This window comes from Microchirus variegatus, assembly GCF_963457635.1.
Source record: "Microchirus variegatus genome assembly, chromosome: 1".
NCBI lineage: Eukaryota > Metazoa > Chordata > Actinopteri > Pleuronectiformes > Soleidae > Microchirus > Microchirus variegatus.
This window is the reverse complement of record NC_139802.1, coordinates 40,349,012-40,471,989: the sequence shown is the minus strand read 5'-3', so window position 1 is coordinate 40,471,989 and position 122,978 is coordinate 40,349,012. Positions and strand designations below refer to the sequence as shown.

At 42.2% G+C, this 122,978-nt stretch overlaps 4 protein-coding genes across 7 annotated transcripts; 2 read left to right on the top strand and 2 right to left on the bottom strand.

Moving 5' to 3' along the window:
* Window positions 1-1,635: 1,635 nt before the first annotated feature.
* On the bottom strand, window positions 1,636-33,188 carry cwc27 (CWC27 spliceosome associated cyclophilin). Of its 2 annotated transcripts, none has more exons than XM_083900349.1 (14): window positions 33,016-33,188; window positions 32,798-32,894; window positions 32,393-32,505; window positions 32,097-32,240; window positions 31,909-32,007; window positions 31,708-31,811; window positions 30,738-30,807; window positions 30,491-30,570; window positions 30,373-30,409; window positions 30,119-30,297; window positions 17,224-17,330; window positions 6,281-6,390; window positions 6,038-6,141; window positions 1,636-1,937 (listed from the first exon to the last, which is right to left on the bottom strand). In XM_083900349.1, the coding sequence occupies exons 1-14, from the start codon at window positions 33,055-33,057 to the stop codon at window positions 1,775-1,777; spliced, it is 1,449 nt and encodes a 482-aa protein (XP_083756475.1). In that variant the 5' UTR covers window positions 33,058-33,188; the 3' UTR covers window positions 1,636-1,774. The 2 variants fall into 2 exon arrangements, with proteins under 2 accessions (XP_083756475.1, XP_083756476.1); XM_083900350.1 differs by lacking the exon at window positions 1,636-1,937 and adding an exon at window positions 4,649-4,767.
* A 500-nt stretch (window positions 33,189-33,688) lies between these two features.
* On the top strand, window positions 33,689-37,334 carry ppwd1 (peptidylprolyl isomerase domain and WD repeat containing 1). The gene is made up of 11 exons (XM_083902001.1): window positions 33,689-33,830; window positions 33,946-34,048; window positions 34,498-34,601; window positions 34,703-34,823; window positions 34,922-35,369; window positions 35,476-35,666; window positions 35,769-35,958; window positions 36,057-36,238; window positions 36,328-36,409; window positions 36,663-36,845; window positions 37,057-37,334. The coding sequence occupies exons 1-11, from the start codon at window positions 33,698-33,700 to the stop codon at window positions 37,198-37,200; spliced, it is 1,881 nt and encodes a 626-aa protein (XP_083758127.1). The 5' UTR covers window positions 33,689-33,697; the 3' UTR covers window positions 37,201-37,334.
* A 192-nt stretch (window positions 37,335-37,526) lies between these two features.
* Window positions 37,527-45,971, bottom strand: trim23 (tripartite motif containing 23). 2 transcript variants are annotated; one of them, XM_083893348.1, is made up of 11 exons: window positions 45,864-45,971; window positions 44,717-44,879; window positions 43,645-43,766; window positions 43,290-43,568; window positions 42,421-42,603; window positions 42,105-42,320; window positions 41,027-41,161; window positions 40,814-40,943; window positions 40,600-40,710; window positions 40,138-40,262; window positions 37,527-39,394 (listed from the first exon to the last, which is right to left on the bottom strand). In XM_083893348.1, exons 1-11 carry the CDS (start codon window positions 45,960-45,962, stop codon window positions 39,215-39,217), a joined length of 1,743 nt encoding a protein of 580 aa, XP_083749474.1. In that variant the 5' UTR covers window positions 45,963-45,971; the 3' UTR covers window positions 37,527-39,214. The 2 variants fall into 2 exon arrangements, with proteins under 2 accessions (XP_083749474.1, XP_083749473.1); XM_083893347.1 differs by having other exon boundaries at window positions 45,870-45,959.
* Window positions 45,972-46,678: 707 nt separating this feature from the next.
* mzt2b (mitotic spindle organizing protein 2B) lies at window positions 46,679-51,894 on the top strand. 2 transcript variants are annotated; one of them, XM_083898598.1, is made up of 5 exons: window positions 46,679-46,761; window positions 47,021-47,213; window positions 47,942-48,093; window positions 49,187-49,324; window positions 51,266-51,894. In XM_083898598.1, exons 2-5 carry the CDS (start codon window positions 47,044-47,046, stop codon window positions 51,409-51,411), a joined length of 606 nt encoding a protein of 201 aa, XP_083754724.1. In that variant the 5' UTR covers window positions 46,679-46,761; window positions 47,021-47,043; the 3' UTR covers window positions 51,412-51,894. The 2 variants fall into 2 exon arrangements, with proteins under 2 accessions (XP_083754724.1, XP_083754725.1); XM_083898599.1 differs by lacking the exon at window positions 49,187-49,324.
* Window positions 51,895-122,978: the final 71,084 nt, after the last annotated feature.

Below are 122,978 nucleotides of genomic sequence, written 5' to 3'. Positions count from 1 at the left end.
AAAAAGCAGCAGGTCAGGACGGCCATCTCTGGTTTTCATCTCAGCGTTAAAGGGGTAGTTTGACACTTTTGGATGGGGGTGAAAAAAAAAAAAATGCTTATTTGCTTTCTTAGTTCAAGACAAAATCCAGAGCAGCTTGATCACTGGAACTATTTCTGTTTTTTTTCATGCGCGACGATTATTGAATCCGACGTCAGTTATCCATCATATTTTAGTGTTTTAACACACACTGATGTGCCTATTTGTCCTCTCAAGACAGGAAGATTGATACGTTACACACACATACGTATCTGATAAATAACAGCAAAGTGTGTTTAGGAAATGGCTAGATGCCCAAAATGCACCTTACAATAACTATAAATCATGCATTCATTGGTTACCGCTTTATCCTCCTGGGTCACAGGGACACTGAAGACAATCCCAGCTGTCATACAGTAGGTTGTAGGCGTTTATACACCACTCACTCTCATATTCACACCTTAGAGTGTCCAGTTAGTGAACTGAAATGCAAACTGGCAATGGCCCTATAAGATATCATCATATTTGCTTAAAGGTCCCATATTATACCCTATTTCTCCAAGTTAACCTAGTTAACCCTGGTGTCCTAATGAACATGTCTGTGACATGCTTTGGTCAAAAATACCATAAGGATGAAGCACCACAGCAGTTCAATCACTCTGCCAAAACAGCCCTGTTCAGAACGCTCTGTTTAGTAGTATCTCTTTAGGTCCACCTTAAAAGTCCACCTTTAAAAGAAAAAAGTAAAACGAAACTTAAGTGACAGGAAATGACATCAGACACAGAGGCTACTGGGAGCTAACAGCAGTTAGCATTTGGAAAAGTGATCATTTGCAGACTCTAGCAGGCACATTGCCGTCATATATAACATGTATCCACTGGACAGATAAATCCTCTGAGGCTGGAAGTTTGTGTAGAACTCTGTGCTGTTTAACTCAAAATCCCAATTTAATTATTCCATTTTGGATCGTTCCAGTTCCAATCTTTGCAAAAGATTATTTAGCATTTATATTGATGGTGTTTTTTGGTAATTTTTAAAATAATGAAATGAACCTTGAAAATGATATCACAAATCCAATTTACAACTCACAACTTCGATGTGGTTCTGCGTCATTTCTTGCATCCGTTTGACTTGGAGAATACAAAAAAAAAAACTGTTTGGCTGATTTATGACAAACATCTGTATGGACCAATGCAATCCAATACAAGTGGCACAGCTTTAATGATGCATGCATGTTCAGGGGTGGGTTGTTAGAGATGCATAATTTATGTTCAGTGTTTTAGCACTGGGGGGTCAACGTCACCTTTCACTGCGACCTCGGTAATAAACACATTTCAGACAGTGTCATAAAAACTGAAACACAAACTTTTGTAACGGCAGATAAGGCAGCACTGTTGTATTAGACTGCATTCAAGTCTACAGGTGTTCCTAATAAAGTGGTCGGCGAAAGGCTCATTCGTTTTAAATAAAGATTGAGACATCATTACATCTTGTTAACAAATGCATTTATTTTCTGGCAAAGTCTAATGTTTACACTGAAGCTGAAGATGACGTAAGAGCAGAAAGAGAACAACACGACAGAGTCAGATCACACAGCGACAGCCATCTTCTATGTGCTCAGGTCCTCGATCCAGATGTTAAAGCTAAGAGACTTTTCAACAAAAGCTAAGTTGCGAAGCGACGGAGCTGTTGCACGACTCGTTCTTCAATCGCACACGGTTCAGGGCAGGACTCTGACCTCTGACCCCGCGAACCTCACCTCTTGGCCTTCTTCTCCTTCATGATCTTCTTGCTCTCCTCTCTTCTCCGTTTATTGACGGGGTTTCGCGGGTCGTAGATCTCGAAAGTGTCCTCGTCCTGCATGTTGGCATCCTTGACTTTTCTGCTTTGCTCATCAAACTGCAGAACATGGCCCATCCTAAATCAGATGGAGAGAGGGGGGGGGGGGGGTGGAGAGAGTTCAAAGAACTGCAGCAGAGGATCCACTAAATCACTCATCTATAGAACTTTTACTCAAGGCTAGTCTTTTGCTTTCGTTTTGAGATGTTTGATTTCAATATTACCATTCACCAAGTATTAGGCCCCGTCCCAATACCTCCCCCTTAAAATTCCCACTTAGTTTGGACTGCCCTCAACCGTAAATTCCAATGTTGAAGTGGCTTCCCTATGGAATTGGGACACTACTATATGCAAATTAGCGTAGTGAACATAACGAACGTGCTAACCTACGTCACATGTTGACATTTCTACCGGTGGAGCGTGCTACTAGTTTAATTCAGGAAAAATGCCGGCGGATCCAGCTGTTTTTTATTCTCCGTCAATGCAGGTTTTTCTCCGTCCTCGTAAACGCTAAATCACAAATGTGATTGAAAGTCCGGGGTGTTCGTGTTCAAGTGAACGCCGGTACGCGCATTCCAAAACACCGTCAAAACTACCCAGATGTAGCAGAGCTAGCTAGCGGCTATTTTCCCAGTGCTTGGAGAGCGTTTGCCCGTCGTGTAGCTCTTCATGACGGGCAAACGCTCTCGAAGCACTCGGCAAATAGCCACTAGCTAGCTAGTTAGCTAGCTAGTTAGCTAGCTGCTTTCATAAATCGTCAGTTATTTTCTGACATTAGTGTTCAAAGCTCAACGGTCCTCTGGATGTATATCAAACCAACATATTCCAACACATTTCGACATTGTAAAATGCTTATTTGCGAAATGATATTGCAGCGAAATAGTTCCTCGCCGGATGTAGCCGCCATCTTTGCTGAATTCGCAAAGCATCATGGGTAATATCATCTTCTTCGTTTTAAGCTCGCATCAGGGTTGATTATAAAGGGCAAAATCACACTAACCCTTGCTCCCCCTACACGAGAACGCGCAAAATTTAGAGGTCAAGCAAAAATGTTGTGTTAGGGGAGGTATTGGGACGGGGTCTAAGTCTTACTTCTACTTTTTCCAACCAGCACATAATGAATATCATTCTTACTACTGACAAATAGTATAAAAAAAAACTGAAGTAGCTCTTGATTAAACTGTAATGAAATACAGTGAATAAAGCAAATCACTAAAATCAACTCAAGTACGTTCATAGAGTGGTGTGTCTGGATTTAATACACTCTTAGAAATAAGGGATCCAAACAGGTTCTTCAACAAGGGCTGAAGTTTTACCTGGAGCCATTTGCTTTTCCCAAAGAAAGGGTTTTTCAAGGGTTCTTGGTAACACTAATGGTTCCAGTAAGAACCATTTTGATCCAGAGAACCCTTTAAAACCCCCTTACCTGACCCGGGTCTGATATATAGTATAAGATGCTCATTCTTGGGTAATGGAAAACAACAATTCATACAATTAGGTAATTGTACAAAAACCTTCCATTTCTGCAAAATTTTAAATTTATTCAATTATTCACACTTCACATTTTACTCTGGACCTTTAAGTTGTCTTTTACCAAGTCTGTAAATTATTGAACTACGGACATCAAAGCAACATTCAAGTTATTAACTTCCATTTGGGGCAGTGGATCAACCCGTCAGAAAACATGACATCTCCTGACAGGGTCCCGACGAGCTTGGGTCGGGTATATTTGCATCGTGTGCATGCTCTCTGAAAATCTCTTGTATGTTAAGATGAGCAACAAAAAAACGGTAGATAACCTACGTTATGGCTGCTACCATATACCCAAACATTATGTGACTGATCGCCTCCGGCTCGGTGTGTGTGTGTGTGTGTGTGTGCTCTCGGCGCTCTCCTGCGTTCATTTGAAAACGGCAGGAGTTGTGACAGCTCATCTAGAATGTCATGGCTACAGTCTGGCAGACCCAGTGGGAGTTCTGCTGTGTGAGCGATGCCGCTTCTGATGATTCGTATAGCAGTCTCGGCGACGACGGCACACCGGCCGCACACAGGCCTCGGACTCATGTGGCTCCAGGACGCGAGTTCAACCTTATCAGAACCACAGTGCGCTGCCATGTTGTTGATGTGCCATAACGCTACAGAAGCCCTTTTTCTTGCCTTTTTTTTGCCCCCTTCCCCCCAATCCTCTCAAGTAAGTGGTGCAGATAAGGGAGTACAGAGGGGATAGTGAAACTCTTTTGCATTGAAAGTGTGAACCCTGTGAGGTTGTGTGTCTTAGCAGAGACCAAGGAGGAGGAGGAGGAGGAGGAGGAGGAGGAGGGGGTGAAGAGGGAGAGTCAAAATTTGTAGACACAGACACAGATGGAATAGTTTACCTCTTCTGGCCCAGACTTGACTTCCAATGTCTGAGCTGTAGTAACCCACATTCTGCTTGCAGTGCTCCTTAAGTGGCACAGACTTCCCACTGGTGTTTTTCTAGGACAGCTATGCTACTGCCCCAGTCCCTCCCTCCCTCCCTCCCATCTCACTCTACCTGTCGGTGGTGGTGGTGGTGGTGGTGGTGGTGGGGGGGCGCAGTGAGGCGACTGCGAGCGGCAGAGGCTCCGAGCGCCAGCCAAGGCTTCTCTCAAATTCATTAGGGCCCCCACACGCAGACAGACGTATACTTCAAGGGGGCTTCTCGAGACTAATAGCAACTACAGATTTTGTTATTCTACATCTCTCACACTCACACACACACACACACAGACACTTTGCTGGGATTCAAACACATGGTATTCATTTCAAACCCCTCACCCTGTGTAGTTAGACTTTGAGATCTTTGGTGAAAAACAGAATATGAGAAGAAAACACGGCGTCAGGGCCGATTTCCTGATGGCCAATCTGGTGGCTGCGGGGTGAAATCCCACCTTGACACACACACACACACACACACACACACACACACACACACACACACACACACACACACACACACACACTTAGTTGAACTTTCACACACATTTATCAGAACCTGAGGTGAGCTCTAGATCTGTCAAACGGTCAGGTTCATCATTCCCAAAGCCAAAGAGGTTTTCAGTTTGCAGTAGTCTCACTATTGTAATAAAGCTGTTTCTGTGTATCAGTGGTTTAACAGTGTAAAACCAGTAGAGGCTAATGAAAAGGGCTTTTTTTAATGCTCGACATTCACTGTCCATAAAACAATGTGTTTGTCAAAAACTGCTTCTTGAACTCTCCGGGAGCCCTCAGGACTCTGCTGCTAATATTTGCTACGGGGAACAGTGTCAGTGATTTAAAGTGTTAGCAGGGCAGCTCACACACGCCAGCTATTTGACTGCTGTATGTTTATCATATTCCTATAACTCAGATAGGCTATTGATTAGTGCCGGGCGCGTTAACGGTGGAAACGTTACTGACCGGAAAAATTGTTAGTAGTAACGCTAAAAACAGAGGCACACATACGCAGTACACAGGTATGCTAGTTATTTGTAGCGCTGCTCTTTTCCTTTAATAAACAGACCGCTCCGGTTCGACTGTAGGCACGCTAACTGACGCTAAAAGGAGCTAATGCAGCTAACGGGGCTAACTGGTAAGCGGTACCTGGAGTCCGGTGTCGCAGCACGTAAACATGACGTCACGCGTTTTTGACGTTAGCGCGCGTTAACCTGCACTACTACTGATATGGTTGCACATATGGGTAACATAAGGCTCTGGGGCAGGATCTGGCCCACAGGCCAGTTTTATCTGGCCCACAACCTCCACACAGTTGATCTAAAGCTGACTCTTGAATGCTGTGATGTTAGCAATTGTGACGTCAGAATAAAATTTCAGATGACAAACAGCCTCAGATGCAGAAATGTTGTGTCGGTTATGACATGGAACTCATTACTCTTCGATGACATATTTCTAATAAACTGATATAGCCGGTGTGAATAATGGTACCGATGACAATCTTCTCAATGAAGACAAATGACTTCCTGTGTTGACAGCCATCTCCACTAAACACCACGCGCACTTTTTTCAGCCTCACACTGACGTCATGGTTGGATGCGTCATGTCTGGCTTGTATACGATAAACACGCTCAGCAGAGAGATCTTGATTTCACGTTGACCAATGAAAAAGATAAATAAAATTGGGAGATAAACGACGACACGCTAAATCTTATGAGGCTTACTGACCATCCCGTGTCCTCATCTTCAGCGAGCTCCTCCACATCGTCCTCTGGAGTGTCAGTGATGGCCGAAGATAACTTGGACTTGAAGCTACTCAGAAGGGCCAGTGTCTGCGAGGCAAAGAAAGAAGAGAATTTAACGCCATTAGATCGCACAGTGAATGACTAACTGAGTCCCATCCACCCACATCTCCATTTTCTCCTGCTTTATCCTCCACACGATGGTTCACTAAATAACAACTTGTTTTACCTGTTGCTCTCTGGTTGAGCCCTTCTTTAGTTTCTGTTTCCTCAGCTCTTCATACTTCTTTCTTCCCTCCAGGTATTCGGCCACTGCCTCATTGGATGGCTTCTTTTCCTCTGGAGAGACGAAAGAGACATTTACAATAAAACATATTATCAAAAGTATATGATGCCACATTTTTATGTACACCCCATGTTGACACAGCATCATTCTTGCTAATCAAAATCAGCCAATAACAACTCCAATTGATTTAGCGACATAACTCGAAAAGTCGCGGACGGATTTGGATGAAATTTTCAGGAAATGTTCCAATTGGACCAGGAAGTGATTCAATTTTAGACGTGATCCGTAGATGCTATCACTATTTTTAGCTCTATTTTGTAGGGGGCTGAGCTGCCTTGGCGGAGGTCTGCACTCTCCGAGTGCTTTTCTAGTTGTTTTTGTTGACCAATTCGTCAATAAACATATAATTATTTGCCCGAGTAGCACAAAATTCCATCACACCCCAGGATCGAGGATTGTAATAATGAAAAAATATGGGTCAAAAGTGTCATAAAAAATGAAATGGTATTTTTAAATGACGCATCTTTTACACCAACCGCTGGATCTCTCCATGAAGCAAAAGTGACTGTATTTATCCTAACAAAACATAAGCAGTTATAAATATACTGTATATTTTCCCTTACAGGTGAACAATTTGTGCAAAATATCAAAATGTGATGGCAACACAATATGAGAACATTTTTTAAGAAATAACATAAAACAATCAAACATTTAATGACTAAATTGCAGCCTTTGAGATTTCAAAATGATTTATACTTAAATCCTATTCTAACGGATATATTTTAGTACATTCAGTACTTCAGGTACTGACATTAACTGAAAGTGAACATTGGATATTTGAAAGGAAAACAGGATGTTGACAGGGTGTTTACAACATCATTTCATTTGTTTCAGAAGAGCAGGAAATACAGCCATGGGTGCAATTTCCCCAGTTTTCTAAATGTACGTGTCATCTATCAAATTGGAAACAGAATACCTCGGATTAACAGAAATCCAGCAACTTAGATGACCTGGAATCTACGATATATCTACTGTGCAAAAGTTAAAAATAAATTCTCTGATGTAAGGCATCGACTTCTGGGGAGAGGAAAAATACCACTGCTTGACATGTTTTGGCAGTTGACGGATGAGCAGCTAAAACGGCCAGAACACGATCAGAGAGAAAAGACAGAAGGAAGTAATGCACGTCAAGCTGCGACGGTGACGGAACATGATAATAAGAAAAAGGGGGAAAGATGAGGCAACTTCGGGGCCTTCCTCTCATCTCTGACTGACGCTCTCTGCAGGAATCCAAACGTCTGCCAACCTTCGCACAGATGAAGCGGACGATGACCCCAACCTACTAACCCTTAACTTCATCATACTCAGAGATGACCTACATTATTATGTAACTGGAGAAAAAAACACATTGGCACTTTGTTCACGTGGTTTGATTCAAGAAATACCAAAGACACTGTCAGTAACTTTAGCTTTAAGTCTCTAATTTCTCTTGTGTTTCAGTTTAGCGTCATCTCAGTTTGATCTTTGCACTGTTGGTAGCCTACGACATAATTTAGCTGGAGGGGTAAAGTTACATTTTCACTCTCACCCACATGAATTGTTTGTTTTTGTAGTGCATATCACCTTGATAGAAGGTAGAACCTTTTTGTCCGCCTTAAAAAAAAGTAAAACGAAACTTAATGGACAGGAAATGACATCAGCCACAGAGGCTACTGGGAGCTAACAGCAGTTAGCATTTGGAAAAGTGATCATTTACAGGCTCTAGCAGGCACATTGCCGTCATATATAACATGTATCCACTGGACAGATAAATCCTCTGAGGCTGGAAGTTTGCGTAGAACTCTGTGCTGCACTGTGGAGCCAAGAATAGAACTTTTCGCGCACTTCCGGTTTTCGGATACCGTTGCCCTCGCCAGCACTCTCGCGCGTTTTAGGGACAAAACGGAGCTCCGCGAGACAACGATTCCAGGAATTTAGCTCATTGTGACGTCCAAGTGAGCGCGGAAGTCAACATCACGTGTTTTATCTCCTGTACTTAGACTGAGGAGGACCACAAAAACATGAGCGAGTCATCTTTTTTCACACTTTGCCGACCGATAGGACCTCCAGAGTCCCACATATAAGGACTTAAGTGATAAAAAGTGAAGAATCTAACAGTTCCAAATGAATTCTATGTGTTATCAAATTCCTACAGAGAGACTGTCGTCATGGGAGCCGTGTGGACACGAAGCCGGGAAATTATTTTCCACCAAACTGTCGCCCTGTGCAGCGGGTGCAACGGTGTCTCATCATGGCCGAACACGGGGACAATCAGGGTGCTGACATTAGTGTCTCATGCAGTTTATGTGCTTCTGTAAATCTCCCAGCTTAGACACAGAGTGGAGTCACAGAGGGGCAGACGGTGAGCAAAGTCTGCTGGAGCCCACTCTTTCCACAACAAAATGTGATGTCACACACCCACACACACACAGACACACACACAAGCACACACACACACACAGCCATGGCCAGAGCATGACCGCGTCACCACTCTGGCCCAAGCTGTGCCACTCCTGACTTGGATGCTCCGACACATTCAGCTTCACAAAACAAATGATGCAATGGAGAAAACATTTTGAACTTGTGAGAGCTGCAAAGTTATGACTTTCTGCCAATGTTTGTTTATTGTTTTTTTTTTTATCATGACGCTTCACTGTGGAAAAAAAATGTTGAGCAAAATCTACTAATGAGGACAAAAATACAGAAGAAATATAAAAAAAAAAAAAAAAAAAATATTGAGTGAGTTAATTTCAGGAAAAAAATACAGTGTATGCTGTATGGGATTCATTCAGCGAAATGTGCTTTAGAAGAGATGACAGCTATCAGTCACATATTTGACAAGTCGTATAACTACACTCTTAAATAAAAGTGCCAAGTAGAACCATATAAGGTTCTTCAGCTTGTCCTGATAGGAGAACCCTTTTTGGCCCCAGGTGGAGGGCTCCACCAAGAACCCTTTATTCAGGAAAGGGGTTTTAAAGAGTTCTCTGGATCAAAATGGTTCTTACTGGAACCATTAGTGTTACCAAGAACCCTTGAAAAACCCTTTCGTCGGGAAAGGGTTTTTCAGAAGCAAATGGGCCCAGGTAGAACCTCAGCCCTTGTAGAAGAACCCTTTTGGAACCCTTATTTCTAAGAGTGTAGGAGATGGTTTAGTTTAACTCCACATTGTAGACTAGTGACCAGCACTGTTACCTTACAGTAAAAAGACCCAGTTCGATGTAGGGCCTTCCTCCATGTATGAGTTTTCTCCGGGTAATGCGGTTTCCTTCCACGTTCCAAGAACATGTAGAGTTACTTCCATCCATCCATTATCTACCACTTTATCCTCCACCAGAGGGTCGTGGGGGGGTGTTGTGCCTATCTCAGCTGACATAGGGCAATAGGCGGGGTACAACCTGGACAGTTCGCCAGTCCATCGCAGGGCCACATATAGAGACAAACAAACCATTCACTCACACTCTCACACCTACGGTCAAATCAGAGTGACCGATTCACCCAATCCCCATATTGCATGTTTTTGGACTGTGGGAGGAAGCCGGAAAAACCTGGAGAAAACCCACGCACACACGAGGAGAACATGCAAACTCGAACCCAAGGAACCTGGGTCTTCTTGCTGCAAAGGCGAGAGCGCTGGAAAAATGGAATGCAACTTCAGGGAAAAGACTATGGATCAGTCACTTATGGCACGTGCTGTGCTATAACAGGGACTTGTAAAGCAGTTCCTTTTTGGAACCCGGAGAGAACATGCAGAGTTACTTGAACACTCTAAATTAACTAGTTGTGAATGCAACTGTCCAGATTGTACCATGCCTTTTGTCCTGTGTCAGCTGATATTGCCTCCAGCGCCCCCCCATGATTGAGTGGTAGGCATGGTACATTTGGAGTTATTGATCAATTATTTCACATTAGCCGTGTAATACTTGCAAAACTCCTCCGATTGACCGAGAAGAAAAGGTTGTATTAGCGGGGGGGAAGAAAAGGAGTTCACCTCAGAAGAAACCCAAATAAAAGAGTTCCACGAGGTGTTTGACATTTTTTCTCAAAAACTCATAAAGCACTCGTGTTTCTCTGGGCTTTCGGGGCTGTGGAAACTTCAAATACTGAGCAAATGCAGCTCTGCAAATCTAAGTGTCACACACTTCCCCCCCCTCCCTCAAAGAAGTCTGCTCCGCTGCTGGTGGGGCAAATCTTTTTTTTTTTTTTTTCCCCTCATGATTTATGAGACACAGCAAGTGAGCTCTCCCTCTATTCTCTTCCCCCACAATCTCCTCGTATGCGCTTCATCCCTGCTGCAGCCTGTGACATGCTGGATGCTGACTGATGATGCCCTCAGGTCCTACTCGGTGAACACACACCATCACCTCTTCTCCAGCTGTTGTCACTAACTACCATCTTTGAGTTTGATGGCCTTTCTAACTACATTCCTCCCCTCTTCTGTCACCTGGGTTCAAGGGAGCAACAAATCAAACCGCCCGATGTTGTAGCAACGCGGGGCTGTTGTGGACGTACTTGCGTAAGACCAAAACGGTTCTTCTTCTCCGCGCAGCGACGATTAACAGCTTTTACAGAAGAGGCAAAGCAGCGTGGCACTGTGCTCATTAATCAAAGACACATCAAAAAAAAAAGAAACTTTAAGGTCAACGCCACCTATCATCGTCAATTATGCAACTAAAAAGAGCGTTTATATGATCGTATTTCAGAGGTGTCCAGTTAAAAACCTGCTCTAACCTGACTAACCTGCTCAAAAACAGTCGTGGTGTATCGAGAGAAAGTTAAACTTAAATAATAATATTCTTTAAAGTCAACAACATGAACGACACCAGTCTTATGAGACATTCCGAGCACACTGGCAGAACCTGTATAATAATCTAAATGGGATAAAGACATGATGTGACATCATTTAGGGTGGGTGTTAAATGGACAGTGGTTTCAGCTCAGCACTCTTATTTTTGGCTGCGACGCCCGGCGTTCATGCCAAAAACGGGGGAAAACCAGACGATGGGAACGTGCTGCAGTTTAAAATTCATTTTATTGTGTATACATGATATTGGACTTTTTGCCGATATTCAATTTTCTTAAACTTAAAAACACGATTATTTCAAACGATGACTCATTGATATAAAGCTAAAAACAAATGGAATTTATTGCACGTAAAAAAGTGCCTTTGAACAAGAAATGTTGAATGAACCTTTTGAATATTAAAATAACTATAAATGATTGTATGTATATTGTACTTATGCTGCTTGTTTAACCCAGGGATTCTACTGAATGTGTGTGTGTGTGTATATTTGCCAGATGACGAGCAGGACAGGAAGTCAGACAGAATAAAAGCCCCCCAACAACCAGGAACCTTCACCGATTTTGTTTTTTTGTTATGGTTTGGGGTCATAATCAGAATTGAAAGTTCCGATTAAATGCATAGCCCTAGCATATCGTTATGCTCAAATCATTCGTATAGACTCTTATAAGGGTTCCAAAATGGTCCTACTACAAGGGCTGAGGTTCTACCTGGCTGGAACCATTTGCTTCAAGGGTTCTTGGTAACACTAATGGTTCCAGTAGGAACCATTTTGATCCAGAGGACCCTTTATAACTCCTTTCCTGAATAAAGGGTTTTAAAGGAGTTCTTGGTGGAAGCTGAAGAACCTTATATGGTTCTACTTAGCACTTTTATTTCTAAGAGCGTAGGGATACTTACTTATCATTACTGACTAATGTGGTGATTGGTCCGTCCTTATAACATCTTAAAAGAAGCAGCTATGAAGCCCAACGTGTTCATTAAAAATATAGTATTCATTTTGCAGAGATATTAAAATAAAGATTAACAAATATTCTTTAAATGAATATTCTGTTAATTGATCCAGGTCAAATATGAAGCCCGCCACTACATTACTTGTTATTAAATTAGATTAAATATAAATGTGTATGATCTGGACAGTGTTGTTGTTGTTGCTGTTGATGTTAGCGAAGTTTGCCTGATTTGATTGAAGTGACACAGTATTTTGGGACGAATACACAGTTTTCGCCCACTTTACATGATTCAAATTCTACGAAGGCCATAGAACGGTCTTTTTTCCACATGTTTGGCGTCATCTCATTATTATGTCGAATGGTTAAAGAAGACAAACTTTGATCACGTAGAACAGGGCCGCACGTCAGCGCCGTGGTTAGAGATGTCGGAACCGCAGCGAAATTGGACGTCATTTTAAATCCTGGTTCCGGTTGACTGGGACTGTTGTGTGGGAAATTTGCATGACTCCCCAACCCCCTCCTCCCCCCTTTGTGAGTGGGTTTTCTCCACAATCCAAAAACACACAGACTGATTTTACTTTAATGGGAATGGGGGTATTGGTCAGTAAAGTAAAGAGGGTTTCCAAGTTCCGTCTGAGGGGAGGCTCGCATAGTTGACCTCCGCCAAGGAGGTGTATGTTTTCGCCAGAGTTTGCTTGTTTGTCTGTCTGTCCGTTAGCAACATAACACGAAAAGTCACGGACAGATTTGGATGAAATGTTCAGAAAATGTCCGCAATGGGACCAGGAACAAGTGATTCAATTTTGGGCGTGATCCGTAGACGCTATCACTGGTTACAACACGCAGGCGCGCCAGCAGGGTGTATTTAGTAGGCACTAAGCTGCCTTGGTGGAGGTCTGCACTCTCCGAGTCCTTTTCCAGTTAATCCATATAATTAAAATATGATGCTGCTTCACATTTTCTCCAGGAGCCTGTGACATCAGTGTCGGGTGTGGTTACAGGTGCAACCAAGCACTTGTCTGTATACAAAGTTAGTCTTTAATCAAGAAGGCTGCAGGCAGCCATGAAAACAGCCGCACATTAGCTTTGCAATCGTGCCTTAGCCTGAGTAATGGCAAACCTGTGCGAATCAAAAAATGGGCCGGTGAATTAAAATGGCAGCCAACAGAATTAGAAGTAAGATGTTATGTGGAATAAATCACACACTTTCCCATACGCTAAAGAGCCTTTCACTACATATATATGTGTTTTATATACTGTGTACATATCGTATAAACTTTAATTCACCTTTTTAAAATGCACCATGCCATGTGTGGAAAGCCTTGGCCTTGGTGGTGCTACTTTCAGTGTGTTTTGGTCTGTGTCAGTCTCAAGTCTTCACACAACCTTGACAAATTATACATTGTTTGAAAGCTCAAACTCTCCCCGTTCTATTTCCAAAAAAGTGTTTGGAAACGCATGTCCATAAAAGGTACAACAACAGTGGCATACTAATTTATTTATGCCAAAAAAACAGACTATTCTGCCCCGTTTGTGCTTATGTGACTTTGAAAGTAGTTTTGTGTTAATACCATTGGAAGCAGACCAACAACTGGAGCCAAAATGACTGGACTAGACTTTTAAATTAAGGGCTTGTGTTTGATAAAGGTTTAAAATGAGGCCTTCGTTCTGGTTTGAAGAAAAATTATTTTGAAACACTTAATGTGCGTCTACATCTACACAGTTGTCTAATAGAGTAGGACTTTATATAATTTATGATTCATATTTAATGCATCTTTAAATCGTTTAGACCTGAAACAATTACTTGATGAATCATTAAGCTGACTGAAGAACAATGAGTAACTGATTTATGGAGCATATTACCTGGTACCAGGGAACCTTTTTAAGGGTGTTTTCACACCTGCAGCATTTGGTGCTCACCAAACGTGTTTGGTCCCTTGGTTCGGTTCGTTTGCGTAGGTGTGAATGTAATCTCTGTACTTTGGTACGCACCAAATCAACAGGTCCGAAACCTCAGCACCGTGGTTTTGCATCGTCCTCTTCCCAGCTTCAATCCCCACCGGGCGCGTTAAGGCTGCCATGAGCGATGCCTTGCGAGTTAGCCGTATTCACACAAGAAGCTGCGGCGCGCCCGGTGGAACTGCTCAAATTGATTAGAGTGGCAGCGATCAGCTCCACTGATCCGGGGTTAGTCCGGTTCCAGTGCCGATGGTCTATTTTGGTTCGTTTAGAACTATGCATATGTGAAAGCAAACCGTACCCACGCCTGTTTGCTACATTGCAACATTGTTCTGACTGGTACAGACCAAAGCAATCGAACTATAGGTATGAAAGCGCACTTAGTATCTGCTCGAGCCGAACATTGCTGAACTGTATATCAGTTCAAAAGACTTAAAAATCCTAAAAACGTGGGCTAATCTCAAACAACTACCAAGGAAATGTCTAAAATTTCAATATTCAACAGAAGACTCTGGTGTATTTAGCGACAGCACTGCTGATCCCGAGCGGCTACACAAAAAAACGCCGCTGTATTTAGCAGTGGCAGTTTTACATGCATAGATTTCATTTTATATGCATCACGTATGAACAAAAAACAAACCTACACTCACCAAAGGGAGAGAGGCACGTGAGTGAAAACAAGGCCAGCAGTTGACCTTCACAAAGAAGGCAGCGCAGAACCAGGAGGTTGATTTAAGCTTTAAAGGATGACAGTGCCGTTCCTTAATGTGTCTGAGGCTTGAACTGCTGCGCGGCTTCTCCAGCGGGATGATATAAAACAAGCCCTCGCCACAGTGCTCTTCTGTGGCCGCACTGAGCTTTAAGATTTATAGCGACTTGCACAGACATCTGTCTCCCCTGCAGTGGCCACTGGCCCGTGACATCTAAGAATTTCATCTAATGGAATTAACTTTTACTTCCAAGATAGAAATGTAATGAAGAACTCTTAAAGAGAAACTTCTGCCTGTGGCTAAGCTGCCAAAGAAGCTCAAAACAATGAGCAGAGACTAAATACTGTGAAAGAGATCGGAGGGACCTTGGGGCTAGACAGAGAAATTGCTGGTCTACTGCTGCCTCCCTTAGTAAGTTTGTGTTGCTCAGGTAAATTCAAATAATAACACATTTTAACTTCAATGCCAGTGTTCTGTGAGGTAAAACCCATGGTTTTTGTTCATGGACTTTGGTGCAGTAGAATGAGCAGTTTACAAAGTGACAAACTTCAGTTTGCTGTTGAAAAAATGGTGTGAAACAACAAGGTAAAAGAGTGAATATATTCTTGAGAAAGTGTACACATAAACACCTCTTACTACTGAGAGATGAAGAAGAACAAAATTAGGTTTTTAATGAGTCTGATGATACAGATATCTGAACACAAAAGAGGAATTTAACCGTTAGAAAAAGTAAATCATGTGTTCATCATTGGGTCTGTTGGGGGACCCGAGCTGAGGAGGCGGTCTCTAATCCCACCTGAGGAGGGACTGTGTCCATGCAGCTCAGGAATGTGGACACATGAGTCCTCAAATCACCCCTTCATGTGTTTTTTTGTAATCAGATCTGTGTTCAGACTGGAAATTAGTGCTGTCAACTTGTGATCAGATCACTCAGGATGGATGTTAATACCAGGTCTGAACGGGGCCTTGAGCTGAAGTAGATTTAACCAGGTATGCCTTTTGTTAGATGGCTTAAATCGTTGTATTTTTCCCGTTATCGCTGGTCGCCGCCATGTTTTTTGTTGAGCTCCCTCCTAACCACGCCTCTCGACACAGGAAGTGTGCAGAGTGCATTCACTTGTATGTGAGACACAGATTATGTGCTCAAGTACCTCATACAACCCCACTTAAAGGAGTAAGTAAAAGGAAACTTAAGGGACAGGAAATGACATCAGCCACAGAGGCTACTGGGAGCTAACAGCAGTTAGCATTTGTAAAAGTGATCATTTGTAGGCTCTAACAGGCACATTGCCGTCATATATAACATGTATCGACTGGACAGATAAATCCTCTGAGGCTGGAAGTTTGTGTAGAACTCTGTGCTGCACTGTGGAGCCAAGAATAGAACTTTTTGTGGACTTCCGGTTTTCGGATACCGTTGCCCTCGCCAGCGAGACAACAATTTCAGGAATTTAGCACATTGTGACGTCCCTATGAGCGCGGAAGTCAACATCGCGTGTTTCATCTCCTTTACTTAGACTGAGGAGGACCACAAAAACATCAGTGAGTCACCTTTTTCCACACTTTGCCAACTGAGTCCCAAATATAAGGATTTAAATGATTAAAAAGTTGATTTTGCATAATACGGGACCTTTAAGAAATCCTGAACTCTCCCTTTAAGATTGAAGAACAATATAGAGGAACAGAAATCTTGAACCAATCTGCAGCACGTCATGAGTGTACTCACTGTCTGAATAAAAAAAACAACAACATAAAACCATCCGAGTTTGTGGAGACAAGAACAATGTTTGAGCAACGAAATCCTGTCATGGTCTCCAGTAAATGTTGGCTAATGGCAATCCCATAGTTAGGCTGATTGCTGCAGAACACACACCCCCCCCCCCCCCTTCTCCATCCTCATGAAAAACATTAAGTTGCACCACAACACAACCTCAAGCTAAGCTCTGCGCCTAAGTGGTTTCTGTCATTTTCAAAAATGCGTTCCCGCATTAGCAAAAAATCCCAAAAATTGACTGCATCGTGACATGTCTGAGACTTGAGGAGCATTTTTTTTTTTTTTTTAACAGAATGACAAAATGACCAAAGCTGCAAACTCACAAACAGACACAGTTTGACGTGCAACTGTGGTGGCCACTCCACAGTTTTTATTCCCGCAATTTTCACAAAAATGCAGACCCTTTCGTCTGCAGCTAATTGACAAAATCAGAGGGATGCCTGTCTCAGTGTCCATTAGCAGGGAATGTAGCAGAGACCACTGTCTTAGAGACATTTTCCATTTTTTTTTTTTTCAAACATCAATAAAAACAACAAATTATGGTCAGAGACGTGTGCAGTACATTATCCCCAAAAAAATATCTTAGTATAATGGGCAACAGTGACACACATCAGTTGGTAAATATGGGAGGATGAAAGACGCTTACTCACCCTCCTCCTTGACTTCATCGACAGCAGGTTTTAAACTTTCTTCTTTCCTTTGCTTTATGGCCTGCAGATCCTTTTTCAGCTGTCGTGCTTCTTTGCGTAATTCCTCGCTGTGGGCAAAGAGGATATAGCATTTTAGCTTAATACGTTCAGTTTAAAGGTGCCATATTATACCCTATTTCTCTAAGTTAACCTAGTTCCCGGTGTCCTAATGAACGCTTTGGTCAAAATACCATAAGGAGCATGGTAAAAGAAAGTATGGTAAAGTAAAACAAAACTTATGGGTCAGGATATGAGGAGGCTAACAGCAGTTAGCATTTGGAAAAGTTCAATCACCCTGGCAAAACAGCCCTGTTCAGAACGCTCTGTTTAGTAGCATCTTTTTAGGTCCACCTTAAAAAACAGTCAAACGAAACTTAAGGGACAGGAAATGACATCAGCCACAGAGGCTACTGGGAGCTAACAGCAGTTAGCATTTGGAAAAGTGATCAATTGCAGACTCTAGCAGGCACATTGCCGTCATATATAACTTGTATCCACTGGACAGATAAATCCTCTGAGGCTGGAAGTTTGTGTAGAACTCTGTGCTGCACTGTGGAGCCAAGAATAGAACTTTTCACAGACTTGTATTTTACGGACAAAGCGGAGCTCCACGAGACAACAATTCCAGGAATTTAGCGCATTGTGACGTCCCAGTGAGCGCGGAAGTCAACATTGCGTGTTTTATCTCTTGTGCTTAGACTGAGGAGGACCACAAAAACATGAGTGGGTCATCTTTATTCACACTGCCGACTGATTGGACCTCCAGAGTCCCAAATATAAGGATTTAAATGATTAAAGGGTTGATTTTGAATAATATAGGACCTTTAACAGCTAAAAAGACGGTAAAAAAAACATATACATGAATGCATGATATTATCTACACAATATGTGTATTGTCAGATTATAGATAATATGACTAATGACTACAAATAAGCTAAATAGGCTGCTACCTCCTTGACTTCAGTAACAGACAAGAATGACAGACCACATACCACACATGTATAATGAAGAGTTAATAGACCTTTGTCTGTATTGGCTACTGCTGTAAACAACATATACAGATCATTTACAAAATAATACATTATTGCTCTGATATGAGCTGGTCTTTAACATAGTGATTCTCATAAATCCCATGCTCTTTGACAGCATCAGGAGGGGAGCTAGAGGTTGAGCAGAGTCACGTCAGGAAAACTGTCAATGTGTTTCTTGTTTACAGATGAGTAATTGTCCAACTAGCAGAACAAAGGTTGTTTTTTTTAAATAACCTATTAAAATTACGTCATTCAGTGGTCGTCGTGAATGTAATCACCCTGGTGCACTTATTGCATTCCTTTTCACTCTTTATATCATTATATAGACTGTAGTTAAGTGCTTTTAAAACATCTATTTGGTCACATAACATTTTTACTGCGTTAAATCCCACATCAAGATCACATCAGTCAAAAGAGACATGTCTAATGTCAAGCGAAGACCAAAGAGTCGCAAAATTACTTCCAGCCAGTCCTATGGGGAAAAGATGCAAGTTCCACGTCAAGACTGAGACCAAAATGAAGTCCAGTCAAGTCCCAAATAAAACTAATCATGGCTTCATACACTCTTAGAAACAAAAGTGCTAAGTAGAACCATATAAGGCTCTTTGGCTTGTCCTAATAGGAGAACCCTTTTTGGCTCCAGGTAGAACCTTTACCAAGAACCCTTTTAAAACCCTTAATCAGGAAAGGGGTTTGAAATTGTTCTCTGGATCAAAATGGTTCTTACTGGAACCATTAGTGTTACCAAGAACCCTTGAAAACCCCTTTGTTCGGGAAAGGGCAAATGGTTCCAGGTAGAACCTCAGCCCTTGTAGAAGAACCCTTGTGGAACCCTTATTTCTAACCTCGATTATCTGTCAATACCGAGTTGTTTTACATCTTTTAAACCATTAAGCTGTTCAAAACACATGTCCGTGGCCATTTCCGAAACATAACGCTCCAAATGTCGAACAAATATTCTGCTCCTATTAAAAAAGAAATACACAGCCTACAACACAACTTAAAAATGATACTGCTGTTTTGATGTGCATTTTTACAGTCCGTACTTAGTGAAACATTTATGTGATGTTTAAATGTTTTAGATCATATCATATATTACATTTTCTTGCTTTATGATGTACGATCTAGTCATTTTGATCAACATCAGACCAAAATTGATACGTCTCATCCTTAAGGCCAATAAACTCCCAATCCTGTCCTTAGTCAAAACCTTCAAGTGCCAAGTAGTAAACCAATCGATCCATATTTGAGTCCCAAGTTGATTTAGGTAACTCTCATCACGTCAAGTTTCCAGTCAAACGCAACAGATCCCATTAAAGTCTTTGGTCGAGGCAGTCGCAAGACAGAGACTCTGATGCAAAATCCCAAGTTCAGACCAACATGTTCTGAAGATAATTGCCAAAATGAGTCAAGAAAAGCACATAAAATGTCTCCAGATCAATACCTCCTAAGTCAAGTCCAAAACTCCATACCCAGTCTCCATACCAGGCCGAGTTGTCAGGTCAGGTAGTCCCATTCTTTAGACCCAGTCATGCATAAACATATGCACACAATGGACAAAATAAATGTCCCATGATAACTTGAAATATACAACCGTCTAATATTGTTAGTGGCAGCAGTAATAAAAAAAAACTGTATTCCTTTCCCAGAGTTGCACTACATAAAGTGTTACGGGCACCATAACCCTTATTAACCTCTATAAAACCTTTAACTAGATGACAGAGGAAGGCCAAGGCACATTTTTGAATCCTTGATTGAAAGTAGCATCCGTTGGCGCAAAGCCCGGTACATTCAAGGCTAAATGTGAGTCTGAAGTGAGGCCAGCGATGTTGATTATTGTTCCCCTTTCACTTGATTGAGACTACCGTCAGTTACATAGCAGAAATATCATTTTTTGCACTGCCCGACAACTCGTTTTTTGTCCCATCTGCTCGCGGAGCTACAGAGCTCAGGTAAGCTGCACAAGTCTGGGCCCCAGGCCTAGAAACATGCGAGGCATCTCCAGACAAAACAATGGCTGCCTTTGTTTCTTACATCTGCTTCTCCCGAACTGACATTCATTTATATCCATCTCTCTCCTTTTATCTGGAACGTTCATTCTTGCGTTTTGCGGCCTTCCAACAGTCTTATTAGTATCTCGATTTAACTCTCCGACATCGTCTGCAGCGAGACGTCGAGGCATCAAACTGAGTGACATTTTTTTTTTTTTTTTTTTTACTCCAAGTGCCTCTACAAATATTAACAGCTGTGGCTGACTTGATGTCATGTCTCCTCCTCGTTAGCTTCCCTGCTGCTCCTGAGGATACACATGAGGAATCAGTCAGACATGCAGTTGTTAGTGCTCTGCTTTGCTTAAGGAAAAAAAAAAAAAAAAAAAAAAAAATGTTGCAGCTGAATCCAGACTCCAGTTGCCAAGAGCAAAGCAAAGTGGTTGGCAGGGTCAGTCTTGGCCTGTGTGAGGAAGCCTCCTGCTCAGCTCTGTCTAGAAGCAATGACAACAAACTCTCTTTTTCTGGGACACATTTTACATATACTGTAGTAACGGTAATGCAAGTCATATGCGACAAACCAGAGGTGGGCTGAAAAACATTCGAAGGGATTCAAGACAGACTGTTGGCATCCATATAAATTTAAAATATGGCCGCTTTCTCTTCTGATTTAAAATGTGTAATTACTGCAGTAGGTGGGCAAAATAATATGAATATAAATGTTGCAAGTCAGTGATGGTCTGCACACAAGACTGTTTATTATATTGAGGTAATTGAACTCTTTAGAGAACGTCATCGTGCATTCTTTGTAAGGGACTTAAAACTGTAGAGTGTAAGTTTTAGAAATGAACGAATGTCTGTTGTATTCAAATCATCGTCAAAGAGTCCACACAATTAAAGTCGTATTCACACCTAATACTGCACTTTAGTGAAATTAACCAAACCTTTGAATAACCTATTCCCCTCCTTGCCTGAGGCGGCGCTGTGACAAGAATCATCATCAAATCATATGGTTTTATGTGAACATACGACACATATACGCCGCAACAATGGGCTCACGCATTTTCTCCTGGCTATCGTTCTACACGCGTGTATGTTGTGTGGTTGTGTTTACCCACAATGCACTGCTTTGTACCCACAATGCCATGCGTTGTAGTCCACTTCCTACGTTTGGTTAGCTCGAAGAGAAAAACCTATGCTATAGGCGGACCAGACCTTCCCAAAACGAACTAGGATTCAAATTAGAAGGGCTGGACTCAAGTCTATCAGCTCCAAATAACTGTCCGTGTGTCACGGTACAGCAGTGACATTTCTGTGCTGCACACAGGAAGTGAATAGTTTGCAAACCTGGGAATTTTTTTGCTGGAAAGCAACAGTGCTAACCCTAACCCTACACTCTTAGAAATAAAAGTGCTAAGTAGAACCATTTAAGGTTCTTCGGGCTTGTCCTCATCTTAGAACCCTTTTTGACACCCTTTCCCTTCGGGAAAGGGTTTTTCATAAGCAAATGGTTCCAGGTAGAACCTCAGCCCTTGTAGAAGGACCCTTTTGGAACCCTTATTTCTAAGAGTGTAACCCAGCTTAAAACATTAGAAGCTCCAATCATTTATGAATTCCACACTTGCCATAATGACCATAATACCAGCTAAATTGTACACACTGTACAGTATCTTTCATTCATTATTAATGATGAAATACATAACAGAACACTGAGTATAGGGTCGAGGCATGTCTGCAGAAGGAGCTCTGAGGACTGATTGTGGTTTTTAGTGATTGAGATTTGAATGAGTGATAATTAAATGTTGTTAAATTGCAGCTTTTTGTGGCTATATAATTGCACAGGCTAACGTTCTCTATTTGGATGCTTCTTGACATGACTGTGCGACGTGTACGTTTTAATTAAGTGCAATCTGTGTCGAGCACGACTTGAGACCGGGCCTTTTCTCCAGGACTGAGAAGGTCAGCTTTCATACACGCGTTATGAGTATTTTTTGCAGAGCTTTGGAGTGAGTGATCATTTTCTGCCTGCCTTGACACGCTGCCATTCAGAAAACAAGAGAAGCATCCAAGGCAACGGCCAAACAATCAGCTCCACAACCCCGCTGCCAACGAAGAGAAAGAGGCCAGAGAGCACAGGGAAAAAGCCCCAACAACACCTGTTACGACACACCTTGGGGCTGAGCAAAAAAAATTCCTCCTCCTGGGACCCTCACCTCACATCACTGAATAGTACAAATAGTTTTGCTTCAACACACTTTGACTTGTCTGGATGACTCAAAATGTGTTCATCAAAATACTGCAGAGTCACAAGGCAGGGACAGTTTAATATCTGATTTTGGAGGGCAATTATCTTGAGAATTCAGGCTGTAATGCAAATACTGTTAAATATGCTCTTCATACTATCCTCATATATTTGATAAAATAAACAACTTTTTCCTAAAACTCATCGTTATGACGTTAACACCTGCTAACAACTGCGTGGTATAATGGTGATCACCGGTGTTTTAACTGATTCTCTTGGTCAGAATAGCAGCAAGTAAGTGATTTCACAAACATGCTAGTCTGAAAAAAGGAAGGAAAAGCAGTTATAGACAGTATTTTCTGGCATCACTATTGTTTTAAATGTGTAAGATGTATTCATTTATAGCACTACTATCATGTCTAATGATGTCATGACAACCAGAAGGTAACTAAGATAGTAGTTATTCAAACATAGGAAGGTGTAACACAAACAAATCCCATATCTATGCAGCTGCACTCTTAGAAATAAAAGTGCTAAGTAGAACCATATAAGGTTCTTCGGCTTGTCCTCATAGAAGAACCCTTTTTGGCTCCAGGTAGAACCTTTTTATAAATCTTCCACCTTTTAAAACGCTTTATTCAGGAAAGGGGTTTTAAAGGGTACTCTGAATCAAAATGGTTCTTACTGGAACCATTAGTGTTACCAAGAACCCTTGAAAAACCCCCAAAAACCCTTTCTTTGGGAAAGCAAATGGTTCCAGGTAGAACCTCAGCCCTTGTAGGAGGATCCTTTTGAAACCCTTATTTCTAAGAGTGTACGGTGGTGGCAGAAGTAATCTGAGGGTCTGAGCTTGCTTGGCAAGATACATTGAGTATAAAATGCAAATCAATGAACGTTAAACAACGTCCCCTTTTGTGTTAAAACAATACGTTTAGTACAGTTCACTCACATTGACATATTATAAGGCAGCAGGTGAACCTTTGTTCAACTACCGTTGTTATTGTGATGATAATAGATTTAAGAAGTTCACTGCATCCCAGTCCATGTGAGGTATGCATTCATAAGCAGTCGACTAAAAAAAAAAATCATTACAATCAGTACAGGTGAACAGCAACATCATAAGAATGAAATTAATGAGGATTTAGAGCAGTTTATAGAGTAAACCTTGTGCCTGTGACTCACCGTCTGCCCCAGAGAAGATTCAACCACCCGCCTTTACCTCACATCCATATATGTAAGAGAGGAGACTGCTAATCATTAAAAAAACACACGAAAACACTCGGCTGTTATCATTAGTTACCAGATAAACAGAGTGAAATGAATCAGTTTTGTGACTCGCTGCCAGTCCTTGCAGCCCCGGCTCTACCTGTGGTGCTGCCAGCTACTGTCACTGATTCAGAAAACTAAAAAAAAAAAAAAAAAAAAAAAAGGAGTGCGAGAGAAACCCAGAGAGCTGTGGATGATTAACTTTTCATAAAGAAAGCATATGAAGTGATTGGCAGTAAACCAAGAAGTCTCTCATGATTCAGAGCCTTGCATTTAATACTCTGTCTGGCAGGAGTCTGAGGCTGACACAGGAATTCGACAACCTTAAAAATAGTACAGTGATGACTGTATGGTTCATCAAAAATTCAGTAGTTTTCCAAAATGCACAAAACAGGCGTCCTTGCCTTTTTTGGATTTCTCTGCATTCTCATTTTCCAGCCCTTCAAGAAAGTGACTTGTAAGAAATGCAGTCGCTGATGAAATCAAAGAGTTTTTTACTTAAGTTTAAAATATAGCGACGGCGCAAAACGTGACAAGTCAAGTATATGTTTAGGAGTCAAATTTACCACGTCTTACTTAGTGTAAGTACGCTTCAAGGATGGCAGCAGCAGCAGCAGCAGCAGCAGCCGTGGCTACGGCGGCGGCTTCTTCTGCCTGCTACGGTGGATTCAAAGCGGTCTAATGACTGAGCAAGTGATGTACATGAATGTGCTAGAATAACAAGGCGGCTGGGTGAGCTCCCCTTGGGGGGCAGTCCACGGTTTGGTCAAAAGCCAAGGAGAACTGTGAGCTGCAGCGGAGGAATCCAACCTCAACACAGGAATTTGCATGACTTTGCAGAGTGATCTAGAGCAACACATTAGCCACGCAGTGGACCAAGGTTCCTCTTTGACAGAGTGGTTCATCTGCCTCACAGTTATCGACCATAGACTTAGCACTATCCTAATCTTTATCTTAAAGCGGCCATAGAACGGAAGTTCCAATTAAAGCCCAATTTATACTCCTGCGTAAAGTACTCTACGTAGGTTACGCAGAGCCCTCTGCGTCGTCTCCGGCTCCATCAAGTGTCCGTCAAGGGACAACGGAGACGGCAAGGGCTGTGATTGGTCCCTAGGACAGGCCGAGCTAACGCTGCTCTGTGCCGGCTCACGGTGCGCACCGAGCGTCCACAGAGGCGGAGCTGATCACCGCCGACAACGTCGCTGCCAAACTATAAATATCTTAATACACACAGCACATGTTAAGACTCTATATGGCCAATTTCTCGCCTCAAATTATCTTTAAACTGCGTTCCGTGACACAGAAAGGTGAGAAACCTAGTTGTTATTCCGCTGCAACAACAACAACAACAGTCTTTCTCTCTCGGACGCCGTTGCTCACTGTAGCACAAAAGCACAACGACCCTGCGTAGCGACCTCTACTGATCGGACGGGAAATTGCAATGCGTATCCAGCACCACGAGGGAGAACTATGAAGGCTCGAGAGGTCTCCGTGGTTACGCAGTCGGGGAAGTATAATGTGGCCTTAACGCTGTTTTTTTTTTACTGTGTATCTGCGTCATTACCTTGTTTATGAAGCCCTGAAGTTTTGAAACAAACAGTTCAGCCATTGCTGAGAACGCTGGGTTTTATTGAAATCTCGGGCTCAGCGAGATCTCTGAAAAAACCCGTTCTCTTTACGTAACCAGCAGTTCTCCTAAACATCGGATCCTCCTGCTCCTGCCTGGGCACTAGTCCGGGCACTAGTCCGGGCACATTCGGTTGCGTACATTGTACCGCAGAAGAAAAAGAACGTCCGTTGTGGATGTGTTTCACTTGCGACAGTGTCTTCTGTGTTCGATTCCGTAAAAAGGGACTACGGCGGGGAGTTGTGACAAAGCTTTTTTTAAACATTGTTAAAACAATGTTTTGATAATGAGTAGCAGTGCATCCACCGTTCCAGAGGGGGGAGCTGCGCTTCTGAGAGCTGGTGAACCAATTACATCATTTCCAGGTACCTGGCCAATCACAGGACAGTTGGGAAAGGTCTCGTTGGCTGGCCAATCACAACACATTTCTGTCCTCTGGGGGTGAGATTTCAGTCTGAAACAGCGTGACTGACGAGGGCTTCAGTGAGGAGAGATTTCTATCAGCTCGTTTGCAGCAAATCGGAGGTTTTTGACCATTAAAACAAGTTAATGTATGTAAGTAGACCTCCATAACTCACATATATGTGCGAAAGGACCACTCTATGGGAGCTTTAATATCAGGTTTATCTCACAGAGTTTACATTCAGCTGTAAATGTCCTATATTTTCGCTTGTTTGAGAACAAAAGCCAAAGTAAGCATTTTCAGTGTCAAACGCTGACTTTGATCGCACTCCAAGCGTTCTGCTGCGTTTTTATTCATTTTCAAGAACAAAAAAAAAAAAAAGGAGGTCTAACCCCAACATCCTGGACATGCATTACTGTCTGAAACTCAGTCCAGCGAGCAAGTGCCCCATATGGTGGCAGACGTACTACAGCGGGCCAGAGATGTGTAAACCTGGAGGTTCCAAAACATACACTACCCCACTGCCAAGAACTGAGATTATTCCAAGCAGTTTTCCCCGCACAAAAGCGGCAGCGAAAGCTTTCTTGATCTTCGCAAACCTTTGCCTGAGAAAGCACCAGGTTGTGACCTGATGACGAGAGACAGGTGCAGCTAATAAACGCACAGCAATGTAGTCCAGAGCACCAACAACAACAACAACGCCAATTACTAAATCTGTACTAATTTTATTCCTAAAAGAGAGATCGTTTGGATGATGCGATGGCAGCTAATACAAATAATCCCACCTGCATTATTAAAGGTCTGCTGCCGTAATTCTGCACACGCCATCTATGAGTGTGTGATAACGAGCAGGAAGTGCAGTGAAGTGCAGTTCTGTCATTATCCTCAGGCCACAGTAAGTGAAAAGCGATTACCGGAGACGGCAGAGGGAGCCAGGTCCTGCTGGCAGAAGCAGCTCACACTGTGTCCCGCAGCCATATGGAAGCGCTTTGCTTCCCCAGTCATGCCCCGTCGGGTTTAACAAAAGTGGCGACTACCACATACGTCGCTATTGGGACTTTCATTCAGTGCTGTCTCTTATGAAAGAACTCCCCTAAAAAGAGGCCTACTTCAAACAGAGGAGTGTCAAACTGTGAGAGCATAAGAGCTTAACCAGAATTAACATCCAACATCACAGTGGGCCGAGGCGCACTCGCTGAAAACAAGGACCTCCGTCTAATTGAGTTGTGACTTTGGTGATCTTTAAAGTCTTAAATTTGTCTTGGTCCATTATTTGGCAACGTGCGCACGAACGTGAAACAAGTCCAAGCATTTTGCAATCACGGAATATTGCAGTGGAATATCATCTGGCTGCTGCTGGATAGCAACACAAGATTGTTTTGACCTGATGTAAAAGCTATTTTGGTTTCAAGGAGACTCCTAATTTCAAGGTTGTCTCAACAGCACTGACTTAAAGAGAGACACGGCCAGCATCGTAACTTTCCCCCCCCCCACTGACTGAGGCCTGACTGACACTCCGTTCCCACTGGTCACAAAAAACAGTTTAATCCAGGGTTAATCTGCTTTTTTTTTTTATCAGGAGGAATGTGTTTAAGCAGCATTCACTCCTGCTTCACGTGTTTTTATCGGTGTGAACATAAAACCTGGGTTAAGACATTCTTTTTTAATTTTTCCAAAAAAGTCACATCACTGTCATCTTCTGTCCATTAGAATAGCTGCGAGCAGTCATTCGATTTCATTTATTCCCATCAAATGGAATTTTAGCTTTAACATGGACATCATGGAACTGTGTATGTTCTAAATGTGCCTGCCTTAGTGCAGGTAACTCAGTTTATCTATTTTCTATAGATAAGTCTTATACAAATACTACACAGGCCAAATTTTGTGCAACCCTGACCTAAACGATAGTCGTAAATAGTACAGTTATTAAAGATGGTAACCACAGTATCATTATCAGTCTTTAGTGGCTACACCCGGGTTTAAAAGTTCCATATTATACCCTATTTCTCCAAGTTAACCTAGTTCCCTGGTGTCCTAATGACACAGCGGTTCAATCACTCTGCCAAAACAGCCCTGTTCAGAACGCTCTGTTTAGTAGTATCTCTTTAGGTCCATCTTAAATAAAAAGTAAAACGAAACTCAAGGGACAGGAAATGACATCAACCACAGAGGCTACTGGGAGCTAACAGCAGTTAGCATTGGGAAAAGTGATCATTTGCAAGCTCTAGCAGGCACATTGCCGTCATATATAACATGTATTCAATGGACAGATAAATCCTCTGAGGCTGGAAGTTTGTGTGGAACTCTGTGCTGCACTGTGGAGCCAACTTCAACTATAACATTTCGCGGACTTCCGGTTTTCGGACACCGTTGCCCTCGCCAGCACTCTCGCGTGTGTTACGGACAAAGCGGAGCTCCGCGAGACAACAATTGCAGTAATTTGGCGCATTTTGACGTCCCAATGAGTGCGGAAGTCAACATCGCGTGTTTTATCTCCTGTACTTAGACTGAGGAGGACCACAAAAACATGAGTGAGTCATTTTTTTTCCACACTTTGCCGACTGATAGGACCTCCAGAATCCCAGATATAAGGATTTAAATGATTAAAAAGTTGATTTTGCATAATATGGGACCTTGATGTATACCTGCTAATTGTAGTGTGAAAGAGGCAGCTGCAGCACTCACACGTTACATGCCGCACATCTCAGTGATGGAGCAATTTGATGAAAAGGCAACACAAGAGAAGTCCTGCATTAGCAAAGTTAATCAGCCTGAACTGAAAATCTGGACAAACCGCTGTGTTTGGTTTCAGTTATCTCACTAGGAATACGATCAAAGCTTGAATTTAATGGACTACATTCTGACTGATTGTGCTGGCTGTCACTCAGGATAAACACATTAGCATTAATGAGAGAAGGGTAAGTCTATGATGTGTGCTGAGGGCTACCTTTTAAAAAGGATATGATATAAATGCTCAACACACACACAGTATCAAAGATTGATGATGCTTCTTCACCTCTTTCACAGACACACACACAGATCACCTTCGACTCTCACTGCTACCTCTGACAGAGGCGCTGTTTGCCTCTACTTTAGTCCGCTAAGTAATTTGTGTCGAGTGCCAACATTCCTGTTTCAAATAGCAGGTCCACTGACGTTGGTCCACTGAGCTGCAACTTAGATACTTGTGTGCGTTTGTGTGTATGTGTGAAAGTGAGGTGACGCGGATGGAGACGTGGGTTTCCATTTGGGATGGCCATGAATATACAGTGTGATCATTTGATATAAAAATCGATAAGCAATCGATTGCCTACTTGTGAGAAGTTGTTTACGCGGACATGTTTTCCATCTTAATCATATACACGCATGTCAGAAATGTCAATATAAATATTTGGGCTGATTTGGGCAGCGTGGGGATGAGGCGGTCAGCGCTGGTGCCTCGCAGCAAGACAGGTCTTAGCTGTAGTCTCAGTTTGATCAAGGCCTGCCTGTGTGGAGTTTCTGCAGTTTCTTTTTTTTCTTTCTGTGGGCACTCCTGCTTCCTCCTACGCTCCAAATTGGGCGTAAGTTAATTGAAGATTCTAAATTTAACCGTAGGTGTGAGTGTAACTGTGCATGTGTGCATAATCGTTCGTCCAGAGATTGTGTCCAGCTAACCCCAGTGACCTAACCCATGATTTGCACAATTTTTAAACAGCAAAATGCGGCAGAATTCAATTTAAATCAACCCAGTGATTAAAAGACACCAGCAGACAGAACGTGACTGCAGAGGAAGGATTTCCTGCTGCACAGAGACAGTAATTAATAGATGCTAATGATTGTTTTCAGTGTGTCTGTGTCTACTAGTGTCTGAACATAAAGAGGAATGATCAGTCATCTCTTCTAGATCTGTGAAAGGTGCAACGTGAACTCATAAAGAAGCAGACGAGGAAATAGATGGAAGAAAACTGACCATTTAGTGGAAACGTTTCCTTTGTTCAAGTTCCTTCAAGTTTGGTGCTTTGATATTAAATAGGGTTTTGGACAGTGGACAAAAAAAAACATACATCTGGTATGAATTCACTACATAAGATCTAATTTCATAAACATAACCTTAGGACTGAATACTCTCATCTTATTGTACAGATAAGGTGATTTTCCGCTCAGTTTTCCTCCTCTCTACTGCACAGTGCAATAGCTCCCCCTTCAGGTTACTATACTCCATTACAAGTACATCAACACCTTGACGCCATGACCACATACAGTAGGTAGCGTCTATATGACGTAAAATGACAGTTGAAGAAATCTCATAGTCGTTACCTGCGGCTCGGCTTCTTCCCTCGGTCTTCCTCACTGGGCTCGTCTGCCATTTCCGCGCCTTTGTCTTTCTTCAGCTTTTTATTGACGAGGTCTCTCATCTTCTCTTTCTGATCAGGATCGCGCTCGTCGTCCTCGTCCAAGTCGCTGTCGGCATCGCCTTCGACCCTGTCCTCGTCTGACTGGAGGAACATGTTGAAATTCACGATTAAGTCAAAGTTTTTCTGGGAACAAAAAAAAAAGATGGTCTGACTTACCTCAGCTGCCTCTCCAGGTGCCCGTTTCTTTTTCTTCCTTTAAATGAGGGAATTATAAAGTGACGAATAAATGGACAAATCAAGGATTATTGATTGATACATAAATGATTGTGCATACTTATCAACTGCTGGAACAGAACTCAGTCTGGGATCATCTTTCAGTAGGTCATGACTGCTTTTACTTTTCCCTTTAAAAGTCTAAAGAAACAGAGAATAGCAAACATGTTAAGACCAAGCGTATATATGGGGTAGTAAGTTATCCAGGTAATTTATAGACAAACCGCTGTCTAAGCCTAACCCGCCATATTATCTAGTGATCATTCCAAACAAATGACTGTTGTGATGATACATAAACACATAAATACCTGGCTGACTTGACTCGCCATCTCTTCTTCCTCTTCAGCTTCCTCCCCAAAGGATAACAGGCTAAAGTTCCTAAACCAATCACGATAATGTCAGAAACAAAGCATCGCAAAGCAATACTTGGAGCTACAAGTACACAGAAAATCTGTGTTAAATAGCTCCATATTCAATAGCTATCGTTGATCTAGGGCAGGGGGCTGCAACCTTTGAAGAATGAAACTCATGTTTTTCACACTTTTTTGTCAAGATAAAGGCATAAAAAAAGTGTTTGATATTTCTAGTGTCTGTCACATCCAATTGAAAAACCTCCCCCAGAAAGCCTCAGACATAAACTACACATAATCCTTTTTTTTTCAAGTCGTTTTTCTCCACTTTAGAGGTTGGGTATCGACTTTACATGTGATTTTATCTTCATTTTAAGGAACAGATAGGGTTTTTGCAGCTCCAGATTAATTTTATTTGGGTGCAGAGGGGACAAAAATGGCTTTTTTTCATTCTGAAGGTTGCAGACCCCTGATCTAGGGTGTTTTTTCAGTGACTGTAAATCTGCAAGAAAATGTTAAAGTATCACACAACACTTGATACAACCAGGAGACAGAAGGAAGTCCACAAAGAGGCTCTAGAGGCCAGGCTGTTTTGTCAGTGAATAAATAAAACAGAAAAAACATATAGTATATGCTTACTTAATAGGACATAGCGAGTTTAAAGAGCAAACTATCACAAGTTAAGCAATTTAACGATGTGAGTTATATCAATATCAGCATGTGTCATCCAGTTGAATTTACTTGTGTTTATATGGCAGTGGCTGCACATACATTAAAAAAAAAAAATATCCTCATTGCCAAATACTGAGACCGACAAAAAAGTTGAGAAACAAAAACCCTCGTTGCTTGTTATGACACAAACGTATACAGCAGTAGTTCCTACGTGATAAGAACAGTCAGAGAGAGGGATGAAGATGCAATCACTCACTTTGTGGCTTTGGACTGTGATTTCTTTCCCTCCTCTTTGTCCTTTTCCTTTTTGGTTTTCTTTGTTTCACGAGGTACGATGTCATCGAAAGGAGAGTGAAGCACCTGGAAAAGGCAAAAGACATTTTGTGCTTAGGTTTTTAAATCCTTAAAAAGTAAGAGGGAAAAGGGAAAAAAAACTAGAAGTGGATGGAGAAAATACCTCAGTGGTTTTGATTTTGTGAGGATTTAAAGGCCTGTCATCGTGGTCACATTCGACTTCTGTTAATCTGAGCAAATTATAAACCGTGTCTCCCGTGACCTGCAATGTTGAAATAAAGGGAATTTGCTGAGGACACGCTTTACACAAGATAAACACATTTGAGAATCGCTATAGCTCTTCAGACGTACCTTGCCGAATATGGTGTGTTTGTTGTTGAGCTCATCCGCGCGTGCTAAAGTGAAGAAAAACTGACTGCCGTTATCGTGTGGCCCAGCATTGGCCATGGCAACCAAACCTCGTCTGATGAAGCGCAGTCGGGAGTGAAATTCATCCTGTAATTTGAGCCGAAACAAAGATTCACTTTCAGTCCTATCAGTAAAAATCAATCTCCCAATGTCACGAGGACAGGTACGCTGATATCTTGAGTGTTTACGTGTCTTAAATCTGCAATAAACATGATAAAAAAAATAGAACGCAGTCTGACCTTGAATGGACGACCGTAGATGGACTCTCCACCTGTACCTGTCCCAGTTGGATCTCCGCCTTGAACAATGAATTCAGGCACCAATCTGTGGAATATTGTGCCATCATAGTACCCTGGAACACAGAGATAATAATAATCCACATGTCATTGGTACATTACACCAGGTCAAAGTAATTGTATGTAATTGTGTGTACATGTACTGATTCTGATTTTATTGGTGGTGGACAACTTCTAAGGTCTTTCAGTCAGTGACTTTGGAATTTTAATTCCAAATAATAAAGATCAATCTCTAGTTTAAAAACTAGATGGACAGCTTGAACTAAGTGAGGGATTCTGTTGTGATGTTGAAACTACTGTGATTCATTCGACAGGTATATTATATATACACATATTTACAGTATTTACCTTCCATACACAGCTGCACAAAGTTCCTGCATGCTTTCGGAGCTTCCTTGGACCACAACTCGATGTCAATATCACCTGCTGAGGTTTTCATCAGAACCTGCGGAAAGAGCACAACAATGGGGCACGAATAGGACATTTAAAAGTGTAAGAACTTTGATAAAACACGTACATTTTAAAAGGATGAGGTTAAAATAGGTTGGAAAAAAAGCCGCGTTCACCTTCCCATTCGTTGGAGGCTCTTGAATATAAATATTGCTCATTCTGACTCCACGGTTCCGTTTTTCGCTAAAGGAACAAAACTTCGATTTTTATACTGATTCTTAAAGACGATAGTAATCTAATATGGTGAATAATGTGTTAAATCAGCTCGTTTTTCAAGTAACACACTCTGTCTACAGCCATATTGGTTATTACTGTGGGTCTTCAGCGTATTGTTTATTCCTGACAACAAGGGGGTGTTCTCGATTAAAACAACTTCTAATTCCACATTTAACGACCATTTATAGTTACATAAAACAAAGAAATCATTTATTTGAAATATTTGTATTATTTATTCGCGATTGTATCCTTTAAAATGGTGCTGCTTCCGAAAATACTAAAAATATTATCGTAAACTCTCCTATTGTTAACTTTTGGTTTGACCCAAGTGTTCACGATAACAAACCCCCCAGAAACAGTGAGGTACATTTAATCCACAACAGCGTAGTTTTTTGAAAAACGTTTTTAAACTCATTGAATGGTGAAAATAAATTGCGATAAAAAATATTTAATTGTTTGAATAAATTACTGTGCAGCATACATGGGGATTTTCTTTAAAAACAACGAGAGAGAATTCTGACGTCCCTGCGCGGGCCGGAAGTACCACAACTGCGGACGGAACAGTCTGGAAAACCTGAAGCAATGGCGGAGTCAGAAAACAATGTGGATTTAAAACGAAAAGCAGAAGAAAATCAGGACGAAGCTGGAAATGGAGAAGACGAGGAATGGGTGGGACCTATGCCAAGCGAAGCCACGACGGTCAAGAAGAGGAAAGGTTGGTTTCTGGTCGATAATTAACTTCCTGCTATGGTTCATATCTGACTCCCGCTTTATCTGAGCTAATGAATGCTAACTAGAGGCAAGCTAACAGTATGCATTATTTGTTTTAGTTCTGGAATACGAGCGTGTCTACCTGGACAATTTACCTTCGGCTGCCATGTACGAGAGGAGCTACATGCACAGAGACGTTATCACGCACATAGTTTGCTCTAAGTAAGTTGGTCTTCAACAAACTTCACCACTTTGTCTTTTGACAACTATACTTAACTCAAAGTAAAACTGCTATATTCATTTTCATTACAAAATGTGAATTGTTGCTGCAGTAACACGTCTAGTATTACTCATTTCCCTGTACCCATCTCCCCTATTATGTGAAGTAGTGGTTATGGCTAATTTGGTCATAATAAGGTATAAAAAAATTCACATCACCAGTGTTGTTAATCTGGAAGGTAGACAAGAACAGGTGGCTGTAGTTCTTATAAAACCTAATTCCAAAGATATTAGTTAGAAACATGTGATTATGGTAAATATAGTTTCATGGTAACACTTGTATACAAGGAGAATAAGGGCATCATATCACTTTTTTATCACTTTCTTTTCTTCAAAAGGACTTTACTTGTCGTCTGTCTCTGAATCTCAAAGTTAATGTCCTTCCATTACAGGACTGACTTCGTCATCACAGCCAGTCAGGACGGCCATGTCAAGTTCTGGAAGAAGAAAGAGGATGAGGGAATCGAGTTTGTCAAACATTTCCGAAGTCACCTGGGTATGAATTGAATTCTCCACAATCTCCTTTAGGACTCGTTGCTGGTGCTGCTAGTGTTTTGATGTAATGTTATGACTTACATTATTTAATTTTTTTTGCAGGTGTGATTGAGTGCATTGCAGTCAGTGCTGAAGGTGCTCTTCTTTGTTCTGTTGGTGACGATCAGGCCATGAAAGTGTTCGATGTCGTCAACTTTGACATGATCAATATGCTGAAGATGGGGTGGGTACAATTTGCATTTTGTGTCAGGTGTTATGTGTTGATGTGAAGGACGGAACAAAGATGCAGTGATGCTAATTTCCTTTATCTTCTCTGCGCAGCTATCATCCAGGCCAGTGTGAGTGGATCTACAATCCCGGCGATGCCATTTGTACAGTGGCCTGCTCAGAAAAATCAACAGGGAAGATCTTCGTCTACGATGGAAGAGGAAGCAATGACCCTCTCCATGTCTTCGAGAAAATGCACTCCTCACCCCTGGCCCAAATCCGCCTGAATCCCAAATTTAGAGTCATTGTTTCAACTGACAAAGCTGGTATGCTGGAATATTGGACAGGCCTCCCAAGTGAATTCAAATTCCCCAAACATGTGGATTGGGAATACAAAACAGACACAGACTTGTATGAATTCGCAAAACACAAAACCTATCCCACCAGCCTTGCGTTTTCTCCCGATGGAAGGAAAATGGCGACAATTGCGTCCGACAGGAAAGTCAGGATCTTCCGTTTCCTAACAGGAAAACTGATGAGAGTGTTTGATGAATCATTAACGGCAAGTTCTCCTGCGTGGTTCAGCCTTCGTTTTTTTTTTTTTTTTTTTTTAAATATATGTGCTGAATCCTCAGGCTCATCACCTTTTCTTTGTGTGTGTGTGTTAGATGTTCACAGAGTTGCAGCAGATGAGGCAGCAGCTGCCCGACATGGAGTTTGGGAGGCGGATGGCTGTGGAAAGAGAGCTGGAGAAAGTGGACGGTATTCGGTTAACAAATATCATCTTTGACGAGACCGGCCACTTTGTGCTGTATGGGACCATGTTGGGCATTAAGGTCATCAACGTGGAAACCAACAGGTATGGCGGTGGAGAAGTCGGTCTCGAAATTCCATATTGTGTGTTCTTTGTCAATTACCTTGTTGAAATCTGAATTTAATTCTTCTGGATCTTGTGTCCCAGATGCGTGCGTATCCTCGGGAAGCTGGAGAACATCCGAGTGGTGAAGCTGAGTTTGTTCCAGGGGATCGCGAAGGCCATGAAAGTGGCCCCCACTGTGGAGATGAAGGCTTCTGAAAACCCTGCTCTGGAGAACATGGAGCCCGACCCCACCATATTCTGCACGGCGTTTAAGAAGAACCGCTTTTACATGGTGAGACGACGTGACGTTCGCTTCAACGTCACGAAGCTGCATTTACTCCCATTTGTGTCCATTTAACGCATCTTCTTTTTTTTGTTTCCCCTCCCAAGTTCTCTAAAAGAGAACCAGAGGACACGAAGAGCGCAGACTCGGACAGAGACATCTTTAACGAGAAGCCTTCTAAGGAAGAGGTGATGGCCGCCACGCAGGCCGAGGGTCCGAAGAGAGTGTCCGACAGTGCCATCATCCACACCACCATGGGAGACATCCACATCAAGCTCTTCCCTGTAGAGTAGGTTTTCAGCACAGACGTGATTGTGTTGTTCAGATATTCTTTTCTAAGCAAAATATTAAGACAGCTTTTATATTTTGTTTTCTTAGATGTCCCAAAACAGTGGAGAACTTCTGTGTTCACAGCAGGAATGGCTACTATAACGGCCATGTTTTCCACAGAGTAATCAAGGTAAGTTTTTTTCTTTCTTCCAGTGGGCAAAATACATCTGCTGGTCTTTGGGAGCTGTTCTGCTAACTCTTAGACATCACACAGAGAGCAGTGGGGCAGATGCTCCATGTTTTGACAAATCTTTGTACTGGCCTTTTTAACTTTAGTGCGTCTAAGATTTTCCTTGATGAACACGAACCAAACCAGCTGATAAATATAACGATGTATTAAAAACGTGTGAACTCGCCCATAAATCCGTCTTTGTTGTGCACAGGGCTTCATGATTCAGACCGGAGACCCCACAGGCACGGGCATGGGCGGGGAGAGCATCTGGGGAGGGGAGTTTGAGGACGAGTTCCACGCCACGCTGAGACACGACCGCCCGTACACGCTCAGCATGGCAAACGCAGGCGCCGGCTCCAACGGCTCACAGTTTTTCATCACTGTTGTACCCACTGTAAGTTAACAATCACTAATCCAACGAAACATGATTGATAGGATACCTACAAATTGTACTTTCTAGCTGTTGGTTTTGTTGCATCTTTGCACAGTCCTGTCCCTGTATTGTAGCTAATAAATGAATCAGATTAGCATATAAATCAGGCGTTGCATCTCCATTTCTTTCGTTTCTTAATAGTTTTGTGTGCTCCTGTTTTATTCCTCCACAGCCTTGGCTCGACAACAAGCACACCGTGTTTGGAAGGTGTACAAAAGGCATGGAGGCCGTGCAGAGGATTTCCAACGTCAAGGTCAACCCCAAGACTGACAAACCGTACGAAGACATCAGCATCATCAACATCACCGTAAAGTGAACATATGCCCGTATCGTGTCCTGTACAGAGATTCTTCTTCTTTTTTTAAAACTCATTGACGTATTAAAATCCTCAAGCAGGAAAGAAAATTACTTCTGTCGTTCTTCGTAATGAACGTTATGAAGAGTCTGTTTTTAAGTCTGCAAACACACAATTAGCTGTTCACATCAGGTCAGTTAGTTTATCATTATTTTTTTACAGCAGAACATTATGAATAATTTACAAAAGCCATTATGAGTCCACTTGTAGCAAAGGTTTTCAATGAGCGTTGTGCTTCTACAATTAAAAAAAAACAAACAAATATTTTTCACAAACTATGTGGAAAGGCTTTTTTTTACGCGTGCATTTTTTTTTTTAATTTGTATTTTTATACATAGGTACAAGTTGTAAATTACATTACATAGCAATGAATAAAGATTAAACTCATATGATAGTAGTGTCAGTGTTGGGGTTTCGCTAAGTTTCACATTACATTCCTGAAGGCTGTAGAAGAGATGGAAGGTGGACCATGTCGTAAGCCCTCCAATGGGATTCATGTGAGATGTTTAAATAAGAATATTTTCACAAGATGTGTTTTTTTTTCTTTTCTTTGCAGTAAGATTAATACTCAAGAATCCACTAAGTGCATCTGACGAACTCTGCGTGCAAAACAGGCCGAATCGGTGCATTATAAAAAAAAAAAAGGATTTTCTCACATGGCCCCGCCCCTTTGCCTGGCTAAAGTAATGTCCTTGTTCCTGCTCATAAATAGTTTCAGTAAACAATTTTGCTCTGTAACAGAAAACACTACATTCAAATCAAAACTCTAGTCGTGTGCCTTTACAAGACCAGCTGCGGCATTAAATAAGTTCATACACTTATATATATATATAAAAAAAAGTACACTTGTACACAAAACTTACCCCAGCGCCGGCCAATTAACGCGAGGAAACACTCGACTGCTATTGCTGCATTACGGAATATGACGTTCGGGCCCAAACGTGAAGTCGTCGGGCTTTCGTTATAAACACAAAGAACGTTTCTGTACCATCTCAATCACCTGCAGATACACTGGATGTAACTGGGCATAATCCGTTATGTCTGAGGAGTATCTGGAGCATCGTGAATCATAAAAGGTACGTAAACAATACTAGCATTATAATATGGAAAGTAAAGATAACGGTCCGCTCTGTCACAGGACGCAAGCTGCAACTGCTGACATCTAACTGGACTCAAGCCAAGTAGCTATACTGTTAGTTAATAATGAAGAAAAGCCAAAGTAGCCGATGTGTTATTCTGTACGCATAAGCTGCCACGAAGAAATGAAGCATGATGGGAGTTTGGCCTGAAAAGATGGTTGTCTTTACTGATCGATAATTACGCCACTTTTCAGTGTAATTCTGCACCTCCTCTGAGGTCTATTTACAGTTTCGGCTATTTCTGTGCCACTCAGAGATACAGTGGGCGCTCCGATTGGCTGTTTCACTAAAAGTACTCTACATACAGGTCGCTTTGGTACTGCCTATACTGCAATTGAAAGAAGCGGCATCAAACACAATCAATCACATTTCAATTTTGTTTAGCTCACACACAGCGGACATCACGTCATCACTTTAGCAACATTTATGGCTAAAGCTATGGCTAACTAGAGTTGCTATAGCTAAAGCCATAACAGACACGGCTCTGCTAACCTAGCATGTACCTTCAAGCATTAACGTGACATGCGCGTGTGCGTGAACCTGTTGGTTGAAACTCAATCAACCCAATTTCTAGCGATCCTGCCTACTGCAGCTTTAACTCAGAATTTGGCCCTCAAGAGTTTATCAGCATTTGAGACGGTGGGTGCATGAGGAGGGAGAGTAGTGATTATTAGTTTTCATGTTCCCATTAAATGAGCCTACACAGCAGAGTACAGAGAAGTAAAAGGACGAAGGCTTAAAGTTGTGGCATCGCCTTAAAAGTCGGTGCCTGAAGCTCAGATTCTGGGGTTTGACCGTTTCGGGGGGCGAGTCATTAAGGAGATGGAGGTGATATGTTAGGCGACGTCCAGGACACCTGCTGCCACCAGCTGTCTGGAGAGCCAATCCAATCCCTCGTGGAGGCCCATCCCGCTGCGGGCGTCGCAGCCTTGGATGTGCCAGCTCCGCCCGCAGCACAGCTTGTGCAGGCTCAGCAGCTCCGTCATTTCCTCCACAGAGACGGCGCCGGGAACATCCTGCAGAGCAAAAAAGAACGGTGATCAAACCATGTCTCCGAGAGCTCAGGAGATCAATGTGTAGGAAGTGTGCTTGAATTCCACAGGATGTTAAAGAGGTCGTATTATACCCTATTTCACCAAGTTAAACTAGTTCCCTGGTGTCCTAATGAACATGTCTGTGACATGCTTTGGTCAAAATACCATAAGGATGAAGCACCACAGCAGTTCAATCACCCTGCCAAAACAGCCTTGTTCAGAACGCTCGTTTTAGTAGTATCTCTTTAGGTCCACCTTAAAAAAAAGTTTAAAAAACCTTACTGGGAGCTAACAGCAGTTAGCATTTGCAAAAGTGATCATTTGCAGGCTCTAGCAGGCACATTGCTGTCATTTATAACATGTATCCACTGGACAGATAAATCCTCTGAGGCTGGAAGTTTGTGTCGAACTCTGTGCTGCACTGTGGAGCCAAGAAAATAACTTTTCGCGGACTTCCAGTTTTCGGATACGGTTGCTCTCGCCAGCACTCTTGTGTGTTTTACGGACAAATCGGAGCTCCGCGAGACAACAATTCCAATGAGCGCGGAAGTCAACATTGCCTGTTTTATCTCCTGTACTTAGACTGAGGAGGTCCCCAAAAACATGAGTGAGTCATCTTTTTATCACACTTTGCCGACGGATGGGACCTCCAGAGTCCCAAATATAAGGATTTAAATGATTAAAAAGTTGATTTTGCATAATATGGGACCTTTAATTCTTCGTACCTGTTTGTTTGCAAAGATGAGCAGCAAGGCGTCTCTCAGCTCCTTCTCGGTCAGTAGTTTGGCCAGTTCACTGTGAGCCTCCATGAGTCGGTCTCTGTGGCAGCTGTCGATCACAAACACCACCGCTGCACGAGCACAAAGATTCAAATTCGTCATCAACTACCAAACCTTTTACAGACAGTCCATAATGCTAAGTAATTATCAAGAATCATAAGGACAGAAGTTATTTACAGGGGATGGTCAGGTCAGTATAGATGATTACATGAAATGAAATGCTGCACATATCTGCAATCCCCATTGAAAACCAACAACGATATGATATTCAAAATCTAAGACCATATCTTGTCTCGTGTCACGATATCGATATATTGACCAGCCCTAACTAAAATGACCACATTTTCATAAAAGTATGTCAGTTTATTATTTAGACAACATAAAATAAAACAAAAGTGTAGCCTGTACCTTGAGTGTTGAGATAATAGTGTTTCCACAGTGGTCTGAGCTTATGCTTTCCACCCACATCCCAGATGGTGAATTTCAAGTTTTTATATTCAACCGTCTCCACATTGAAACCTTGAACACAGAGAGAGAGAAAAAAAGGGTTTATTTTTGACAATGTGGAGGAGATTTGAATCATCTTGACAATATGACTGTATTATGCTGCAAATGCACTCACCAATAGTCGGGATGGGCTGCATGAACTCGTCCTGTTTGAGCTTGAAGAGGATGGTGGTTTTCCCTGCTCCATCAAGCCCGAGGGTCACAACACGTATCTCCATCTTGGGGCCAATGTGAACGCGGTTGTCCTGAAAATAAAACCACATTTTGACCGGGCACTGTTTACGTTATTTTCTTAGCTGTTGGCAGGGGGGGATAAACCAGTGTGTACCTTAGTGAAGGTGACAGGGATGCCTGCATCCAGCTGAATGTGATCTGCCAGCTCAGTGAACTGGTGCTGCTGCTTCTGCAGCGTCTCCAGCAAACAGTTGATCTCCTGCTTCGCCAGCACAACTCTGCAGTCGTCCTGCATCAGAAAACGGAGCAAACGTCAGGACTAATCCAGTACTGGAGTGAAACTGGGGTCAGTGTCACCCTAAGACTTTGGATATGGGTTGAGCATGGCCCGATGGTGTGCATCCTTGATTTTCAAATTTTATTTTTCACTGATTTATCACGCTACACCAGGCAGGCAGCGGCTCATCAGCAGCAGCTGTGCTATCTGGTGCGGGGAGGTGGGAGTGAAGAGGCTGTTCTCACGGTGGGTGAGACATTTTCACACGGTTCACCGCAGAACATGGTGTTATACTGAAACAACAAAGTCGGTGTCCATTCACCAGTACCCAAGCACATTTTTTTTTTTAGCATGCTACTACTTTGCGGCTAACTTGGCAAACCTCCAAGTTTCCAAAGGTAAGCTACCGAGGCTACGATTAGCATTAGTGTAGGGCTAACATAATAGAAACACTGTGCAACCTGATTAGGCACAACGCAAATGTTTTCATTTTGGATTAGTATTAGCGTAGCTAGCCAGTGGCTGACAGTCACAAAACAGCTAGCTACGCTAATGCTAATCGGAAATGAAAACATTTGCATTGTGCAAATGACTCCTCTGTTAAATTATGAGATTTTTATACATTTCCTTGGTAAATGTTGGAGATTAACCCATGTTTTTAAGATTTTTAAGTCTTTTTGACTGATCTACAGCTCGGCATCGTTCGGCTTGATTCTTGTGTCGGACATCGCGCTCATGCCTCTTCCTGTGACGACACTCTGACCAATCAGTAAAAGTACTTGGTAACATGTACTATCACTAGTGGAACTGCAAGATAACCGTATCGTAGCGAGGTGTATCGATTCACTTACTTGCAGATGCCTGTGATCCTGCATTTTAAGCTGATACTGGTAACAATATCAGCACATCTCAAATATACAAACAAAAAGCCCATGGCGCTCATCACACTTCCTACCTGCTGAAGTGTTTTCTCACAGTGCAGACAGGCGGTGGACACCTGAGACAGCAGAATGGTCATGTCCTCCTGCTGCTGCCTGAGCCAGATCAGCCTCTCCCTGACGTGAGCGTCCACCACGCTCAGCGCCATCTCCTCCTGCCGACACAGAGTCTCGTGGAGGTCGGCGAAGTAAGCTCGAACGCAGGAGCGTGCGCTCTCTGCCGTGCCAGGGACCTGGTGAAGAGACGATGTTGTTGTTGTTGTTGTGAAAAAGAAGCACGATCATTCAGGTCAGTTTTTTTATGGAAAGGAGTGGCCCTCGGTTGTTTCTTACGTGTTCTGTGTGTGCCATGCCGACTTCATCCTCGACTATTTGCTCTCCGCCCTCTATCTGCTGCACGATGCCCACCAGCTTCCTCGAGTACTCGGACACCTCGTCTGTGAAGGTGCGGATGCAGTGGGCCATGTCCAAAATGGAGGCACGGATCTGATTAGCTTCGGTCTCAAGAACAGCGTGCTGAAAAAAAAAAAACGAAGTTGAAGGTACTCGATTCAAGTCTTTTCATGTGTCGTTCCATGCTGGTGGAATGACCTAGCGAGCGCTACCGGAACAGGGTTACCCTGTCTATCTTCAGGCGTTTTCTGTCCACTGTTCCCATCTAGTGGAGTTCTTTCCAAGACTACTTCTATGTAGCTTATTCCTCTCTTGTAAATTGCTTTGGATAAAAGCGTCTGCTCAACGCTTAAATGTAATGTAAAGTCTTTTCAAAACAATTTGACATAGGGATCCACTTTATTAAAGATGACAAACCATCGTACACCCAATTTGTAATATAAACAAGGCAATCAGAGATGGCAGACTTTCACCCCGTTCACGCAACAAGCCTCTGGCGGCCTCTGTTGGTCATGTTGGCAAGTGCAAGTGTGGAAGCACAAACAAACAAACACACACACAGAGCCACCAAAAACAATACTTGATTACGACAGGAGGTGATATGTGTATAGTATAACATGTATGACTATTTTTTACTGCCATTTCGTTAAGACCTAATATAATTTGGTATCATCACAAGTATAATTTTCAAAAGATATCGGTTTGACAAATGAAGTTTGCAGCCAACCAGGGAGAATATATTAATAAATATATGTGTTAAAAGGCTATACACTGATGGTTTTATGAAGGAACAGCATGTTATGACGTACCTTGTGTCCCTGGTGCTTGCCGTACTCCTTGCACACGCAGCACATGAGAGGCCCAGACTGACACACCTCCTCCAGGCAGACGAACTCGATGGCGTGGACCTGATGCTGCGGACACAGGGTCTTCTCGTGAGGCTTGTCAGCCAGCGGCACCCGGCGGTGTTTGGCCAGCGTGCGGGTGGAGTGGGTGAGCTGGGAGCACTCGGCGCACAGGTGGGTGGCGCACACGGTGCAGTACATGGACGCCGTGTGGCTCTCGTCCTCGTCGCACCGTATGACACACTGTAGTTGAGGAGAAGAATTGTGGAATGAGAGAGTGAAGGTCAAACGCAAAGCTTTTCGAATAACCAGTCCTTACTTCTCCCATTCCTTTGAGAGCACCCTCCGCCATTCCTGACTGGTTGGAGGCTCCATTCTGAAGTCGCTCCAGGAGTTCCAGCAGAGCAAAGTTCTTCTTCAGACCCCAAACACCAGAGTCACCTAAACATGTGGAAAAAAAAGCCATTTCAAGCACTTTCAATGTCCATTTTGAGGCTTTTTCCACCACCGAAAAATATTTCTATGAGCTACTGCAGTACCTGTTCAATATACTGAACTGTGTGTGGGCAAACAAGGCCCCAGGAGGAGCAGTTTTCATTTTAGGTTCCTTCATTTATTCAAACTATTCAGTCAGATAAAGAAATGCAGTTGTTATTTCAAGCATTTTTCATGATATCTACTGTCTGGGCCTCTCGTGTGCTGCTGTGTCAGGAGTACGGTAAGCACCGGGGACTTTATAAGATGATTTTCTATAGACATTAAACATTCTATGGACATTTCTCAGCATGGAGTTCTTTACTGAAGCATTTTACTTCCTGTTTTTCTGTATGCATCACTGCATTTATAACTTGATGATCCAGTTCCAGTTCACAACCTACATTATCTCAAGGCACTATACACAGTAAAGCAGTCCTTTCCTTGACACTACAGGCAGCACGTGTCAAACTCAAGGCCCGGGGGCCAGATGTGGCCCGCCACGTCATTTTATGTGGCCTGCGAGTGATTAATTAGTCTTAAAAGTCTGTGTTAAAATAGGTCTATGCTGCTTTAAGGCGTGCGTTGACCATAAACTACATTTCCCACAGTGCACGGCGAATGCGTTACCCGCAAAGTGACGGCACCACCACTAGATCGCAGTGTATCATTGTATATGCATCATGTGACGAGTGAAATTGAATAAGTAATAAATACAGAAAGTTATTTAGCAATATGTTGCAGAGTAGTTACGTTTATTTTACATTATCTTTGGTTACATTTAGTTACATTTATTCTGTATGACAGTTACATCTGGCCCTTTGAGGATAACCATTATGCTGATGTGGCCCTCAGTGGAAATGAGTTTGACACCCCTGCTCTACAGTGACAGTGAAAACACACTCTCTCTCACTCACCCAGCTCGGTGACCTGTCTGTCGAAAGGGCATCGGACCGCTCGGCCGTGGAGAGGCAGACGGGTGAGACAGTCGTGACACACGGTGTGGCCGCAGAGCAGAAGGCGAGGGACCTTGTCCCCCTGCAGAGAGAAAACGTCCTCGCACACACCGCACTCCAGCACCTGCGAATGAGCACAAGTGCAGAAAAAAAAACACCGTGTTTATTAAAAACCCACATTATCAACCGATCGGAGACAATAATCTGAATAAAACACTGCCATGGAAACAGCATTTTCCCAGTCATCTTAACCCAACTAGAGTCACACTTGGTAATACACCGATTACCAAATCAGATTATAACAACAAATTGGAGATTTCACAGCAGTGGGTTATTCTATGTCCAGTGCCAATCTTTAGAAATCAGTGAAGCTTTGTCTCTCCAATCTGCAATGATCTGACAATGCCATGTAAACACCTCTTTCTGCTATAATATTTTGGTACATTTGGACTAATCCAATAATGCAAACAATTGTCAAAAATTATATATGCTTTGTATAATATATATATATATACACAAACATGAACTGAATTTGCTGTTATCATCTCTAAACCTCAAACGGATGCTTCACTCAGAATAAGGTCAACTGTCAGATTAGTGTAAACACAAGTCAGTATAAGCTTTGTTTGGGTGCTTTACAGCTGACGATTAAACGCAGCAGACGTTAACAGTCGTGACCTTTAAAAAAAAAATCTATGTCACTATTGTAAGTGGAGCACGTCCGGACTCGTATGTAAACCGATCACGTTGCTATTAAAGAGCTGCAGTGAAACTGCACAGTTTGTGCAGACGCCAACTAGGCTAACGACTGTGCTAAGCGTCCAGCTCCGGCTTTTGCAGGATCACTATCAGCACTTAAGTGTTTGCATCGCATAAATGCAGCTAAATTCACAAGGAAATTATGCGAGCAGTGACGTACATGACACAATTCATGAATGCACATTAGCCTAACAGAAGAGGGATGAGATGCTAGCTTCTACCGCCACCTACGCCAACGCAGCAGCGTTCAACAAAAAATCAGAAGCCACGACGGCGGCAGACCCAAAAACAAAACAAACATCAGCATTGCAAATATTATCTAGCTGTCGGTTTTAATAAGCCTCACGACCTTCACCGTGTTTCCATTCGATCCCCTCCCGTGTCGGATGCAGTGCTCCATCGTCGCTACAGCGCCCTGCTTGTTTATTCCTGCGGCAGCGGCGGCCATTCTTGGACGACAGCGCAGAAGAGCACCGAGCAGGTGCGAGAGCACAATCCCCCCCACCCTCCTCAACAACTTCCGGTTTCGCTCCGTTAGCATACGGTATGCTACTTAGGCGGAGATACAATGAGTTTCACTGTATCGCTCATATGTATACTCATATATTACGACATTATATATGTACTGTGAGAGAAAGCTAGCGTGAAACTTGAGGCTATTCGTGCGTTCCATGCGCAATGCAACCGGGTCGTGCTAGCAAGCAACATGAAAGGCCGTCAACCGCTTGCTTTTAGCTAAGTCAAAAACTTAAATCATGACATAACTCATAAAAATTATCAAATGATTTCATACTTTTAATTCATTTTCTATGAAAATACGCTCTATATTGAATAATTGTATACGTATAATTGATGCCGAATACAGTTTTGGACATGTTCTTGGTCAAAAATAGACTGGATTTCTAACAACTTATTACGTTAGCTACAGCTAGACACTAAATAAGCGATACACGTCTTTAAGAATATGCCCAATCATTCCAATACTACAATATTACAATATTACAATACAGCACGGCTTTATTCCAGGTCTGACTGCCTTGTCCGATGACAATACACGCTTTCCATTACTATAACTGTCCATTTATATTTGTAGTTCTCACTCCTTACCAGTCGATGGCGCCAACGCGCCATTACGCTGTTTTGCTCAAAAGAGAGAATGAGGAACGTGTCTTGATGACGTATAATTAGCGCGACTCCTGTGGCTCAAACTGAAAAGTGGAAGCAAAACATCGGTAGTTTGAAAGCAGGTGTGTTCTTTATTTCTTGTAATGTTCTGACTTTATGACGCAGTATTCTTTGTAAACGTGTTTCCGTTCTGTTGTGTATATGTTTAATAACATTTGAAAGGAACGTCACAACGTTGATACTGTGGGGTGGACAGCTCATTGTTTTTAACGTTAACAGTTTTGTTGTTTATTTTCCTGTATAAGTCTTTCTTTTATATTACCTTTTGCTATCTTACCTATATTACCTTTTGTTCTTATGCTCCCCCAACCATGTTCTCAGGCTGCCTATCCATCCAATAACCGATGTCTCAACAACAAACACTGCCCACTGCTCCAGACTCACCTGCTCTGGTGGTCACCTCCAATGTGCAGAAATATGCGATTAAGAAGAAAAAGGTCCTGACTGCTGAAGAAGCAGAGCTGTTTGAGTTAACTCAGGCTGCAGGAATCAACATTGACCAGGAGGTCTTCAAGTAAGTGTTCTAATAACTGCTAAAATAAAGTGGCTGTGAGTGGATGTGGTCTTTGTAGAGCAGGGGGCTCAGACTCAAATGACCTCAGGGCCACTGAGTGTCTAGTGTGGTCAGTAATGGGCCCGCGAAGTCAAAAAAAGGCACATTTTTTGAGAAATAATAATATTTCTGATGATATTTCACACAATTTCACATTGTTTTGATATGGAACAGAAATAAAGTTGACAATATAAATGTATTTTTGACATAGTTAACATAGTAACATAACATAGTAATGAAAAACATTCAGACATAACTCATTTAGAGCTGCATCTAATGATTATTTTCGTAACCGATTAATCTGTCGATTATTTCCTCGATTAATCGTTTTGTCCAAAAAATGTTAAAATACGTTGATCAGTGTTTGTCAAATCTGGAAATGACGATGTTCTCCAACGTCTTGTTTTGTCCACAAACCAAAACGATTCAGTTTTAAGGATTTCTTTGTTATGTGGAGCAAAGAAACAAAGAAAATGTTCACATTTAAGAAGCTAAAACAATCAGAAATCTTGTTTTAATCTTGAAAAAAGCTTCAAACCGATTAATTGATTATCAAAATAGTTTGAGGATTAATTTACTAATCAATTAATAATCAATTAATTGGTTAATTGTTTCAGCTCTAAACTCATAAGACCCCTGATGTAGAGGAATAAACAAGACCTTGCGTGTTTTCTTCTGCTCACGCTCAGGATCATCGTGGACCTGCTGAAGATGAACGTGGCTCCCCAGGCTGTTTTCCAGACACTGAAGTCGATGTGCGCGGGTCAGCGAGTGTCCGATAGTTGTGGTGGAGGAGATTCAGCTTCAGTTGGCATCACCGCAGCACCTGCAGAGACCAGAGGTCAGTGTCTGAGGAATGTATGGCAGTGAGAACTCACTACGATTATAACTCCGAGTCAGGAAGGTCAAAAAACATGATGGAAAAAACTCGTATCTCTCTTGCCATTTTGAGAGTTTATCATTATTACGATTATTATTATTTACCACAGAGTGAATGTGAACGCCTGTAAAGACCGTTGTGTTTATTTACAAAAAAACAGGGTGAACATGTCACATGATCCACCTAAAGCCTTAGTTGTTATGCGTCGTCTTCTCTCAGGGAAAGCGCTGATGGAACTAATAACAGCAATAGCAACTAAACAAAACTGCATAGAACAGTATCATCTGTCTTGCGCAGGTCAAATAAATGGCGATTAATGACAACTTTGCTTTTCCTCAGCAGTGAAAGCCTGTGAAAATAACCGTACTTAGACAAAATCACTGTTATTGAAACGGCTGCCCACTCCCCTTCACTTGTAGTTGCATCAAAATAAATTCCAATACTTCCAATGCTCACTGAATGAAACCTGCTGTTCTCAGGAATAATACGTCCACCAAGTCGGACTCAAAGGGAGGTTTTCTCTTCTTTGTGTTCTACTCATATTTTCACGAATGCAGCAGCAAAAGGCTTTGTCCAAAACAGCTCCTAATTTACCATATGGTGCATTTTATAGAGTTGATCACGCTAAACACTTGACACATGTAGATTAGTAGTATCTATCAGTCATTCCAGGACTAACTGATGGCTCACAGGAGATTGTATTTTTGATTATTTCTTTGGACCTCTGTATAGTGCTTTACAGAGTCCCTCTTGTTACTGTTTATATTGAGCACTGGGTCTTAAAGCATGCGACGTGTTCACATTCCTCCTCTTAGCTATTGCACAAACTGTAGCAGAACTTCTCTTGTACTCGTCGTCGTCGTCTAAACCCGCTCACTAACTTCTCTTCACTTCACCTCATACTGAGCTATTTAATGGCAGTGAACTGAAGGTCAATATAAACTCCACTGTGTGCACATCACTTTGCTTTCTAATTTCCTTCCTGTCCCCTGTGAATTCTATTTTCTATTTTGTTCTTTTCTTTTCTTTTTTCTGTCCACCTTGACTCCTGAAGATGAGGACTCTTTGGTCTCTGGAAAGAGCCCAAAACTTCCTGCAGCTCCTCCCTCAGCGTCTGGGCCCAGAGCCACTAGGGTCAACACTAAGATTGTGGTTTACGGCCCCCAAGACTCTAGTTCTCCTCACTCTCAAGGTCCCTTTTATGCTGTGTCCCTTAAATCCATCTGTCCGCCTGCTTGTTTTAAGTTTTATAAAGATTTTTTTTTTTAATATAGTTTTATGAAGTTTAATAAATATGGGTTTGCTTGTGGTAAGAGGCAGGGTTGTGTCAAATCTTCAGTGTGTGTGTACACGTGCATGCGTTTGTGTGAATGTATAAATGCATGAGTTTGGACTAGAACGATAGAACCTGGACTTTTCTTTACTGCACATGTGATTTTTGTATAAATTAGTCAGGAATTGCGCTTCCTATGGTTCAGAATTGATTTATAAATTCTCACGATTATGTCCCTGATGGGATGCTGTTGTTTTACCTCACACTAAATACACATACAAATTAAGGAATATAGAATTACATGCACATTGGTTCTTTTATTGCATATAAAATTTAAAGCTGTAGTATGCGATTTGTATTGCAAACACCTTTTCCCCTTAGTTTAGTATAGTTCTCAACAAATACAGTTGCCTGGGGTGTCATAGAGAAACTATGATTTGAAACGAATCATCTCACGTCACAAAAAAACGTCTTAACTTCATTAAAAACAAACGTATACCTAAGTTAAGGAACTGTAAAACGTGCGGAAATTCCCCTACTTCCTGTCAGTAAGGACTGGTTATACTGCAGTAAGGATTTTATTAGTCATTTATTAATAAACAGCATTGGCTGAATATTATTTATTCATCAGCTAGTTGTTATAAATTATGCATTTTGGTTCTCAGAAACTTCCTAAAGTTATAGTTCCAATTTTTGATGACCTGTTTCATGTAAGTGTCCACAGGAAGTATGTATTCCTATAGTAGGAGCTGAAGAAGATTTTTCAGTTATGGTAATGCATGATAAGGAACGTAAAGGCTAACTTAATATAAACCACTGGCGTGGCTGACAGTCACAACAGCTAGTTACGCGAATGCTAATCGAAAATTCAAACACTAGCGTTGTGCCTAATGAGGTTGCACAGTGTTTGTATCATGTTAGCCCTACGCTAATAATAATCGTAGCCTCGCTAGCTTACCTTTGGAAACAGGTTCGCCAAGTTGGCCGCAAAATAGTAGCACGCTAATGCTAAATAAATATGTGCTCGCGTAATACGCGTAAATATGACACCGACTTCGTCGTTTCAGTATAACACCATGTTCTGCGTTGAATCGTGTGAAAATGTTTCACCCACTGTGAGGGCAGCCTCTTCACTCCCACCTCCCCGCTCCAGACAGCGCAGCTGCTGCTGATGAGCCACTGCCTGCCTGGTGTAGTGTGATAAATCCGTGAAAATATAAATTCCTCCCAAAAATGTGAAAATCAAGGATGCACACCATCTGGCCAGGCTCAACCCATATCCAAAATCTTAGGGCAATCTGACTAACGGTCAGTGAGATATGCCCGTCACAGACAGACAAACAGACGCAACTTGCTTTATAGATAGATGCTTTAGAGATAGATTCATGTATTGTGTTTTATGAAAATACTGTATATAGTTGCACTGCAGTGCAGACATAAACATGTAGATTGGAGAGACAAACTACTAGTGTTATAGTTACTGAAGTCATGCAATCTGTTATTATTGGAATAAACTGTTATATTTTATCTAATGAAGGAAAAAAAATCTGCATCATTTATCAGCTATTGACTGCCCTGATTTCTAAAAAAAATGGAATTGGCCATAGAGAAACTGATAAAAAGTCTTTCTGGTCACTTCACGGCTCATGCTTTGTTCAAGTGCAGAAAAGAGAAGGTCAAGGAAGCTGAAACCATTCTTTTATGTTTTATTGTTTTAAATCACTCACTTTAGTCCTCATCGTCCCGCATTTACATTTTTGGAAGTGCTGTGTTGCTTGAAATGTGTGAAACCTTCAAATTCACTCCCACCTTCATCCCCTTGTGTGTGTGTTTTTTTTTTCTCCCCCTCTTTGACCACAGTGCGCAGTAAAGCAGGAGCGAGCCACACTGAGAAAACTAGGGAGGCCTCCAGTCAGCGAGTGCAGCGGCAGCCCAGTGCCACCAGGGGGCAGAAGACCAAGAGTTCTGGCAGCAGTAGTTCTTCCTCACAGAAAAACTCCACATAAGACTCTGGTCATTTCGAGGCCATTTGTAAATAGAAACTCAACTTTGTGTATAATTTATCTTCACGTGTAGCCTGTTTTAAGGTCGGTTCCCCCTGAATTTAAAAAAAGAAAGAAAATAAATTTGACTCTGTTGGATCTGTATCTGTATATTGTCGAAATATAACGTTTTAAAAAAGGTTACAAAATGGTACCCAAGAAAAAAAAATTTTTTGATCCATGTCATCCGCAAATTTTTGGTTCAACATAGTTCCAATGAAACGTGTGTTTAATAGACGGTGAAAAAGATCTGAATACCTGAGAAAATAAAAGGAAAACCTTGTGTATGACTGGATATATGTGGTGTTAAAAGATTTTTTTTTCTTTTTGAAAGTTGGGTAAAAAAAAGAAAAGAAACCTATCCTTTAAACGACTGACACGGTGTAAGGAAGTCCTTGCAGTTGCTCTATTCACTGTGAAGTCTCGTTGCCTTGTAACATACAACAAACCTGCAAAATGTTTTTTTTTTTTACCGAGAAATAAAAAAAAAATGAATTTGAATTCCTTGTGCGTCCGTGTGCTTTTATATCACGGTTAATCTTAAATAAAATCAAAAGACGATCAGCTTTTTGTGAATCGGTTTTTCAGGTTCTTCAAGTGTTTCCACTGACACTTAAAGTAAATGTAAGGACTAGAAAATGTTTTGATTCACAGAAAGAAAATGGGGGAATAGGCATCGAGCGATGATCGCGCTAGAGCTGCACGGGTTTATCATTTGGCATCGCACGTCCCAAACATTCACTCTCACACTCACCTAGAGTCAATTTAGAGTGTCTAATTTACCTAATCCAACCTGCAAATCTGCATGTATTTGGACTGTGGGAGGAAACTGGAGAAAACCCCACGCACAGACGGGGAGAACATGCAAAATCCATGCAGAAAGGCCCTTCTCTCCAACCTGAGTCTTCTTGCTGCAAAGGCGAGAGCTAACAGTGCTAACCGCTGTGGCATCACGTCATTTTTACGAAACATTTTTCATCTTAAGTCGCACGTTTTATCTTTATCAAATAATTACAGGTCACCAGGCTCCTCCTCTCCTGTGGAACCAGCTCCCAATGACGATGTCCTCCCCCCCCATGACATGTAGCCCATAAAACTACACTATAAAAAAAAAAAGTTGAGAAAACTCAAAATTTCAAGGCACCTTGCTTTGAGTTAAAAAAAAGTTCCATCAACTAATATTATTTTGTTAGACAAACTTCTAAGTTAGAGTTGTGCCAACTCAAAATTCTCTTTTAAAACAATTTGGCTAACTAATCTTGTTCAGATAATGTAAAAAAATTATTTAAAAATTTAATTTTGAATTTTGAATTTTGAATTTTGAATTTTGAATTTTGAATTTTGAATTTTGAATTTCGAATTTTGAATTTCGAATTTTGAATTGGAACAACTCTCAGAAGTTTGTCTAACAAAATAATATTAGTTGATGGAACTTTTTTAAAAACTCAAGATCTTTTGCTGGGCTGTAAACATTAAAAAAATGATTGCATCAAGTTGCCTTGAAATTTTTTAATTTTCTCAACCTTTTTTTTTTTTACAGTGTAAACTCAAAAATTGATTGCAGCAAGTTGCCTTGAAATGTTGAGTTTTTTTTTTTTTACAGTGTACATGTAGCACATATCTAACTGATTTTTTCTCCCTAAGGTTTCTACCTATTTTAAAGTTTTTTTTTTCCCTGGTAGTTTTTCCTTACCCTGGTCGAGGGTCTAAGGACAGAGGATGTTACAAACCCTGTGAAGTCATGTGACACAAACTGTGTTTTGTAAACTGTGGGCTATATAAATAAAATTTGATTGATTGTCTGTTTGTCTGTCTGTTCTTTTCTGTCTGTTCTCGAAAAGTCACGGACGGATTTGGATGAAATTTTCAGGAATTTAATCTTAATCCAGTTATTATTGGACAACAGTCTTTGAAGACACCACAAACAGCTTGAGGCTCTGTTTTTTTGTGTGTTTTTTTATCAGTGCAGGGTCATCTCTTTCCCTCTTTGGTGTTGAATGAGAGTTGCCGTCACCGTATCCATTCTGCGCCGTCTCTGTTCTTGAATGGCTGATATTACGCTGAGAACCTTGACGGAGGCAGGTTGCTGTTGGCGCGCGATGGAGTCATAGATTTGTAAGGTGTCACTTTGAAGAATGTTCACGGCCATCGATCTGACTCTTACTGTCAGGGTCTTTATCGCTTTTTTCTTTTTTTTGTTGTTTAACTGTTCCATAATTCTGAGAGTGAGACTAGTTTCACGAGTGAGAAGTAGTTATACAGTTGCTGTACTTTGAAGCACTACTAATATTAGCGCCCGTGGTCAAGCAGAAAGGATACTTGGGGTGAATTCCAATTCCTTGCTTAACCCTCAATCTCAAAAAGTGCTGTCCCAATTCTCAGAAAAATTAAGTTGAGGGGCAAGTTTAAGGCCTGTATCGATACCCAGAAAGCATTGCGTGTTTTGACAGAACAAAGATGGCGCCGAAAGCAGCAAAACGAGTAAGCTACAAATTAAAAGGTGCCATATGTAAGAATGTGGTCAAAAACGGTCACTACGCTCAAATTCAAAACACCGAGGTCTTTTAGGTTTGGTTTTCTGACGTAACTGGCAACCCGTGGATGCTCAGCAGCTGAGACTCTACTTACTGCAATGATTGGTAGACGGCGGTAGGTGGCGCCACATGCCAAAACATGATTTCAAAACATAAACGTGATTTTGCAGTCTGCAAAATATATTTTTTTAATGCAAATATTTGTTGTTGGTGAGTTCAGTTTGTTATATGAACATTATTCCTGAGTCTCTGTGACATATTAGGAGGATTTTATGGCCAGTTGCTTTAGATTTATTACATAATGCACCTTTAACCCTCAATCTCAAAAATGCGCGCTCCCTCTAGTGCAAGTGCTGTCCCGATCGATTCTCAGAAATATTAAGTTTAAGGGCTGTATCGCCCTCGATATCTTGAGATTTTCCGAGACCACCCTTGGGTGGCAAGGGCTACCCAGAATGCATTGCGTGTTTTGACAGAACAAAGATGGCGTCGAAAGCAGCGAAACGAGTAAGCTACAAATGAAGTATTTTCTTTGTTAACAGAGCTATAAAAATTATGAAAAACCATTGTATTATTTTAGTTTAGGCCCATTTTATGGATTACTTACATCATTGTTGCGTAATATTTTATTTTTTATTTTTTACGCTCTTTTGTCCATAGCCGGCCGGTGCGGGACAAGCGATCGTTTGCCATCGTTTACTTTTTCAATAAGCCGTGGTGTGTGGTAACTGTCAGCTGAACATGTCCGTGGTTGTGGTGTTTGTATATGAGGGGGTTTGATCCTTGCACTTCCCTTGAACTGAACTGCTCCACTCCACTCGTGTCACATGGGGGCAGTAGAAGCACACAATGCAATTAAAAAGGGTTGTTGCCCAAGTCTGTTTTTCACCAATCTGAATCAATGGTCTCATCAATTGAACGCGAACTGTGTGCATTCTGTATATATATATATGTTGATTTGTGTGCATTTGAGACGACGCATCGACTCATTGACAAATATGGCGTACCTCGAGGTGATGCATAGACTGGCAGAGGTGTGAGTGTGTGTGAGAGTGTTTGTGTGAGTGTGTGTGTGTGTGTGTAGCAGGCAGGCTGCAGGGCTTTATGTAGCTGCAGGTCTTTTATGTGGCCGTTTGTCCTGTTTATATGTTCCTGCCTCTCCTCTGTGCTCTGCATTGATGGCGGCGTGCCTGTAATTGATGGCACCATATTGCTGTGGTGTAGCAGGTTTAATGGGGCTTGACAGAGCAAGGGAAAGCAGCATGCAACCAGGGGAGGGAACTTAACCCTTTCTCTCTCTCTCACACACACACACATATACAGTATATACCACCACCCTCCTCCATCCGTGTCCCATCCCATTCTCCATCACCACCACCATCATCCCTGCCACCCTCGCCTGACTCTCTGCGCCCCCCCTTCGCCCCATCGCTGCATGCAAACCCAAACGTGATTAGCTTGTTTTAACAATTCCCACTGTTATCAAGTGGTCATGGTGATGGCATTTTGGTTCACGATCAAGGAATCGCTCGTTGACTCCACTCCTTCAAGTAAATACTCTCCGCCAGCTGTCGGAAAACCAAAAAAATTGTGTTTGACAAAGGTAAACGGCGGGGGCAATTTATTTTCCTCCAAACTTTGCTGCCTAGACCTGCACTTCCCGGTTGTGACCTACAGGGGCCAGTGTGGATCCAAGCTACCAAAGCGGTGCGGGCCCTTTTCCGCTACCTTGGGTTACCCATAGTCCAAGCTCTATGGATGTGTTTATTTTGTTATGAGGGAATTTCATAGCTACACACACGCACACACACACACACACACACACACACACACACACACACACACACACACACACACACACACACACACACACACACACACACACACACACACACACACACGCGCACTTCCATTAAATAGGGAGCGTTATCCTTCACTCAGATGTGAATTTTGCGGCCCCGCACGGCGTGTACACACTATATGCACCATTAATCAATAGAGACGATGAAATGATGCCATTGTGCGCGAAGGCAAGGCGAAACGGCGCGTTGAAGAACGAGCTAGTCGGAGCTGTTGGCAAATCATTAATGTAAGGTGTTGGTCTAAACCAAGTTCTCACACTCTGTCTGCACAAGCTGTTCCCAGGTGACAAAAAACTGGGGAGAGACACTATTTTAAGAGCTGATATCACACCCTTTTTTTTTTTTTCTTTACCCCCGTCACTTATATTCCCGCCTGAATTTCTTTCTCTGCAAGTGTGCGCGGCTGGGGTGTAGAGGAATATCATCCCCCCCCCCCCCCACCCCCACTTTCACTCTGGTATTATCCCTTCCTGTAAACCCTTGGTCCACATTTCTCACAAAATTTATGGGCCACTTTCCCCCCCCACCCTCACTTGTTGTCTCTCTACATTCACTCCCTCCTCTAACCCCGTCACTCACACACACACACACACACACACACACACACACACACACCGTCCTCTTCCTCCTTCTCCCCCTCCCGCCATCACCCTCCTTTTTTTTTGCCAGGGCTTGCCGCAGATTGGCTATTTCCTGCACGCGCCCAGTAGAGCCCTTATCAGAGGTAGAGTGCTGATTGTCGGTCTGTCTCTCAGGCTGACTGACAGTTGGGGCTGTGCTGCTGAAATGCCTGATTTGGTCAATGTTTGTCTGTGGGGCCTTATCTCCACACCTTATATTAACTGCCTTGACAGTATGTGCAGGCAGTCTCTCTCCATCTTGTTGCCCCCCCCCCCCTCCTCCTCCTCCTCCTCCTCCTCCACACCTCCACTCCCTGTATCTCCATTCAGTCTCTACACTCTATAGTCTTTCAGCTCCACATTTCCACGCTCATCCTCCTCTCTTCATCGTCCTCTCTTCCCTTTTGTGGCTTGATCAGCATCTCTAATGCAAATGTCTCACTCGTGTATCGGGTTATTCGTTTATTTGGTTAATTGCCGTTTCTCAAAAGAACGCACGTCTTGTGTGGCTGACCTCGTCGTGGGGGTCAATGTTACTAAAGAATATGTTTTTTTGGGGGGAATGTTCGAGCACTGAATCTTGCTGGAGACAACTCAAATATTCTACTATTACTTTAGAATTAAAATTAAAAATATATATGTTTGAGAACACTGACGTACGAGGATAAAGTGGTAGAAGTTTGAATCCACATCTAACTTAAAAAGAAAGGGGGTTCTATCTTTGTCTAGATATCTGCATCCTAGAATGATCAAATGCTCTGCAACGCTACACTCTTAGAAATAAGGGTTCCAAAAGGGTCCTTCTACAAGGGCTGAGGTTCTACCTGGAACCATTTGCTTCTGAAAAACCCTTTCCCCGAAGAAAGAGTTTTTCAAGGGATCTTGGTAACACTAATGGTTCCGGTAAGAACCATTTTGATCCAGAGAACCCTTTAAAACTCCTTTACTGAATAAAGGGTTTTAAAAGGGTTCTTGGTGGAACCATTCAAAAGGGTTCCAGGAGGAACCTTTATAAAAAGATTCTACCTGGAGCCAAAAAGGGTTCTCCTATGAGGACAAGCCGAAGAACCTTATAAGGTTCTACTCAGCATTTTTATTTCTAAGAGTGTATACACTCTTAGAAATAAGGGTTCCAAAAGTGTTCTTCTACAAGGGCTGATGTTCTACCTGGAACCATTTGTTTTTCAAGGGTTCTTGGTAACACTTATGGTTCCAGTTACGCCTAAACTACAATGGCGGAGAAAACGAAACCTATATGACCTCGGTATTTTCAATTTGAGTGCAGTGACCATTTTTGGCCACATTCTTACATATGGCGCCTTTAAAGACTGCATAGTTTTGCAGTGAGTTTTTGTACAAAAGGCTAATATATGTGACATTTTGTTAAGATTATTCATGGCTTTATGTTATCAACTCAATATTTCTTTACCTGCATTTATTTTTCCTTATTCTTCTTCTTCTTCTTAGCCAAGCAACATTTATTTCCATTATTATTCAATCTGTGTATTATTTTTCATGTTCATCACATAGGTCACTTACCTCGCGTTTCTTTTCCGTTACACCTTTTCTTAACCAGGCCGATTCAACCACTTGTTTCCTTGAGGATGGTGAACGGTCTGTATTTATATAGCGCTTTTCTTGTCTTTGTCATTCATTCATTCATTCAGGTTTTTTTTTACCCATTCATTCACTCACACACACACAGTCATACCACACATCCCTGATGATTCACAGCCGTGAACCCACAACCTTCGAGTTGAAAGACGCTGTCATGTGTTTTATGTCAGTTACTAAGTGTCGTCCATCAAAGAAACTGGAATCAGAAAGTTCAAAAGTTGTCAATCAAATGTTTAACTTGATTATTATCTGATTAACTGTTAAATCCCTATATATTTTAGTAAAATACTAATATTTGTCATCTGATCTAAATATCCACCCACTCTGCTGAGAACCAAAGCCAGTAACCCCCCCCCCCCCCCCGACTCCATTACTCCGCGTAGTCTAACCACTTTAAACGGTAAACACTTTTATTATGAACAAACTCCCACAGACAGAAGTCCTTAATGAAAACCAAGAGTAACGCGGTTTTAAACGCTGCATTCACTGAACACTCAGGTCTCGTGGTTTGGAATCGCGCACCAGAAAGATGTAAAACATGTTTTAGGCACTTTAAAAAATTTCCATCGTCTCTTCAAGTCGGGTGATTTAAACGGAGCGGTGTGTGAACGTTCTCCAGAAATCACCAAGTGCTTTTTAACTTACACAACTCAGGGTAACAAGTGTCTGTGTTTCCCGTGGACTAATTACAGCACCCACACCTCTCACCACGGAACCTGATTATAGCAAATTGCTCGGTGTTTACATACCTGTCAATTAAGATGTAGTGAAGATGCGTTTAACTGTGCAACTCAGCTGAAAAGTAACGAAAGCAACAAGTGAGTTAAAGGCACGGTCTTTTACTATTGTTTAAAACTCGATGCACGAGTGACCGTTACAATGAATTCTGAAAATACACACAAAACACATCAATATCACTTAATCTTTATTTATATTGCACCTTTCATAAGAAAAAATTACTACTATCACTTCAAAGTCTTCTGGATGTAAGATGGATGGTGACGAATAGTGCTTTTCCACGATACGGTTCCAGCACAACTCGGCTCGGTCACTTTTTCAACAAGGTTGGGGTTCTTTCTCGTGCAAAAAAAGGACAAGGGGACACAACTATCACATTCTTTTGGTTTTTCATTAAAAACGAATTAAAATGCTGACAAAATAAAATGTGTAAACACACAACGTATCAGTCAAAACGGGTCAAAGGTCACAAATGCTTTACCTTTCTCACTCAGGGACCTTAAAATTAGTGCCAGCTCACCTTAAATTCAGGGCAACATTTTTTAAAAACTAAAATTAATTTTTTTTTTTTTAAATTACTCAATTACAGAAACACGAGTAAATGTAATTAATTACTTTCCACCTCTGTTATTAAAATAATAATTTTCGGTGTGCTGAATCAGTTAATTAGAACGATGAGCAGTACTTCCTGCATGCTTGGAGTAGGTTCACTCTTAGACATAAAAGTGCTAAGTAGAACCATATAAGGTTCTTCAGCTTGTCTTCATCTGGATCCCTTTTGGAGGGTTCCGCCAAGAACCCTTTTAAACCCTTTATTCAGGAACGGGGGTTTTAAAGGGTTCTCTGGATCAAAATGGTTCTTACTTGAACCATTAGTGTTACCAAGAACCCTTGAAAAATGCTTCCTTCGGGAAAGAGTTTTTCAGAAGCAAATGTTTCCAGGTAGAACCTCAACCCTTGTAGAAGAACACTTTTGGAACCCTTATTTCTAAGAGTGTAGTACCAGGTACCAGGTGCTAACCCTAATGGAAAAAAACAAAACAATACACCAGAATAGAGTCGAGTTAGAACTGTGTAGTGGAAAAGCCAAGTCTTGGTGAAGATCTCTTGTTTGTTTATTATTTTGCCATTTCTTGTCGCATGGAGGGAAGTAAGATTGCTGGGAACGAGTTTTTTTTAAGGCAAATAAGTGGAATGTTATGCAATGGCCAAGTCATTAGCCTGTCCTGATTGAGCATGCATTTCATTTGCTGAAGACCAAACTGAAGGGAAAATGGCCCAAGAACAAGCAGGAACTGTTGCAGTAGAGGCCTGGCAGAGCATCACCAGGGATGAAACCCAGCGTCTGGTGATGTCTACGCCTTCCAGACTTCAGGCTGGAATTGACTGCAAAGGATTTGCGACCAAGTATTAAAGGTCACATAGAGTGGTCCTGTTGCACATAAATGTTAGTTATGGAGGTCTACTTACATATATTAACTTGTTTTCATGGTCAAAAACCTCCTAGTTGCTGAGAACTAGCTGATAGAAATCCTCTTTTCTGACAGTGTTTTTCAGCCGAACGAAACGAAAGTGTTTAGTTTGTCCCATTACTTTTGGTCCCCTAAAAAGTGGGAGGCACATATAGAAAGTGTTGTAATTCCTACCTTCCTAGAAAGTTCACCTGATTTGGATGAAAATATCCTCAAATTAAAGCCGAAAGTGTGCAGTTAAATCACATTGGTTCGTTTCATTTCAAGAGAATTGTGTCCATGTCCCAATATTTATGGACCTGACCGTACATGCAGAGGCACAGCTTGTGAACAGGCAAGACAGGCAACTGCTTGGGCCCCAAGCCGATAGGGCTTTTTTAAAATGCATTTTTTTAAACTGAGTTTATATAGGTTTTTTAAAAACAGTATTTTATTGTTCTTTACATTTATATTTTCACATACTTTTTAATTACAAGGTTTTTTTGAACTCGTACATTTTTCGTTGGTGTCAGATTATTTGTCACATAATGGTGATGAACACTTGTTGGAAGGACGGGCCCCCTGGGAATTTTTGCTTAAGGGCCCCTACAGACTCTGGCATCGCCTCGATATCAGAACATCGTTCTGTGTCGGAGCACCCACCCCTTTCTTCACATGTCTTAGAGATTGTTCCATAATTTGACTTCCTGTGACTGTGACACAGTGATATTTTGCACTAATTGCTTGTTACATAAGCCTGCTCCTCTCAGGTTGTACTCCCCCCTCCCCTCCCTGTGGTTTAAACAACTTTTGGATGATGTTATAGCAGGAGACGTTACACCACAGCTGTCTCCACGGTTAGGTAGAGGTACCTCGGTGCGGTTGATTTGGTTGCAGCAAAGTTGCTCCGCTCTCCCTTTCCGAAAACAACGTAAAAACATCAGTGTGTGTGTGTGTGTGTAATTATCCGGCGAAATGAATAGATGCTACATAGAGGAAGAGAAACCAAAAAGCTCTTCCTGGCTTTTTGTCGAGTCGCGCTAATCGACAGAGACTGAGGAGGTAAACATGGCCTCTTAAGCGTTATTTATTTATTCACTTTGTTAGCAAGAGGCTGTTCATTCCGTCTGTTAATGGCAGCTGTGGGAACGAATAGAGTTCACACTCACTTGGACCCCTATTGTGTGGCAGGCTGTCAGGTTACACACACACACACAGACACACACACACACTGCTCACATAAACACTCATACACAAAAGAGTGACAGTCTGCACAGCTGCCTGCGAGTTGTGTCTTCGATGAATTAAAGTCGAATCAGTGTAGTTCCTGGACCGTTGTCGGAAGGTGCTTCTAATCCGTGTCAAACCTTTTCACTACTGGCCACGTCTGGCAACATCGCCGTTTAACTGCGGCGACTTAACATCCGCTAACAAGGTTTCCCTTTCACAAACGTACGCTCCCCCTCTTTCTCGATCAGGTGCAGTGCCAAGGCCTTTTTGTCATTCCTTTGCAGAATGTGAAATTTGCGGTATGTCCTCCTGTTCTGTATTTTTGGCTCTTCTGGGCTCAGTAAAATATTAAAGGTGAAATGAAATGACAAAAAAATAAAAATAAATAAAAAACCTACCCACCGTACGAGCCCTCGCACCCCCCATGAATGTCAGTGTGGAGCGACCGTAACGGCCACCGATCATTTGCGATGTCAGAGCACACACAGAGTATAGCAAATGTAGACCACATTCCGAAAGCTTCATGTAATTGAAACAATGTTTGTTACTGAAGGCACACTTCCTGTTGCCAGTAGGTGGAGCAATGACTGTCCATCCATTATCTACCGCTTTATCCTCAACCAGAGGGTCGCGGGGGGGGGGGGGGGGGTGCTGTGCCTATCTCAGCTGACAGTGGGCGATAGGCGGGGTACACCCTGGACAGTTTGCCAGTCCATCACAGGGCCACATATAGAGACAAACAACCATTCACTCTCACTCTCACACCTACGGTCAATAGGTGACCAATTCAACGAATCCCCATATCGCATGTTTTTGGACTGTGGGAGGAAGCCGGAGAACCCGGAGAAAACCCACGCACACACGGGGAGAACATGCAAACTCCTTGCAGAAAGGCCCTTGTTCCGAAGTTGTTCCAAACTGTTCCAAACTACCACGGGGCGCAAGAGTGCTAACCACTACACCAACCGTGGGCGCGATGACTGTCTTTGCATGGTTATTATCAAGAAATACGCTATTCCTGTAAACATACTTTTGAGAAACTACCATGGTTGCCTCGGTAACCTGCATACAGATCCCCATATTGCATGTTTTTAGACTGTGGGAGGAAGCTGGAGAACCCGGGGAGAACATGCAAACGCCACGCAGAAAGGCCCTTGTTCCAACCAGGGCTTGAACCCGGGTCTTCTTGCTGTGTTAAAGAGTGCTAACCACTATACCAACCGCGTGGCCTCATATAGCAACATATAGCAAGGAAATGTCTTCAATCTCAATATTTCACAGAGGAGTCTGGTGTATATTTACCTACAAATTAACGTTTGGTAAGTCTTGATTTAAAAAAAGTGTGGAGCTTCATTTTGGTTATTTTTTTTACGATAAAATGGTCCATTAAAATAGATACAGTTCACTCTTAGAAATAAGGGTTTCAAAAGGGTCCTTCTACAAGGGCTGAAGTTCTACCTGGAACCATTTGCTTCTGAAAAAACCCTTTCTTCTGGAAAGGTTCTTGGTAACACTAATGGTTCTAGTAAGAACCATTTTGATCCAGAGAACCCTTTAAACCCCCTTACCTGAATAAAGGATTTTAAAAGAGTTCTTGGTGGAACCTCTACCTGGAGCCAAAAAGGGTTCTCCTATGAGGACAAGCAGAAGAACCTTATATGGTTCTACTTAGCACTTTTATTTCTCAGAGTGTAGATAATAAAGAGGTACAGACCCACATTGTTGTATTCGTAATGCTTTTCTAAAATATTGCTGTATATTCAGTGAAGTTTGCAGTGTGGATCTGTGGGAGGACGGTGCACTGGCACGAGGAATCTTTGCACAGCTGTCACAGTTAGTGTTGTCACTTCCTTGGTTCGACCTGGCAAGTTTGATCTCAATTGGGTAAAACTCAATAAAAAAAAAAAAAAAACAGGCATTGTTTCACAAATGTATCCAAAAAAATAATTTCTGTGCCGTTTTGTTGGCCATGTAACCAGCCCATTAACCTCTTTCCTCTTCAAGTCCAATTCTGACACACTCGTGCTGCTTAAGTCATATTTCAATTTCATAAAATTTTAAATTCCACTTATTTCACTTGAAGTACTTAAAAAAAATATATATATATATATATATTATTTAGTTACTGTTACCTTGACCAACACAAAAGCTGCTACTTTTACACACAGCTAATGTACAGTGGTGATGATCTAATACAGTGGTTCTCAAACCTTTTATACGACCTGAGGAAATATTGAGCTGTCAAAGTAACAGCATTTTTCCGCCAACGTTAAAGGTGCATTATGTAATAAATCTAAAGCAACTGGCCATAAAATCCTCCTAATATGTCACAGAGACTCTGGAATAATGTTCATATAACAAACTGAACTCACCAACAACAACAGTACAGCCAAAATATTAGCATTAAAAAAATATTTTGCAGACTGCAAATCATTTTTATGTTTTGAAATCATGTTTTGGCGTCATGTGGCGCCACCTACCGCCGTCTACCAATCATTGCAGTCAGTAGAGTCTCAGCTGCCGAGCAACCACGGGTTGCCAGTTATGTCAGAAAACAAAACCTAAAAGACCTCTGTATTTTTGAATTTGAATGTAGTGAACTTTTTTTGGCTAATTCTTATATATGGCGCCTTTAAAATACAGTGGCGTAAAAAGGCCGAGCGAAGTCAGCGACGGCAGATTTTAGATCATTTGTTCTCTCATCATCATCTTCCTCTTCCTCACATATACTTCAGACACTGATATAATGGAATTACATTAAGATGGAGCGAGAGATAAGGTAACTGGCTTTACTCGGGTTTAAAAAAAATCCCGGTTACACCCACTTAGTGGGAAAAAGGTTTTAGATTAAGTCGAAATTAGAAAATTAGCTAGCCGTTAATTAATACATTACAAGCAAGGAGCGAAAATTAGAAAATTAATAATAAAACTACAGAAAAATGGTAGGTACGTGGAAACAAAATTTTGCAGGAAAATTGATCACAAGTGTGTGTGAGGGGCCTTGTGGTGGCTCATCACCACCGTCATTTCCAAACTCCTAGCTGTGGCCCTGACGTCTGCGACATAATGTACGTGGATGTAAGTCCGTTTGATGCGCAGTTATTCCAGGAAGAATAAGTGTTAGCGCCGCTAAGAGAAGGAGCGGTAACAATCAGCGCACTGCGGATTACGAGGTGCTAATTGCCGACAAAAGAATAAACAGGGAGGAAAAACGGAGTTTAATCATTTCCCAATTAAGACACTTCCAGAGGTGTTTTTGTGTGCAATGTGTGTGTTACAGCGCTCCAAATTCCTTTTAATTAAGGCAGAGACAGAGGTTACTCGTCTATCTTTGTCTCGGGTTGTATTTCGTGAATTTCCTTTTTCTGTTTATTTCGACTGTGAAAATTTTAATTGTCTTTAATTATGCCCCCTTAATTAATACACCACAAGTTTGCAGGCTTCAAACTTTTAGACCTGTTAAAATACTTTTTCTGGCTTTTTAAAAAAAATTATTATTATATTGTTGTTTTTTTGCAATAAGTTTTCTTTTATATTCACCAAAGAGCCGTGACATTAACACCAGTTGCTCAGTCTCTCTGAAAATGATGTTATTTGTACATTCTGTGCAGAATAAAACATTTTAATATCACATTTTGGCCTCTTGGACAACAAGTTCAGTTGCAACCTGGATGAACGAGAAGCTTCCAAACACACAAATTGTTTCCCTACGTGTCACATCAACATTTACATTGATGTTGTTCACGAGTGTAACAGGCAAAACTCTCAGTGGGAGCTGGAGGTGTTGGTAGTGTGTGTAACAAGCAGCAGATTAAAGACACTTCAAGGCCAAATGTTGGTGCGTTTTTTTTATGTTTATCATGGTGTTACGAAGGCATTCTTGTGTTTTTTATGTCATCATAAGAACAGCTGTTTTTTTTTTTTTTCATCTGTAAATGGAACCTAAACCTGACCGCATTCATAACCAGTAAATGTTTATCATCACATGAAGCGCTATCGTGTTGTTCTGTAGGTAAGTACAGGGGGCGACTGTAGGTAGCTCGTTGCCTGAGCGAGTTGTCGTTCAATAGAGAGGTTGTAGGTTTGATTCCCGGGTCTCCGCACGTCTAGATGCCGACACTTAGCGCGTTAACGGGGAATGATGATACCACAAACTTTACCCTTTCCCAAGCATGTCAGGGAACTACGGTGGCTTCCATGTGCTAGAAAAATGTTGTCCTTTTTCATTTCGTTTCGTTTCAAAATGCAAAAACACAAGCATGTGCAGGTTTTTTTCTGTTCCGACTGCTGTAGAAACATAGCATTGTAACATGGCAGCCTCTGTAAACCAAAGGCCTTTTATCGAAGAGCATCGAAATCTCACTCTAAGGCTGTGAAAACTGGACAAATTTCATTTTGAACGAGTAAAAACATACTTGTTGTTAGTATACAGGTTCTGCCAATATCACACACACGCTGGGTCTTTTAACGTTATGACTGATTGTTGTGTATTTTCATTAATTGACGTTCGACTAGCTTCAAAAATGTTCTTCTTTTGTTGTTCTCAGCTTTTGTTATTTTACGATCACTGTGGGCTTGCATCCATGGTAAATTGCCATGGGAATAATACACAACTCCTTATATGGACATCCTGTGTGTTTATAGGTCACATATTAAGACTTTAAAAAAAAAAAAAGTTTTTCTTGCGTTCTTCTCATGTGTTGCTCAAAGTTATTCATTTTATATCACATTTTAGTAGTGATATAAAGGAGCAGTGATTGTGCCGAAGTCATGAAATAGACTTTGTTTATAAAAAAAACGAAGCATTTCCAAATTTCACAAATTCAATCAAATTTTAAACATTATGAGGACTTGAGTTCAGGTGTGTTTATATAGTTGGTGAAAATAAAATAAAAAAATGTTTCATCAGATTGCCTATAGGACACTCTATATTGTGCATTCTTATAGCCTCTGTATTTACTGTCCGTTTAAACATAGTAATGGAAACAAGCAGCCAAATGCTCTGTGTTTTGAGGGTTAAATACCAAAAAGTCAACATGGGGGACAGAAAATCAATGTGTGTGTGTGCGCAGATAAAGAAGCCACTGGTCAGGCAGGACTGTATTTCCCTGCAGGATCCGTCACATGTCAACGTCGCGTCTTCGACCACAATAACAGTACCTGTGTATTTTGCATGTGTAAAGATAAGGCGTGCATGTCTGCCTTTTTTTTTTTGGACGCACACATGCATGTGAACGTCCACAACAGCGGCGTCCCCGTGCATGCGTTTCGCAGTGAACCCGCTCAGACTGCTGTCTGCGCGGACCATTGTGTCGGCCCCCTCACACACCCGATTTCGCTGGAAATATGCCAGCAACTAACCCCATTGTGCTCTGCTCTGAAAAGACTGAAAGGGCTGTCTTTCTCAGACACGTACACACACACACGCGCATATTCACTTGTCTATCAAACCACATTGCAAACGCCATATAATTACCCTATAACATGATGAATATTTACATACATTGCTGATCCTGTTAAGGTTAATGCCACTTCCATTCAGCCGTCTCTGTGCCTCAGTGATCCCAACATGTCCACGTCGGTGCACTGCAATCCGAGGTGTCTGCGATTAAATGGGGGCTTGACAGTTTATTAATGAAGGTTATGGTGTTTCACTATTGGATATATGCTGAGCAATGCATCTGTAGACAATGTTGTGGTTTCGAATCAGACATGGGTCCCTCACTGTTCTTTTTACTCCCTGTAAATGTCAGGCGTGGACCCAGGGGGTGTCTCAAATTTATCCCTGAGGGATAACCACAAAATCGCAATAGCGATAGATTGGAAAAAGGGGGAATAAACAACAAAACTGTGTTGAGCCACTAAAGCTTCCTTAACCTCTTATTCCCTGACCCTCTTTTTGAAAATGACATGCCCAAACTAAATAGAGTAAATCTCTGCAGTTACAAAGCTCTATGTAGATTATCTTGGTATAAAAATGAAGATAACACTTGTGAGAGAGTAAATGTACATGGAACACAGCATAAATGAAGGATTTTTTTTTTCTCTCGCCTAAAAAAATATTGCATTTTAAAGCAAATATCACTTTTAAAATATGCAGCAGGAGCTTAAAAACACATGGAGGTCATGTAACAACACGTGGACATGAGCTGTGCAAAGTCTGATGCTGCTGAAGTGAAGCAGAGTGAAATTACAGAGGCTTTAGTAAAGAGATGTCTAGGCGTCATTTGCAGGCTCTAGCAGGCACATTGCCGTCATATATAACATGTATCCACTGGACAGATAAATCCTCTGAGGCTGGAAGTTTGTGTAGAACTCTGTGCTGCACTGCATCAACATGTTTTTTTTTTTCTCAAGTGATATCTCAAACCCTGACTGAATATTTTATACTGTGTGTAAATTGGGAGATAAGTTTGATTTGATTTGACAAAGTTTTGAGCATTGCAATCATTGCACAACAGCGGTTTGTGCCATAGTTCTGACCCTGGTAGTTTTTTTTTTGTGTGGAATAATTGTATTTCTTTGTGCAAGTCAAATCATGGAAATATACATAATATAAAACGAGGATGTTTGAAAAGTGCTGTGTTCAAAATACTTTGCTCGGTTAAACATCGCTTGGGAAATACCATTTAAACAATGACATTTTCATACGGAGGGCTAAAGTCATTCATCAAGAATAAAAAATAATTATTGTTAGAAATAAGGGTTCCAAAAGGGTCTTTCTACAAGAACCTGGTACCATTTGCTTCTGAGGGTTCTTGGTTACACTAATGGTTCCAGTAAGAACCATTTTGATCGAGAGAACCCTTTAAAACCCCTTTGCTGAATAAAGGGTTTTAAAAGGGTTCTTGGTGGAACCCTGAACCTTTATAAAAAAGGTTCTACCTATGAGGACAAGCTGAAGAACGTTATATGGTTCTTCTGAGCACTTTTATTTCTAAGAGTGTAGGTATTAACAAACAAAGAAATCTGCAGTTTGGTGTTTTAGAGCAGAACGAACAGTAACAAGAACAATTCACAATTCAAAATTTCAAATTGAAATGACACACAAGCAGTCATTCCCAGAGACTGGGTCTGAACCCACCGATGAATCACAGGAGATTATGTTCTTTTTTTATTGGGTCACCAAATGGCTAACTTTTTTTTCTGAAGATGTATTAAATAACTGGCGCAAAAAAAAAAAAAAGTGAATTCATTGCTCAAACACGTCTCTCTTTGAAGTGGCTCTATTCAAAACAGTGCAACAGCATGGACAATAGTTAATAGTAAATGTTGTACTGCGCACAAATGTGCTCTTGTTACATTCATTACAATCTGTATTGTGGAATAGGTCACGACAGTGATATCTTCTTATAAAGTGGGTTCCAATTAAAAGCACTGCTGTAATGTACTCCACTGTATGATACTGTAAACAGTCATCACGGCTCGGGGGGGTGGGGGTCGGTGGGGAGAGTCATATCGCTCATCACAATAATGATGAACTCATTTTTCAGGGCTTGTGCACGTTTGTTCATTAATGTGAGTAATAGTTTCCGTTTCACATAATGACAGTGTGTGGCTCCGCTGTCTCAAGAGTGTTAATTTGGTTTTTAGAAAGGATAAAAAAAAAAAAAGGTCCGTATTATTATTATTATTATTATTATTTGGGAGAAAAAAAGAAACCTAACAAATGTTTCTCTCTCTCTCTGTCCTCTCTCATGAATACATCTTGAAATTTTCGGACTTTCTCTACACTTCAGTAAAAACCCCTCTCTTACATCGCCCTGTCTCTTACATCCAACCCTCTCACCCCCCCCTCCCACACACACACCTCACCATCCCCTCTCTCCCTCTTGCTTTTCCCCTGGCAGCCTCGTGATTGACACTTACAAATTACCCGGCGGCAGTGGCATTGTGTGTGACCCCTCTCTCTCATCTCCAGCCTGCTGCCGTTTTGTCATCTAATTACTGTGAATCCCCGGCCTGCTCCCCACTGCTGCATTTTTAATACGCCCGCCCGCCCCCTCTTCTCTCTCTCTCTCTCTCTCTCTCTCTCCCTCCATCTCTCTCACACACACATGCACAATCCCCCTCTTCTTCCGTTCACCTGCTTCACCTGCTTCTCCGTCCGATTACTTGGAGTACCAAACCGACCGATCGTCTCTATATCCTCCCCTGTGCCCTCCAAGTGTTTTCTCTCCGCCGCCGCTTTCGTTATCACGCCATCGCCTCTCCCACACCACCAAACCCTCTGTGGAGTGTCACTCCATCCCACACCCGGGAGGCCCAGTCCAAGTCAATCCCTGTGTTTGCATTCCAGTTTTCAGCGATATCATTAAAATGTTTGCTAAACATGTTCGGTTCAGTCGATCGATACGTGCTTAATGAATGCGCCGTGCAGTCTTGTCTGAGCTGTCACGACAGATTTGGGAGATGCGATCTTGTTCCTAAAGGGTCCTTCTACAAGGGCTGAGGTTCTACCTGGAACCATTTGCTTCTGACCTTTCCCGAAGAAAGGGTTTTTCAAGGGTTCTTGGTAACACTAACAGTTCCAGTAAGAACCATTTTGATCCAGAGAACCCTTTAAAACCCCTTTCCTGAATAAAGGGTTTTAAAAGGGTTCGTGGTGGAAACCTCCAAAAGGGTTTCAGGTGGAACCTTTATAAAAAGGTTCTACCTGGAGCCAAAAAGGGTTCTCTTACACTCTTTGAAATAAAAGTGCTAAGTCGAACCATATAAGGTTATTTGGCTTGTCCTCGTAGGAGAACCCTTTTTGGCTCCAGGTAGAAGTGGAAGGTTCCACCAAGAACCCCTTTACAACCCTTTATTCAGGAAAGGGGTGTTAAAGGGTTCACTGGATCAAAATGGTTCTTACTGGAACCATTATTGTTACCAAGAACCCTCCCAGAAGCAAATGGTTACAGGTAGAACATCAGTCCTTGTAGAAGGATCTTTTTGGAACCCTTATTTTTAAGTGCGTAGCAAGTCCCTTTTTTTTTTTATCTAACACACAACTGCACAATGATATTGTGTATTTGTTGAGTGCTATTTTAGCAGTAGATGCTCTCCATCATTCATCCATCGGGGGGGGGGCAATCTCAGCTGACATTAGGCGATAGGTGGGGTACACCCTGGACAGTTCGCCAGTTCAGTGCAGGGCCACATAGAGTGAATTTAGAGTGTCCAATTTACCTAATCCCCATATTGCATGTATGGGAAGCCGGAGAACCTGGAGAAAACCCACGCACACACGGGGAGAACATGAGAACATGCAGAAAGGCCCTTGTTTTCCAACCAGGGTCTCAAATCCAGGTCTTCTTGCTGCAAAGGCAAACCACTACACCAACTGTGTGGCCCTCAAGTTTTTTCAAAAATATAAATGTAAAAATATACATTTTCTACTTTTCCCCTAATTTTTCTGCAATTCCAATACTATTTTTGAAGAGCTCAAGCGGCCGTTTCCAAGAACTATATTTGACATAATGAATCACCACTTAATTTCAAGCACGCTTTTAATCCATATAAATCTTAAACGTACACTTGTGATGTCAGTTAACACGGGCTGTGTTTTCTGTGACAAATAATTCAAGCGTATGTTAGTTAGAGCAAAGGGTGACAGTGTGAGTACAGTGTGTTTGACGGGAAAGTCCTCCAGGTGACATGAGTCCAGGCCACACCGCCCCCCCCCCCCCCCCCCCCCCGTCCATACGGGCGATCCAGGCCGTGCGGTGCAGGGCTTGGTCGTCCAGAGCCTCCCAGGACCTGGAAGGTTAATATTTGTAGGAAGGATGGCTCATAAATGTGAGCAAAGGGACTTTTAATTAAATAAGCACTTCTTAAATATTCCCCGGAGCCTGCTGCTTTTGTTTAAAGATGATTGATTGACTACTATCTCTCCAGGCAGGACCATTAGTTTCGCCACACACCCCCACCACCACCACCACCACCACCATCCCTCTATTTCTCCAACTCTGCCAACATCTCTCCTCCTTTTCTCTCTCAATTACCCTCCTTCTCCTACACCTCACTTTTTCCCCTCCCTCCCTCCATAGTTTTTTTTGTGTTCTCCAATGCGACTGCTGTCAGCTATACCCTTCCCTTTTCTCTTTCCATCAGTCCACGTCCCTGAGCCTCTCGGGAGGCCCATATTTCTCCAAACTCATGACAAGGTAATGAGGCCATGCTAAATCCTGCCACGCCCTGGAGCTACATCAGAAGGTGGAGGGGGCAGGTCAGCCTCCGCCTGCGTGGCCTGCCTGCCTGCCTCCACGTCTGTTGCAGCTACGCCACCGGGCATCTGTCACGTGTCTGTACTCTAAATAAAACTTTCTGATCTGCAGAAGCGTGCAAGCAAAGGTGATTTTTACAGAATAAAAAAAAAAAACCCCCTCTCTTCTTCTCTTCTCTATCTCTATTTTCCCTTCTTCTTCTTCCTCCTCCTCCAGAGCTGTGCTGCAGCAGCAGTCTGCCATGCTCTGCTGATTTCTAGCTGGAAGATGGGGATCGGTGGGGGAGCTCAGTCTGGCTGTGGACAGCTGAGCCATGGACATCACACACACTTCTCACACACACACACTTCTCACACACACACACACACACACAGACAATATGTGAGGCTCAGGTATGAGAATATCTGTGGGTGTCATATCCGTGTGGACATTTGCACCATGTCATGCTGAAATTGTTAAAGCGTCCAACATAAAGTGGGCCGTTCTTGTGTTTGCAATGTCGACAAATATGCCCGTGAAGGGTTAGCGTGCGAGCGTTGAATGCAATCCTATATCGTTCTTTGTATAATTTCTCAGCAAATTCCAACATCATCTTCTTCTTCTCTTTTCCACTCGATGTCATGCGATGCCATTCGCTCCTTACGTTTGTTACCTTGAGGTGGAAAAGAAAGGCCCCGCGTTGATATTCCGCGCTCCTTCGCGCCGCGCAATTTAAATGCATTGTACGCAAAACACAATGAGTCGCTTTGCCAAAAACAGACGTTAATCGTGGGCCAATTAAAAGCTGCGCATTGTGCTGAAATTAAGCGGAGATGAAACGTGGTGTTTTCTTTTATTTGTGACTATGTATTTGCTATAATAATAATGATGATAATAATAAAGAAGCGCGCTGTGGAGCAGAGGAAGTATAGAACGACACGGACAAAAAGAGAATTTGAGATGTTTTGTCCCGCACGTACATAATTCGCTCATATGTTCAAATGAGAACAATATAAGTTAAAAAAAACAAAAACACGAGGCAGTACACTCTTAGAAATAAAAGTGCTAAGTAGATCCGTATAAGGTTCTTTGGCTTGTCCTCATACACTCTTAGAACTAAGGGTTCCAAAGGGGTCCTTCGACAAGGGATGAGGTTCTACCTGGAACCATTTGCTTCTGAAAAACCTTTTCCAGAAGAATGAGTTCTTGGTAACACTAATGGTTCCGGTATGAAACATTTTGATCCAGAGAACCCATTAGAACCCTTTTCCTGAATAAAGGGTTTTAAAAGGGTTCTTGGTAACACTAATGGTTCCGGTAAGAACCATTTTGATCCAGAGAACCCTTTAGAACCCCTTTCCTGAATAAAGAGTCTTAAAGGGGTTCTTGGTGGAACTCTCCAAAAGGGTTCTTGGTGGAACCTTTATAAAAAAGGTTCTACCTGGAGCCAAAAAGGGTTCTCCTATGAGGACAAGCCGAAGAACCATATATGGTTCTACTTAGCACTTTTATTTCTAAGAGTGTGTGTAGTTTTGTCAAAAGTAAATAAATAAATAAAACGTTGCATACTGTAGCTTTAAAGCTTTACCTAACCCTACAGCTTTGAGGAAAGGACTGCAAAGCCGGCCTTCGTCCCTCCCATACTGGGGTTCATTGTGAATGACACTTAAAGGTACAATATGTAGTATTTATGGGTTTATATAACCCAAAATCCACTTTTTTATACATATTATGTGCTCCTGCATTGTCTAGTCGCTGTATAATAGTTTTTGTTTCATTTTCGTAGTGTTTCAAAAAGTCATGTAAAATAACATGACCGCGGACCGCGGTTGCATAGCCACTGTTAGCAGCGAGACGCCATGTTTCTACCGGAGCCTGTAAGGACAAACGCGAGAGAACAAAACAAGCTTCTCTTTACTTGTAGCGGAAGTCCCGCCTCCTCTCTCTCTCTGCTTCGTCTGCTACGGCCGCGGTAGCTCGCCCTCTCCCTCGCCTCACGAACCTCATCTGCTGACACGGAGAAAGACGACGAGGACGACATTTGACCAGCTGCGGATACCGTAGCGCTCAGGGAAGGGAGGGGGTGAGCAGAGGAGCAGGTCTTTGTTGTAAATTTCAGCCTCTCCTCTAGATGGCACTATAAACTACTTATTTCCCCTTTAAACAAGAGAATTAGAGATGAGCTCCATGGTTTCCCTCCCACACCCGCTAATTGAAGCTGATGTTGGGAGGACGGCCATAAAACAAACATAATTTTGCACCTTGCAAATCATTATAGGGCAAATCTTTACCACTTTTTCTAAAACTCTTGTCTCCACACTGATTATGACTGATGCACAAAATTAAAAGAAGAATCTGAATGCTTACATTTCATGAATTGAGCTACTGTGTAGGCCTATAGGGCCCCCCCCCCCCCCCAAAGTCTAGTGTCGCAGTAATTACAATACACTGTATGTCTCACACTATATTTAGATGTTTACTTGCCAACCCTGGCTTTAAAAGTGAAGATTCAAATACACGCGGAGATCATTCAGCGAGGTGAAAAGTCGTACACGTACTTAATTTCCCCGAGTCGTTATGTACACACGACATGTCACACCGCGGAGCGCGGCGATCGTCTCCTCTGCGTTCTCACATTCAGAATAAATCAGCGTGCCTCTGCCGCGGCACCCTTCATCTCCTCACCTCGTCTCACTTCGGGCTGATTTGGCGCCAGCGGAGGAAGCGGATTTCTTCTCCGCCGCATCAGACACGTTCTCGCATAAAATTCACACGCACACACACACACACACGCATCCTCCAGAATGTGGGGACGATCGAAAACTTCACAGTGTTCTCAGCTTCTAATGAGTACGATGCTCACAGGTAATGATCACTTAAGACCTTCAAAAACACTCCACTTTACACAACTGTTTTATGAACCGGTGCTCACTTTGTGGAAGGCGCGTTTAAGCGCTCGTAAAGTGCCTGTTCACTGTGTTTGCGCTCATTTCTTGCATTGCTTTGGCTCATACCTTACATGTTTGGCATTTTTCCTGCCTTCGAACCACAACATCTACGTGATGGGGTCGCTTATAGAGATCCACGGAATAATAATCGCCAAACTCTGCACTTCCTGAGGTCTTTCATGTGATTTATGACTCACAGAAATGTCTCCAAAAACCACCAAATGGCACACAAACATAATTAGAGACAGTGAATTACGTTGGGGCTTATAGAGTTGGACGCTTTCCCCAGGAGTTTGCGGAGGCCGAAAAGTGAGATAAATCATTAATAAATAAACCATCAGCTGGTCAGAAACATGACATTTAGTGAATAATTCTTCTTTTTCTTTGGTGTTTTACAGCAATTACGGCCACATTTTGGATTTAATCATAAGCATACATGCTAAATGTCAAATGACTGGGCCACATTGGCCACATGTGTGAGAGAACGGTTCCTGCCTATTTCTTTGCATGCATCACAGCATTGGCAGCCTGTGGCCAAAAGGGAAACAATTGGGCTTTTAACTGGAGGGTTGTCAGTTCCGATCCTTGGATGTGTCAAGGGCTGGGAGCCCCTGCACTGTTAGAAATAAGGGTTCCAAAAGGGTCCTTCAACAAGGGCTGAGGTTCTACCTGGAACCATTTGCTTCAGGAACCATTTGCTTTCAGGCTTTGGGCTACACTCTTAGAAATAAGGGTTCCAAAAGGGTCCTTCAACAAGGGCTGAGGTTCTACCTGGAACCATTTGCTTCAGGAACCATTTGCTTTCAGGCTTAGGGCTACACTCTTAGAAATAAGGGTTCCAAAAGGGTCCTTCAACAAGGGCTGAGGTTCTACCTGGAACCATTTGCTTCAGGAACCATTTGCTTTCAGGCTTTGGGCTACACTCTTATAAATAAGGGTTCCAAAAGGGTCCTTCTACAAGGGCTGAGGTTCTACCTGGAACCATTTGCTTCAGGAACCATTTGCTTTCAGGCTTAGGGCTACACTCTTAGAAATAAGGGTTCCAAAACGGTCCTTCTACAAGGGCCGAGGTTCTACCTGGAACCATTTGCTTCAGGAACCATTTGCTTTCAGGCTTAGGGCTACACTCTTAGAAATAAGGGTTCCAAAAGGGTCCTTCAACAAGGGCCGAGGTTCTACCTGGAACCATTTGCTTCAGGAACCATTTGCTTTCAGGCTTTGGGCTACACTCTTAGAAATAAGGGTTCCAAAAGGGTCCTTCTACAAGGGCTGAGGTTCTACCTGGAACCATTTGCTTCAGGAACCATTTGCTTCAGGAACCATTTGCTTTCAGGCTTAGGGCTACGCTCTTAGAAATAAGGGTTCCAAAAGGGTCCTTCTACAAGGGTTGAATTTCTACCTGGAAACATTTACTTCTGAAAAACCCTTTTCCTGAATAAAGGGTTTTAAAAGGATTCTTGGTGGAACCCTCCAAAAGGGTTCCAGGTGGATCCTTGATTAAAAAAAAAAAAAAAAGGTTCTATCTGGAGCCAAAAGGGGTTCTCTTATGAGGAAGCCGAATAGAACCTTATATGATTCTACTTAGCACTTTTATTTCTAAGAGTGTATAATCAAGGATATGGTTTTTCAACAAGCAACAACATAACAACGCATTTAACCCGACATAAGTATGCAGTAATGTGCATGGTATGAGCTGAACGTGGTCAGATTTCATGACTCCTACACAACAGAGGTTTAATGTACAGTACAGTACATTCTCAAAAATAGAAGTACCAATCTGTACCTATAAGTGTACACATGCTTGTTGCTGGGGGGAATAGTGAAGGTCTAGTTTTGTGTCTTACCAAAATGTACCAGTTCAAGTACAATTTAGTACCCCAAAATGTAATGCCATGTATCTAATGTATCCAATAATAACTGTCAACACAGTCATTTTGACTATTTACTTGAATGAAAAAATCTTAGTCAAAAGGTACGGAATCTCCAAGCACAGTATTGTTCAAATGTGTACCTTTGTTTTTGTCTTGTACCGTAATTTTGAGTGCGTATATTAATGTTAGGTTGAAGCATTGTGCATTTATACTGATATCTTGACGTTATCATCATCATCATCATCATCATCATCATCACCATCATTAAATATTTGCAGACTTCCGGACAAAAGTAAGGATTGTTGGTCTCCATCGACTCGATGGAGGTAAATAACACTGAAGGAACAGCTGGCTCTTTAACTGCTAAATGTGGCATGGTGTTCTCCAAGTAACATCGCATTCAAACATTTATTTACTTTTGTGGCCACTTTATTACCTCATTTGAAGTTGATGTGGGTTGTTAGCGCTTCTCAAGAAGCTGTTTCACTATATAGAGGGCCACACTGGATGTGTGTACGATTTATGTTGCTGATCTTCTGAGTTCAACGCATAGGGAGCGTTGTGTGCCTGCTGCAGAGCTGCTACTGCCATGTTTTGCATGAAGAAAATGCTCAATAAGTTGACCCATGGACTCTATGACTATGACCCTATGACTCTAAACTTGTACAGTTCTGAAAATATTTCACAATAAAAGCTTTCCTTTATAAAATGTAGAGATTAATTAGCATTTATTTGCAATGGCGGATTGGGTGGCTTGCTCACACTCTTGGAAATAAAAGTGCTAAGTAGAACCATATGCGGTTCTTCGGCTTGTCCTCGTAGGAGAACACCTTTTGGCTCCAGGTAGAACCTTTTTATAAAGGTTCCACCAAGAACCCTTCTTTTAAAAACCTTTATTCAGGAAAGGGGTTTTAAAGGGTTCTCTGGATCAAAATGGTTCTTACGCAAGCAAATGGTTCCAGGTAGAACCTCAGCCCTTGTACGTAGAAGGACCCTTTTGGAACCCTTATTTCTAAGAGTGTATAAGAAGAGTCACAGATTATAAATGGTCTTTTAAGTCTCATCAGCATGCGATTTACTGTGTGTACTTATTATTATTTTTTTGCCTCTCAACTTCTCTTGCCAATAAATTATAACAATCTTAAAATGTGACGGTTGGCTCCAAAAATATGTTACTCGAAAAAAAAACACCCAACTCTTTTCAGTATTGTACTGTGCTAAATATAAATGCCCATGCTTCAAAAGGGCATTTTTAATTTTTTTAAAGAAAACACAAAATATTCAGTTTTCTTTCTTTGGCAGAAAAGGTAATGCATTTAACACAGTTAAATTACCCTATGTTTTGTTTGTGTTCGCGTTGCATTATGTTTTTATGTGTATGTGTGTGTGTGTGTGTGCGTGTGTGTGTGTGTGTGTGTGTGTGTGAGAGAGAAGACATTCAAGTGGATACAAAAACTGAAAAATATCTAAAGGATGAAGTGCAAGGGAAGAGGAAGGTGGATGAGAGGGGGGCTGTATGTGTTGTGTATGTGCATATACATATATATGTGTGTCTGTGTGTGTGTGTGTAGGGACAGACAAACCAGAAGAAGACTGTGGGACTGAGAGAGAGGGAGAGAGAGAGAGAGAGAGAGAGAGAGAGAGAGAGAGAGAGAGAGAGAGAGAGAGAGAGAGAGAGAGAGAGAGAGAGGTTGTAGCTGGAAAGCGTGAAGACAATAATGCAAACTGACACTTTAGAAATGAGATGCCGGTTGCCTTGGCAACAGGCCCTGGGCTAGGGGCTAACCGTGGAGGGGTGAGGATGGGTGAGGGCGAGCGCGAGAGCGCGGGTGAGAAAGGCTGAGATAGTGAGTAAATTATGTTTGATTAGAAGCGCAATCATTGAAAAAGAGAGCAGAGAAAAAGCCTGCGACGCCGACGACGCGTGCAGACTTCAGCGAGAGGGCGGGAATGTGTCTGCAGCGAGGGAACGACGCTCTGCAGGAAGCTGCTTCAAACTGACAGATGTGGCTCTCAGGTTTTCTTTTTTCTCCTTTTTTTTTTTCTTTCAAGTGCTTTCAACAGTGATGTTTACCTTATGTAGTACTGAAGGTTTTTTGTTTTTTTTCAGTCCACACAAAACAAATAGCTTGTGGTTTTGTTGTGCTTTGCGTTGGAAGGTGTCGGCAGCAAGACATCACAGTATTCACTTTTTTATGATTAAAATTAACTCATGTGTCAAATGGCACTTTTTTTTTTTTTTTTTTAAATATGGAGGCAATGTTACTGTGCAGCAAGTGTGGACTCATCTTTAAAGGTGCATTATGTAATAAATCTAAAGCAACTGGCCATAAAACCCTCCTAATATGTCACAGAGACTCAGGAATAATGTTCATATAACAAACTGAACTCACCAACAACAACAGTACAGACAAAATATTTGCATGTAAAAAAAATATTTTGCAGACTGCAAATCATGTTTTTATGTTTTTGAGATGCTTCACAGTTTTGCCATTCATGCATTCACTGACACTTCCGTACAGCACCTCTATGTGTAGCGCATTTCCTATCACTCATCTTCCATACCCTGAATGGCAATGGACATCGGCATGCGGAGTCGGGAATCAAACCCCCAACCTTAACTCTACCACTGAGCTAGAACCAAACCAGCTGAAATATTAAACTCACATAGAGTGGTCCTGTTGCACAAAAATGTTAGTTATGGAGGTCTACTTACATACATTAACTTGTTTTTATGGTCAAAAACCTCCTAGTTGCTGTTAACGAGCCGATAGAAATCCTCTTTTCTGACACTGTTCCCCAGCCGCGATATTTCAGACTGAACTCTCACACCCAGAAGACCGACTGTGTTGTGATTGGCCAGCCAGCGTATCGGCTTCCCAACTGTCTTGTGATTGGCCAATACCTGGAAGTGACATATTCATGACCCGCTCTCAGAAGCGCAGCTCCCCCCTCTGGAACGGTGGATGCACTGCTACTCATTATCAAAACATTGTTTTAACAGTGAGACCCAGAGTCAGAAGACACTGTCGCTCGTGAAACACCTCCACAAGGGACGTTATTCTTCTTCTGCGGTTCAATGTATGCAACCGGATGTGCCCGGACTAGTGCCCGGAGCAGGAGGATCTGCTGCTCTGGAGAACCGATGTTAACGTAACCGGACCGGGTTTTTTCAGAGATCTCGCTGAGTCCGAGATTACAATAAAACACAGCGTTCTCAGCAATGGCTGAACTGTTTGTTTAGAACCTTCAGGGCTTCGTAAACAAGGTAATGACGCAGATACACACTAAAAAACAGCGTAAATTGGAACTTCCGGTCTAGGTCCACTTTAAACATGCTAATTTTCACCAGGTGTGGACCAAGAGGCGTATTAATCGGCGTGAACGCACCCTTAGACTTCTTCTATCCAGCAACACGTTATTTCCTGTTTGGTTCGGTCTGTGACAGCTGCTCCATGCATCACAAACACAAGTGGCATCAGTTTTGCATTCTGTATTATCACAGCACGCTTATACGGTAAAGACAAATGTGCAACAGCAAATTCCTATTTTGCATAGATGGCTAATAATGTGACAGGATGGTAAAGAACAGCAAGCTGTTTGTATTTATCTTCCGTGAAAGGTTAGAGAGCTAAATCGACTGGCTGCTCATTTCAGTTGACTTGTGTTGCGTAGAGCTGAAAAACGATGACAACAGCATCATTGTGGCGCCTCAAAATAGGAGCGCATACTGTCTGAATTAAAAAATATCCCGCAACACAGGCCACACATCATGTGAGTCCGCATCGTGTGGCTGTTGAAAATGAACACATAAAGAATTGTGTAATAGCATTACTGTTTGCTGATGTGCAGAAAGGAGCTCCGGCGTGGACTCGGCAGGAACATATCGCCGCGGTCCCTCGTTTGTCATTCCGCGTTCCCTCAACATTTCATCAAACCGTTGTAGCATAACGGGGATTGTTAAAGACCAGTAGGCAACAGTTAGGAGGATGATGTGTGTCGCATCAAATGAAACGGCAATAATACTTGATCATATTAAGTGCTGAGTTTGTATCTGAAGTAGAGGATTATTTTTTGTTGTCAATTGAGATTTTGATCAAGTGATTGGTTGAGTGATCCGTAATATGTCAGATGAAACTTTCCCAAAATTCAAAATGATAATGACATTTTTTTGAAAGTTTTTCCCACAAACCAAAGATACACAGTTTACTGTTATACACTGTATGGACAAAAGTACTAGGATGCCTGACCTTTACACCAAGGGCGGCTACAGGGCTTTGTCTAACTTTGTCCACACTTCTTGGAAGATATTCCTCCAGATTTTGAAATGCTCATTCATTCTGTTGAGCATTTATGAGGTCAGACACTGATGTTGGATGACAGTGCGGTTGAGGTCAGTGCTCTGTGTAGGCCAGTAAAGTTCTTCCACACCAAACTTGTCAAATCATTTCTTTATAGTCCTTGCTTTGTGCTCAGGGTCACAGTCATGTTGGAATCTAAGAGGGTTTTCCTCAAACTGTGGCCACACATTTGGAAGCACAGCGTTGTCCAAAATGTCTTGGTATGTGTTATGATTGTCCTTTATTGGAGATAAGGGCCTGCACTCTTAGAAATAAAAGTGCTACGTAGAACCATATAAAGTTCTTTGGCTTGTCCTTATAGGAGAACCCTTTTTGGCTCCAGGTATAACATTTTTATAAAGGTTTTGGAGGGTTCCACCAAGAACCCTTTTAAAACCCTTTATTTAGGAAAGGGGTTTTAAAGGGTTCTCTGGATCAAAATGGTTCTTACTGGAACCATTAGTGTTACTCTTGAAAACCCCTTTCTTCGGGACCCTTGTAGAAGGACCCTTTTGGAACCCTGATTTCTAAGAGTGTAGCCCAAAGCCTGAAAAACAGCCCCAATTCAATTCAATACTACTACTCGACTCTACTCGACTCTATACTCTTAGAAATAAGGGTCCCAAAAGGGTCCTTCTACAGGGGCTGAGGTTCTACCTGGAACCATTTTCCTTTCCTGAAGAAAGGGTTTTTCAAGGGTTCTTGGTAACACTAATGGTTCCAATAATAACCATTTTGATCCAGAGAACCCTTTAAAACCCCTTTCATGAATAAAGGGTTTTAAAAGGTTTCTTGGTGGAACCCTCCAAAAGGGTTCCAGGTGGAACCTTTATAAAAAGCAAAACGCACAAACTAGTGACGAGCAAAGCAGTTCTTTTCAGTGTAACTGAATCATTAGAATCAGTTCATTAAACGATTTAGATTAGTTCAGAACTTCCTGCATGACCGGAGCACAGACTCCATTTGAAACAGTCACTGGACTGAAATGCGGCTGAACAGGCTGTGATTCGGCACAAGATCGAAGGCTTTCCACGGTGCTTTCACTAAATACACCGGTTTTTATCTGATCTACAGCGTGGCATCGTTTGGTTTGAATCTTGTGTCGGACGTCGCGCTCACGACTCTTCCAGCGACGACACTCTCTGACCAATCAGTGGCCGACGCGCTGTTGACATCACCTTTTTAGTATTGGCTCAGCTCGCTTGGAGCCTCGCCAGAGTAGATGCCAAAAAAAAGCACCAGATACCAGGTCCTATTTCTAATGGAAAAGCAGAGTTGAGTCGAGGCCAAACTGGTCACATCCTGACACTGTGCTCTGCCAAATAAAAAAAATAGCGCTAAAATGTCTGACCTCTTCAGAAAGAAACCCGGGAAAGTTAAATCTGTCTCCAGAAAACTTCACAGTCATGTTGTTCCAGCTGCATCTTTTTTCGCAGACATCAGACAATTAGCCATACAGCTGCTATTGGCACCTATAAAATACTCGTCTGCAGCGAACGGCAGTGTGAAGCACGTCTCGACATGTGACAGCCGCACCGCTCTGTCAAACTGGCAAATGACGTGTGAACATTTTTTTTTTTTTTTTTTTGTGAGCCTCCACTGTAAGACAAGTAATTATGCACCGGTCCAGGAGCGGCTGCCATCGTCATGCACCTGGTCCATTTAGGGAGACGATAGCATGTTAGCATTGTGTTGTTTACTCCGCAGCACTGAAATCTAAATATAGGGAGACAAAAGACGGATAAAACAAAAATGTTTTTTGAGGTGCATGATGATTACAATAGAGCGTGTCACTGAAACTGCGGCTGCTGGTGAAGATTTTATTTTTATTCTTTTGTGACAGTGTTCTTCTCTCAATAAGTGTGGTTTATAAAATTCTAATATTCACCTTACTCATTTAAAAATAGGTATCTTCATTTTTGTTTTTCAAATCTATGAAATCAGTGATTTTTCTTCGTATGGGACATGTGGGGCATCACCCTAGTACCCTAGTGTGTAGAATATTTACAAAAAGGTTCCACCTGGAACCTTATATGGTTCGACTTAGCACTTTTATTTCTTTGACTGCAGAACAATTGCCTCTGACACGCTGTCTTGCGTTTACATAACCTTTGGATTCTGCATCACAAACCCCTTTAAAAATCACACTCACTATGCAATTAAAAGCTGCTGCCGTCACTTCAATTAAAATGTGCAAACAAACCACCGGGGGAAGTAAAGTAGATCTAAAACAACAACAACAACAAAAAAATTCCCGATTTTGTTTAAGCACCGACATCAGATTTTTGCACATAATATTTGAAAGTAAACATTATCCTCATCGTGCATACAAAGTTTGCCATGCATTGTGTGTACTGCCTCTGCCTTCGCATAACTCATGCACGCACACGCATGTACCCGCTCACACACACACTTGCACACACATGCATGCACACACACACACACACAGAGGCAGCAGAATTGAATGCGATAGGGAAGTGAAAAATGATTAACCCGGGGTCAGCTCTCAGCCTCAATCTCGGCAGCGCTCAAAGAACATCCTCGCCTGATTTACACTCGTCATGTTCCACAGCACACATTTGCATATATTTATTAAATTCACCACGCGTTGGAGAATAAAATATAACAGGGTGGAGGGTGGAGGGGGGGTGGGAGGAAAGGGGGGGTGGAGGAGGGGAAACTGAGGAGGGGGTTATTTAAAGGAGGCGTGTTTCTGATAGATTTGGCTTTCATTCATATTCATTTTGCTTTCTCCCTCTCTCCCTCTCCCTCGCTCTCTCTCTCCCTGTGTTTTGTTCATTAGCATGGAGGTCAGCGCAGGCATCAGATGTGACTGCTCAACGCTTTAGGGAAAACATTGCTGTTGGTCAGCCTATTGAATTGACCTTGTTATCACCGTGACAGACTGTGTTATTTATCAGTTAGTTAGATAAGCACGGCATGCAGGATGGTGATAGTCTACCACATGAAAATGAGTCTCGATAGTGAATTGGCAGTGACAAACACAGCCCCGGGGTGTTTTCACATGTGCTCACTAAACTCGGTTTAAAAAAAAAAAAAAAAAAAAAAAAAGGCAAGAAAAGCAAGATGAGAGAATGCTTTTGACAACAAATACAATATATTATTCAGTTCACCAGAGCTGAATAATATATCCAAGTGTGACTCTTGGAAGTGATACTGTCCAGACTGTAATATATTAAAGGAGTTGTATAATATCCTATTTCTCCAAGTTAACCTAGTTCCCTGGTGTCCTAATGAACATGTCTTTGGTCAAAATACCATAAGGATGAAGCACCACAGCAGTTCAATCACCCTGCCAAAACAGCCCTGTTCAGAACGCTCTGTTTAGTAGTATCTCTTTAGGTCCACCTTAAAAAAAAAAGTAAAACGAAACTTAACGGACAGGAAATGACATCAGCCACAGAGGCTACTGGGCGCTAACAGCAGTTAGCATTTGGAAAAGTGATCATTTGCAGGCTCTAGCAGGCACATTGCCGTCATATATAACATGTATCCACTGGACAGATACATCCTCTGAGGCTGGAAGTTTGTGTAGAACTCTGTGCTGCACTGTGGAGCCAAGAATAGAACTTTTCACGGACTTCCCGGTTTTCGGATACCGTTGCCCTCGCCAGCACTCTCTATAAAATAAAATAATAATTTGGTTATCATAGCCTGAAAAGAAACCTTTAGCCTTGCTTTAGTTAATACCTGCACAACCAATTACATTCCCACAAGTATCAGCCTCAGTTTTGCAGTCAGGCCTTCACCAAACTTGTTTCAGACCATATTTGTGTGAAAACTACTGTCAATCACTTAAAAAAAAACAACCCTGCTTTTCTGTATTTTTCAATAACTGGGACCATCATTTACATAATGGACACGATTATGTGTTGAAGACAAATGCAGAAAATACAATTCTCATAAAAAACTGTTAATTAACATTCAAATTCATGTGATAATTATTCTAATTTTCCCCCATCAATTTAGAAAATAACGAGACTGCGGGTTTGAGGCATCTCAACATTCCTGGACTGGGAAAATAAATCCAATAGTCGTCTGTAATCTATTGCTAATTGAGCAAATATTAGCATGTTAACACCCTGACAAGTTCTTGATGTACACATTAGCCTTATTCACACGTTAGCTCTTGACCTTAGCATGTAGCATCATAGCGCCACTGTGCCTGAATGTAGCCTCCTACATGAGCTTATAGACTATACTATACTATTGTGTCCTTATTTGGATAAGCGTCGTTATCATTAAAACACAGCAGATAATTGTCTCATTAGCTTTAAATTAAGAGCTGTGGAGCTCATGTAAAACGCAAGCAAACACAATTTTCAGTTTGTGTGGACGTAAATGCACATGTTTAATTACTGAAAGCACCAGCTTCTTGATTGACTTGAACCGATTGCCCAATTTATACTCCTGCGTAAAGTGCTCTACGTCGGTTGCGGAGAGCCCTCTATGTTGGTTACGGAGAGCCCGTCAGAGAGCCTCTCCATCGTCTCCGGCTGCATGAAATATTTTTTAAGTGTCGTTAAACTTAAATGTTTTTTTTTATTGTTCAGAGGGCTTTGAGCTGGACAGTGGGGTGCTGCCAAAAAGACGCTGAATAATCACCGTGAATTAAACCAGAGCAAGTGTGAAAACATCCTTAAACTTCCTCTTTCTCCACCCCGCCCCCCCCCCCCCCCCCCCCCCCCCCCCGGTCTTTGGAATGCTCGCTATCCCATTTCACCCCCACGCTCACCTCACACACCACACCGACTGATGTGAGCAGTCGTGGCAGGTGAGATCAATAGGGCTGAAACCTGTCCAGAGCTTTAATCCATCAGTGGTGAGCTGGGAGAAGAGACGGGGCAAGGAAGCCATCACTCACAGTCACGCCCAAGCCTCTTTCTACTCCAGCCTGCTAAATGGGCATCTGACGGGGGAGAAGACTGTCCGTCAGCTCGTCCTTCTTTTTATTTCACTCAAACTCTTCTATCCGTCTAAAAAATATACCATTCTTTTTTGCAGCACTTGGTTTTTTTCTTTCACATGTCTTTTCCCCTCCACAATTACCAAATATTAAAGGTGCCATATGTAAGAATGTGGCCAAAAACTGTTACTACATTCAAATTCAAAATACCAAGGTCTTTTAGGTTCCGTTTTCTGACGTAACTGGCAACCCGTGGTTGCTCGCCAGCTGAGACTCTACTGACTGCAATGATTGGTAGACGGCGGTAGGTGGCGCTACATTCCCAAAAAAAACCATGATTTGCAAATATTTTGGCTGTACTGTTGTTGTTGGTGAGTTCAGTTTGTTATATGAACATTATTCATGATTCCCTATGACTCTGTGATTTTATGGCCAGTTGCTTTAGATTTATTACATAATGCACCTTTAAATGTTTAGTGTAGGATTTTCTACACGCACCATATTGTGTTTTTTAAGCGTTTTATGTTTTACAAAGGCTAAATTACCTAATACAGCATTGCATTGATGATGCATGTTGTGATTATATACAGTAAATACATCGATAAAAATATTGGCAAGCAAGAATTAAGACACACACACGCACACAGGTTTGTGCAGCTATTCTTACGACTCTTCGAAATAAAAGTGCTAAGTAGAACCATATTAGGTTCTTCGGCTTGTCCTCATAGGAGAACCCTTTTTTGCACCCTGTGTTACCAAGAACCGTTTTGAAACCCGTAAAAGGGTTTTAAAGGGGTTCTCTGGATCAAAATGGTTCTTACTGGAACTTTGTTGGTGTTACCAAGAACCCTTCAAAAGCCGTTGAAATGGTTCCAGGTAGAACCTAAGCTCTTGTAGAAGGAAAAACACTTTTGGAACCCTTATTTCTTAGAGTGTACGACTCTGCGCTGACTTCCATTCATTTAGAAGGTCTAAACAAAGAGTTACCCCTTTCATTAAGCATTACTATTTAAAGCCTAATGCTATCTTTTGAACTTTTAAATCTCAACTAAAAATACACACACAAAAAAGCCCTTCATGATTCCTCATAATGTATACGCCCAGTGGTTTATTTGCTTTTTTTTTTTAAATTCTAAATCCTTAATCTGTAAAGTGTCCTTCGGTGTCTTAAAGGCACTTATATATCGTTTATTGTTGCAATAAATCTTGAAGCAGACATAATATAATGTCCTTCCTTGCAGTATTTACTTGTCTATTTGTGTAAACAACAACAACAACAACAACAACAAAACCACACAGACACAAACAAAAACACAACAAAAACAACAAACAAAACAAAATGCTGGGCTAACTCCACAGCTCCGGTGGGCTGACTGCCAGTCGGCCTGCTCCCTGGAAGGCCCATGTCTGATACATGGTAGTAAAACAATTGGCAAAGAGCGATGTGAGTCTTTCTCACTCTCTTCCTCCCTCTGTCTCTCTCTCTCTCACACACACACACACACACACACACTGAGAGCCAGCGATGGCAGAGGACCAGCAGTGTTTGCCAGTGGGCACAGTGGGAGTAGTGGGCATGCTGGGACCAGCCTCGGGAGTTAAGACTCGCTGAACTCCAGCTGCAACCGACCTGACCATCGCCAGAGCGGGAGCAGAGAGTGGCCGTGGGATGCACGCGGCGACACGCTGCTACAGATACAGATACACTGCCCACCATCACACACACACAAACACAAACACACACGTGCATACATACACACACACACACACAAAGGCGCCTGTCTGGTCCCGTGCCATATGTCTCAGCTGTGCCAGCATTGCCACCCCCCTCCCCACCACCCCGCACCCCCACCACCCCTCCGGCCGAGACCTCCCGCATATGCCACCCCTCTCCACTCTCTCGTCTCCCTCCTCCTCCTCCTCTGCTCCTCCCTGCCGGTAGCCTTTGTGGGCTAATTAGCGGTGAAATTGGTGAATTGCAGGCTCAGGCACACACACACACACACAGAGACACACACACACACACACAGAGACACACACACACACACACACACAGTGGGTGAATTGCAGGCTCAGGCACAGCAGTGCAGATACTTCAGCATAGCCAAGCGCCACTTCAGCCCTGAAAAGCCTCTGAAATGGGGCACACAGCACAAAGACAAGAGTGGAGAGGAGAAGAAGGAAATTAAGAGAAGAGAAGAAGAGGGACAGAGTGTGAGTGGGGACAGATGAATATTTTGTCTGTGCTCCAGTTTTCTCCTTATTGCACACACACACACAGACACACACTGTTGCTTTGTATACCCATTGACAGTATGTAAAAATGGACGGCGTAGTCGTAGCAAGTACTACGGAAAGAAGGAGGAGGAGTTAGTGATTTCGGGCGTTACAGGTCTTCTATTTTTGGTCTTCAATTTTGTAAATTGTGTTTCCATTTCAAGAAAAATATGTCTGTGAACGTCATGTCAAATCATGACAATCAAGGCTTCAAAACGTGAGTTTGTATTGCGACCAAAATGAACCCACTTTCCACACTCTTAGAAATAAGGGTTCCAAAAGGGTCCTTCTACAAGGGCCGAGGTTCTACCTGGAACCATTTGCTTCTGAAAAACCCTTTCCCGAAGAAGGGAGGTTTTTATTCAAGGGTTATTGGTAACACTAATGGTTCCAGTAAGAACCATTTTGATCCAAAGAACCCTTAACCCTTAAAACCCCTTTCCTGAATAAAGAGTTTTAAAATGGTTCTTGGTGGAACCCTCCAAAAGGGTTCCAGGTGGAACCTTTATAAAAAGGTTCTACCTGGAGCCAAACAAGGGTTCTACTACACTCTTAGAAATAAAAGTGCTAAGTCAAACCATATCAGGTTCTTCAGCTTGTCCTCATAGGAGAACCCTTTTTGGCTCCAGGTAGAATCTTTTTATAAAGGTTCCACCTGGAACCCTTTTGGAGGGTTCCACAAAGAACCCTTTTAAACCCTTTTATTCAGGAAAGGGGTTTAAAGGGTTCTCTGGATCAAAATGGTTCTTACTGGAACCATCAGTGTTACCAAGAACCCTTGAAAAAAAAACTCCTTTCTTCAGGAAAGGGTTTGTCAGAAGCAAATGGTTCCAGGTAGAACCTCAGCCCTTGTAGAAGAACCCTTTTGGAACCCTTATTTCTAAGAGTGTATGAAGACACAAGGGCTGAGGTTCTTCCTGGAACCATTCCAAGGGCTATTGAAGGGTTCTTGGTAACACTAAAAGTTCCAGTAAGAACCATTTTGATCCAGAAAACCCCTTTAAAACCCATTTCCTGAATAAAAGGGTTTCAAATGGGTTCTTGGTAACACGGGGTGCCAAAAAGGGTTCTCCTATGAGGACAAGCCGAAGAACCTTATATGGTTATACTTAGCACTTTTATTTCTAAGAGTGCATATACAGTAAGGTCTGTGTGAACATCTTCAAATACACGTTTAAAAACACATATATTGTCCTTTCCGTCTCACCCTTGCACGCTTAATATATAGATTTTCTTCCCGACACTCACCTGTGTCACCATGGAGGCGTCGGTGAGCGCTCCTCTGATTGAGTGACAGTGAAAGAGAACCCCCCCCCCCCCCCTCTCGCTAATGATTTTGGTGATGGACGACGCTCATTCCATCATCCGTCCGTCCCGTCCACACACCCCATAAATTACCTCTCATATTAACAGGCTGTATTAAAACCATGCAACGTGTTAGAGCGCTCATTTAAAATTAATAAGTGGTAATTATGGAGGGAGGCAATCTGATGAGGAAATAAGGGAGGCTGGGAAAAAAACGACAGAATTTAAAATCAGTCGTAAAAGGATTTGGAACCAAATGATTATAAAAACAGAGAGATCTCGTTTGTGGGAGGACTGTTTTATTTATCCTTGATATTATTATTATTATCACAGAGACAACATGGCTCCGGTGATTGACAGGAGGAGAGCGATGCCGTTGTGTTTGTCTGATGTTGGCCGCGGACACGGAGTGAATATCAGAGGGGACGACAACGCCACGACGACCCGACATCTCTCACCCTCCGCTCAGTCACCTCGTGGAAATGTGTGCAGATAAAACCCCCGTCGTACTTTTCCTTCCCTCCTTATCCGCCGGCTGTGATGACAAACAGCCAGCGAGGTTTTGAAGGATGGTTTTGGTTTTTTCGGCCGACGATTCTATCGCTAACAGGAACAATGTACTCACTGATATTACGCTCAAAAAAGGTCCATCACGGGAGACTTGAGGTGGTAAGGCTGCGTTCCGTTTGAAGTCAGAGATGGAAATGTTGGGAACCATTTGCTTCTGAAAAACAAGGCTTTTCAAGGGTTCTTGATAACAAGAGTAAGAACCATTTTGATCCAGAGAACCCTTTAAAACCCCTTTCCTGAATAAAGGTTTCTAAAAGGGTTCTTGGTGGAACCCTCCAAAAGGGTTTCCAGGTAGAACCTTTTTATAAAGGTTCCACCTGGAGCCAAAAAGGGTTCTCCCATGAGGACAAGCTGAAGAACCATATATGGTTCTACTTAGAGTGTACAGATGGAAAGATTGCAGAGAGAGTTTCAGAGATGCAGACACGGTCTCATGTCATCTCTCTACGGAGAACAGTTTGAGCATTTATTTCAAAGCATCAATAACCACTTGTCAGCTTTTTGACAGACTTAGGCTTAAGTGTCTTACTCGTTAATTTGCCCACACTCTTAGAAATAAATGTGCTAAGTAGAACCATATGAGGTTCTTCGGCTTGTCCTCATAGGAGAACCCTTTTCGGCTCCAGGTAGAATCCACCTAAAGGTTCCAACTTTATAAAAAGAACCCTTTTAAAACCCTTTATTCAGGAAAGGGGTTTCAAAGGGTTCTCTGGATGAAAATGGTTCTTACTGGAACCATTAGTGTTACCAAGAACCCAGAAACAAATGGTTCCAGGTAGAACCTCAGCCCTTGTGGAATGAAAATGATGAAGGACTTGGAATAAATGGCTTCCCAAATCCGTCTGTAAGAAACGAGTGCACCTGTCCTGAATTTCCTGTCGCTTTTCTAACGCTGTTTTTTTTCACCCACGGCCTCGTCGTATTCGCGCGTATCCATCCACCGTGAGAAAATAAATCTGCCCACGTCTTTGAAAGCTAGCGGATAAACTCCTGATAAACCTCGGCACGTTTTCACTCTGGGAGCGTGACTGCAAGGACAGGTGTTCACCCAGTGTTCACAGGTGTGTGACACAGCTGCGCTCTCTTCTGTAAATGTTTAATACTAATATTCAAAGCTTATCCCGTTGCCTTCACGGCACCGTGCGAGCGAATGACGGCGAACGAGGCTCAATGCGACAGGCGGTTCCTTTTTGTGCGTGTTTTTAATTATTCCTTCCAAGTAGGTCCGAGTATTGACAACTCATCACTGTAAAAAAAAAGAGAAAAAGAAGTGGAGTCACTCTATTTTTGGATCTTATCCGTGTCTGCACACACTGTGTATTGATCAGGGTTGTTTTTAACAGACTGCTGTGAGGTCCATTAACCTGTGGTGATGACAAAGCATTAAGAGACTAATGTCTCCCCGGGGAACAGAGACGGATGAGTCGGACAGTTCAGGAGACAACACTGCTACTCATCTGCATTCTTTTTTCTCCGGCATAATGTGTAAAGCGGGCGACAGATGTTAAAACGTCTCTAATAATATAAACAGTACTATATATTTGTTACTGTGCCTGTGCACACAGGATAGAAGACGTATTATGCTAAAGAAAAATAGAGCCTGTATTTTGTGAAGCAGTGCTTGAAGTGGGCACTTTTATTCGCACTTCACACGAGATGTTTAGGTTGTTTGTTCAATTCATTATTATGGTCCGGAATAATCCCAGGATGCACTGTACGTGACATAGAGTTATAGTGCACCCTCTCTTCTGGTGTTTGTTTCTAGAGTGGGAATGAAGTATTGTTTTTGCTGGCTCTGTCTGTCTGTGCTTCCGGACTTGCACTTGCCAAAATGACCAGCAGAGGCCGCCAGAGGCTTGTTGTGCGAATGGGGTGAAGTCTGCCATCTCTGAACAACAACACCTATGACTTCTTGCCACGTTTGTGCTCTGTAGGACGGCATAATAAAAAAGGACACTACATAAAATGGCCCGTGTGCTTGAAGTTTCAATAATTGTTAAATATACAAGTTAAAAATGTGGCGCATGAGTCAAGTTTTAAGTGATTTGAATATGGAGAAAATATTTAAATAAATAGACATTATGAACGTATGGTATATTTGACTGATTTACTGAGGATTTCCATCATTTATTGTCCAATAATTTAGTAATAGCGAGAGACGTACACGCCGCTCACGGATAAGGGGAATACTGGCAATTTTTCCCCCACATCATGCACTGCTTGTGTTCCATTTCCGTTGGAACTCAAAAGTCGGAACTGAGAGTGACGTCACCTCAAGGTTCCAGTTGGATCCATGCAAATGTATTATTGCCATTGTTAACGATTCCTGTTGATAACAACACTCTACATCAGGCATCAAACCCAAATGACCTGGGTGTCTATGTTAATGAGGAACAATTTAAAATGCAAAAACAATACAAATGTACCAAATATCAATTTGGAACCCTTAACACACACACACAGGTTTGTGCAGCTATTCTTACACTCAAATAAAAGTGCTAAGTAGAACCATATAAGGTTTTTCGGCTTGTCCTCATAGGAGAACCCTTTTTGGCACCCTGTGTTACCAAGAACCCTTTTAAAAGCCTTTATTCAGGAAAGGGGTTTTAAAGTGTTATCTGGATCAAAATGGTTCTTACTGGAACCATTAGTGTTACCAAGAACCCTTGATAAAAACCCTCTCTTCAGGAGAGGGTTTTTCAGAACCAAATGGTTCCAGGTAGAACCTCAGCCCCTTGTAAAAGGAACCTTTTGGAACCCTTATTTCTAAGAGTGAAAGGCCTGTATTCACAGAAGCGCCCACTCGTTCCCTGAGCTGCCCCTTGATTGGTCAGGAGCTTCTTGTTACAGGGTCAAATTAGCATAAAAAAGAGTTGTACAAAGAGCCGCAATAACATCAAAAATAATGAGAAAAAATATATGATTTACATGTGTATCAATTCATCCTTTAAGAGATGGAGAAATGAGAAGACGTGAAGTGACTGAATAGTAATGAACCTGAGTGAACCTGCTAAAAAAAAAAAGAAAAAAAAAAAAGGTGATTAACACCATTCCTATTGCCAGTGGCTGTTCTGTCCTGTGGTGTTTTTTTTTTTTCACTCCTGTGTTACCCGTTTGTGAACCGCGAGGTCACAAAATGTGTCAGAAAACGTAACGAGTCAGAGTAAACAACAACAACGACGACGACGACATCGACAACACAGCGGAGCTTGGTGGTCGTCAATGTTTGACATCTTTCGCCTCTGTGTGGAACTTACCCGTGGGTGAATTATTCTAAGGAGATGATAAAAATGGATGAAGACGAAACGAAGAAAAGCACGGAATGCTGTCCTAAGTTTTTAATTTGAGAACATTTTTTTTTAAAAACCTGACTTTATTACCGAGTCATGTATGCTGACAAAACACTGCTCAAAAACATGAATACCTGGGTTTTTAACCAGTCTTTCTTACTGTTATCAAATGTTTTGACGTTATTGTCGAGGGTCAATCTGATCAGTTCATCACTAGACGAGATGATGTGTGTGTGTGTGTGTGTGTGTGTGTGTGTGTGTGTGTGTGTGTGTGTGTGTGTGTGTGTATAAGAAGAAGAATCCGAGTCCTCCTCATTAGCACATCTGCAAAGTCAAAGTCATCAAGCGACGTAAAGGTTAGTGGAGGACAATCAACGCGGTCCAAACAGTGAGTAAACAAGCTAACACTTGTACGAGCAGGTCACGTAGAAGATCACACACGCACACACACACACACACACACACACACACACCCTCTTTCTTACATCATTATTTCTTTTTCCTCCATCTCCATCTCCAGCAGAGTGACTCCCTGATCTGACTTTGAGCGTCTGGCACCTTTAGCCCAAATCTGGCTCCAAGTGGGGGCTGAGCCGAGTCGGGTGGTGTGTGTGTGTGTGTGTGTGTGTGTGTGTGTGTGTGTGTGGGGGGGGGTTGATGTGAACTTAATAATGGAAGGAAGGAGAGAGCGAGGAGGCAGGAAGACAAAGTGTTAACACCCTTTTCAACACCAAGGGCCCAGAAACCACGAAGAGGGAGCCGTCTAATTGTAAGGTGTGTGTGTGCGTGTGTGCGTGTGTGTGTGTGTGCGCGTGTGCCAAGGCTTCCTCTGTAACCCTCAAATATGTCATTCGCCTCCAGGCACGAGCAGCACTGTATATATACAACCCTGTGCAGGTATAGCTGTTTACACCGTGAGCGACTCTGATCAGTTTACATCCTCCGCTCTCATCCTCCTCTCTCTGTAATCAGGCTAAAATAAGTTTTTATTCGTCTCCGTCTCCCTCCCTCCCTCTCTTCTTTGTCTTCGTTTCATTCCCTCACCCCCCCCCCCCCCCCACCCATCGTCTTTTGTGTCTGCCTCGATATGCCGCCCTCTCACCTCCGTCCAATATAATCAGACGGAGTCTCTTTATTTCTCATTAGCGCGTTTTGACAGTTAATGAGTGGACTTGGGCTCCGTCTGAGGAAGGAGGAAGATGGATAGATGGAGAGAAAGGGGTGGAAGTGGGTGGTGTGTGGATGGTGGTGGTGGTGGTGGTGGGGGTGAAATTCATGTTGATAAATCATGTGGTCAGTCGCACGGGCCTATGTTTATCTCCTGCTGTCAGTGGAGTGTGGTGCCAGAGATACGGCCTCACGCATTCAAAGAAAAAAAAAACATACACGCACATCAGCAAAGACGGAGGAGGAGGAGGAGGAGGAGTGTTGTTACCTGAGATTTCTTGCTTTTCCCCTTTTTTCTGCATCCCCCTCCTCTCCTCCTCCTCCTCCCCTCCATCAGAGGGAGGGGGGGGGGGGTGTGGAGGCCAGAGATAGAGCAAACCTCCCCTTCCGTTTACTCCTGCTTTGTGGGCCCCCTCCCCTCTCGAATCCCATCAGTCAGCTGTTTGCACTGATTACCGGTTGACTAAAGGCCACATTATACTTCTCCGACTGCGTATGCGTTATCCGTCTGCGTCACCACGGAGACGCCTCGAGCATTTATACTTCTGCATCGTGGTGACGGACACTCGCTGCAATTTCCCGCCCGATCAGTAGGGGTCGCTGCGCAAGGTTGTTGTGCTTCTGGCTACAGTGAGCAATGGCGTCCGAGAAAGAAAGAGAGAGAAAGACTGCTGTTGTTGAAAAAGTGGCCGTTTCTCACTTTTCTGTGTCACGGAACGCAGTTTTAAGATAATTTGAGGCGAGAAATTGGCCATTTAGAGTCTAATCATGTGCTGTGTGTGTTAAGATATGACGTATTTATAGTTCGGCAGCGGCGTTATCGGCGGGGATCAGCTCCGCCTCTGTCAGGACGCCCGGAGCGCACCGTGAGCCGGCACAGAGCAGCTAAGCTCGGCCTGTCCTGAGGACCAATCGCAGCTCTTGCCGTCTCCGTAGTCCCTTGACGGAGTGACGGACACTCCGTCAAGGGACACTCCAATATTCTGTGCACCCGGAGACGACGCAGAGGCTCTTCGACAGGTTCTGCGTCGACGCAGAGGACTCTGCGTAGCTACGCAGAGCACTTTACGCAGGAGTATAAATTGGGCTTAATAGACGTTAAACCACTCTCTGCCTCTTCCCCCCCCCCCAACCCTTAAGTACGTTCAGGATCCGAAAGAATTCCCTTTTATGCACACACAAAAAAAGCAAAATTCCCATATTGTTCATCTCTGGGGTTTAGAAGTTTGTTCTGTGTCCATTTCTATACGGTGCTTTGGCATTTTGTGTGAGTATTTAAAGTAGCGCGTGGGTTTTCTCCGGCTTCCTCCCACAATCCAAACACATGCGATATGGGGATTTGGTAAATTCGACACTCTGGATTGACAGTGACAGTGAATGGTTCACTTTTAGAAATAAGGGTTCCAAAAGGGTCCTTCTACAAGAACCAGTAAGAACCATTTTGATCCGGAGAACCCTTTAAAACCCCTTTCCTGAATAAAAGGTTTTAAAAGGGTTCTTGGTGGAACCCTCCAAAAGGGTTCCAGGTGGAGCCTTTATAAAAAGGTTCTACCTGGAGCCAAAAAGGGTTCTCCCATGAGGACAAGCCAAAGAACCTTATATGGTTCTACTTAGCACTTTTATTTATATATTCTAAGAGTGTTGTTTGTTTCTATGTGGTCCTGCGATGCACTGGTGATCTGTCCAGGGAGTGACCCCCACCTACAGCCTTAGAAATAAGGGTTCCAAAAGGGTCCCTATACAAGGGCTGAGGTTCTACCTGGAAGCATTTGGTTGTTGATAACACTAATGGTTCCAGTAAGAACCATTTTGATGCAGAGAACCCTGAATAAAGGGTTCTTGGCGGAACCCTCCAAAAGGGTTTCAGGTTGAACCTTTATAAAAGGGCTTGATCTCCTATGAGGACAAGCCGAGGAACCTTAAATGGTTCTACTTAGCACTTTTATTTGTGTATCGCCCTATGTCAGCTGAGATTGGCACAGCACCCCCCCCCCCCACACGACCCTCACGTGCAGGATAAAGCAGTAGAAAATGGATGGATGGATGTTTTGTAAAGAAAGCAACTGCTTTGTATGGACATTCATAAGCTTGTAATTTTAAATTGGATGAAAGCGGCTATCATGGAAATGATAATAGCCGCTGGCAAGCACAGGTGCTGTGGATTTTGATTTCTCTTACATCAAATACTCTATAATGATGGAGATGGGCTGTTTTTGTGAAAACCTCCCAATCTAAAACGTATTTTCTGTGACCCCAAAATCACGCCTTCCTTGTTTTCTCCTAATCTAAATGTAAAATGGTCTTGTCAGTAAATATGTAAATACTGGGTGTATCTGTTTCTGCAGAGGACAATGATGATGTCACAGGATCCGTGAACCTTGTAAACAATGACGGTAAAAAAACTTTTATTCCTACAGCACGGCTGGAACAAGCACTAAAGACGTGCAATTAAAGGCGCCATATGTAAGAATGTGGCCAAAAACGGTCACTACACTCAAATTCAAAATACTTACATTGTAGCTCAGACGTAACTGGCAACCCGTGGTTAATCGGCAGCTGAGACTCTACTGACTGCAATGATTGCTAGACGGCGGTAGGTGGCGCCACATGCCAAAACAAAAAAGTTCTATTCTTGGCTCCACAGTGCAGCACAGAGTTCTACACAAACTTCCAGCCTCAGAGGATTTATCTGTCCAGTGGATTCATGTTATATATGACGGCAATGTGCCTGCTAGAGCCTGCAAATGATCACTTTTCCAAATGCTAACTGCTGTTAGCTCCCAGTAGCCTCTGTGGCTGATGTCATTTACTGTCCCTTAAGTTTCTTTGTACCTTTTTTTAAGGTGGACCTAAAGAGATACTGCTAAACTTGTGTCTGCACTTTGCAGGTGTTCCAGTGTAGGTGCCGTATTGTGGCGTTAGTGAAAATGATTGTGTAACACTAAGGAGCAGCTGATTTAATTAATTAATTGATTTATTTATTTCTCTTCAGCGACAGAGCGATCGATCCGCAGCCTTTTTTTTTTCCCCCTCGAAAACTCCCATTGCCAACTCAACGATCCTTAGCTGTTTTTGACATCGCTGCGTTGGACGTGTATTTTTACCCCAAACGCAACAAATTCCATTCGTTTATCACAGTTGGTTTAACCAGTGACGTCACTAAGTGTGTGTGTGTGTGTGTGTGTGTGTGTGTGTGTGTGTGTGTGTGTGTGTGTGTGTGTGTGTGTGTGTGTGCTCTCGCGCTAGCGTTTGACAGTTGGGAGTGTCGAGGTGACACCGTGGCCTCTGTGGAAAGACATGACCCACGGTCTTTGCATGTGTGCGTGTGCGTGTGCATATGTGTGTGTGTGTGTGTGTGTGTTCCGCAACAGGCCGGTGGGAAGAGAGACAGATTGCGTTTTAACAGCCATCGCTGTCATCTCCAACAGCTGTCCTCTTCCCATTCTCCATTCAGAGGGCCTGTGTTTGCATTGTCTCCCTTGTGACCTCCCTTCAAAGACCCACCGAGAGAAGAGAGAGAGAGGAGAGAGAGGGAGACGGAGAGAGGAGAGAGGAGAGAGAGGGAGACGGTGAAGGAGGAGAGAAAATATGAAAAGGGGGGAAAAACCCGACGCAGACCATTGGACGGCGGAGAATAAAAGAGAGGATGCAAATGGAGGCAGACTAAAAAAAAAAGAAAAGAAAAAAAGCAACGTAAGGAAGCAGAGTGAATGGAGAGATGACAAAGGGAACATTTGATGGCTCCCATTTCTTCTGCTATTCCTCTCAATTTCCTCTCCTCCTCCTCCTCCTCCTCCTCTTCCTAAAAGTACTGTATGCCTCCTTTCCAAGTCCACAGCCACCACCTCTCCACCACCCTTCCTCCTCCCATCTTGTATCTCCCCTCCTCTGCTCTTCCACTACCTCTCCATCACCACCCTTCCTCCTCCTCCTCCTCCTGCTGCTGCTGCTGCTGCTGCTGCTGCTGTCTCTCTCCCATGTTGTCTCTTATCAGCTCCAGGAGAGAGATAAGGTGGGCCACTATCTTGCCGTGCCAGGGCTTTGACATGACGCTTTAATGCATAATAAGTTCACTCATCTTTTAATCAATGCGACCGAATGATGAATTTTCTGAAGGGGTTAACAGTCAGTCATTGGCAGGTTCGGAGCGGAGCGCGACAAAGATAAGGTCGGACCCCGCGAATCAGATGCGAGAGAGAGGCGTGCTGCGATTCTGCACACGGACAAGTGCACGCAAAAAACGGAATACGGACGCAAACGCGCAGACAGATTCCTACGGCGGATCCTGTCTCAGCATTTTCTCATCATGTGAACCTCTGTCAGCATTCTGCAACCACATCTGGCTAAAGATGACATTTTTGTGCAGATTTTCACTTATTTTTAAAAAACAAATTTGTTTGTAATAAAAACATTTATCATATTTTTGGGGGTAAAGTGGTGGTTTTGTATTTTTGTGTTGATCCAGAGCTGTGTTAAAGAAATAGTTACACGATTGAGACAAATTAAACCAAACTGAAATTACTAAAATTTCACTTTAAAAAAAAAAAAAAAAATTCACCCTCTTTTTTTAAATCTAAAAATGAGGATTATTAAGATTTCGCGTGACATCAGGCTGGGTTAGTGGCGGCTACTTAACAGGTGCAATAATTGTGTGGGTGGACTCTAAAATAAGTTGTGCTGTTGATTGGGTTCATGTGTGATCTCAAAGTAAGGACATTTGTAGATTACTTTGTTCAAATCACGTACAAGAAGCCGAGTTTTAGTTCTTCTTGTCTTTTTTTTTTGTCCATAACACGGAGCAGGTCCTCGTGTTGATTTTATGTGCCCTAACCCCATGCAATATTCAAAAAAATATACATTACAATGAATATAAATTACAAAAACAGACAGAATTTAACCAATCAGGAAAGAAAATAATAGTTAGCGTAAACAAAAACACAAAGGTGGCATTTTGAGATTTCCTTAGTGGATTCATTTAAACTTCTTATGTGTACGGTCTTCTAAGTACACTCTTAGAAATAAGGATTCCAAAAGGGTGCTTCTACAAGGGCTGAGGTATACCTGGAACCATTTGCTTCTGGCTTCAAGGGTTCTTGGTGGAACCCTCCAAAAGGGTTCCAGGTGGAACCTTTATAAAAAAGGTTTTACCTGGAACCATTTGCTTCTGGCTTCATGGACTTGGTAACACTAATGGTTCCAGTAAGAACCATTTTGATCCAGAGAACCCTTTAAAACCCCTTTCTTGAATAAAGGGTTTTAAAAGGGTTCCAGGTGGAACCTTTATAAAAAGGTACATAGGTGTATAGAGGCCTATTTCCAGTGTTCTAATGGTACATTGTGTTTGCTAATGGCGTAAGAAGGCTATTGGACGATTAGAAAACCCTTGAAAACCCTTATGCGATGATGTTAGCACGGCTAATTAATTATTTCTAATCTTGTCAATGTCTTGACTGTATTTTCTATTAATTTTGCAACTCTTTTGATGAATAAAAGTGTGACTTTTAATGGAAAACACAAAACAAATGTACACCCTTAGAAATAAGGGTTTTAAAAGGGTCCTTCTAAAACAAGGGTTATTGGTAACACTAATGGTTCAAGTAAGAACCATTTTGATCCAGAGAACCCTTTAAAACCCCTTTCCTGAATAAAGGGTTTTGAAAGGGTTCCAGGTGGAACCTTTATATAAAAAAAAGGTTCTTAGAGAATAATGACATCAACAATACAGTTCCCCCCCAAAGTTACATAATGCTGTCTTCCTATCAGCTGATGTGGCACAAAACTGCTACGAATTAATTCTACGTATATTTCCTTACACGGATCGATCAAATTAGATTTTTAAATTAGCCTGTCAGGTTTGTTTTTTTTCGACTAGATCTGGTTAATTCAGAAGGATTTGAACAGATCCCAAACCTGAGCGATTTTCCTTCCCAAACCACCAAACCAGCCGCTCGCTCTCTCTGCTCGTCCCTCAGCTGCCTCCTCCTCCTCCTCCTCCTCCTCCTCTCGATGCTTAGTTCATGGGTCACCCCGGCGACAGGGGCCTGAGTTGGGAGATAAGAAGAGGCCAGAATGGTATTACTACACATGGCACTCTGAGAGGTGACGCCGGGGCAGCGGCTGGATGGAGAGATGGGCGAAGACGAGTGAGCGGCGGCGGCTGCGGCAGTGGTGGGGGTTAATCTGTCATCGTTTGAAGAAATAAAACATTTGGCGATAACGATCGCCGCAGCGAGGGAGGACACACGCACACGCACGCACGTCCGCAATGTGGACGACGGCGCGCTCGACAGACGGAAACAACAAACAGAAAATGCAGAAAGAGCCCGATTCTTATTCTGTCGCCGTCTCTCACTGTAAATCACAGCTCTCTGTACTTCCACCCAGCGCCCGCTGCCCCTCCCTCCCTCCCTCCCATCCAGCCCTGTGTGGATATCAGCCTGGTGCAGAAGGGCTCAGCCCAGCTGATAGCAGGTCCTCTGGGGGTTGGGGGTGGAGTACAGAGGGGTGAGACAAGGGTGGGTGGGTGGGGGTGTCGGCTAGTGAGTGTGTGTGTGTGTGTGTGAAGGGGTTTGAGAGCTGCAACTCAGGGACTAGGTGGCTTATTCTGCTCCTCAGATATGGAGGTCAGGGGTTAGTGTGGGGCAGAACAGCCCAGAGTGTGTGCTGCACAGGAATATGGCTGCTCTATGTGTGAGTGTGTGTGTGTGTGTGTGTGTGTGTATTTCTGTGTCCTGCACAGTGTACTAAAGCCTCTTTCGCTGGTATACCTGGGATTTTTGAATCTGCTTCAAGAAAAAAAATAAAAAAGCCGATTAACACCTTCCCTTTTGCCAGTGGTTGGTCTGCAGTCTGGTGTTTTTTTTTTTTTTTCACCACCGCAACACCCGCGCTTGTCAAGAATATGGTGGAAAAAGATGTGTTTTAGACAACAACAACAACAACAACACCAACACCGTGGAGCTCAGCGATCATTTTACAGTAGCATCTATTTCAATTTGTATCTTATATTTTAGTCCCTCTTTGAATAGATTGGTCACCCTTAGAACACGGAGCATTTTAGCTGCTTTTTCATCACTGTATTTAAACATACACTCTTAGAAATAATAGAACCATATAAGGTTCTTCGGCTTGTTTTTTTTTGTTTGTTTTTTTTCAATTCTATCATTTAGCATGCATGTCTGCTTACTATGACAAAACAAACATGTTTATTTTTGTATCTCACATAGTTTCCTTTAATTATCCAAAAGTTCCAGTTAATTCTCATATGGAGCGTTTCCAAACTAAAATTCCCATGGACAGTTTCTGGAAATTTACCAGGATTTTGTTCCACCGCTTTGGATTTGCCATGTAATGAGTAAACGATCGCATAATTGATATATGTGTTATTATTAGGTTATTCATTTTTGGCCTCACCTATACAATTTTTGCTGTGTTTTCCATTAAAAGTCAGACTTTTATTCATCTAAAGAGTTGCAAAATGAATCTAAAAATATAGTCAAGACATTGACAAGATTAGAAAATAATGATTTTTATTCCAAATAATCACGTTACCCTTTTGTCAAAGTACCAGCAAAACTGTTTTCTAATCATCCAATAGCCTTCTAACGCCATTAGCAAACACAATGTACCATTAGAACACTGGAAATGGGCCTCTATACACCTATGTACATATTCCATTAAAAACCAGACGTTTGCAGCTAGAATAGTCGTTTACCACATTAACAATGTATAGAGTGTATTTCTGATTCATTTAATGTTATATTTATTGAAAAAAAAAAAAGTGCTTTTCCTTAAAAAAATAAGGACGCTTGTGACCCCAAACTTTTGACCGGTAGTGTACGTCTGTAACCTGTGACACAAAAAAAAAACGTTTTAGAGTTCCAGAACAGATTTTTCGGGATTTCGTGGGAATTATTATTTATTATTATTATTATTATCTCTTACTTCGGTCCCTGTTACAATCGATTGCTGAATTTATTGATAAAACTGATATAAAAAAAAATATGCTGTCCCAGGCTGTAAAATAAAAAATGAAGGTGCATCAGTAACGGCTATGCTAACGGCTGAAAAACGAATAGATGTCAAAGTAGACAACGAAGAAGGTCTTGTTGGACCAACAAGTTAAAATTCCCACTGACAAAAACCCTGTTAAAACCCAGGTTTAAGCTGATTTTTTTTTTTTGTCCTGAGGGAATCAGGTCCACGCTTCCTAACTTCTAAATCTTAATATGTATCTTGTGATTGAGACTGGGCAGGTCGTGTGGTTACAGTTTTTGAGGCGTCGCACAGCCGGTCGCCTCTGCAGACGAGTGTGTGCGCGCAGGTGTAACAACTCATAAAGAGAAATTGTCCTCTTTTCTTCTTCTTTCCCAGAGCGATGGTAGAAATATAATCAATCCGGGCGGACTCTTCATCTCGTAGCGAAAATGGCAATTTGACCCCTGCAGAGAGCAGGTCTGATGCGACAGTGAGCGGCAGAATTGTCACAGGTGCAGAAACGCCAGCGAAACCGCATGCCGGCATTAAAAAGACGGAAAGCAATTTCCTTTGTTTGGTGTCCGCTCGCTTTTTCCTCTCGCTGGGATTTGATGACACTGGGCTGAAGTTTGCCAAAAATTAATGAAGATCTGTCTGGTGATTTTTTTTTCCTCTTCCTCCCCTCTCTGTGGCGTAAGAAGCTCTCAAACTACAATTACTCTCTAATATCTTATTTGTTGCTATAATTGTAGCTGAATTAAACAACTAAACACACTTTTTTTTTTTACACTCGCAGGTGTTGACGCCCCCAATTGGCAGCCGACGTCTTTATCAGTGTTTTCCAAAAACCATTACAGTTCACAGCTGCAGAGATTTTTTGATCTTACACCACATTCATTAATGTTTGAGGTGTAGAAGATTATTTACTCGGTTAGGAAGACGTCATGGTTTGGGGAGTCGATAGTTAAAGAGGCAAGAGATGGTATTGTTTTAATTATCGCTGACGTGAAGACGACACATGCTACTTGTCCTCAGAGCTGGTGTTGTGCCATAATCACTGTTGCACACTGTGTGAAGTGGGAGAAAATAAAGAATCCATAATGAGGCATGCATGTCTGTTACTACACTCTTAGAAGAAATAGGGGTTCCAAAAGGGTCCTTCTACAAGGGCTGAGGTTCTACCTGGAACCATTTGCTTCTGAAAAACCCTTTTCCCCGGAGAAAGGGTTTTTCAAGGGTTCTTGGTAACATTACTGGTTCTTACTAATTTTCACCCAGAGAACCCTTTAAAACCTCTTTCCTGAATAAAGGGTTTTAAAGGGGTTCTTGGTGGAACCCTCCAAAAGGGTTCCATGTGGAAGCTTTATAAAAAAGGTTCTACCTGGAGCCAAAAATGTTTTTTTTAAGAGAAATAAAATGATATGTCGAAAGTCTTGGTCCATCCCCTTTCCACAACAGAAGTACACAAATGCTGCTGACTGGGCTGTGGACTGCTGAGTCATACACTCTTAGAAATAAGGGTTCCAAAAGGGTTCTTCTACCTGGAACCATTTGTTTCTGAAAAAGGGGTTTTCAAGGGTTCTTGGTGACACTAATGGTTCCAGTAAGATCCAGAGAACACTTTAAAACCTCTTTCCTGAATAAAGGGTTTTAAAAGGGTTCTTGGTGGAACCCTCCAAAAGGTTTCCATGTGGAAGCTTTATAAAAAGGTTCTACCTGGAGCCAAAAAGGGTTCTCCTATGAGGACAAGCCGAAGAACCTTATATGGTTCTACTTAGCACTTGAAATGTTGTACATTTAAACATAGCTGGTGTTGTTGTTGCCTCCATCTGTCTTGCCACAAAGCAAATCACTTCCTCTGTGCAGTGAGGGAAAACACCTAAGCCTCAAAATCTCTTATATATGTAGGTTACTTTAACCATAAACAGCCTAGAAAATGTGCTGCGAGTAAGTGCTTTTGTCCATTTTTCAAGAAAAACGTAATATCTGGCAGTTGAGTGTCTAAAATTCTAACATGTTTTTAAAAAAACAAAGGTTCCAGACCGGGAATCAAAACGATTATTACATCGTAACATTGATTGACACACGTGTGCTACAACTGGGCACTTAATTCTTAGAATTAAGGGTTCCAAAAGGGTTCTTCTACAAGGGCTGAAGTTCTACCTGGAACCATTTGCTTCTGAAAAACCTTTTTTCGAGAAGAAAGGGTTTTTCAAGGGTTCCTAATGGTTCCAGTAAGAACCATTTTGATCCAGAGAACCCTTTAAAACCCCTTTCCTGAATAAAGGGTGGAACCCTCCAAAAAACCCTTTTTTATAGAATTATTTTCTGCGCCATTGTCTTTCAACATCGAAGGTTGTTGGTTTCATTACCGGCTCCGCTATGGTCTACATGCTGATGTGTCCTTGGGCAAGACACTTAACCCCACGTTGCTCCCGACTGTATGAAAGTGTGAGTGAATGGCAAAACTGTCGTGTAAAGCAGCTTTGAGTGGTCATCAAGAGCGCTATATAAATACCGACCATTTACATTGGCATACTTGTCCCCGGTCAGCAGTTCAGGGTGCAGCCACATTCATTATACTTTAAATTAAATACTTATGTATATATATATATATATATATATATATATATATATCTATAGATAGATGTATAATTCTGTTTTCAAATCAAATACCTGGGACATTTCATCTAAAGCAACATTTGTGAGCGGTGACATTCTGAAAGGATGGCAGAAGTATTCTGGAAACATTCTGGAAAGTATTGAACTATTTCATAAAAGAGTCTCGGCAACAAAAATCCTTGAATTTACTCACAGAATGCAGATTAATCTCGTCGAGAGTTCTTTTTCCGATGGAAAATGGATAATGGCTCCGTTTTGAACCCATACATTTAAACGCTTAATCCGCGTACAATAATGTACAGTATGCCGCTCGCACGACAGTTTACAGAACTGCACAAGGCTGATGTCAAAACATATATTTTACATTTTAAATTACACACCGGTAATGTTGAATAAAAAAAAAAAGTTGAATAACATAATATAAACCATTCATCGCCTAACCGCTTTATCCTCAAAATGAGGGTCAACAGGGCTGCTGGTGCGGCTTACACAGGGCGAAAAGGTGAGGTGCACCATGGACAGGTCACCAGTCCATCGCAGGGCCAACATATACAGGGCAAACAACCATTCATGAACACACTCACACCTATTCATCTCAATTTAAAATGTCAAATTAACCTCTGGATGTGGTAGGAAACAGGAAAACCCAAAGAACACACACAGAAAGGCTCAGACTGGGACACAAACCAGCAACCTTCTTGCCAATAGTTGAGTGCTCCTGGACCCCAAAATATGGAATAAGACAGCCCTCCAATCAGCAGTGCTGTCGCTAAATATACCACAGACTCCTCTGTTAAAGGTGCCATATGTAAGAACGTGGCTACTTTCAAATTCAAAATACCGAGGTCTTTAAGGTTTCGTTTTTCTGACGTAACTGGCAACCCGTGGTTGCTCGGCAGCTGAGACTCTAACTAACTGCAATGATTGGTAGACGGCAGTAGGTGGCGCCACATGCCAAAAAACATGATTTCAAAACATAAACATGATTTGCAGTCTGCAAAATATTTTTTTTAAATGCAAATATTTTTTTTTGAGAACAAAAGTCCCGCGGTATATGCTAATTAGCGCGCACTATATGCTAATCGCCTAAACCCTGACCTCCCGTGCCCGACAGCGTTCTCTTTATTCGCACTTCGAAGTTGTCGGGGACTTCCTGCTGAGTTGTCGGGCGACCAATTCGCAGTTGTTGGGAGAACATTTGAAGACAGCGGGACTACGACAGCGGGAATTCTCTTTACACGGGGTTCCCGCTGTCGCGAAAAGCGTAATGTAAAGTGGGCCTAAGTACAGGAGATAAAACAAAACATTTAGGGGTTTTTAAAGGGTTCTCTGGATCAAAATGGTTCTTGCTGGAATCCATTTGTGTTACCTACAACCCTTGAATAACTCTTTCTTCGGGAAAAGGGTTTTTCAGAAGCAAATGGTTCCAGGTAGAACCTCAGCCCTTGTAGAAGGACCCTTTTGGAACCCTTATTTCCAGCCCTCTCGAAGCCCTCGAAGGGCAGGACAATGCCCCAACTGAACCAGAGCACACTGTATTTAAGGCCTACGTTGAAGCCCTTGGTGTCCTTGGGTCTTTCTCCTCCCCACATTGCTGCCTCTTATTACACACGGGCTATAATTCTGCCACATTGAGACCCTTTAAGCTGTAAAAGGAAATTGATGTGGTTGTTGTGAACGGATGACAGGCTTGCTGAACTTCAGTCACCAGTGCCAAAGGATGAGACACTGCTGGCATCACATAAACTACCACATATAAGATAAATGACTTCGGAAATTAAAATACCCTAAAGAACTGTTCCGGGAGTAGTTATGAGAAATCGCGCACAGCGCCCCCCCATAACTTCACTGATATGTCAATAAAATGTGATTCATTTTGAGGGTAAAGGTCAACTGATAAATGCAACACAAAAATAAAACACTTTAACGCGCGACTTTGTGTCGCGTATGTGACTTTGCTTCGACTTAACAAGGATCGTCGTTTCTTGAGACGCGATTCAGAGTTGATCGCTCACACGTCACAGTTGTGTCGTTGTCCTGTGCTTCTAACGTTTCACGAGGATTAAAACTATGTATATGTCATGTACTATTGGAGAAAACCTGAAATTAGAGATTGAGCCAATTAACTCCCCCCAGGAAAATGTTTACTAAGGTTAAAAAAATCAAGTGAGTTAGGCTCACTTGATGCTAAAGAGCAGTGGTCAGCAACTTCAGCTCTCCAGCATCAATATCCGACCCAGTAGATGAATCCAAAAATTGTCCTGCCTGTTTGTTTAACCCTAACTCTGACCCTAGCCCATTGGAACAAATGGAGGACCGCTCCACTAACCCGTTCCTTTCCCAAGCCGGTCAGGGAACCTATGGTGGCCCTCACATACCAGAAAGAATGTTGTCCTTCATTCATTCATTTGCGTATTAAGATTCTGCTTCAATTCACAAAATGCACCCATGGGCTGGTTTTTCCATTGGGGCTGCTGCAGAACCATGATGGTGCAAGATGCCCGATGTGGTGCAAGACTATCATCACCAAAGCCACATTTTATTTCACAAAAACATACTTACAGGTACATTTTCAATGTCTGCCAGTAAACCCTCTGTAATGTTACACTCTTAGCTAACCATAGCTACCAAGTAGAACCATAACCAAGGTTCTTCGGCTTGTCCTCATAGGAGAATGCTTTTTTAGCTCCAGGTGGAACCTTTATAAAAAGGTTTTTTTGGAGAGTTCCACCAAGAACTCTTTTAAAAGCCTTTATTCAGGAAAGGGGGTTTAAAGGGTTCTCTGGAACCATTAGTGTTACCAAGAAGAACCCTTGAAAAACCTGAAAAAAAGGGTTTTTCAGAAGCAAATGGTTCCAGGTAGAACCTCAGCCCTTGTAGAAGGACCCTTTTGGAACCCCTTATTTCTAAGAGTGCATATACTGGACCTTTGAACCATTTAAAGAAATAAAACCAATGTTGGCGGTAAGAGGCTAGAAAAACATACCGCTATTTACCGTTTTTTAAGACAATTACTTGAATAAAAATGTAAAAATATAACTTTACTTTCCTTGTTCCTCCACACATTTCTTCCTCTCTACATTGTCATCAAACCTCTCTCTTCCACCGGTATTCTCTCCTGCCTCATCGTCCCTCTCTGATACTATTCTCCTTCCCTCTATAGTTTGTCTAACCTGCCCCCCCCCCCCTTCTCTCTCTCGCTCACTCCCTTTCTCTCGCCATTTCAGCTCCTGCATTCTTATCTCTCTGTTGCCGTCCCCAGTAATTATTATTATGTGCTGCAGAGATAATTTGAAAGCTGTGAGGAAAGAGAAGAGAAGAGAGTAAAAAAAAAAAAAAAAAGAGGGATGAAAGAAACACTGGCTGTGGCTTCCTGGGCTGTGCTTCTCTTATCTGACCTTGGGCAGAGCCACTTATTGTTAGGCAAATCTCATGTGCAGAAAAAAATGGAGTGAGCGGCTGTGAGAGCGAGTGAGTGAGGCGGCGGCGGCGGCGGTGGCAGGCGGAGCAGGGAGGGGAGGGGAGGAGATGGATGGAGGTGGAAGGAGAGACGTCAGAAAGCAGTGGGTAGAAAGAGTGTTTTATGGAGCGATAGGAGGGACGGAGCGGCAAAAGCGTGGGATAGAGGTGTAAAAATGCACACAGAGGTATAAACAGGCAGACATGTAGACAGGCTGTGAGATATGGAGGGGAAGGCAAGAGGGGAAAGGAGCCCCGAGATGTGTGTTTGACACAGAGAGTGTGACGACGGGAGAAAAGTAGTAGAGGAGAAAAATGAGGAAAATGCACAAACACGGGAAAGGAAAATCGTTGCAGGGGAAAATGTGGGTGAATTCCAATTCCTTGCTTAACCCTCAATCTCAAAAAGTGCTGTCCCGATTCTCCGAAAAATTAAGTTGAGGGGGCGAAGTTTAAGGGCTGTATCGCCCCTCGAATATTGAGATTATCCGAGACCACCCTCCTTGGGAGCAAGGGCTACCCAGAATGCATTGCAATGTTTTGACATAACAAAGATGGCGCCGAAAAAAGCGAAACGAGTGCGCTACAAATTAAGTATTTTCTTTGTTAATAGAGATATAAAAATTATATTGTATTATCTTAGTTTAGGCCCATTTTATGGATTACTTATGTCATTGTTGCGTAACATTTATTTTAAATTTTTTACGATCTTTTGTCAATAGCCGGCCGGTGCGGACGAATAAGCCGTGGTGTGTGGTATCATCTTATAGCTAACTGACAACCTAATAACTTGACTGACAAATGGATCGTAATAAATAATCGCAACGTAAATGTGTTCTTCTTCTTCTTCTTCTTTTTTTGGAGTCAACAGACTGGACACAGCTTTCGCGTTATTCTGCCCCCCACAGTCTGAAGACGTAACTGCATTTAAGGGGTGTCCCGTTTCAAAATAACCCTCAACACTTGGTTTTGAGGGCCAGTTGAGCTTGAGGGTTAAGATTGAGGGTTTAGATAGGAATTGGAATTGGCCCCTGTGTGTCTGTGCACTTTTGTTCTTCTCCGGCATAAACACTGACCTCGTCAGGACCGGTTCTTGTCCTCAAGAGGACAAGAACCGGTCCTAACGAGGCAGAACCTTCAATTCTGGGGGAAAAGGTTAAATTCAGGGCTACGATTTGAATTGTCCTAAGAAGAGCAGCTACACAAACGTGTGTGTGTGTGTGTGTGTGTGCAGTTTTTATTCCCAGGTGAAGTAGACACTTTTGGCTTGTTCAAACAAATCCCTCAGCTGAAGTGGAGTCATATAAAATCAATCTCCTTTTTATTTGGGGGAGAGGAGAGCATGCTCAAATTTTTGTCGGGCTTTGCTCGGTCATACATTTTTGTAGCACGCATTTCGGAGCGTTGGTTTGCACTTTTCTATTCACCGAGCGTTGCCGCGTATCATCCGTCAGTAACCCTGTCTTCTCCTAAAAAAAAAGTTATTATTTGGAATAACACGCGTTGCTAATATCGAGCGTTTCCCCCCTGTGGGTTTTTCTGTGCGCATCTGTGCAGGAAACAGTTAACTCCACGGTGCCAGTTGCTCCTCCAGGTGGTTTTCGAAGTTAATGTGTCTGGCTTAAAGCTGCGCTGTGAGCACGTACACTTGCGACGGAAGGTGAGGGGGAGGTGGAGGGAGGGGGGGGGGGGGGGGCGCCATAAATTCCCATCAGTGGCGTCCAGGCCCATGAGAGGCTGATGTGTGGCCTTTTCCGCCACCGCAGCTCTGCTTCCTTTAATTACAACCCATTCTGCAGGAACAACAGGCTGTCCTTCCACCAGATTTAAAACGACCTGCTCCAAGTAATTAATCGGCCCGCATGTCCTTCACAAGGTGCAAAGTGTGTGTGTGTGTGTGTGTGTGTGTAGGTGAGTGTGCGAATGTGTCATGCTCTGCTCAGAATCACAAAAATGAGAGGAAATAATCGCCGTGAAATGAGGGCCACATTATTACTTATTACTTTATAAATGTAAACATGTTATGTCTTTCATGGAGAAATGTTCACATCTGCTACTGAAGGAACTATGACAATAACGGTGTGGATAACGGTGTGGATAACAAGTCCCACAATCAAAAGAGTGACTATGCATCGAGTTTCTTGGTCAATATGAATCATGGACATAACACACAGCTGCATATAATTACATTGGAGCCATAAATACTGGGACATAAACACAATTCTCTTCTTTTTGGCTCCATACACCACTACAATGGATTTGAAATGAAACGAACAAGATGTGCTTTAACTGCACACTCTCAACGTTTGTGGGGGAAAAAATACTGAAATTCTCAGTTTTTGCTGTGAAACTCATGCCATTTCTACACATGCTGAACATCTCAAGTGGGCAATGTGGACATCCAACTCAGGAAACTGTATGCCCAAATGAAAGCCTTAAGGCCCTGGAATACTTCCACGCACATGCCGCACGCTGAAGTGCGGACCCTGGTATACTCGTGAGTCAGGGTCCTGTAGTATCTGACTTAACCATCGGGTGGCGGTACAAGTCTGGACGCTAACCCGGTTCACAGCTGAAAAGTCCGAGCAGGGGGAGTCGGATGTCACTGTCAGTTGGTTCGAGGGTGGCCTGGTCGAGGCTCGGATGACTATTCGTAGCGACTACTTGTCTGTTGTTGAAATGTTGTTTCTGCTTTGTGAGTGTGGCTAATACTCCACCTACTGGTGGGGCATAAATTTGCACGCAGTTCCAAAATAAATCTGGGCTGCATGCGCGGCCTGTGCGTTGTGCTTTGGTAACACAAGTAGTGTCATGCGCTCGATGGGAATTGGGTCCACGATGGTGTATCAGGGCCTCACTACAGGAAGCTTACTACACTTCTAGAAATAAGGGTTCCAAAATGGTCCTTCTACAAGGGCGGAGGTTCTCCCTGGAACCATTTGCTTCTTTCGGGAAAGGGTTTTTCAAGGGTTCTTGGTAACACTAACGGTTCCCGTAAGAACCATTTGGATCCAGAGAACCCTTGGTTTTAAAAGAGTTATTTGTGAGCCAAAAAGGGTTCTCCTATGAGGACAAGGCGAAGAACCTTATATGGTTCTACTTAGCACTTTTATTTCTAGTGTACATAAACAACGAGAAACGGCTCTGCCCACCAAAAAACTTGGTTCCATAAACCAACCAAGAAAGAAAAAACAGTAGAGTGGGAGAGTGAAGAGAGTTGTGAAAGTTGTTTATATCCTTCTGGGTTAAAAGGTAGAGGTGAACTGAGGAGTCATTTGTTGTGCTTTCCACCAAATAGATGCTGCCTACTTTTGTCTTTATGAAAATTGTAAATAATGTGCATTAACTCTCATCTTCATCGTAATCAATCCTGTTTTCATCATCCTGTTCTCCTTGGGGATCCCTGTGTCCTTCACACCCCCCCCCCCCCCGAAATCAGATCTTCATACCCCCCTCCTCTGCCCCTCTGTGGTGCTTCTTTCCCTGCAGTCCACCCCTGCTGGCTGCTCAATTCAGCTTCTTTAAGGAAGGAACAAACAAACAAAACACCCTGGGGTAATGAGGCCACCTTTGGGAATAGACACAGTGAAAGGAGCCTTGCGTATTGATGTGGGATTGACCATTATTGAAGGAAGGGGAAAGAAAGGGAGTGAAAAAGGGGAGATATGGAGAGAAGCACTGTGATCTGATGGAGTGGATTGAGCCGTCTTCAGCAGTGAGAAAAAAAAAGGGTGACAAGACAAAACCCTGATCAGTGACTCGGGCAATAAGATAACCACCTTTAGGTTATTGTGGTCAGAGTAGTGGCCTGGATTTAAGGCTTTCCCACACTTTGAACACAGGATAGTGTGTGTGTGTGTCTGGATGGATGGATGTAGGGCTGGTGTGACCACAGTGACCCCATGGGTGTAGTGCAGTGGGGCATGTCATCAGGGTATGTGATGATGGAAGGTTGATGGTTTATTCAGTCGCTGACATAGAGTCTGATAATTCAACAACATACTGTGTAACATTTTAAGATTTGTGGTGTTTTTTTATGTTGTTGCTGTGCCTCTGTTTAGTCTTTGTGAACGGAAATCATGGAACATTTTTTGTATGCTGCATCCTTAATCTGAAAACAGGCATTTATCGAATCGAACTGCTGAACCAGGTTTTTTGAGCAGAAGACTTCACCTCTGAAACTCGCCCTAAAACTAACCCTAACCCTGCAGCACCATTTTGATGTTTAATCATACAGTATCCAGATCGTATCTTGCTTAATCTTTTGGCAGTCTGAACAGCTAAAAAAAGGTCAGATTTGTCCAAACCACATACGGAGGTGGTGTTGAATGTGATTCTGAAAGGAGTTTTAGAGAAATCTGAATGTCTCTGTCACTCAGATTGGAAGTATCTTCACCTGGGATTCTGCTGAATTACGTATCTGTCACGGCCACACGGTTGGCGAAGTGGTTAGCGCTCTTGCCTTTGCGGCAAAAAGACCCAGGTTTGAGCCCCGGGTTGGAACAAGGGACTTTCTGCATGTGGTTTGCATGTTCTCCCCATGTGTGCATGGGTCTTCCCTGGGTTCTAAGGCTTCCTCCCACAGTCCAAAAACATGCAGATTTGGGGATTCGGTGAATTGGTCATTCTAAATTGACCGTCGGTGTGAGAGTGTGAGTGAATGGTTGTTTGTCTCTATGTGTGGCCCTGCGATGGACTACACGAACTGTCCAGGGTGTACCCCGCCTATCGCCCCATATGTCAGCTGATGTATGCACAGCAGCCCCCCGCGACCCTCCGGTGGAGGACAAAGCGGTATATGATGGATGGACGTATCTGTCGCACTTCCGTCAGTGTGTCAACTTCCCCCGATTCCGTTTTGCGTCGCATACCAGCTCCGTCGCTGTTCCGTCAGTGGCCTTAAGGCCCCGGTATGCTTCCGCGCACATGCCCCGCACGCCAAAGCGCGCGTAGCATATTGCGGACCCCGGTATGCTCGCACGTCAGGGGTCGTGTAGTATCCGACTTCACCACTGGGTGGCGGTACAAGTCTGGACGGCGGAAATAGAACGCATTCCAACCAAAGAAGAAGAGAATGGTGCCACAGCTAGAGACGTCCGGTTCGAGCAGTTGAAAGGTCCGTCGGGCAGGGGAGTCAGGGTGTCAGCTGGTTCGAGGGTTGCCAGGCTTTGGTGACTATCCTTTGTCGACTTCATCTTTGGTTGTCAAAATGTTTTTTTTCTTCTTCTTGGTGAGCAGGGCTTAATACTCCAGTGGGGTCCATGCGCAACCAACGTGGACCCAAGTATACCAGGGACTTTAGTGTTCTAAGGGTTTTCAGTCACACTTTACTGGCACAATGTTGCTGCTGCCTACATCTGACTCTACCTTTGTGCGGCGCATTCAGATCTGGTATTAACATCAGTCCTGAGTGATTTGACTGTACATCCAGATCATACAGGTCTGCGTTACCTCAATATTCACACCAAGCGTAATATAATTTATTTCTGTAATGGTTAAAGGTATTTAGTTATTTCCTGTCAGAGCAGCATGATCCGCCTTTGATTCACTTCATTTTTTTTTCTCTCCCACGGTTACACATCTGTACAGTCACACTACATAAAAACATCATTTTCTCTACTTGCTCAGACATGTGACGTTACTGTGCATTTTAATAAAGGGTGGGGACAATTTCATAGCCGAGGATAGCTGTGAATGATAATTCATCAATATACATATATATAAATGCATGCTGAGTGTAATCAGGGGTTCATTATCAGTAAAACATGAGTTCCATCATGTGTGAAACAACTGATTGGTAGGCCACACTTTCGTTCTCCTTATGATCAATTAAAAATGTGTTCGTTAAAAGAAAGATTCGGCTTTGTTTTCAGTCATCAGTTTGTCTCAGGTGTATGAAGTCATAATTATTCACTATCACTGCGAAGAGGTCAAATATGAAGCCTCCCACAGCCGAACCAACTCTGTACGAAGATAAACAGTAAAGACTCAATATAATCCACAGTAGTAATGAGCTTCTGTTTGTGTTCTAAAGAATATCCCTTTAATCAAACTGAACTGATCAACTCAAGCGTTGGTGTCCCTATACACAGCTAATTAACCTCCTCCTACGATAGCTGTTTATTTAATTCTTCTTTAAATCCTTCCCAGCACTTCAGACTTGACCCTCTTGGATTAGAGGAGTTATTGTCTTCTTTTTCTTTTTTTTTTTGTTAACATCAAGTACTCTTCTCTTGCTCTGCATGTTTATTTTATTATAATTGATTGTTGCAGTGTACAGATGTGTATAATGTTGAGTGTGTTACTTTAATCACCTGCTGACTGGCCGTTATAAAACATTAACATTTACATTAACATGAAGACATTTCTGGACTTAAAATGTTTGGGGGGGAAAGCAACTAAAAGTGCTCAGTAGAACCATATAAAGTTCTTCGGGTTGTCATCACAGGAGAACCCTTAGTGTTACCAAGAAACCTTTTAAAACCCTTCATTAAAGGTGCCATATGTAAGAATGTGGCCAAAACGGTTACTACACTCAAATTCAAAATACCGAGGTCTTTTAGGTTTCGTTTTTTTACGTAACTGGCAACCCGTGGTTGCTCGGCAGCTGAGACTACTGACTGCAATGATTGGTAGATGGCGGTAGGTGGCGCCACATGTCAAAACATGATTTCAAAACATAAACATGATTTGCAGTCTGCAAAATATTTTTTTTTAATGCAAATATTTTGTCTGTACTGTTGTTGGCGAGTTCAGTTTGTTATATGAACATTATTCCTGAGTCTCTGTGACATATTAGGAGGATTTTATGGCTAGTTGCTTTAATTTATTACATAATGCACCTTCAAGGAAAGAGGTTTTAATCTCTGGATCAAAATGGTTCTTACTGGAACCATTAGTGCTACCAAGAACCCTTGAAAAACAAATGGTTCCAGGTAGAACATCTGCTTTCAGTTGGCCATTTGAACAACTTTCTGCCACTACAGTGTGTGTTTCTGTTGCTGCGCTAAAGGCAAACTCTTTAATCGCAACATACACACCGTGTGTACAGGACATCCTGAACTTTAACATTAACAGGAGAGTGCTTCATTGGACATTCGATGGACTCATTAACACCTAATGGTCTCATTAACGGTGAAACAATCACACTTGAACACAGCATAGTTACTGTATATACAGGGTCTTGTGTTTCCTGAGCTAAGGCAGGGCCCAATACCAACACATAGACCGTGACTTTTCCTGATATCTATTCCTGAACAGGTGCAAAAATAATTTTGACAGTACCACAGCGTAGAGAAATTAAAGCTACAGGAGTTCAGGTTCTGTTGTGACTGACGACAGAGTTTTGCAGGTATTAAATTATAAAAACCACGACTGTGATTCCGTAACAGAAAACGTGCAAAGAGCTGTGATTACACCGAGTGCAAACAAACACATAAAAAGAGTAAAAAATGTGCCGAACACATTCCCGTTACACTCGGATTTGTTGTGAGGGTTCCGGAGTTGTAAAATCCTCATCCCTCATCATATCATAAACTGCTGCTCAGTGTTTTTAGTGTCTTAGTGTTTTAGATACGCCTTCACACTCGTGATGCTTTACTCAGACCTGCCGTCCTGGACAGTATTTTATCTTCTCCCCGGTGCATTTAACAACACGTCAGCTCCACAGCCCTAGGCCACCATCTTCCGTGACACGAAAGATTTTTAGCCACTAAGCAGCTCATTAAATAGCTGAGGGCAGGAAATATGAAGTCACTCCCTTTCTGACACCATGTACCAGGCCAGTCACTCACTCCTGGAAAAAACATGTCAAAAATATAGGATTTGTTTTGCCAGTTCGATTTTTGAAGAAAAATCACACTGTAGGCCTGTTCAAGCGGACGACAACACTTTATCGACTGCATACCTTGATGTGTGTCTCTGTTGCCAAAATGCCAGTCAGCTTTCTATCCTGCATGTTAGGCCGTATCCTTAGTTTAATTTAATGAATGACTGTTGGTTTATAACATGTGTAGTACTGAGGTGTCACTTGCAACCAGGCATCTATCGGACAATGTTAGCTGTGACTCACACTGGTGTCCAGTTGTGCCGTCCTTTATCATGAATTCTTTCTTTAAATGGAAACATTCATGCATCCATCCATTTTCTACCTTTTCATCTTCCACATGAGGGTCATGGGGGAGCTGGAGGCAATTTGGTCCCATTTGGTTTGGTTGCGTTCACACCAGAGGAACCGTACCAAAGTAGGGCAGATAAAGCAGTCCGAGACCACTCCTTCAGGCAGGTCTTGGACCGGTTGATTTGGTGTGCACCAAAGTACCAAGATTACATTCACAACTACGCAAAAGAACTGAACCAAGGGACAAAAAACACGTTTGGTGTGCACCAAATGCTGTAGGTGTGAAAGCACCCTTACTCTTAACACTAACCCTGGCATACTTCAACATGCGCAGAAACCAACGCGCTTCAACACACAGCCTGTGCATTGAGCTTACATTTTGGAACCACGCAAGATCGCGTTGGGTGCGCCAGGACAGCGCATGCACAGACTGAATTTCAGCCCCAGCAGAAGCAAGCAATAAAACAATAAACAACAATAAAATAACTATATATGAGTCATAATAAGCTCTGTTTTTTACAGGAGTATGCGGCATCAGTCAGATTCTATCATCACCGGGTTTGTTTATTTGAGCAAGGAATTATTTTAGTTTGTTCCAGTTCCATGTGTCTCAAAAGACAAACACTGATGAAATGAAATGTACCTTAAAGCAAGATTTATAATATAAAAGGCTTTGACTAACTTCTCTGCCAATGACGCTGATAACTGTCACAGCCGGAATTTGCAGAGGGACAAATTTCATAATGAGTTTTTTTTCTCCGTTTGTTTGTTTGTTTTTGTAATATTATCTTTGCTCATCACTAATCCCCAGTTTATTTATTTAAGTGCTACAGTTTGGGGGGGAAATTGCTCAAAGAGAGAACTGATATATAAACACATGACTATTTACTAGTTTTTATACTGATCTCATTCATGCCCCCTAAAGGCAGCATTAATTAGACTGACTGATGGCTTTTGTTGCCTCTCCTACAAAATTAATCCAAAATATGTTAAAAAAAAAAAGAAGAAGATGCTTTTGAGATTTGATGAATAAAATAAAAGGAAATAACTGTATTGCTTGAATCATGTCCTATGTATAACATGTTTTCTACCAAATTACCTTCATTTTTTTTTTACAATCATGACATACATGCTTAGAAATAAGGGTTCCAAAAGTGTTCTTCAACAAGGGCTGAGGTTCTACCTGGAGCCATTTGTTTTTCAAGGGTTCTTGGCAACACTGGTGGTTCCAGCAAGAATCATTTTGATCCAGAGAATCCTTTGGAACCTCTTGCCCAAAGAAAGGGTTTTTCAAGGGTTCTTGGTAACACTAAGGGAGCTGAATTCCAAGCAGCAGCAAATCAACAACTCAACTGTGTGCTGCAATGTAAAAAGCACTGATGTTCTCTACGGTGTGGGGAGAGTGAGCGCACTCTTAGAAATAAGGGTTCCGAAAGGGTCCTTCTACAAGGGCTGAGGTTCTACCTGGAACCATTTGCTTCTGAAAAACCCTTTCCCGAAGAAAGGGTTTTGCAAGGTTTCTTGGTAACACTAATGGTTCCAGTAAGAACGATTTTGATACAGAGAACCCTTTAAAACCTCTTTCCTGAAGAAAGGGTTTTAAAAGGGTTCTTGGTAGAACTCTACAAAAGGGTTCCAGGTGGAACTTTTATAAAAAGGGTTCTCCTATGAGAACCTATATGGTTCGACTTAGCACTTTTATTTTTATTTCTTTATTATAGTGTGGTTTACGAACTGCAGTTTTCAGTAATGGCAGTAATATTCTTAGGAACACATAAACGGCTGAAATTAGGTTTTTCTTCTTCTGTCCCTTGTGGCCACATTTTTGTTATTAGAGTGACTGTTCACATCCCACACTGGTTCATGGTAAATGGCAGCTTTCTTGGCAAAGTCAGGGTTCAAAAGTCTGACTTAAATAATGAAAAACAATGTTTTAACCGGTTATGTTATTTTATGAATAATATATTGATGCTATGAGGACAAAACATGACCGGAACCAGGTACCTATACATAACCTATTCATTCATGCTCAAAGTGTGACACGAGGTCACTTTAATGTGCTTCTCTGTAAATAACTGCATCATTTTGTTTCAGAAAATACTGTCATGTACTTTTCAAAACAGATCTGAGGATGCAGTTCAATTGTGTGGGAACATACAACAACAACAACAACAACAACAACAACAATAATAATAATAAATGTGTTGATGGTCCCTCCTGCTTCGCTCGGAGCTATAAACCTCACAGCCGTCAATGACATTGCGGTGCTGCTGTATGTGCTGAGAGTATTAGTGATGGTGAAGGCCAGGGCCAGAGTGAAGGGCAGCTGCCAATGCTGGAACCTGCGTGACAGTTGTAAATGACTGGCACGATCGGCTCCTTGTAGTAATTATCTAAATGGGCTCATTCAAAACCTCTTCATTGTGGAATCAGTTAATTAATTAGCTGTTTCACTGACAGGATAATGGTGAGAGCATGCTAAATAGATTAGTCTGGAACTTGATTTATCATCGCAAAGGCGTCCCCCCCCCCCAACCCCCACCACCCAACTCTGTTTATCACCAGCCCTCACCATCCCCTCCCCTCTCTCGCTCCCTGTGTTTTTCTCTTGTCTTTATGGCTTCCATAACAGCCACCCACCTACTCGTCGGAAAGTACACACATTCAAGTTCGATACAAAGCCGCCGAGCTGATAAGGCCAAGAAATTTGGACCCCGGCAACGTTGAGTTGCGAGGAAAGTGATATCAGGCAGAGCAGGTGTTCGGTTTATACACTGTACGAGGATTGAGTGCGGAATAAAAAACAGCTAAGTTCATGCAGGGAGGCAGCTGAGTCCCTTTTTTTTTTTTTTTTTATCGTGCCACTAGGAAGGATCACCAACGTTTAACGTCTTAACTCTGATTACATTTTCATCTACTAGACAACAAGCTTGTGCAAAAATAATGTCTGAAAAAAAATAGACCTGTTTCTGGAAGCATGAATATGACTGGGGTGTAAAAGTGCTTTTATCGTGTGATATCTGTATAAACGGGAGATGTTTAGCCCCTTGTAGCTAATCTTTATTTGTGAATAAAGAGCTGCACAAATAAGATGATGCATTTTTATCTAGGGCCTGATATAGGCACGGTGGAAACACGACAGCTACATTGCGCGAGTAAAGCGAGTCAATCAGACCCTGAACCCTAACACAGAATTACCCACAAAAAGGTATAGAAATGGATTCTAATGCTAAACAAGAAGCCTGGGCGTTAAGTAGAGCTGCACAACTGCACATTATTTAATCCCAATAATTATTTTGGCGTCTCACGGTAGAATAAAGGTAAAGCAAATCAAGCACGTTCTCATAAGAGAACCCGTTTTGGTTCCAGGTAGAAACTTTTTTATAAAGGTTCGTCAAGCTTTTAAAACCCCTTTCCTGAATTAAGAGTTTTAAAAGGGTTCTAGGTGGAACCGTCCAAAAGGGTTCCAGGTAGAACCTTTATAAAAAGATGTAGTGCAAGACTATCAACACCAAATAAAGGTTCCACCTAGAACCCTTTTGGAAGGTTCCAGCAAGAACCCTTTTAAAAACCTTTATTCAGGAAAGGGGTTTTAAAGGGTTCTCTGGATCAAAATGGTTCTTACTGGAACCATTAGTGTTAACAAGAACGGGAAAGGGTTTTTCAGAAGCAAAAATGTACTGGGTACTATCACTACACTCTTAGAAATAAGGCTTCCAAAAGGGTCCTTCTACAAGGGCCGAATAAACGGTTTTTCAAGGGTTCTTAGTAACACTAATGGTTCCAGTAAGATCCAGTTGATCCAGAGAACCGTTTAAAACCCCTTTCCTGAATAAAGGGTTTTAAAAAGGGTTCTTGGTGGAACCCTCCAAAAGGGTTCCAGGTGGAACCTTTATAAAAAGGTTCTACCTGGAGCCAAAAAGGGGTCTCCTATGAGGACAAGCCGAAGAACCTTATATAGTTCTGCTTAGCACTTTTATTTCTAGTGTAATGTCAGTCACATTTGCTGCTGTTTCTGCACTACACAGCTCCAAGTTTCCGATGTGATGTGAGGTAATTATTCAGAATCCCCCAGGGGGCGATACAAGTTCTCCACCCGAGCTTGAAGGCCCTTATTATGCAGCCAGGTCTATTTTGCTTATCTTGGAAACATTGATACTGTTACATTTGTACTTTCTGTACAGAAATAAACTTTCAATGTTCCTTTTTGACATAACTGTTTCACACCTATAATTGAACTCGCTTGTCAGCAACACCTCTTTGTTTTCATTCCAATAGATTTTTTTTTTCTCGTTTTTTATTTTGTTTTCTTCGAACAATATCTTCTAATTGTGTGATATAATTCATGTTGTGATTGCCGTTGTTAATGTCAAGCGCTGAAAAACAACTTTTCCCTGAGCCCTAATCAGCCACCGATCAGAAATGACTGATTTTAATGCTGAATGACTGATATGTTTATATAAAAGAGGCCTGTTTTGAAAAAAGTTAATTCTTAAATGTAATTAATGGTCTTAAGACTTATTTAGCTTCAGTATTTTTCCATGGTTTCATATGGACCATATTTAACGCTGTGGCTGATTTCATCCATTTTTCAACTTTCCACTCATAAAACTGATCTGCACTTGACTGTTTGCTCATGGTTTGCCACGACTTTGGAAGCAGTTGATGTGCGTCTTCCCACACTTTTAAAAATAAAAGTGCTAAGTAGAACCATATAAGGTTCTTCGGCTTGTCCTCATAGGAGAACCCTTTTTGGCTCCAGGTAGAACCTTTTTATAAAGGTTCCAGGTGGAACCTTTATAAAAAGGCAGAAACAGCAGCAAATGTGACTGACATTACACTAGAAATAAAAGTGCTAAGCAGAACTATATAAGGTTCTTCGGCTTGTCCTCATAGGAGAACCCTTTTTGGCTCCAGGTAGAACCTTTTTATAAAGGTTCCACCTGGAACCCTTTCTGAGGGTTCCACCAAGAACCCTTTTAAAACCTTTTATTCAGGAAAGCGGTTTTAAAGGGTTCTCTGGATCAAGATGGTTCTTACTGGAACCATTAGTGTTACCAAGAACTTGAAAACCCCTTTTTCATAAGCAAATGGTTCCGGGTAGAAGAAGGACCCTTTTTGAACCCGTATTTCTAAGGTCATTCTACAAGGGCTGAGGTTCTACCTGGAACCATTTTCTTCTGAAAAACCAAACCCTTTCCCGAAGAAAGGGTTTTTCAAGGGTTCCTGGTAACACTAATGGTTCCAGTAAGAACCATCTTGATCCAGAGAACCCTTTAAAACCCCCTTCCCGAATAAAGGGTTTAAAGGGGTTCTTGATAGAACCCCCCAAAAGGGTTCCAGGTGGAAACTTTATAAAAAAAATATTCTACCTGGAGCCAAAAAGGGTTCTCTTATGAGGTTCTACTTAGCACCTTTATTTCTAAGAGTGCAGGTACAGGTTTTTGCACATTAGTATTAAAAAAAGAAGCGTTAGAACAGCAGCAAATTACATGAACATACAGAGGAGAAGTTCCTTTGAGATTAATACACTTCCATTTATACGCTTTGCATATCAATCAAAACCCAGAAAATCTCAGTTTATGCTTTTGTAAAACTCTTAGCTTATAAGATAAAACAGTTTATACCTAATGCATTTTGTATAGAAACTATATATATATATATATATATATATATATATATATATATATATATATATATATACATGGTATAATAAATTATCCTCCACTTTCTACTTTTCTTTCCAGAGCTGGAGCTCAAGTGGATCAAACTCACTAAACCACTACTCAACCACTTATCATTAATACAAATATTTTGCACCTTGAAATGCTCGCGCCTCCTTGTGTAAATAATAAAAGTGTAGTCGTTGGAGGAGTGTAACTGCATCTCAGTGTGTCAAAACATAAACAACAGCAAAAATAATGAGATGAAGTTTGTATTCAAAAACACTCAAATATCTATTTCGTATTTAGTTTACGGGGGAAAAAAAAGAAAGAGAAAAAAAAACAAGGCAATTTATAATTTAATGTAAAAATATGGCAGTTGAGAGCACTTGTGTTTTGAATGACATTTTGGGTTAACCGTGTTGCCAACCCTTGTAAAAAGAAAACCTCTAAATTAGTGCTTCTAATGTGTCGGTTGTGATAAGCGCACTGAGAAAAATAATAATAATAATAATTTTTAAAAAAACACCCACACATCAGATTAACACAAAGTCACATAAAAAAAAAAAACGAGATGACAAAATGTTCTTCAGTCACGGGAGAAAAGACAGACGTGGGTTGTCGGGGGGGGGGGGTTTGGTGTTCGGGGGTGGACGGGATTATTGAGTGTTAAAAAAGGAGAAGGAGAAGGTGTTATTGAGAGCACTGTGGAATCACTTGATTAATCAAGAAAGAGAGGAGCGAGCTCTCTCTCCCG

What these genes read in the sequence shown, in the direction of transcription:
- cwc27 (XM_083900349.1), bottom strand. Translation starts at nt 33,057, where the DNA reads ATGAGCAATATTTATATTCAAGAGCCTCCAACGAATGGGAAG. An exon ending in TCTACGGTCGTCCATTCAAG is followed by an intron (nt 32,241 to 32,392) that starts GTCAGACTGCGT and finishes CTCAAATTACAG; the next exon opens with GATGAATTTCACTCCCGACT. An exon ending in GCTCAACCAGAGAGCAACAG is followed by an intron (nt 6,142 to 6,280) that starts GTAAAACAAGTT and finishes TTTGCCTCGCAG; the next exon opens with ACACTGGCCCTTCTGAGTAG.
- ppwd1 (XM_083902001.1), top strand. Translation starts at nt 33,698, where the DNA reads ATGGCGGAGTCAGAAAACAATGTGGATTTAAAACGAAAAGCAGAAGAA. An exon ending in ATCAACGTGGAAACCAACAG is followed by an intron (nt 35,667 to 35,768) that starts GTATGGCGGTGG and finishes CTTGTGTCCCAG; the next exon opens with ATGCGTGCGTATCCTCGGGA. An exon ending in ATCAAGCTCTTCCCTGTAGA is followed by an intron (nt 36,239 to 36,327) that starts GTAGGTTTTCAG and finishes TTGTTTTCTTAG; the next exon opens with ATGTCCCAAAACAGTGGAGA.
- trim23 (XM_083893348.1), bottom strand. Translation starts at nt 45,962, where the DNA reads ATGGCCGCCGCTGCCGCAGGAATAAACAAGCAGGGCGCTGTAGCGACG. An exon ending in CGAATGGAAACACGGTGAAG is followed by an intron (nt 44,880 to 45,863) that starts GTCGTGAGGCTT and finishes GCTCATTCGCAG; the next exon opens with GTGCTGGAGTGCGGTGTGTG. An exon ending in CTATTATCTCAACACTCAAG is followed by an intron (nt 40,263 to 40,599) that starts GTACAGGCTACA and finishes GTGCTCGTGCAG; the next exon opens with CGGTGGTGTTTGTGATCGAC.
- mzt2b (XM_083898598.1), top strand. Translation starts at nt 47,044, where the DNA reads ATGTCTCAACAACAAACACTGCCCACTGCTCCAGACTCACCTGCTCTG. An exon ending in ATTGACCAGGAGGTCTTCAA is followed by an intron (nt 47,214 to 47,941) that starts GTAAGTGTTCTA and finishes GCTCACGCTCAG; the next exon opens with GATCATCGTGGACCTGCTGA. An exon ending in TAGTTCTCCTCACTCTCAAG is followed by an intron (nt 49,325 to 51,265) that starts GTCCCTTTTATG and finishes CTTTGACCACAG; the next exon opens with TGCGCAGTAAAGCAGGAGCG.